This window comes from Rana temporaria, chromosome 2 (assembly GCF_905171775.1).
Source record: "Rana temporaria chromosome 2, aRanTem1.1, whole genome shotgun sequence".
Lineage (NCBI taxonomy): Eukaryota > Metazoa > Chordata > Amphibia > Anura > Ranidae > Rana > Rana temporaria.
This window is the reverse complement of record NC_053490.1, coordinates 462585829-462707724: the sequence shown is the minus strand read 5'-3', so window position 1 is coordinate 462707724 and position 121896 is coordinate 462585829. Positions and strand designations below refer to the sequence as shown.

At 43.8% G+C, this 121896-nt stretch overlaps 3 protein-coding genes across 6 annotated transcripts in view; 1 reads left to right on the top strand and 2 right to left on the bottom strand.

Annotated features, from left to right (window-relative positions):
• Positions 1-3475: 3475 nt before the first annotated feature.
• Positions 3476-57456, bottom strand: TRPV1 (transient receptor potential cation channel subfamily V member 1). 2 transcript variants are annotated; one of them, XM_040338641.1, is made up of 16 exons: positions 56919-57456; positions 47795-48121; positions 39367-39536; positions 39142-39294; positions 35976-36116; positions 35499-35797; positions 35229-35405; positions 33552-33710; positions 33375-33458; positions 31779-31849; positions 29827-29992; positions 26253-26319; positions 20570-20880; positions 15357-15484; positions 10781-10896; positions 3476-4562 (listed from the first exon to the last, which is right to left on the bottom strand). In XM_040338641.1, exons 2-16 carry the CDS (start codon positions 48109-48111, stop codon positions 4405-4407), a joined length of 2517 nt encoding a protein of 838 aa, XP_040194575.1. In that variant the 5' UTR covers positions 48112-48121; positions 56919-57456; the 3' UTR covers positions 3476-4404. The 2 variants fall into 2 exon arrangements, with proteins under 2 accessions (XP_040194575.1, XP_040194574.1); XM_040338640.1 differs by having other exon boundaries at positions 35229-35797.
• A 19873-nt stretch (positions 57457-77329) lies between these two features.
• On the bottom strand, positions 77330-112432 carry SHPK (sedoheptulokinase). The gene is made up of 7 exons (XM_040338635.1): positions 112234-112432; positions 103843-103984; positions 100924-101107; positions 94355-94507; positions 91366-91541; positions 84913-85113; positions 77330-78444 (listed from the first exon to the last, which is right to left on the bottom strand). The coding sequence occupies exons 1-7, from the start codon at positions 112381-112383 to the stop codon at positions 78059-78061; spliced, it is 1392 nt and encodes a 463-aa protein (XP_040194569.1). The 5' UTR covers positions 112384-112432; the 3' UTR covers positions 77330-78058.
• Positions 112433-112601: 169 nt separating this feature from the next.
• Positions 112602-121896, top strand: part of CTNS (cystinosin, lysosomal cystine transporter) — a 56284-nt gene continuing 46989 nt past the window's right edge. For 2 of the 3 annotated variants that reach the window (XM_040338639.1, XM_040338636.1), the window contains exon 1: positions 112602-112701. The gene's annotated coding sequence lies outside the window, so the exon portion shown is untranslated. Of the gene's footprint in view, positions 112702-116567; positions 116822-121896 lie in introns of those variants that run through there. The other variant, XM_040338637.1, reaches the window with a different exon arrangement.

Below are 121896 nucleotides of genomic sequence, written 5' to 3'. Positions count from 1 at the left end.
TCTTTTGCTGTTTCGGTTTTTCGTATTTTAGTAAGTTTGTCCAATCGTACGTTTGTATTTTCGCTTGTTCGGTATTTTGCTTATTCGTAATTCTGTAATTTTCGTATTTTAGTAAATTCGTACGAAAATCCATTCGTTACAAACGGAATCGCACATGTCTATCTATTATACCTATAATAAATAAATAAAACATACAAATCACTTTCTCTGTTTGTCTGACTGATAGTGGAAATCCAAAATTGTGGGTTTTAGCTAGAAAAAGAATAGAGGAACAATATACCAACAAAAAAAACTTGTTGGGGTGACACTTGTCTAAGACTTAGGGCCAAATCCACAAAGACCCGGCGTAACGGCGAATTTATAATTTAAGTTACACTGCCTTAAAATTTCTACCTAAGTGCCCGATCCACAAAGCACTTACCTAGAAATTTCTGGCCGTGTAACTTAAATTCCGCCGGCGCAAGGCGTTCCTCATTTCATGGGGGCGATTCCCATTTAAATGAGGCGCACTCCCGCGCCGGCCGTACTGCGCATGCTCGTGACGTCATTTTCCCGACGTGCATAGCGCAAAATTACGTTACGTCGGGCTTTGTGGATTGCGACGGGTCAATAAAGTTGCGTCGGGAAAAAAAAAAGATACGGCACGAAAAAAAAAATTCTAATTCGAAAAAAAAACGTGTCGCTAGACAGAAGGGTCTACTAACTTTACACCATGTAAAAGCAGCCCTAATTTTGCGTATGCAACTTAATACTTACGGAGAAAAAACGAAGCAGAAAAGCTTTGTGGATCTCCGTAAGTGCTAATTTGCATACCCGAGGCGGCATTTCGACACGAAATGCCCCCAGCGGCAGATGCGGTACTGCATCCTAAGATCCGGCAGTGTAATTCAATTACACATGCTGGATCTTCTCCCTAACTATGGAAAACTGATTCTGTGGATCAGTTCCATAGTTAGGACCAGGGATACGACGGAGTAACAGCAGTTACTCCGTCGTATCTCTTTTGAGGATTTGGCCCTAAATTTCCCAATTCTTGTTGTGTCTACAGAAAAAGGACATCTTTCCAATGGGACACAGATTGCATACAAAATCCTAACAGTGGTTTTATCTATTCCCTATTCTACCCAGAATGAAAAAAGCTTTGGCTATAAATACACCCCACTGCAACTGAAAATGGCTTAATAGTATACATTTCTTTCCTAAAAAATATAGAGATAGGAGTGTTTTCATTGGCATGAGAAGCTAAAAGCAAGCAGGCAATACTGGGCCTTTCCAAAGTAATCATCACTTGTGTGCGCTAAAATAAATGTTTATTTGTAAAGCAAATATTTTATCCCAGATGGAAAAAGGTAAGAAGCAAAAAAAAGCTCCATATGGTGCAGGTCAAAATGTAAAGGTTTTATTTAAAAATGGATTTGTACAACAGAAGCAAACGTTTAAACAATGTGGGAAGCAATAAGATGCAGGTCCGACGCGTTTCATCTCAATAGGACTTCAACTGGGGCATGAAAATATAAAAAAAATGATCATTTCCCTTTTTCCCTTTTTTTATAAGTGTTCACATTCCCTCTGTTCTGAGCCGGGGAAGGAGGAGCAACAGCACACTGAGATTCCGAGTGAATGGCTGTGCATGGGAGGTGTGTCAGGACAAGTCTGATCATTGGAGGAGAGTAGGCTGAGTTCCCAGCACAGCTAGAGAACCAAGCCCAGTGTGTTCTCATGCTTAGTGTGATCAGTTTTTAATAGGAAAGCAGAGGGGCTGACAGGATCACCAGGTATTCCACACATAGGAAGCAATTTAAAGGAGAACAGGGTAAGTTTTCATACAAGTACATGGTACAGCAGGCACATATTAGGATATGAAATGCTGGGGTAACAAACGCTTTAAAAGAGGAGCGAGGCCCCTTTCAAATTATGAGTTCAGCATGATCAAAACACAAGAAAAATGTAATTCCATTTTATTTTAGTGTATTTTGTGGTGTGATTTCCCTATAAGGCTGCTCTCTTAGTTAAATTCTTTACTCCCCATATCCCCACAGCAGTAATCTTCCAGTACTGTGGGGTTAATAGAGCCACTGGACATGCCATAGTCACTCATCAAGAGTGTGGAATATGCCCACCCTTTCTGCCCCCTCCTTCATTGTGCTATATGAAAGTGCTCCATGAATGGAGGAAGGTGAATAAAAGGTCTGCTTCCTCCATTTATTATTGATGGAAGCTATAGTACAGCTCCTGTGAATGAAGGAGGGGGGCAGAAAGGTACGGGTATAGCACACTTGAGTGCCTACGAAAGGTCCTACAGCTGTATCAACCCCCACAGCACCTGATGAGCCCCCAGCACAAAGGGACACTTTTCACGGAATGTAAGCCCTCTTCCTTGTGCTGACTTAAAGCGGAGTTCCAGCTAAAAAAAAAAAAAAATTTAATTGTTCCTAACATTATTACTAATTAAAAACAATACCGATTATACAAAGTTCATTTTGGATTTAGTAAAGATATAAATTATTTCTCCCTCCTGTTGTGGCCATTGCCATCATGATTGTGGGCATGTGAAGCCCAATCGATATCTCTTCCTGGTTTGCCTTAGAGGGGTGCGTGCTGGGTAACCATCATGCACCTCTCTAAAGCAAACCAGGAAGAGATATCGATTGGTATGGATGGGTAACCAGCATACACCTCTAGATCTCGCGCATGCACGATTCACCAGCGGGCGTAGCGGCAATTGTTTCTAAAGTTGCCATAATAATGGGCGGTGGCGGAGGAAGGTCCCGCCCCATTGTTATGGCAACATAGATAAACACATCTCGGCACTGCGATCCGCCCTAAATCGTGTAATTTCCTGTCAGGAAATAAAGTGATTTTTGATCACAGTACTGCCCACAGACTCATGGGAAATAATGACACATCATTTCCCAGGAGCACAGGTGAGGGAAGAAATAACGAGGACCAGGAAGTGGCAGATTAGGAGGACTACATAGCAACAGGGCGATTCAGGCAAGTAAAAAAAAAAATGTTATCCTCCAAATAGTTTTTTATAGGTTTAGAGTAGTATAATGCTGAACAAAAAAAAGTTTCAGGGTGGAACTCCGCTTTAACAAAATGAACTAACGTTAGGCTTTAGGTAAGCATTCAGCTGCAGAAGGGTTAAACTGCTTAATCAGTGATACATTTCATATAATATCCACCATGAATACATTAATTACCACCAGAAAATCTACATAACAAGGAGTACTGTTTTTTTTTTTTGTACAAGTGCACATAGAATAACTAAGGCTGCATTCACACTACAACGCGGCGTATTTTGCCGCGATTTGTTTACCTTTTTTTTTTACAAATTATTTCCATTGCTGTCTATGCCGAACGCGGAAAGCTGACCGAAAAAAAGGGTCCGGGACTTGTTTTCAGGCGGCAGGCGTACAGCGTTTCGGCGTTTGGCGTGAGATGTGAACCATCTCATAGACATCAATGGAAATTCGCCCCTCCAGCAGCACGAGCGTCGCGCTTCAGGCGTATATACGCCGAGGTGTGAATGCAGCCTAAGAAAGGCAAGAGCATTTCATTTAACACAAGGTATACAGTAGTGGATTACAATTACCTGTATATGTCATCACCATTATTCGTTTTTGTATGTCTACAGCTACATACAGACAACTCTTCCAATCCTAAGTGTAACTAAGAGCACTTTCATTGCACAGGGAAGAAAATGTCCATATGAGCCTCACATCTCTGCAAACCCCAGGTAAGAAAGTGCAACAGCCTCAGCCCATTCTCCAGCCAGGCCACACCCCCCGGAGCTTAATCCTGAGGATCGCCATGATGCCAGGGCGAGCTCCGTCCTAGCCTGCACAGTGGTCTGCTTTATTGATTGGAATTCCTACAGCCCGGGCAGCATTCAAAATTTCGGTTTGGGGTCACACTAAGAGCACTTTCATATTGCGTCAGTGCGGTTTCCCTGCAGTGCGAATGCAGGCGCACCAAAAGTCCTGCATGCTGTATCTTTGGTGCACTTTCAGAAAATGCACCAAAACCACCCAATCTAATAGAAGGCTATGGGAAAGTGCAGGTAACCAGTACAAAAACACTGCACTGCACCTGCGCCCGCAGGGAAACTGCATCGGAGAAGTGTGAAAGGGAGTCTTAAGCAACTATACAGAAAGCAGATGTCCCGTAGATGTCATTGAGGTCACAGTATGTGTACTTACAGTGTTACTTTATGCGGTATGGACACTTGCGCTCACCACAGTGACCACAAATTTGAATAGTCTGTTCTTGGCATGTTTGCTATAGTTGTACACTGTTGCAGGTAAGTATCAGTCTGTACACAGCCTTTATAAATCACAATATATCAAGAAATGTCATATTTCATAGACTGACACTGTAAAGAAAAACATCAGCCTAGTCAGATCACAGTGGCTTTGTTGTCCCATCTTCAAGGGAATCCTGTTCGGTCAAAGCCTCTGATATGGATTGTAGCTGCACATTGGCTTCTTCAAGTTCTTTCACTCTCTTGCCTTTGATACTAAATTCCCTGATGTGTGGTACTAAAGCTTTCCATGTTTTACCTAAAATATAAATGTAAGTATCCATCACTGTGTTTATTTTTTAAAGGGAATCTATAAACGACTAAAATATTTGAATCATTGGAAGGCAAACCATCTAATGTAGGAGTGTCCAAGCTGTGGCCCACAGGCCGCATGCGGCCCAAGATGGCAAAGAATGGGGCACAGCACAAAATCGTAAACTTATTTAAAAAGGATTTAAATGTCTTTGTAAAAATGCATTTACACTTAAAGGGGTCGTAAAGGTAAAAGTTTTTGCTACCTTAATGCATCCTATGCATTAAGGTAAAAAAACATCTGACAGCACCGCCCCCCCCCACCCCCCCCGAGCCCCCGTTTTACTTACCTCACCGTTCGAAAGTCCCGGGCGCATGCTTGTGATCTTGTTCGGTTCCCAGCCTGGCCGTTGATTGGCTAGGCTGGGCGGATTGATAGCAGCGCAGCCATTGGCTGGCGCTGCTGTCAATCACATCAGATGACGTGGCGCGCCGGGGGGCGGGGCCGAGTTATACAGTTGGCGGCTATGCCCGCCGCTGTATCACGGGAGCGCACTCGCAAAAGCTTTCCGCCATGCGAGGGAGCTCGCATGAACGTGGAAAGCTTTTGCGAGGAGGAGCCGAGACAGCCGCCGAGGGACCTCAGAAGACAGGATTCGGGTCACTCCGTGCAAAACGAACTGCACAGCAGAGGTAAGTATAACATGTTTGTTATTTAAAAAAAAAAAAATTCTGCCTTTAGTGTTCCTTTAAAGGAGTTGTAAAGGAAAATTTTTTTTTTGCTGAAATGACTGTTTACAGGGTATAGAGACATAATAGTTAACTGATTCCTTTTTAAAAACGATTAAAAATAGATAAAATCAATCATATAATGTACCTGTAGTTTCTAGTTTCGTTTTTGCATGTTGTTTCCTGCTTCTGTGATGTACAGAGCCACAGAGCCAATACAGGGCATTGATGGTTTGGAAAACGAAACTGATTGGTGCTGAGGGGTTTTAGACATACAGGGCTAGATTCAGATAGGTTAGCGGATCTTTAGATCATTTACGATCCGCCGCCGCAAGTTTTTGAGGCAAGTGCTTTATTCAGAAAGCACTTGCCTGTAAATTTGAGGCGGCCTATCGTAAATCCCCCAGCGTAATTCAAATTCCGCGGATAGGGGGCGTGTAAAATTTAAATCAGGCGCGTCCCCGCGCCGAACCAACCGCGAATGCGCCGTCCGTCAAATTTCCCAGCGTGCATTGCTCTAAATGACGTCGCTAGGACGTCATTGGTTTCGACGTGAACGTAAATTACCTCCATCCGTATTCGCAAACGACTTACGCAAATGACGTAAAAAATTCAAAATTCGACCGCCATACTTAACATAGGATACGCGGCATATAGCAGGGGTAACTATACGCCGGAAAAAGCCGAACGCAAACAACGAAAAAAAAAAGCGCCGGGCGGTCGTTTGTTTCTGAAACTCCTCATTTGCATATTCCTCGCGTATACAAACGGAAGCGCCACCTAGCGGCCAGCGTGAGATTGCAGCCTAAGATCCGACGGTGTAAGTCACTTACACCTGTCGGATCTTAGGGATATCTATGCGTAACCTGATTCTATGAATCGGGCGCATAGATACGACGGCCGGACTCAGAGATACGACGGCGTATCAGGAGATACGCCGTTGTATCTTCTTTCTGAATCCGGGCCACAGTAATCACACCTCCTTGATTAGTGACCACAGAGAGAAAGCTCCCAGCACTGTGGTTATCAGGAAACAGACAACCAGGAAGTGTGGCGATCAGAGAAGAATTACAGCAACTTGAGAGCAAAAACGAACAATGAGGACATGAAAACAGCACTGCATTAAGGTAAAGGAAGCTATTAAGATTAAAAAAAAAAAATTCCTTTACAAACCCTTTAAGTGAACACATGCAGCTGAAGAAAAATTTGACAGTGTCTCTTTACTGGACTTTTATTTTCCCGAAGAAAAATATCCCACTCTTCACAATCACTCCTCATTAATGCCATCAGTTTTCAGCAGCGCCTATATTTGTGAGCAACTATTTCCAAGGGTGAAGCACACAAAGGGCAAAATTAGAACCAAAATATCTCATGAGCACCTTGATAATTCATTGAGAATTGTTACTACATCCATCCAACCAGATATTGATCCTTTAGTTTCAGTGGTGGCTGGTGTTTTTTTCCATTGGACAGTTGGGACATCAAAGCCCCGCACTTACCCCATCTAGGAATCGGGTGGGCGGGGAGCGTGTCCGGCAGCTTTCTTCCTCCTCCTGTGGTGCAGCTTACGTTGGCTTCCGCAGTGCACCCCCCTCCTCCTCCTCCTAGGAGTCCAATAGGATTGCCTGACCTTTCAGCCAATTGGGAAAGGGTATCAAACCCGTGCTTACTGATTGGCGGAGAGGCAATTTAGAAAAGCGAATATTCATTTGCTTTTCTAACACACCGGGGTGGGCTCCGAGCACAATGCTCTGCACCATGAGCCCACGCTATTTTGAAGCCTATTAGAGCCTGTGGCTCTAATCAGGTGCTTAAAAAAACAGCTAGTGTAATTCATGAGCCCGGCATCCTGAAAGGGGCCGGATGCACGAATAGGGGTGGGCATGGCAGCCGTGGATAGATTCATGCTATGCATGAATCTATCTATTAATCATATATGGGGTGGTGTGGATAGAGGGGACAGGCCGCCCCTGATTAGTTTATCAAAACCAGTGTCAAATATCGCAATAGTTTTACGTTGCCCTCTTTTACTATGCATACTAGAACATTATGGCAATGCCTTTTTTTTTTTTTTTTAGCATCCGTGGTTTACAACACGCTTTAACTCATAGTGTGCCTGCACTTTTTGCAAAGTTCCTGGAATTCAGCTTGAATTGAACACAGTATCATGTTATTCACTAGGTTAAAGGGGTTCTAAAGGAATTTTTTTTTTTTTTCATAATAAGCATCCTTTACCTGCAGACATTTCTCTTTTCACTTCCTCATTGTTTGTTTTTGCTCAGAAGTTGCTCTATTTCTTCTCTGTTCTGTTAGGCCCCGTACACACGGTCGGACAAAATCGATGAGAATGGACCGAGGTTCAGTTTCATCGGTCCAAACCGACCGTGTGCATAGCCCATCGGTCTGTTTTCCTTCGGTCCAAAATTTTAAAACATGCTTCAAAACCGAATTGATGGACCGCTGCCCGATCGGTCCAAACCGATGGTTAGTACAGAAAAGCATTGGTTCAAAACCCGCGCATGCTCAGAATCAAGTCGACGCATGCTTGGAAGCATTGAACTTCGTTTTATTCAGCACGTCGTGTGTTTGACGTCACCGCGTTCTGACCCGATCGGTTTTTGGAACAATGGTGTGTACGCACATCAGATCATCAGGCCACTTCAGCGGTGAACCGATGAAAACGGTCCGTCGGACCATTCTCATCGGTTTGGAATGACCGTGTGTACGCGGCCTCACACTTCCTGCTTGTCTGATTTTACTGACCACCGTGACAGGAGGCTTTACTGCGGTGGTCAGTGAAGTGCTCACCCCCTCCTGGGAACTACATCTGTGCGGCAGGACGCTCTCTACGTGTTAGAGACCTCAAGGAGGTGTGAATTACTGGGCGTGCCGCAATGCATACTGGGAAATGTAGTTCTTACATGAACGAATGATGCAAACCAGGAAGTGAATGAGAGAACATAAACTAGAATGTCGGAGGTGATATAGATGAAGGAATTTAATAGGTATTTACTCGTTTTTTAACAGAATCATTACACTATTCTGTCTGTCTACCAGTTGCAGACATTAATTTTAGGCAAAAAAAAATGTTTTACTTTACTTTAGTAAGTCACTTCCATCACCACTGTCACTGCTCCACCTCTCCACCTCCTCCAATCAGAGAACACTTTGCATTCAGTAAATGCAAAGCATTCTCTGAGTGGTGCTTGCGCCAAGCAGACATCCTCAGGAGAGAGCTTCATGTATATCAGATAAAGCTCTGGTCTCATAAATGTATTTCTTGAGAGACTGCAAAAAAATGTGCATTTATTATTTTTTGTCAAAAGGTGCACTTATGCTTTTAGCTCACACACAGGTTTCATTTTGCAGTGGAAAAAATCTATACAGTGCCTTGCAAAAGTATTCACACCCCTTGAAATTTTCCACATTTTGTCATGTTACAACCAAAAACGTAAATGTATATTTTGGGGATTTTATGTGATAGATCAACACAAAGTGGCACATAATTGTGAAGTGGAAAGAAAATTATAAATGGTTTTCAAATTTTTTACAAATAAATATGTAAAAAGCATGTCTTGCAAAGGCGTGCACATAGGGTGTAAGGTGTGCCTGGGCACACCCTAATCACCCTGTACTATGCAGATTCCCCCTGCTGCCTGGCTGCAGAGAAAGGGACTGGGGAATCTCTGTCATCAGTCCCTTTCTCTGTCTCAAAAGTTAGACATCAGGGGTCTGTTTAGACCACTGATATTTCACAAAAGCCCCCAAACAGGGCTCCTAAAAAAATAAAATAAAAACTAATATTAAAAATAAAAATAAAATTGTAAAAAAATAATAATAATAATACAAATAAGGATAAACTACTGACACCGATCTCTGCCCTGCTGACAAAGCCCTACTGACTTGCCCACTGCCATATATGGTATATTACACACGCATGTGTGTTTGAGCTTTGGTGTGCACACCCTAATGCAATAGGCTGCGCACACCTATGGTGTCTTGCATTTGTATTCAGCCCCCTTTACTTTGTAAATTTTTCACTGCAATTACAGCTGCAAGTCTTTTTGGGTATATCTCTACCAGCTTTACACATCTAGAGAGTGACATTTTTGCCCATTCTTCTTTGTAAAATAGCTCAAGCTCTGTCGGATTGGATGGAGAGCGGCTGTGAACAGCAATTTTCAAGTCTTGCCACAGATTCTCAATTGGATTTAGTTCTGGACTTTGACTGGGCCATTCTAACACATGAATATGTTTTGATCTAACCCATTCCATTGTAGCTCTGGCTGTATGTTTAGGGTGGTTGAACCACCGCCCCAGTCTCAAGTCTTTTGCAGACTCTGAGGCCCTGTACACATGGTCGGTCCAAATCGACGAGAATGGTCCGACGGACCGTTTTCATTGGTCCACCGCTGAAGTGGCCTGATGGTCTGATGTGTGTACACACCATCAGTTCAAAATCCGATCGGGTCAGAACGCGGTGATGTAAAACACGACATGCTGAAAAAAAACGAAGTTCAATGCTTCCAAGCATGCGTCGACTTGATTCTGAGTATGCGCGGGTTTAGAACCGATGCTTTTGTGTACTAACCATCAGTTTGGACCGATCGGTCAGCGGTCCAAGCGGTTCGATTTTAAAGCAAGTGTTAAAATTTTGGTCCGAAGGACAACAGACCGATGGGCCGCACACACGGTCGGTTTGGACCGATGAAACTGAACTTCGGTCCATTCTCATCGGTTTGGACCGACCGTGTGTACACGGCCTAACAGGTTTTCTTCTAAGATTGCCCTGTATTTGGCTCCATGCATCTTCCCATAAACTCTGACCAGCTTCCCTGTCCCTGCTGAAGAAAAGCATCCCCACAACATGATGCTGCCACCACCATGTTTCACAGTGGGGATGGTGTGTTCAGGGTGATGTACAGTTTTCGTTTTCCTCCACACATAGTTTTTTTGCTTTTAGGCCAAAAAGTTAAATTTCAATTTTGGTCTTACATGACCAGAGCATCTTCTCTCACATGTTTGCGCTGTGTCCCCCATACGGCTTCTAGCAAACTGCAAACGGGACTTCTTAGGGCTTTCTTTCAACAATGGCTTTCTTCTTGCCACTTTTCCATAAAGGCCAGATTTGTGGAGTGCATGACTAATGGTTGTCATGTGGACAGATTCTCCCACCTGAGCTGTGGATCTCTCCATTTTTTGAAGAGCAACAAGAAGCAAATCAAGATGTAAGTATGTCCCTGGTTGTTAGGAGAGGTGGACACCTCCAAGCCACTGCCTGATATAGATATAGTAGATAGTAGATATAGTTGAACACCAAAAAGAGACTTTTGTGCCCTCATCCAAACCATATACAGACCTCACAGGCATTAGGCTAAGCTTACTTCATTTATACCGGACTGAATTCACCTTTGTCTGTACATGCGATTGTAGAGTGTTTATTGTAACATAGCTACATATAGCCAATATAAAACTCATCATCTCACTTTGTGTTACCTCTTGTTATTCGAAAAGAAGTATTCATAGGGCTTTTCATCATTCCACAATTTCCAGGATCTTCGTTGATTATTCCTAAATTTGAGTTCCACTTGGTCCAATTTACCTCATCAACTCTGTAAATGAGAACATTTATACAGTTATTAGACATGTGTAATCGCTTTTGTCCGAATGCATTTTCGTCCAAATTTCGGGTATTTTCATTATCGTTTTAACAAACGAAAACGAACGTCCGAAATCCAAAAGATCCGACACCGGTTTAAACATTAATGGCTGTGTGTTGAGTTATTTTGAGGGCACAACAAATTTACATTGTTATACAAGCTGTACACCCTCTACTTTACATTGTAGCAAAGTGTAATTTCTTTATTTACAAAAATTGGAGGGGTGTACTTACTTTTGTGAGATATTGTACATACGGTATGTTCAGAGGTCTAGACGGTACTTATGGGGAGATAGTATTTCAGGGTACTGGTTAGTATGCAGTTTACTATTATATCTTCAAAAACAAAATCGCTAAAAAGAAACCATAGATGGTCCAGAAATGAAAAAAAAACTGTAACATATAATGTAACTGGACAACCTATTCCCAGACTACAACTCAGCTGGAATCATAAAAAAAAAAGATATGCAGACATACTGTATAGACATTGTACTAACAAGTTCCTCTATTTTCATAGATGTACCTCCACTTTCCCGGTACAGCAGTTATGCAAGGTGTCTAAATATGTCCAATAAGGAACAAAGGGCCAGATTCAGATACATTTACGTTGCTCCACGGCAGCGTAATGTATCCCATTTACGTTACACCGCCGCAGGTTTACAGCGTAAGTGCCTGATTCACAAAGCTCTTACCTGTAAACTTGCGGCGGTGTAACGTAAATCCGCTTGGCGCAAGCCCGCCTAATTCAAATGGGGCGGGCACCATTTAAATTAGGCGCGTTCCCGTGCCGAGCGTACTGCGCATGCTCCATCAGGTAAATTACCCGACGTGCATTGCGCTAAATGACGTCGCAAGGACGTCATTGGTTTCGGCGTTAACGTAAATGGCGTCCAGCGCCATTCACAGACGACTTACGCAAACAACGTGATTTTTTACATTTGGACGCGGGAACGACGGCCATACTTAACATTGCTTAGAACACCTAGGGCTCAGCACTAATTTTACGACGCGTATCTCAACGGAAACAACGTAAAGTTAGAGCGACGGCTAACGCGGACATTCGTGAATCGCCGTAACTAGTCATTTGCATATTCTACGTCGACCGCAATGGCCTCGCCACCTAGCGGCCGGCCTAGAATTGCATCCTAAGATCCGACGGTGTAATTCAATTACACCTGTCGGATCTTAGGGCTATCTATGCGGAACTGATTCTATGAATCAGCCGCATAGTTAGGACGGGCGGATCACAGAGATACGCCGTCGTATCTCTTTTGTGAATCTGGCCCAAAGTCACTTAAGTCAGCGCTATTGCACTCAGTAATCAGCATTAAGTAACAAAACTGGGCTGACACACTCCATCTCCTTCACAATATAAGTGTGAGGATGCATGTGCTGAAGGATGTGACTGGTACGTGGCTATGCCAGAACAGAACACTGGAGTGTGAGGGCAGGAAGCAGTGTTTTCACTGAGAGAAAAGCGTATTTTCAAGCAAAAAATCTTTCCCGCATAATTTTTTATTTTTTTATTTAATTACTTTTTATTGCTGTTTCAAACACAAATAAAAAACAAACAAACAATATACATCTGTATGTACTATATAGTACTGGTGCTATCTAAATTTATGTGTAGATCAGAGTGTAGTTAGACTCTGATCCTGATTGTTAGTGTCAAATTGCGGTCTCTGTCTCAGCTTGGCTGTGCTGTGAGACATTCTGCTGTACTGGGGTGTTCTTCCAACCCCGGTGCTGCAGGTGGCAGCAGTGGAGTCAAAGTTTGGGTGCTCTTCCCAGCAGCCAATGGCAAGAGTTTGTCCTCATCATGCATGCTGGGAGGGGGTATTTATGGGACAGATGCCCTTTGTTCTGGGTCTTCTTCGTCCAGTGTGGCACCCACCTTTAGGGTGGCCACATCACGGCGCCCACGGCGCTATGGCCTACCTGGCCAGGGCGTGTGTGCTGCGTGGTGTTCCTGGTTCCAGGACCATGTTGGTCCGGAGCATTTGAACCAGCGATCGGGATCCAGTGAGCGGCTGGGTTCCCCCTTTTGAAGATCCCAAGCTGTGTGCTGTTCGGTGGGGAGTCGGTCTGAGGAGCGCCATTGAGAGGCTGGCGGTCTAATACGGCTTGGATGAGACCACCAGGGATAACAGGTAGCCGGACACTGCGGGACTAATCACCTGTCAGTCGGTACCTAGGTGACAAGTTGAAGGAGATCCAGACGTAACTCATCCAAGGAGGCATATCTCCAAGAATTCTACCCAGAGGGGACCTGTGGCAGAGGTATCTTCTGAGGCTCTTTGAGAGGGGTCTGTGGCAGAGACTTTGTCCCAAGTTCAAGTTCACTAAGGAGGGTCTGTGGCAGAGACTTATTCCTATAATTTCCGAGTGACACTCCGGCAGCTCCAATGGGGGGTAATGCTATACATATATACATACAGTATATATACAGTACAGACCAAAAGTTTGGACACACCTTCTCAATCAAAGAGTTTTCTTTATTTTCATGACTATGAAAATTGTAGATTATACATAACAAAAAAGTGTGAAACAACTGAAAATATATTTCATATTCTAGGTTCTTCCACCTTTTGCAGCAGACACATCTCTAGAACTGGTAAGAGGAGACTGTGTGAATCAGGCCTTCATGGTAGAATATCTGCTAGGAAACCACTGCTAATGAAAGGCAACAAGCAGAAGAGACTTGTTTGGGCTAAAGAACACAAGGAATGGACATTAGACCAGTGGAAATCTGTGCTTTGGTCTGATGAGTCCAAACTTGAGATCTTTGGTTCCAACCCCCGTGTCTTTGTGCGACGCAGAAAACGGATGGACTCTACATGCCTGGTTCCCACCGTGAAGCATGGAGGAGGAGGTGTGATGGTGTGGGGGTGCTTTGCTGGTGACACTGTTGGGGATTTTATCAAAATTGAAGGCATACTGAACCAGCATGGCTACCACAGCATCTTGCAGCGGCATGCTATTCCATCCGGTTTGCGTTTAGTTGGACCATCATTTATTTTTCAACAGGACAATGACCCCAAACACACCTCCAGGCGGGGGAAGGGCTATTTGACCAAGAAGGAGAGTGATGGGGTGCTGCGCCAGGTGACTACCTCTTGAAGCTCATCAAGAGAATGCCAAGAGTGTGCCAAGCAGTAATCGAAGCAAAATGTGGCTACTTTGAAGAACCTAGAATATGAAATATATTTTATGTATTTTTATATTTAGTTTTGATGCCTTCAGTGTGAATCTACAATTTTCATAGTCATGAAAATAAAGAAAACTCTTTGAATGAGAAGGTGTGTCCAAACTTTTGGTCTGTACTGTATATACACACACATAATCAGACATTTTAGAAAGAAAAATAAACAACTCAAACAATCAGCAAATATATTATTTAAATAATAATATCTCTGCTTATAGAGCTATTTTTTTCCCAAACAAAAACAAAAACAAAAAGAAGAAAGGGGAGAAAAAAAAAGAAAAGGAGGGATCCCTCCTTTCCCAGATCATAACATACAGGGAATGTAAGGAGTTAAAGTGGAACTTAAAGCTTACAGTACCATACCCTTTAAATGTTGCATCCCATTGCTCTCAATTTCCCTAAATATATTTCTAAACTCTGGCGAGTGTGCCTGTCAATGTGGCTGGTGTGGGTGGTAGGTGTTAACTCTTTCAAGGCCGACAAGGCCTCGAACTGGCCACAGATAGATCAAATACTGTATCAGCTGGTTCAGCAGGGACCAGCCAAATTTTGATCTGTGCGTGGCCATCCCTGTTCAACAGAAGTCGATTATTAGATCGACTTCTGTCAAAAAGACAAGCTGGAAAACTTTTTTCAGTCAGCGACTGCAGCCAATCCGCTTACTTCCTTCTGCCAAACTGTAATTTTATATTGCAGGACCATTCCTCAACTACGAGCCATGCGTTTGGCTTGCAGTTGCTGTGCATCCCCATTAATCTCAATGGGCGAGTTTGGCAGGCGGTGCCACTTGTCAAACTTGCCTCTCTGCATTATTGAGGACTGTCCACTGCCAAAGAAGAACAGAAGAGAAGGAGCAACACCTGATTGTCACCTTGTTTCCCAGCTTCCAGGTGCATTACTGTGATGAAGCAGATTCTGTATTATGTCTTAGGCCCCTTTCAGACGGTCCGTCTGCATCAGGTTCCCCATAGGGGACAGCGGAGCAGAGACAGGGAGATCCCTGCACTGTGTGCGGGGACCGCCCTATCCGCCGACAGCTGAGCGGGGATCACCGTTGAGCCGACGGAGATACACGGAGCGGACCCGGAAATGGTCCGCTCCGTGTGAAAGAGCCCAAATGCTGCAATACTTTTGTGGGAAGGTGATTATTCTATTTTTAAAATCCATGGTTTTAGTTAATGATAGATGTTATATAAAACCAAATTTACCTGAAACACCATCTGTAATCCTCTTTGCCATCAGGCGTTAATCCCACCAGCACAGATTTTCCAGATCGGAATCTGTTTGTGAAGTAGGTCAACATACTTTTTTCGATGTCCAATATAGTGATCGCCCTCTGTAAAAAAATTAATGAATACATTAGACTAAGTATGAAAATATTGGCTTAACAACATACTGAAGACCTGCTCAGTGTGTAATGATAAATGAATGAGGACTCTCCTTACCTTGTCTAAATACATGCTTCTATTTTCAAAGGAAGGTTTATAGACTTGTGGTCAAATTGCCCACATCTAGACAATACCGGGCTACCTTGCCCATTGAGTACCTAATACTTAACACTGAACTGCAGACAAACAGCTACATACAGAATTGAACTTCAAATATATGAACTGGTTATGTTCCAAAGATTTTGTAAGGCCAGTCATAGACGGGGAAAATTTATTTTCTGCAACCACTTGATTTCCCCATCAACATAGATAGTGTTAACAGGGGGATCCCTCCCGCTGAGCCATTGTGTTCTCCTGACGGGGAAGCTGTCCCCAACAGGAGAACACAGTGGGCTAGATTCCGCAACGATTTACGCCGGCGTATTCATAGATACGCCGCGTAAATTCAAAGCTGCGCCGGCGTATCTTGTTTCTGTATTCAGAAAGCAAGATACGCCGACATTAGCCTAAGATACGACTGGCATAAGTCTCTTACGCCGTCGTATCTTAGGGTGCATTCTCACGCTGGCCGCTAGGTGACGCTTCCGTTGTTTTCGGCGTAGAGTATGCAAATTACCTAGTTACGCCGATTCACAAACGTACGTGCGCCCGGCGGTAGTTTTTTACGTCGTTTGCGTAAGGCTTTTTTTTTGGCGTAACTTTGCTCCTGCTATTAGGTGGCGCAGCCAATGTTAAGTATGGACGTCGTTCCCGCTTCGAAATTAGAATTTTTTGCGTCGTTTGCGTAAGTCGTTTGCGAATAGGGCTGGACGTAATTTACGTTCACGTCGAAACCAATGACGTCCTTGCAACGTCATTTGGAGCAATGCACACTGGGATATGTACACGGACGGCGCATGCGCCGTTCGTAAAACACGTCAATCACGTCAGGTCATCACATATTATCATAAAAGACGCCCCCCCTTCCACATTTGAATTACGCGGGCTTACGCCGGCCCCATTTACGCTACGCCGCCGCAACTTACGGAGCAAGTGCTTTGTGAATACTGCACTTGCTCCTGTAAGTTGCGGCGGCGTAGCGTAAATACGATATGCTGCGCCGCCGTAAGAAGGGGCGCAGCGACCTGAATCTAGCTGTGATTACTGAATGAAATGAATGAAATGAATGAAAAAACTTATATAGCGCGGCACATGCGAACATGCTAGCGGCTAATCACATGTAAATCCAGCAGGCTGGTTGAACCCAAGTTGACTATTCTCTACTGCAGTTAAACAATACAGCATGATCACCAACAATATGACCGTTCCCCCCCCCCCCCAACTTGTGTTACAGTAGGTCAGCGATGGAGAAGACACATACAGTACTAATGATGTTATCAATGTGCACTCTTCTCTTGTAATTTAGTTAAATTTCAAAGTATTGATTCACAGCATATAACAACAATAGAGTTCTAACAACAGGGTGTTTCCCTTCTTCTCCCAGTTTCCATAACTGGAAATCTACCGAATTGACTCAGCAATGCTAGAATTTTGCTCCTGTTGCTAGGTCATTACTGGACACGGTCGTTTTTTGTGATGAAAAAAAACGTAATTTTTTCTCATGAAAAAAAACAACGTTTTTCAAACTTCATTTTAAAAAATGACGTTGCCTACACACCATAGTTTTTTCAAAATTCTCTAGCAAAGCGTGGTTACGTTCAGCACGTACGGCGGCACTCTGTTCCATTCAAGCTCCCGTCATAACTTGCTTCTGAGCATGTGCGGGTTTAAAAACGTCGTTTTAAACGACATAAAAAATTGAAGCATGTTCGAATTTTTTTTTTGTCGTTTTTCAGAAGACATAAAACGACGTTTTCCCCACACACGGTCATTTTAAATGACATTTTTAAAAATTTTGTCACAAAAAACGGCCGTGTGTACGCGGCATTAGAAATTCCTATTCCAGAGATGTAAACAAAATGCATCAAGTGTGATGTCAGGAGTGAAAGGGGTGGGAGAGAACGAGTAGCTGTGTGGGTGCAAAGTGAACAGAGTTGAGCGAGCTGCCCCCAGGGTGGAAGCATAAACACTGCTGTTACCTTTAGGCTTTTCGGCAGGCAGGAACAGGGAACTGAAGATGCCAACAATACCACCAAAATGGTAAGTTATTGACTGTGTATGTGTATGTACAGTTTGTATGTGTATGGGGGTGTATAAATGTGTATGCAGTGTATATATATTATATATATTACCCATATTACCCACCGCTGCACTGTGTACTACTACCCACCCCAAACCTCTTCACTCTATACATAGGCTCAAATTTTAAGCCCCTCCCACTCTTAGTGCAATATTGACACAACCACAGTTTGTCCCCACCCTGTTCCCTTACTTTGCCCCCACACTCCACCCCCATCGGAGGACTGAAGATTTTTGTAGGTAAACTTAGGCTTTAACAAAATAAAGCAAACAGTTGACTGGCCAAAATCACTTTTTCTTTCCCTAAAAATAATATAATGTATAATTGTCACCAATGTTTGGTTAGATATGCCAACAGGAACAATTACAGATAAAAAGTGATTATTTGCTTATGAAAAGGGTGGAGAACTCTGAATTTCAGGGAAATTTAAAAACCACCTTGCATAGGGCTTCCCCCACTTTGCAAGGGTTAGATGCTCGTTTTTCTCTAGGTAAATACTAAAAGGAAGTTTTACGCCTCTTATCTCTTGCTCCCCTGTTTAATGTGGTGGTTTAGAGTTTCTAAGAAGCAAAACACACTAATGGCACAATTGTGTACTGGCTTCATATGAGAGCCAGAATTGGAGCTCAGAGCCCCACCCTCTTGAGGGGGTCAGTGTGTGAAAGGAGCCGTGATAGGTGCTGGTGTGCACCATGGTGTCCAGGTCAGGACAGGCCAGATCCAAGCCTGAGAGAGTCCATGAGGGACAGGGTAGCTATAAAGCTGTAAGGAAGATGCAGAGCTGGGGTGCAGCGTATGTGCATAAACACTGGTTTGTGTTTTTTGGTCAGGACTGGAGGACCAAAAAGGTACTGATGTTCAGGAGGACCCTGAAGAGGTACTTGGAGCAGTAAAGCTGGCACACGAGAGCCAGGAGGCTGAATGTTTTGTTTGATTCATAGTGATGGTGAGAACCCCCTGTGTGGGAGGACATGCCTGTATGAATTTCGACAGCAAAAGCTCACATCGAACTTTTGCTGGCGGAATTTCCGATTGTGTGTACGGGGCATAACAATTAGAAAGTTGCACATAAGTAGTATAAAATGGAATGTTACACTATAAAAAGCATCATAGCCTGGTGGAGCAAATGGCCACCACAGTTGCACTCTTGGGTCTGCTATTTTATTACGCCAGGAAATGTATTACAACGCATTAGAAAAAAGAAATGTTGCAATTTGTGGGCTTATTGGCCGTTTAATCCCGCCACAGTAGTGCATTTGACCCCCACCATGATCCCCTACTTCCAACTATAAGACTTCAGACCCAACGCTCTTATATCCCTACGCACCCAACCCTCTGAATTCCTTAAAGGGGTTGTAAAGGGAAAAAAAATCATAATAAGCATCCTTTACCTACAGACATTCCTCTTTTCACTTCCTCATTGTTTGTTTTTGCTCAGAAGTTGCTCTATTTCTTCTCTGTTCTGTTCACTTCCTGCTTGTCTGATTGTAACTCACCACAGTGAAGGGAGGCTTTACTGTGGTGGTCAGTGACATGCTCGCCCCCTCCTGGGAACTACATATGTGCGGCAGGAAGCTCTATACGTGTTAGAGCAGTGTTTCTCAACTCCAGTCCTCAAGGCACCCCAACAGGTCATGTTTTCAGGATTTCCCTCAGATGAAACAGCTGTGGTAATTACAAGGCAGTGAAACTGATCAAATCACCTATGCAAAATAATGGAAAGCCTGAAAACATGACCTGTTGGGGCGCCTTGAGGACTGGAGTTGAGAAACCCTGTGTTAGAGACTTCAAGGAGGTGTGAATTACTGGGCGTGCCGCAATGCATACTGGGAAATGTAGTTCTTACATGAACGAGCGCCGCAAACCAGGAAGTGAATGAGAGAACAGAAACTAGAACGCCGGAGGTGATATAGATGAAGGAATTTAATCGATATTTACTAGTTTTTTAACAGAATCATTACACTATTCTGTCTGTCTACCTTGCAGACATTAATTGTAGCCAAAAAAAATGTTTTCCTTTACAACTCCTTTAATTATAAAAAGGCAGCTCGGAGCTTTTTCTGGAGGGATGTGGGCTGTAACATGAGCCAATCGTTCACCATTGTAAATGTCAAGGTATATATGTTATCCCAAAGATGGATGGAGCATGGGACTATACGAACACTATTGGATAGTTCTAAGACCACAGAGACCGTACACCGGAAACAGTTTATAGATGAAAAAATATTTTTAATTTAACACATTATATACATACAAAAAATGAATAAAATAAAATTTTATATTGAGTTTCACCAATAGTTGATTGTTGAATTATATACAGTGGGGTGTCCAACATGTTTCACCCATTCGGGCTTCCTCAGGGAAACATGGGCGAAACATGTTGGACACCCCACTGTATATAATTCAACAATCAACTATTGGTGAAACTCAATATAAAATTTTATTTTATTCATTTTTTGTATGTATATAATGTGTTAAATTAAAAATATTTTTTTATCTATAAACTGTTTCCGGTGTGCGGTCTCTGTGGTCTTAGAACTATCCAATAGTGTTCGTATAGTCCCATGCTCCATCCCACTTTGGGATAACATATATAACTTTATCTTCAGGGACGGTAATACTCTTGGCTATCTATTATAATACTTCTCGTGCACACTCTATGCTTAATCAACTCTTATTGTAAATGTCAACCCTCACTTTGTTGTTTATACAAGTATGCTCCCCTGTGCAGGTAGCTTCACTTAAAGTTTTAAGTTGTTTTTTCAAAATATAAAAATAAAAGAAAACTGATTTATAAAAAGCATCACAGATAAATAATGCTATTTTGCTGGAAATTATTGAAAAGCTTCAGTACTTGCAGTTTCCAGATGCTTTTACTCTCCTGAGCAATCTTGTTCACTGTCTCCCCCATCAAAGCTATGAGCATGTTCAGCAGGAGGATGTAGGTTAGAATGACGTATGTAATCAGTAGGAAGACAAATATGGTCTTGTACTTGTAGTTCTCAGTAAACTCCAGGTCTCCCATTCCGATGGCAAATTTAAACAGCTCTTGGCAGGTGTAGTACAAGCTGTTGTAAGAGCCCGGATCTGCTTTACAACAGCGTTTTGAGTATGAACTGGTTTCATTCCTAGTGCTTTCTCCATCTTCAATAAGAGTCACCAGCGCTGCAGGATAAACAAGGAGAAACTAAAGATCATTGTAATCAAAGACATGCTAAAATAACAATTAAATATCTGACCCCCAGGCTTTATGTTTTGGGGATTTAGAAGACAAACAGCTCAATCATAAGAAAGTCACAGCATACTTTCTGCATCAGCGAGACCATGACAGTGATTTTAGAAGGTTTACCAACTCAAAACTAAATTATTAATTAATGGAGTCAGTTATTTATAAAATCAGGGAAGTAAATTATGTCCCAAATTGTTCTAAGCTTATTAAAGGCCAACCCAAGTTTTTTTTTATTTTTTTTTATTTTTTTAACTATATAAATAAATACCGTATTTATCGGCGTATACCGCGCACTTTTTTGCCCTGAAAATCAGGGCAAATCGTGGGTGCGCGATATACGCCGATACCCGCTTTCCCGCGCCGAGTTTAAATACTGCGCCGACATATACCGAGCGCAGTACACTCGTGTATAGTCGGCCAGTTTTGGCTCCTCTCGCGCTGACGTCCTGGACGTACAGGACGTCAGCGCGAGAGTAGCCGAGCCTGCCCGAACATACATGAGTGTACTGCGTTCTGTATATGTCGGCGCAGTATTTAAACTCGGTGCGGGAAACGAGCGGGGAGGACGCCGCAGAAGGACGCCAGATCCAACGAAGAGGACACCCGAAGCCGCAGACGGACGCCGGACCTGACGAGGCCGTCGATGGACGCCGCGCAAGACACCAAAACTGTAAGTACAAAAAATCTTTTTTCCACATGAATTTCGGCAACTTTATAGGTGCGCGCTATACGCTGGAGCGCGCTATACCCCGATAAATACGGTAACCAGCAATGGTGTGTGTGTAAAAAAAAAAAATTTGTATGATAAAAGTGAAGATTTACACAAAAACCAAGAACAATAATAGATTAAAATAAATGAAAGGGGTTGTAATGGTAATTTTTTCCCCCCCTAAATAGCTTCTTTTACCTTAGTGCAGTCCTCCTTCACTTACCTCATCCTTCCATTTTGCTTTTAAATGTCCTTATTTCTTCTGAGAAATCCTCACTTCCTGTTCTTCTGCCTGTAACTCCACACAGTAATGCGGGGCTTTCTCCCTGGTGTGGAGTGTCGTGCTCTCCCCCTCCCTTGACGCTCTCTACGTTGCAGATAGAGAAAGGAGCTGTGTGTTAGTGGGCGTCCTGACTCTCCTGTAGTCCAAGGGAGGGGGCGAGCACGACACTCCATACCAGGGAGAAAGCCTTGCATTACCGTGTGGTAAGGTGACCAGATTTTTAAAATGAAATCTTTTTTTACTAGTAATGGCAGCAATCAGCGACTCTCTGGCCGTCACCACCGCCACCCGCCCCACAGCCACTACTGGGTGGGGAGTGCAGGAAAATCACTCCACCTGGGAAGGCAAGGAGATAAGCAGCCTGGCGGCTGGCCGAGACTTGAGCCAAGGCAGAAGAACATGTGAGCGGAGCTGAATGGACATGCACCTGTAACTGAAGAAATATTCCCTCCGCTCCGACCAGATCATCAGAAAGGGGCACAGATAATGGAAAAAATACACCCCCCTAAGTTAGCACAGAGCGGGGATGTGTAATTCAGAATTCTTTTTTTTAATTTCTGCACTGACTGTCTTTGAAATTGCCCCAGCCCCTGTTCAAATCCAATCCGGGGACAAAACCGGGGACAGACTTGGTCCAGGGACAGTGTCCTCAATCCGGGGACTTTACAACCCCTTTAAAAATGATTTACACTGTGCTCCTCAAAGTGTCCACAAGGTCCACATTCCAAGTGACATCTTAACGTGATACTAAACGCACGTTTAATTGACACTGTCCCTTATATTTCTGTATGTAGATGATGGCACTGTAATTATTTTAATAAAATAAAATCTAAGTACCTTTTTCCTAATCAATATACAGCTGTCACATGACCCAGATCTTTCCCAGCCTGTCTGCAGGGAAACATAAGCAGGAGGAGCTTCTAGTCCACTGCTGCTGGTCACATGTTAAAAAAAAAACAGCCTTTGGAATGCAGAGTAAATATAATTAAATAAATAATATCAATAAACTGCGTCACAGCGTCTCCCCGCAGGGATGTAGTCCCAAGGGAGGGGGAGAGCATGCTGACTAACCCCCAACCAGAACGGCTCGGATGATGGAGGCAAGCTTACTGAGGAGGAACAGGAAGTGAGAAATTCAGACAAAGACAAAAAACATTTAGAAGGGAAATCGAAGGAAAAGGTAAGTGAACCAACAATGCACTAGCTTAAAGGAACATATTTAGAAAATAAAAAGCAAACTTTTACAACCCCTTTAAGTATATAAGAGCCCCCCCCCTCCCCCTTATATCAGATTGAGGCGATGCCCATGCACTTAACTAAGTCAGAACATTTTTCTATACTTTGACAAAGAAGAACATCCTGAATTATTGTTCTTAATAATATGGCCACCAAAGGCGTGAATGAGAAATAGAGATCAGCATATTTCTGTAGCAATCCAACTGTATTTGAACATTGTATGAACTAAGGGATTGCAGCCAGTCTGCTGACATCTACAGGCTGCTACTAATAGTGTTACTACTGGAGCCAGAATCATTATCCCCTTATACAGCAGTCACATTATTCATCATTAAACTCTATTTGCCCCAGAATTGATCAATTAAATACTTGTATATGATGTCAAAATAATTGTATTTGGATAAGTATATATGTGTATTGTATAGCTACAGTATAAATACATTTTTACAAATTTTTGTTATGCATATAATTCAGAGAGCATAAAACAGGTTTGCTGAAAATAAGCACCTTTTTCATACCACCAATACTAAAATTGTTTATTTGATGGTGGTTTGTGCGTATTCTATCCACAAGAAATCGCCATAGTGTAGTTCTATTTTTTAATAATATTATATATATTATTTATTTATTATGTATCTGTATCTATAAATTTATATAAACTTTGGAGCATTGGAAGTGTTTCACCAGTATTATGGTTTTGCACCTGGATGCAATGGGTTAACACAGTGGTCATCAACCCTGTCCTCAGGGCCCACTAAGCCCCCATTCACACCTAGGCGTTTTGTCGCCTGTAGTGTGACGCCGCAGCAGCCCCGAGACGCTGGAGGGATGAAAACACATTGCCCTCTATGGAGATGGTTCACATCTCCACGCCGAACGCCGAACGCCATACGCCTGCCGCCTGAAAAAAAGTCCCGGACCTTTTTTTCAGGTGGCTTTCAGCGTTCGGCATAGGAGATGTGAACCATCTCCATAGAGGGGGTGAGGCTGCATTCACAATCGCGGCGTTTTGTTGCCGCAAATCGCGGTACAAAACGCTGCAATTTGTCGCCGCAATTCGCGGGACAAAACGCCGCGATTTTGTATGCCTAGGTGTGAATGCAGCCTAACAGGCCAGGTTTTATGTATTACCTTGGGGAGATGCAGACTAGAATACTGCAATCATTGAGCAGCAAATGATATCACCTGTGATGTATTTCAGTTATCTTGCAAACCTGGCCTGGCTCTTTCACACGGAGCGGACCGTTTCTGGGTCCGCTCCGTGTGTCTCCGTCGGCTCAGCGGGGATCCCCGCTGAGCTGTCGGCGGATAGGGCGGTCCCCGCACACAGTGCAGGGACCGCCCTGTCTCAGCTCCGCTCTGCCCTATGGGGAACCGGATGCAGACGGACCGTCTGTCCATCTGCATCAGTTCTGTTCCGCCGGACGGAAGAAAAATAGGGTTTTCTTCCGTCCGAAAACCGGATCCCGACGGACGCGGACGCTAGCGGATGCTCCATCCGCTAACGGACGCGATCCCATAGGGATGTATTACAAGTCCGTTAACGGACTTGTAATAACGGACAGGCGGAGCGGACGTCTGAAAGGGGCCTTAGTGGGCTCTGAGGACAGGGTTGATGACCTCTGGGTTAACAGATAAAGGGCATATGTTTTTGGCATGTAAACCACTAAAAGTGCACAGACTAAGGCCCCTTTCACACCTGCGGACCGCTTTTTCATCCATCCGTTAGCGGGTAAAAAAAGGGACATACATTGGTCTCTATGAGATTGCGGGTGTCAGCGGATGAACATCCGCTGACACCCGATCTCGTCCGCCTCCGCAATGATCCGATTCTCAGCGGGGATCAACGGAGCGATCCCCGCTGAGCATACGGAGGTGGATCATTACTGATCCCCCCCGTGTGAAAGGAGCCTAACAGGCTTGAGAGAGGGGGACTCACCCCCAAAGCTCATTGCTGTGGTTACAGCAGTAAACACTTTGTGGTGTCTGAGAGGAAGTGGATGGTTAGTGGGTACATGAAATAGCCAGGCTCCAATCACTATCATAGAGTTTCTGACCAATGCCAGTGTGCACCATCTTGCCTGGTTTGGTGTCTTTTTGGTGGAGTGTCCCATCCCAGAGGATTGAAGGATATCAGGAGGCTGCTCTGAATATTCTGATCAGGGTTGATGCTCAATTGAGAGCTGTTGACCACTTGTATCCAGGTGGTCCACAACAGAGGGTAGGAGGCTTGGGGTGCTGTCATACCAGTGGAGGATATCTTTAATCACCCTTTGTCTTAAAGTGCACTGTTTGAGGTGCGTTTTTCAACTCTGAACTTCCATATTGGGACTGTGAAGGACTTTGTCTATTATGTGAAAGTGCTGCATTTTAATTTCCATTTAAATGATCTGTTACCAGCAAATTGTGCTTGCTGCATTTGCACATCATTTTATTATTCTGAGCGCAGGTGGACTGATTTATATATTTATGTATTGACCTGGAATACTTCAAGTGAGTCTGGTGTGTTGGATTCTAAGCATAAGAAAGTTCTTATGGTGTAATTACTGGAGTTCCTAGCGCAGATTTGTAACATTTTTGCTTTACTTTTATGCCGCGTACACACGGTCGTTTTTTGTGATGAAATAAAACGTTGTTTTTAAAACGTCATTTAAAATGACCGTGTGTGGGGAAAACGTTGTTTTATGTCTTCTGGAAAACGACAGAAAAAAAATTCGAGCATGCTTCAATTTTTTATGTCGTTTTTCAAAACGTCGTTTTTTTGTGTCATAAAAAATCACTGTGTGTAGCTAAAACGACGTTTTTAAACCCGCGCATGCTCAGAAGCAAGGTATGAAGCGAGCTTCAATGGAAAAGAGTGCTGAACGTAACCGCGATTTGCTAGAGCATTTTGAAAAAACGATGGTGTGTAGGCAACGTTGTTTTTTAAAATTGAAGTTTCAAAAACGTCGTTTTATTTCATCACAAAAAACAACCGTCTGTACGCGGCATAAGGATTGAAGTGCGACACAGAAAATGACAAAACCTATGAGAGGGATGGGAAAAAATATCACCCTTTTAGAAAGCATACCATCCATTACCTGCAGCAAATCCAATAAGGAACAGAATGTAGACAAACATGAAGCGAAGCATATCTCTTACGATCATCTGCAAGGCACAGAATAACATTTATTTATTACAACTTCTTGCCAATATTAAAAAAGCTTTAGGTGACCCCAAGTTTGTACTCTTGGGCAGAGGTACACAACCATTTAGCTGAAGGCCCAAATTAAGTTTATGTCGGTTTTTTTCCGCACATGCATATCTTCTTATTTAAAGCGGTAGTTCACCCTCACTTACATCATTTTTCCATCGAGACAGGCATTGTAGCGCGAGCTACAGTATGCCTGTCCCGATTTTTTTACCCCCGTACTCACTGTGTACCTGTACGATAAAGATTTCGGCTCCCGCGGGGAATGGGCGTGCCTATGGAGAGGGAGGATGATTGACGGCCGGCCCTGGCACGTCACTTTCCCCGAAGACAGCCGGAGTAGGTCTCGGCTCTTCACGGCGCCTGCGCACAGGCTATGCGCAGGCGCCGTGAAGAGCCAAGCCTATTTCGGCTATTTCCGGAGAAGCGTGACGCGCCAGAGCCGGCCGTCAATCATCCTCCGTCTCCATAGGCACGCCCATTCCCCGGTATCTTCGATGTACGAGTACAAGGTGAGTACGGGGGTAAAAAAATCGGGACAGGCATACTGTAGCTCGCGCTACAATGCCTGATTTTATGGTAGAAGAAAAAAAAAATTTTTTGCGTTCATAGGGTGAACCCCCGCTTTAAGAAAACATGAATCTTGTTTTAAATTTTACTGTGAAAAGCAATTTTTTAAAATAATTCTGATATCTGATATATCAATTGTGGCTTAGAATAGATTTTAGTAAATATTTATGTGGTGAGGCTGGCTTGGTTTCTTAGAAAGCATAGATTGCAGAAAAAGGCTTCTTTGTGCTCATATAGACTGACTTTTCTAGAGCCTCTCCAAGCCTATGAAACTCCTTACCCCAATCTATCCATCTATCTCCTTCTCTATCAGCTTTTAGAGGATCCCTGAAAACCCTCCTCTTCAGAGAAGCCTACCCTTCCCACACATAACTGTATTTTAATTTGAGTCCATCTGATCATCACCCACAGCTTACTACCCTTTGTTCCACTTGACCCTCCCTTCTAGATTGTAAGCTCCAACGAGCAGGGCCCTCTGATCCCTCCTGTATTGATTTGTATTGTGACTGTACTGTCTTCCCTGATGTAAAGCGCTGCGCAAACTGTTGGCGCTATATAAATCCTGTATAATAATAATAATAATAACTACAACATGGCAGCTGTCTAAAGTCTGTTCTACAGGAAAGTAGTCTCCATCGGTCTTCTGTAACATGCAAGTAATCTTTTATTTGTATCTAAACCCAAGAATATATGCATCTAACTAGCCCTTAGGCCCGTACACACGACCGAACATGTCTGCTGAAACTGGTCCGCTGACCAGTTTCAGCAGACATGTTTGGTCGTGTGTACGGCCGATCGGACAAATGTCCGGCGGATCGGACAGGTTTCCAGCGGACAAATGTTTCTTAGCATGCTAAGAAACATGTCCGCTGGAAGCCTGTCCGTCGGACATGTTCGGTCGTCTGTACAGACTCACCGGACATGTCCGATCGGCCGCCATCCCTCGCATGCGTCAAAGTGATTCGACGCATGCGTGGAAGCATTGACCTTCCAGCGTCGCGCACGTCGCCGCGGCGACGGTGCGGCCACATCACCGCGCTGTCTGTCCGCGCGGATTTCAGTTAGATGGTGTGTACAACCATCAGACCAAAATCTCCCAGCGGACATGTCCAAAGAAAACGGTCCGGCGGACCGTTTTCATTGGACTGTCCGCTGGTGTGTACGAGACCTTAGATGTGGTGACGGCATTCATTTTCTGCAAATATAGAAAAATATCTGTTGATCCTGATAGATATTCAATATGCTTGTAACTTCCTGTGGACTGAAATCTCACACAATGTTGTTAGCTTCCCCCACTATCCAGTTATCTTCTGTGACCTAAAGCAGTGGTTCTCAACCTCTGTCCTCAAGTACACCCAACAGGCCATGTTTTCAGGTTCTTCTTTATCTTGCACAGGTGCTTTAGGTTAGAGTCAATGGCTTGGTATTTTGGACAGCAATTGTATCTAAGAGAAATTCCCAAAACATGGCCTGTTGGGGGTACTTGAGGACCGAGGTTGAGAACCACTGACCTAAAGAATACCTTCCCCTATGTTATGGAGATGAGGAAAGGAGTAGATTTTCAAAATCAAGTAAATAGCCAAGAATGATATTCCTACTCCTCAATAAAATCGGGAACTATTGTCATCGTAGGACAGACGTGTGTTACTAGCAGGATCACTAGGTGAAAAAAAAAGGGGGGGAAAAGCCTGAAACAAAAAAACAAAACAAAAACAATACAGCCATCACCCCATAGAACTGGTATGCTGCAAAATATTACACTTTTTTTCTTGGTTTCAAACACCTGTAGCATTACCCCCGGAGGAGCTGCTGGTTGTTTTGGGTGGCACATTTACCTCGTGGCTCTTCCAAATTCCTAGGGGTGCATGGTGCATTTAGTAGAAGTAAAGGAAGAGTAAGTTGAAGGAAGAAAGGAGAATAGCAAATTCATGCGTAGTATAGGGAAAGTCCTGCTCCCGCATGTAACACTCCTCTGCGCCACTCCTGCTTGAGTGGGAATAGCGTACCCGGACAGGCCTCTCTCACTGATCTGGCAGCCGGAGTATCGCTCGATTATTTGTAGGATAACGTCTCTGCCACAGACCCTCCTGAATAAACGTAAACTTGAGGAAAAAGTCTCTGCCACAGACCCTCCTTGGTGAACGTCAGGGAGACACCTCTGCCACAGGCCCTCTCTGACTTATAGTTACGGAGGCAATCCTTCTTAGGTGAATTACGCCTGGATCTCCTTCTTACTGTCGCCCAGGTACCGACTGACAGGTGATCAATCCTTCAGTGTCCGGCTACCTTGATCCCCGGTGGTTTGTCGAGATCCTTTTGGACCCGCCAGCCTCTCAATGGCGCTCCTCAGATGGACTCCCCACCGAACAGCAATACAGCTTGGGATCCTCAAATGTGGGAACATAGTCGCTTACTGGGTCTCCGTCGCTGCTCAGATGTTCCGGGCCAACGTGGTCCCGGAACCAGGAACACCGTGTAGCACGCACGCCCCAGACAGGTAGGCCATAACACCGGGGCACCGTAATGTGCCCACCCTAAAGACAAATCTCTATCATGGCTCACATTCTCTATCAAGGCAGGAGAACAGACTTGTATGTAATTTAATTTAAATTACAATTCTTAAATATCCTATACTTTACAACTAAACAGATTTTAAACAGTTTACTAAATGTGTTAATTTATAAATATGGAAAATTAATAATAAAATGTGCAAACTGACATGAAGTGGTTTCTGTGCCATCTTCGATTTATACTGACAGTGACTGTTAGAATATCAGGGGATATTTTTATAACTACAATAATATTAACACCAGTATAGCCAAACCAAAGAAAGCTGTGTTATCACAAACATCAAATTTGGAAAAATGGATTTTACTGATCAAGGATTCACTGACCTTTTCAATCATCACAGCATAGATCCCCATTTGTTGGAAGCCCCTGGTATAGTAGAGCATATTGACCCAGCTCATGGCTAAACAAATCACCATGAAAGCCACATATTCATGCCGTCCAAGAAAGTACAGGAATGCAGAGATCAGCAGAAACACAGCCTGAATAAAACTGGAAAACACAAAAAGATATAATACATGACCCATTCTCCACTGCAACATAGGAAAATTGTATTTTTTTCTTCCGTCTGCGGATCAGATCGGATGAACACGGACACACGTCCGTGTTCATCCGATCCCCCCATAGGGGAGAGCGGAGAAAAGACAGGGCGGTCCCTGCACAGTGTGCGGGGACCGCACTGTCAGCCGACGGCTCAGCGGGGATTTTACGGAGGATCCCCGCTGAGCTGACGGACACACGGAGGCGGATCATTACTGATCCGCCCCGTGTGAAAGGGCCCTTAGGACTGCAAGCAATACACAGGGTGCCATGAAGGGGCCTTGCAGCTTACGTATGCGTTTGCAAATGGGTGCTAACTAAACCCCTGTTTTTAACACATACTGCTGGGCAGGTTCATTCAGGTTGGTAAGCAGACTGGTTGGTGAGCCCTCATCCTTTTCTCAAAGCTACCCTGCATCCAGCCTGTGTTCCAGTGACCCAACTTAACCTCAATAATATGTCACCTGCTATACAGCCTGGCGTTACTGGTTCTATGTCCACTGTCCAATATGGCTCCAAAGGCTCTTAGCTGGCTAATCAACCTGACCTTGCTGATCTCCTGACCATCGCCCAGCCTGATGACATGTTGCCTACTGATAAGAGCCAGTCTTCATCCCTGCTTCCTACTGCTGACCTCCAGACCTCACCATGATGCCTGCGAATGGGGTTCAGCCTACGTAGATGCTGCTGCTCTGCTGTCCTCTGCCAAGCCTGCCTGGTGACCTGCTGCCTAATGCCCAGCCTGATGGTTCTGTTCTTAATGCCCAGCCTCGTAGCACCATGCCCACTGCCCAGCTTGCCTCTCATGCCCACTGCCCAGCTTGCCTCTCATACAGTACTTTTCTGCCTGATGCCCAGATTGCCGCTGATGCTTCTCTGCCTAATGCCCAGATTGCCACAGATGCATTTCTGCCCAATGCCCAGCCTACCTCCAATGCCCCTATGCTTGCTATCCAGTCTGCCTCTGATGGTTTTGTGCTTATTGCCCAGCTAGTCTTCGTGCCAGGGTTTGGGTCTCATCAGTTGTTGGGTCTAATATTACTGCACCTCCATGTTTGTTGCACGCTTGGCATGGGTTACCTGATTGGTCAAAGATTCCTATTGCTGCCTCTCCTGAGTCCCTATTGCGGGCCATTTGTTTCTGTTTTGCCAAGGCCTGATAGTCCAGATACCCATTTTGGAAGTGAGAGCTGCATTCCTCAGTTCAGCCCCAGAAATAGAGGTCTTCTTGGAAAGGGAAGAGTTCTATCTAAACCTTGCCCTGACCTATTAGGTATCTCTGCAATCCCAGGTGCACCCTGCTGTGACAGATTGCGGCTTCACAGCCGGGTGCGCACTGCGCCTGCACGAGCTGTGCTGTCCTGTATGGCCAAGCAATCTTCTGGGACTTGTGACATGAAGATTGCAGGGATGGAGGGGGAGAGCAGGAGTCACCTAGGTGGCGCAGGCGGAAGTGGGCGCTGGTCACCTGTCAAAACTAGGTAACCACTGCCCCCCCAAAAAAAGGACATACCAAATGTGGCATGTCAAGGGGTTAGGACTCCTTAAAGCGGAAGTTACACTTTTGGATGGAACTCTGCCTTAAGGTACAGCCCACTGAACTGGTCATCTGTGCTGGATACCTCCATGTGCTATCCCTGACATGCAGTCTATTTTGTATTCTAATTATTCATATCTAAAAATTGTATTTATTAGTTAAAAAAAAAAACGTAAAAAATGTATAAAATGTATTACATACAACAGGACTTCACTGTGGCTGTCAGTCATTAGTGCCTTCATAGTTGGACGTCTCTGAAAAAAGTACTGGATCTGAGTAAGCAAAAAACAAAAAAGGTAATTTATAAGCTTTGCTTTTTAAAAACATTCTTAGATTTGAGAAAGCAAGATGATAAACCTAGCTTTTAAAACTAAAGAGCAAATCCATTGTTCAAAATTACTTAACTTGAAGTGACTTAAATCACCTACAGGTTTCAAGGTCATAGGTCTGACACTCACAAAGCTAAATTCCACAACTATATATTTTCTGAACACTCTAAAGATACCATCCGTGAAGTATACAATCGTCATTTGACTTTGTAAAAATACCTCATCAAACTTTATAAGACACAAGGTAAATGTTGTGTCATATTGTCTGCTCTGGTGAATGGTTTTGCACAGAGCAGCTCTGCACCTCCTCTTCTGGGGTCCCCCCTGGTGCTCCTGGCTCTTCCTCCCTTCTGAGTGCCCCCACCCATAGCAAGCCGCTTAGTATGGAGGCACTCGTGTGGGTTCAATCCCGAGCCAGGATGGGTGCGTCTATTGACACACACAGTACGGCTCGGCCCCACCCCCAAACAGGATTTGATTGACAGTAGTATGAGCCAATAGCTCCCACTGTTGCACTGAGTCCTGCATGGAGAGAGAGGGAGCATTGTTGCTGCTCTTGGGCGCAGCATGGATCAGGATCGGACTTGGGTAAGTATTTGGGGGGTTGGGGTGGAACTGATCACAGAAAGTGTTTTACCCTAATGCAGAGATTGAATTAAAGTAAAAAAAAACACTTTCTCCTTTACAATCACATTAACTTATATCTAAATTTAGTATATAAAGATTAAAATAAATTGCACTAAATGCATTTTTGTTCACTCAGAATATTTACCATTAAACAATGCAAATGCAATTAAAATTAACACACAAAGTGCTTTACTCACAACCTATAAGTCCCAATACTATTTCAATTTGATTCTAACAAAAAAATAATATATGCAAACAATCCTAAAGCATAAACGTGCAAAAAAAAATAATACAAAAGAAAATGTCTAATGCCAACATAACTGCACTATAAAATTCAAACCTGGAATTCAGCTTTAAAATAAGCAGACATATTACAATCTAAATGCAGCATCTTCTATAGATCAACCACCAGTTATGTAGTGCAAGGGCTTAACTGATTGGATTCAAATTTTGGGGATAGTTAGGTGGGTCCTAGAAATGTAGAACTTGAATGGAGAGCTTTACAGCAACAGATCTAGATGTCATATTTACACATTTTCATGCAATAGGGAATTTTATGCAATAGGGAATATTTAATAAGGCAAAGAACAACAGGATAAGTGTAGTTACTTTACCTATCCAGTCAGTTATTTATCACTGATCTGAATGTAATAAACTGGTAATGGTGAAAGAGGAAATCTTATTGGTTACTATGAGTTATTGCCTATTATCATTTTTCTTCGCACAGTTTTTTTAAAAAGACCTAAGATTCAAAGTGGGTAATCTACTGTTTAGGTTCAATATTGTACTTATCATAATAGCTTGTCTATGATTTGTAAATTATTTAGGTGTGATGACTTACCCCTCTAAAAAATAAATAGAATCCTCCCAAAACAGTGATCAGTTCACCTATGGTACGAAGTGTGCTATCTACTGGAAATGGGGGCTATAGAACAAAAATAAAATAGCTTTTAGTATTAAAAAATCACCAGTATTAAAAATAATACTATAACAATTAATATATTGAAAATGGACTTACATTTCCCTGCACTGGTCTATAGTAGGCAGCGATGGTGAAGATGATGATATATACCACATACATCAAGAAGTTACAGTAGAATACACGTTTGACAAAGCGATCCCACTTATCTTGTAAGAGTCTGTTGAGAGGCTCCACTAGAAGCATGTCATGTCGATTCTGAAGAAGATATATTGGACGATATCATTGTGTACAATATGATAATCTATGTGCCCAACTGTATAAGAAAGCACTGTACCCTGCCTTCCAGTTTCAGATATATTTCATTTTTTTTTGCTGCCTTAAAGCTGCTACTGGGCAGCCAACCCCAAGCTTAGTCTGATGTACATACCACCTGGGACTCCCCAGATCTGGGAAAGCGCCAGGAGTTTTATGCTGGAGGACTTTTTAGCCTGTAAACATCCACGTGGATGAAGCTTAAGGGTACAGCAGCAGAAACCTGATATAAACTTCTGCTTGGAGGGGCACTCTGTCACCCATTTTATTGAAGACAAAACTCCATTAGAAGGGTGACATGATTTCTGTAGAGCAGGTTTTCCTTTTCTTAGGCCTCCTGCATATATCTTTGATCCAATGCAGTGCATTACTGCAAATACAATAATACTACACAAAAGTGTTCACTTTTTAAGTGTGTTCTCCCCCTGCACTTTGAAAAAACGCTGTGCAAAAAAAACACCTGTGATGGGGGAAGTTAGATCAGTGTTTTTTTCCCCCCGAGGTGCCTCGGCCCGGTCTGAGTGGGACCCTGTCTAAATTGTGGTGCACAGAGAGGAGATAGACAGAACACTTGCACCTGCTCCCAGCTCTCCCATACTCTCTGCTGCTATGTGTACTTTTGCCAGCAAAACACAAAGCTGCGCAGGCCGCCCGCCCATGTCCTACCATCCGATGATGTCATCGGTTGCTGAGGACATGTTGGGCAGCAGAGAGGATGGGAGAGCTGGGAGTAGTTGCAGTGTGTGTTCTCTATCTCCTCTCTGTGCACTGGAATTTATACAGGGTCACACTCACATCTCAGTGTGTAGGATTTTATTATTGCCCCCTATCTCCTCCCTACACTGTTGTTGTACGGGCAGTACAGTCAGTAGGAGAGGGGATTTGTGCTGGGGGGGGGGTGGGAGCAGGGGGGAGGATTTGTGGGGCTGTGCTAGGACTGGGGATTTGGGAGCAGGGAGTTTGTGCTAGAAGCAGAGATTTGTTATTTTATATTTTCCCTTAACAAACCAAGCTGTCCGCCAAAGGTGGAAGTTAAAGGGTTGAGACAAACCATTTAACGTTGACAGATTTGTTTGCAATGGTCAGCTGTTTTTCATTTGTGTTCCCCTTTCATCCCAAAAAAGAAAGAACTGTTGTAACTGATTAAAAAGTGCTTAGCTGGAGTTCAGCTTTAATTTGTTAGTCACTTATGTAAAGTACATCAAAATCTACTAGTCCATCCAATTCTATCATATTCAGAAAGTGCTGCTGTCCAAGAGTGACCCTCATGCTACTCCATAGATAGAGGAGCCACTCTATAACAGGTAGTGTGTTACTGGGCAGATCACCAAAGGAAAATAATTTAAGACTTGGTAAGCTGTGATATATATTACATTTTTGGGGGTTTAACACTGCTTTAATGTTATCATATCCTGTACTTTATAGAAAACTTCCCATAAAATTCAACCTACAGCCACTTACCGGTGTCTCGCTGCTGTAGGCAATAATCTCAAGAACAGAGTTGTTCTCAATGGTGTCCACACCAGACAGATCATACAGGGAGGAGTGGACAGGCCCATAGGCCCATTCAGTGAACTTTCTAGAGAGGTGTCGGCATTCTGGATTCTTTATCTCTCTCCGAAGGATATAAGCAAATACCTGAATAGGTACAAGTAACATGGATTCATCTAACTGCATGTAGAAAAAGATGTTCTGGACAAATATTACACAACCAAGTATATTACTACTTACCCCGATTTTGCCAGTTTTTGCTGCTAAAGTTAATGGAGTAAGACCTTTCTTATTGGCAATATCCTCCAGTCTCAGGGAAGGTTTAATTTCTGCACCCAGCACCAAAATTTCTGAATACATCTTGGTGACAAACTTTGTGTTCTCCACAGTGTTGTCCGCAATGTCAACCAGAGAGTGCAGCACCGTATTTCCAAAAGAGTCGCGGGCAGCAATGTTGGCTGGAGAGTACTGGTTCTGAAGAAGGTATTGGACTATCTGTATCTGGTTTGTGCATGCTGCTAAAGACAGAGGTAGTTCCCCTACATAACAGAAAATCATCATCATATAAGTTATATTTTAAGAAGTGTAGGAATTGTTCACAGTCCTGTAATGTTTAGTGAATATTCACTCTTTTTTTGGTGCAAACATTCTGACTCATTTAGAAAATCAGCCTCTCTGTCTATTTTGTCTGTTTTTACTTTTAGAAGTTATTCTCACCAAAGTAGAATCCGGCCCTTCCTTTGGCTTTCCTGAAGAATTCACCGTCTGCTCTTGCATGAACATCGGCTCCGTGTTGTACCAAAAGCTCCACCATGTTCATGTTCCTTCGTTCAATAGCAATATGTAGAGCAGTCTGACCTATAGAAAAGAAGTAACCATCACATTTACCAACCACAACCATAATTATAAAAGACAGTAATCAGCTTTTGGACTTCATAGAAGTCAAATTTCTGATCTGGGTAGATGCTGGCAGGTTAAAGTGTGTGACATGTTGCACCTACTATGAGAGGGCTTTTATTTTCTTACTGGAGTTTCTATTTATTTAATGTAAACAAAGATATAGTAGGAGGACTTAGACTGCCTCTGATGTAGCTAGAAGAGTGAGGCCGCATACACACGGTCGGTCAAAACCGATGGAAATGGACTGAAGGACCGTTTCATCGGTCCAAACCGATGGTGTGTGGGCCCCATCGGTCAATTATCTTTCGGTCAAAAATGTTACAACTTGCTTTAAAATTGAACCGATGGACGCCTAACCGATAGGTCAAAACCGACGGTTAGTATGCAAAAGCATCGGTTAAAAACCCACGCATGCTCAGAATCAAGTCGACGCATGCTTGGAAGCATTGAACTTCATTTTTCTCTGCACGTCGTTGTGTTTTACGTCACTGCATAGGACTCGATCGTTTTTTTAACTGATGGTGTGTAGGCACATCAGACCATCAGTCAGCTTCATCGATTAACCGATGAGAATGGTCCTTCGGACCGTTCTCATCGGATGGACTGATCATGTGTACGCGGCCTGAGACTCCTGAGATGAGCATGGGGTGCAGAGACTCCAATGATAGTGTATTTTAGGAATGTAGAAGGCCCGGGTAATATCTATTCAACCCGTATTAAATTATTACAAATATAAATAACAAACATTGGTCATATATGGACTAACCCTACAAGCTTTCACCATTTCTTAAGCAATTTGAAACTTGAAACTTTGACACTTTAAATTACATTAAAGTGTAACTTTAAAGTACAAAATATTAAAATGTGCTGTCAAGGGACTTTCTTTAAAGTGGGTGTAAACCAATGCTCATCATTTACAAAGTAATGGCATCCTAGTGATCCTGCATATATCTCAACCTTTGGATTGTCACCCCCTTCTGCATTTGGAGCCCTGCAAAACTCCGGAACCTCTACACTCCCCTTGGCTAGGCAGCATCGTGAGGATGAACCTCGCGCCTGTAGAGTGAGGAAGAGCGTGCGCACAGCAGACGGAGTGCGCTTACGGCCCCCTGTCATATACACTCCTTCCTGTGCATGTCATACACTCAGGGCCATAGACACACTCTCTTGCTCATGCAGGAGATAAGGAAAGCAGATGTCCGTCACAGCAGTGTGGGAAGTGGCGGCACAGATTTCTCTATGTGTCGTTTTTTTTTCTCAGTAAAAAAAACAAGATGAACCCCCACCCGCAGGCAAAAAAAAAAAACACTGAGGCCGCCCCAAAGTTTACCTGTCATTCGCCGAGTTTCTCTGGGACGGATGTGATCAGCAGGTGGGTTGGCATTCATCATGATTTACACCGGGGACATATTTTGTCAAAAACTGTGTTTGTGTTCTTATCTGCTTTTCAAATTTTTTAGTGAATGAGTAGGGGTACTATGTACCACATACTTATTTATATGGGGGGTGCCGGAATCTGATTTCCCCCTTGTTAAAGTCACCCCCGCACTTTCACAACCACCGGGCCAGGGAAAGAGAAGGGGACAAGGTGCTTCAGGGGGAAAAGCCCCCTTCCATGTTAAAGGCATGTTAAAGGCCTGCCGGGCTGAATGCTCAAATAAGGGTCTGGTATGGATTTTTAGGGGAACCCCATGCCATTTTTTTTTAAGTTTTGGCATGAGGTTTCCCTCAAAATCCATACCAGACCCAAAAGGCCTGGTATTGATTGGGGGAACCCCATGCTGTTTTTTTTTTTTTTTAACCATTGGTTTTTGGTTGTTAAGGATGTAGGGTCCGCCCCGCTCCTTAACAACCACAGCTATTCACGATCCAAAGTTATACCGGGTAAATTAGAAAACGTTTTGAATCCACCCGGTATAAAGAATATAGAAAACAAAACAAATCATGAAAACTAACTGGACCGACAACAAAACTAATAAACTAATTATAAACCTAATGAATGCATCTGAAACTAAATAACATTTTCTGGCGTGCACAGGTCTAGTAAAGAATACCCAATCAGGTGCAGGGAAATAAAATAAAAAAATGCATTTTTCTTGCACATGATTGGATGATGGATATCAGCAGAGCTTTGACACTTTAATTAAGCTCTTGGGAAAATGCATGCAACTGTATTTGCAGGGTGCACTATTTGTCTTTAATAAATTATGCCCCACTATCTAGTGAACTGTGATTGACCTAATCCAATTTTTACTCCTTTTTACATGCATACTGCTATTTACTGCAACCCGTAACAATATATTGGCTTCATTTACCACTAACCAGTCTGATGTTTGTGTTCTCAGTAGCAGTGCAGTAACCATTTGCTTAACCTGGTGTGACAGTGGGGCTGAGGCTGTTCTTAAAGTTGGGGCAGACAGTCGAGAACAAATAACCACATCTACCAAGTGGCTCCTGCGGGTGTATCGATACAAATGTACAGTCCAGCTACAAAACTTTAGAGTTCAAGTTACAGTGTCATATGTCAGAAATACTACGGGTGTTCAACTGGAAGCATGGGGATGGCTTGATCCCTTCCTGGTCATCCATTGAATACCCCGGAAGACCTTGTTCTGTAAGATGCATCAATAGGCTGTTATAAATAGCCCAAAAATACTGAATTTAGGTGCAGCTCAGGTAGAGCGGTAAATTCCAACTAGACTGCTGTGAGTGCAGGCAGGGACAGGCAGCTCATCCTAGATCCAAGCTGCAGCAATGTCAAAGGAAAAAAAATCATAAGCCGCACATTATGAAGCAGACCCATGTGCATGAAGTCAGATGAATGGCCTCAGCCCGGACTGGTTGCTCATGGGTCTGCTTCATGATGTGTGGCTTATGGATATTTTTCTAATATATGTAACCAAATGATTTAAAAAAACATATATTCAATAGTACTAAACATTTACACAGCATTGGCACTGCAGATAATACAGCCATTTCTTACCTCTGTAATAGGTGTCTGTGTATGGTGCATTGACGAATGCTTTCAGATTGTCGGTTTTTTCTGCAATTTCTAGCAAGAGCGGAATTGTTTCGTTTTTCCCCTGACTCAGATTCAGCATGGCTTTTAGTAGACAAGTTTTCCCGGTTTCTGGTTCTGTTGAATAAAAATAATTATAAACTCAATTCAGATTTTATTACACATGGAAAATATATATTAGGGTGCTACCTTTAAACTCTTTATTGGTGAGATGTTTCTGAGTACGGAGTAAATAAACCTGAAGATCATCTAATTCTTCACAGTCCCCATAGGCCACAGCATCAAAAATCCTGTTCCGATCGTACAGCTTAAATGTTCTATCCTTACAGCTGGTTGTGGATTCCAAGGAGGAACTTTGCCTTTGCAATGAAGAAAATAGCGTGTTAATAATTCAATTAATGAAAACTTGATGTAGGTAGAAGGAGAGGGAAACTTGCTGCAGGTTATTTTTTTGTGTGAGATATGCTTCAGATGTAGTTGTTCACTTTAATTCTCTGCAGGAGACTACAAATGGGGAGAAGAACATGTACAGTGCATCCAGAGAGTACACATCGCTTCAATTTCTTCCACATTCTCAGGCCCGGATTTACTCCCTTTGCCGCCCCAAGGCCGGGTCCTTTAAAGCCGCCCCCCCCCCATGTGATAGAAATTAGGTAAAAAAAAAAATTATAATAAACCCCCTCCCACCAAAAAAAATAAAAATTACTTGTGATTTGCAGCAGTGGTGGTTGGGTGGGGATAGGAACAGTGGCAGCGGTGAAGGAGAGATGGGATGAGTGGCAGCGGTGGTGGGGGGGGGATGAGTGGCAAGGGTGGTGGTTGAGGGGTGGGATCAGTGGAAGGGGGGGATTGAATGGGATGAGTGGCAGAGGTGGTGGGGGGAATATGATCAGTGGGGCAAGGATGGTGGTTGGGGGGCATTGAATGAAATGAGTGGCAGCGGTGGTGGGAGGATGGGATCAGTGGTGAGGGTGGTGGTTGGGGAAGAGGGGATGGGATGAGTGGTAGTAGTGGGCAGTGGTATCAGTGGCAGGGATGGTGGTTGCTGGATGGGATCAGTGGTGGTGGTGTGGGGGTATCAGTGGTGGTGGTGTGGTATCAGTGGTGGGGTTGTTATCAGTGATACTAGTGGCAGTGTGGGGGTATCAGTCTCACTAGTGGTGATGGTGGTGGTGTGGGGGGGAATCAGTGGCAGTAATAGTGGTGGGGGGTATCAGTGGCAGTAATGGTGGTGGGGGAGTATCAGTGGCAGTAATGGTGGTGGGTGGGTATCAGTGGCAGTAATGGTGGTGGTGGGAGGGGTATGAGTGGCCGCCCCTTCACCCACTGCAGCCCCGAGGCCTGGCCTCGGTGGCCTTGTCTGAAATCCGGACCTGCACATTCTGTTATGTTAGGGCACTTTCACACATGCGGACCGTATATGTCGGATGTCAGCGGATGAACATCCAATCTCATCAGTCCCCGCTATGGTCCGTTTCTGAAGACGTAGGAAAATCCTATTTTCCACCCATCTGCGGATCAGATTGGATGAATATGGACAGGCGGTCCGTGTTCATCCGATCCCCCATAGAGGAGAGCGGAGATCTGACAGGGCGGTCCCTGCACATTGTGCAGGGACCACCCTGTCATCTGCCGGCTCAGCGGGGATTAACGGAGCGATCCCCGCTTGAGCAAGCGGATGGTTAAAATCGGATTTCACGGAACCCGCACGTCTGAAAAGGCCCTAACAGCTGTATGCCAAAACGGATTCAATTGATTATTTTCCTCAAAATTCTACAAACAATACCCCATAACAAAGTGAAGGAAGTTTGTTTGAATTCTTTGCAAGTTTATTAAAAATAAAAACAAAAAACATTGCCATGTACATAAGTATTCACAGCCTTTGCTCAATACGTTGTTGAAGCACCTTTGGCACCAATTACAGCCTCAAGTCTTTTTGAGTAGGATGCTACAAGCTTGGCACACTTATTTTTGGTCAGTTTCTCTAATTCTTCTTGGTAGAACCTCTCAAGCTCCATCAGGTTGGATAGGAAGCATTGGCGCACAGCAATTTTCAGATCTCTCCAGAGATGTTCAATCGGGTTCAAGTCTGGGCTCTGGCTGGGCCACTCAAGGACATTCACAGAGTTTTCCAAAAGCCACTCTTTTGTTATCTTGGCTGTGTACTTAGGGTTGTTGTCCTGTTGGAAGATGAACCCTTGCCCCAGTCTGATGTCCAGAGCGCTCTGGAGCACGTTTTTATCAAGGATGTCTTTGTACATTGCTGCATTCATCTTTACCTTGATCCTGACTAGTCTCCCAGTTCCTGCGGCTGAAAAACATCCCCACAGCATGATGCTGCCACCACCATGCTTCACTGTATGGATGGTATTGGCCAGGTGATGAGTGGTGACTAGTTTCCTCCAGACATGATATTTGCCATTCAGGCCAGAGTTCAATCTTTGTTTCGTCAGACCAGAGAATTTTGTTTCTTGTGGTCTGAGAGTCCTTTGTGTGCTTTTTGGCAAACTCCAGGCGGGCTGTCGTGTGCCTTTTACGGAGAAGTGGCTTCTGTCTGGCCACTCTAACATACAGGCCGGATTGGTGGAGTGCTACAGAGATGGTTGTTCATCTGGAAGGTTCCTCTCTCTCCACAGAGAAATCCTGGGAGCTCTGTCAGGGTGACCATTGGGTTCTTGCACACCTCCCTGAGTAAGGCCTTTTTCCCACGGTTGCTCAGTTTGGCCAGGCGGCCCGCTTTAGGAAGAGTCCCGGTGGTTGCAAACTTCTTCCATTCACGGATAATGGAGGCCACTGTGCTCATTGGGACCTTCAATGCTGCAGAAATTTTCTGTACCCTTCCCCAGATCTCTGCCTCAATATAATCATCCTGTCTCATGCCGCGTACACACCATCACTTTATGTGATGAAAAAAACGTCATTTTCTGTGAAGTAAAAAACAACGTTTTTGAAACTTCAATTTTCAAAAACGATGTTGCCTACACACCATCGTTTTTTCACAATGCTCTAGCAAAGCGAGGTTACGTTGACCACGTTTTTCCATTGAAGCTTGCTTAATAACTAGCTTCTGGGCATGTGCGGGTGTAAAAACGTTGTTTTAAACGTCGTTTTTTGCTACACACGGTAAATTTCTGTGAAGTAAAAAACGACGTCTTGAAAAACGACACATAAAATTGAAGCATGCTTCAATTTTTTTTGGTCGTTTTTCACAAGACATAAAACAACGTTTTCCCCCACACACGGTCATTTAAAGTGGCGTTTTTAAAAACGTTGTTTTTTTTCATCACATAAAGTGATGGTGTGTACGCGGCATAAGAGATCTACAGACAATTTCTTGGACTTCATGGCTTTGACTGTGCACGACATGCATTGTTAACTGTGGGACCTTCTATAGACAGGTGTGTGCCTTTCCAAAACATGTCCAATCAACTGAATATACCAGGTGAACTCCAATTACATTGTAGAAACATCTAAAGGATAATCAGTTGGAACAAGATGCACCTGAGCTCAATTTTGAGTGTCTTGGGAAAGGCTGTGAATACTTATTTTACATGTGATGTTTTCATTTTTTTTTTTTTATAAATTTGCAAAGATTTCAAACTTCTTTCGTGTTGTCATTATGAGGTAATGTTTGTAGAATTTTGAGGAAAATAATGAATGAATCCATTTTGGAATAAGGCTGTAACATAACAAAATGTGGAAAAAGTGAAGTGCTGTGAGTACTTTCTGGATGCACTGTACAAGGATTCCAAAAAAGCTTTTTATACCATTCCTATGTTTGGAGAAATCTGCATATAACTTTGTCATGCATAAGCCTGGGAATTTAAAAGACTATTGAGGTTTTTCCTAGATATCTTATGAGACAACAGGAGAAAGGAAAATGTAAAATGTAACATCTGCACACTTGCTTGATTTGCCTAATTTTATCTATGTGTGTAAGTATTCTTTTGTCTATATTTCATGTGTGTATGCTTGTGTTTTCAGAACCAGCCCAATGCTGCTTCTGTCTTTATGGAACAATAAGCAGTTGGCCGGAAAAATAAAATTTGGCCCATACTTTTCTTATTCAAGTATTTTATTGAGAAAGAACAGGTTCAAGGAATACTATCACAGGATAAATTTGACAAAAAGAAATGAGAATGCACAATGTCGCATCAGAACAACGGAGGTGCAAGTACGTAGCATTAAAGTAAACAGTATACAATATAAGCACAGCATTAGTAAGGACAATCACTGATAGCCAACAGAGTCACATAGATACAAACCCTAAGGCCTCGTACATACGATAGGTTAACCAGAGGACAACGGTCTGATGGACCGTTTTTATCGGTCAAAACCGATCGTGTGTGGGCCCCATAGGTTATTTAACCATCGGTTAAAAAAAAGCCAACTTACTTTAAATTTAACCGATGGATTCCTAACCGATAGGTCAAAACCGATCGTTAGTAGGCACAACCATCGGTTAAAAATCCGCGCATGCTCAGAATCAAGTTGACGCATGCTTGGAAGCATTGAACCTCATTTTTTCAGCACGTCGTTGTGTTTTACGTCACCGCGTTCTGACACGATAGTTTTTTTAACCGATGGTGTGTGGGCGCGACGGACCATCAGTCAGCTTCATCGGTTAACTGATGACAACGGTCCTTCAGACCGTTCTCATCGGATGGACTGATCGTGTGTACGAGGCTTTAATGCCTTGTACACACGACCAGTTTTCCCATCGGGAAAACCTTTGGCCAGGAAAACTGGCAGTGTGTATGCTTCATGGCACTTTTACCGACAGGAATCCCATCCCGGCGGGAAAAATTAGAACATGTTTTCTTTTTTCTGTCCGGGATTGCTGGCGGTCTTTTTCCCGGCAGTTTTCCTATGGGAAACACTGTGATGGAGCCTACACATGGCTGGGATTCCCAACCAAAGTTCTCATGGCAGTTTTCCTGCCAGGAAAACCGGCCGTGTGTAGGGAAAAAAGCTGCCGTGCAGGTTCTCGGCTTTCCCACCTGGTTTTCCCGGTGGACTCTTTACCGCCGGGAAAACCGATCGTGTGTACAAGGCATAAGGGCACCAGACCTGATCATTTCCAGTATGTGACCAGAGCCATTAGGTCCATGAGTTATATGATGGTGTTGAAAAGGGACTATTATAAGGTTGGGTAGTACAAGAAAGAGGGAGGGGGTAAACCCCTATCTACATGTTGGGTACACATCTAGTAGGATGGAAGGTGTGGCCGGCATTACCTCTAACGGAGTTAGCATCTATGGGGACAGGCAAACACAAATTAGGGAAAACCTGTAGGTGAGAAGAGCGAGGAAAGGGAAAAAGGCAAAAGCTACAGGAAACAGAAAGGAAGGAGGAAAAGCTAGGAAAAAGTGAAGGGAGAATTAGGAGAGGAATGAGAGAGCCCGGGGAGGAGGAGTAAACAAGGAGGCCCAGTGGGAAGCTCCTTAGACATGCGCAAGGTGTAAGTCGGGGGCACAGCAACTTTTCGTCAAAGTCAGTTGGTAGATAGGGCACATATTTTTCTGAACAGAATTTATTCATTAGGCGTGACTGTCTAAGGGATTTATAAATGTTTGTAGCGTCAGGCAATCGTCATCTTATATATGGGTGTTTTCCGCAGAACTGATTTGTAAATGGTATTATGGGACAGCTCTACAATGATTTTCAGTTTAGAGCACAGGCACATCTACAGTCATTATCACCTTTTAATAAGCACACCCCCAGACCGGGCCCCAGCGCCGCCATCCTCCTTGTGGCTTCACTACCCATTTCCTACTGCGCGAGTCACACGGCACTTTGTGAATGGGCACACTGTCCTGTGTGTCCCAGAAGGCAGCATGCCTCCATTTCCCAGGAGGCAACGTGAGGAGGAGAACACAGAACCTCACCGCGGACGAGGAAGAGGCAGATTAGGACGATCTGCCTAGTAACAGTAATTTCTGGTAAGTATATAAATTAGCCTTTTTGCCTATTTTCGTTTTTTTTAGGGTGGACCTCCACTTTTTAAAGAATATGTAAACCCAACACTTCATATTTAATATTCCTGATGTGTGCATGCTGAACCAGTTCTCTAGCTGTGCTGGGAACTCAGCCTGCTCTCCTCCTACAACAATGTCCAGTTGTTTTTATTCCTATAATATTCCTATAATTATGACAGTACATGCTTTACATGCTTTACAGCTCCTGAAGAAGCAGAAAAGTGAAACATGTCACGCAACAAGCTTTGTGAATAGCATAAATATATGTGTGTTATATATGTAAAAGTTATTTTTACAAACAAAATATTTGGAAGCAATTGAATGCCCCAATTTTTAAAAATGTTGAAAAAAAATATAAAATCAATTTTTATAAAATAAACGTTTTTGCTATCTTCAAAACAATGTATACAACAATGTTTTGCCTTGAATTTCTATTTTAAACCAAATGGGTTGTTTTACAAGGTGATCATTTACAACCACTTTAAGTGTATGGTAAATTGACTTTTCTTATTTGCTGATTTCTGGTCTATTAGATGCAAGTCTGAAATACCAGCTGATTCTGCCTCTGAATTCCTAAATATTGTCTCTGCTGCACAAAAATCACAAGTCCTGGTCCAAAATTTCAAAGGAGTGTATTGTCAAAAACATTCCAAACAGACTGTAACAAAGTCTATGTAGAGCAGGGGTGCCCAACCAGTGGCCTGGAGGCCACATGTGGCCCCCGGAGCCCTCTGATGTGGCCCGCGAACTCCTGCTCTGGGATGGAATAGAATACTGTTATTAAAGGTCAACTCTGTTCTGCAGTGGTTGCTTGGCTGCTTTCAAACTGATCCACAGGTACAGAGCAGCGCACCTGCGGGTTACCTGCACTGAGCCATAGAATTATGTTATTACCTGCAAGTTTAGTGAGCTTTCTGAAAATGCACCAAACCTGCAGAATATAATAGAAGTCTATTGCAAAGTGCAGGAAAGCCAAAGGTACACTGCGTTGGTAAACCACAGCGCATCAGTGTGAAAGCAGCCTTGGGCCCCTTTCACACGGTCAGTCCGACCCAATTGGACCTTACATTCACCTCTAAGGAGTGACAGATGTAACTTGTATCCTACCTCCAATCCAATCCGCTAAAAGAAATAAAAGAGTATAGTGGGCTGTGTCCACTCTGCATATGCAGAGCAGACATGGACCTGCCATCCGCCCGCTCCATTTATTGTGGCCCGCGACCGGTTACCAAGTCACTTAAGTGGCCCTCGCGCTTAAAAAGGTTGGACACCCCTGATGTAGAGGTTCCAACTGGGCAGAAACACTCAAAGATAATAATGCAGTACTTGCGGAGAGCCATACTCAAGGACCGACAGCACCTAGCACAGGAGGCAGCATGCAACGAGACTGAAGTGGAGAGGTTCCTCACAGCAACAATAACGAACAGTCCCTATACTGTCTCTCCTCCTCTGGTACCTTTCATTAGTGTAGGCACACTCTCCCTAACCAAAGGGTTCCTGTCCCTATCCTAACCACATGCAAAATGAGCTCCAACTGCAGTGAACCAGTGCATAAGCACCACCCTCACAAAAGATGACCATGGAGGTCATCCAGGGCAGCAGAGTCCAATCAAACAGGTACCTGATGACACGTATGGGGGCCTCAGAGGAACCCGAGTTCCTCCTCTCCTCCACTCTCCCTGTATGCTGGTTGTGGACAGCACCACATGTGTAGGGAGGTCAGCCTACACCTACCCACAACCTACCCTATGTTATGGAAATAGGCAGAGGGTGATGTGTAGTCCATGGGCCCGATTCAGAAAGATTTGCGTATCTTCTAAGTCAGGCGAGTACCGTATTCAGAAACAATTTGCATCCTTAGTTACGGCGGCGTAGCTTATATGGGCCGGCGTAAGCCCGCCTAATTCAAACTAGGCTGGTAGGGGGTGTGTTGTATGTAAATGATTCATGACCCCACGTAAATGATGCACTTTCCGAATGGCGCATGCGCGCTCATGCTCAGTATCACGTCTAATTTCCTCCCTAAGATACTTCGGCTCAATGTTTAGGTGAAGTGAACTTAACCTACACCCATCCCCATTCACGGACGACTTACGCAAACGACGTAAAATACAACGCTGTTCCGACGTTTCCGACGTCCATACCTAACTTGACTTACCCCTGCTTTATGAGGGGTAAAGTTACGCCGGACCGACGCCTTACCTAAACCGCGTATATAGATGCGCTGGACGGAACTACGTTTGTGAATCGGCGTATCTAGGTAATTTGCATATTCGACGCGGAAATCAACGGAAGCGCCACCTAGCAGCCAGCGTAAATATGCACCCCAAGATACAACGGCGTAGGAGACTTACGCCGCTCGTATCTTGGCAACCGTGAGGCGTATCTGAATCTTTGAATCAGGCGCCAAGATACGACGGCACACACTCAGACTTACGACGGCGTATCTGGAGATACGTCGTCGTAAGTTGTTTCTGAATCCGGCCCCTAATCAACTTCTTGTTCTGGGGAGTACAGTGAGCAAAATGTGTCACCCTATGACAAGTAATCATATATAAGGATTAGTAATCTACAATATATTACCTTTGTGCTTTTGGATTTAGATAAGCTTTACTAATGCTCTGAAGCAAGTAACCTACCTGGTTAACTGGTTACCATGTTTTCCTTTATCAAGGTTTACATGGAATTTGATTGCTGGAGACATAGTTTTGCTTTCTATCTGATAGACAGAGTCCATGGGGGCCATTTCACGTTCACTGTCTGCTTTGCCAAAGCGGCGACCCTTAGGTTTTGGTGAGCTGAAAATGGTATACTTGGTATGTTTTATTTTTAACTGTTGACTGTTTTCATGGATGGAATGACTGTTTTCTTCACTGTGTGAGTCATCAGCAGAAGCATTCGTGTCCTCTGTGTGGTCTGTTTCCTCGAGATCCGAGGAGCTCCCCATCTTCCTCATTTTTTCTAGCCTGTAGAAATAAGAAAAATGCAAGCATGGTTACAGTAGTGTACCTAGAATATTTGGTACCTTAGACCGATCATTTTTTAACACCCTCCTTGCCCCCTCAAACAATTGAAGCAAAAAAAGCCACATGCAGTGCCAAATTGTGGGTATACCCAAACTGTGCCAAAAGTGGGAGGAGCATAAACAAAAGAGCCATGATTAAATACATTTTGAGCCCACTCACAGTACACAGAGCACACGTAGACCACTGTCCTTGTACCTACACATAACGTTTTAATCACTTTGCCACATGTAAGAGTCTAATGCCGCGTACACACGATTGTAAATTCCGACAAGAAAACCATGGATTTTTTTCAGACGGAATTTTGGCTCAAACGTGTTGCATGCACACGGTCACACAAAATTCCGACCGTCAAGAATGCGGTGACGTACAACACTACAACGAGCTGAGAAAATGAAGTTCAATGATTCCGAGCATGTGTCGAATTGATTCCGAGCATGCGTCGGAACTGCATACAGATGATCGGAATTTCCAATAAGAACTTTTCCCGTCGGAAAATTTGAGAACCAGCTCTCAAATTTTTCCTGTCGGAAATTCTGACAGAAAAAGTCTAATCGGGCCTACACACGGTCAGAATTTTCAACCAAAAGCTCATTTCGAACTTTTCGTGTCAGAAATTCCGACCGTGTGTACGCGGCATAACAGACACATTCATACCTTAGCACACAATTTTTTTTTTTAAATGTAGCACTACCCCAGAAGGAGCTGCTGGTTTATTTTGGGTGGCATGTTACCTCTGTATCTCCGCCGTCTAGGGTACTTGATGAGAGTTGTAGTAAAGGGAATGTCCACAAGTTGTGGTACAACTCCGGGTTTGGATCTGTTTTATGCTGGGCATGCTGCTGGCTGTCAGTGCATGTAATAGAAAATTGACGCCAGCACAGAGCATCGCCATTACACCCCCCCCCCCCCAGGAATGGGGGAGGCCATGCAACTTGCAAGGAGGAGGACCTGTCCTGCTGAGCTGGCAGCTGCCATCGGACCATAGCTGAGGTGACAGACCCTGACCCCCACATGATCATTCTATTTATTTCCCTCCCTGCTGGGAGATGCCCATTACCTGTGGGCCCTGCTGGAAGCTAGCCATGGCCTACAGGCCAGCAGGGCCCACAGGTCATGACCAGCTCCCAGTAGGACCCACAGGTCCGCGGCCAGCTCCCAGCAGGAGCCACAGATCCACAGCCAGCCCCCTGCAGGAGCCACAGATCCGCAGCCAGCTCCCTGCCGAACCCACAGGTCCGCGGCCAGCTCCCTGCAGGACCCACAGGTCCGCAGCCAGCCCCCTGCAAGACCCACAGATCCGTAGCGAGCCCCTGCAGGACCCACATATTCGCAGCCACCTCCCAGCAGGACCCACAGGCTGTAGGTCCTGCTGGGAACTGTCTGCGGACCTGTGGGCCCTGCTGGCCGCTGACCTGTTGTTCCTACTGGCGATACCTCACTTGTGTGGTTTGAACACCGCTTTCATATGCGGGCGCTACTCACGTATGCGTTCGCTTCTGCGCGCGAGCTCGTCGGGACGGGGCGCTTTAAAAAATTTTTTTGGGGGTTTTCTTATTTATTTTTATTGATTTTATAATTTTTTACACTGAAATAAAAAAAATAAAAAAATTATCACTTTTATTACTATTATAAGGAATGTAAACATCCCTTGTAATAGAAAAAAGCATGACAGGTGGGGTCAAAAAGACCTCAGATCTCATATTTAGACTTAAATGCAAAAAAAAAAAAAAAAAATTGAAATTTTGTCATTTAAAAAAATGACAAAAAAATTGTCTCTTTAAGACGCTGGGCGGGACTGACGTTTTGACGTCACTTCCACCCAGCAAAGCTATGAGGATGGGTGGGGGCCATCTTCCCCTCACTCGCGTCCTCACTGAACAGGCAGCAGCACCCGATCGCCTCCACCGCTACCGACGGCTCCCGTAAGCGACGGAGGGCACGGGAGAGCGGCGGGAGGGGGGGCCCCTCTCCCGCCACCGATAACGGCGATCTCGCGGCGAATCCGCCACGGAGACCACCATTATCGTTTACACGGCCGCCCACTGAAGAGATGGATATCTCGGTTGTGGTTGTGGCAACAGCTACTGCCGTTACCGAGATATTCATCTTTAAAAACAGGACGTATATATACAGTGGGCGGTCGGTAACCGGTTAAGGGAGCATCTCTGAGTCGTTGCCATAGAAACATTTGTAATGGGGAGGAGTTAGTAAGATGACCACGCCCATATGGGGGCGCCAGAAATATTTCTGCTCCCAGGCGTCGGTGACTCTAGGATCGGCCCTGAATAGGAGACAGCAGATTCAGGTGTAACTGCATACAGGGAAACAGTCCTGCTTCCAACAACACTTTACTTCACCACTCCAGCCGGAGTGGGTGTAGCGCACCTGGACAGGCCTCTCTCACCAGCCTGGCAGCCAGAGTGTCACTTGAACTTAGGATTAAGTCTCTGCCCTCCCAAAAGCATGGAGACAATTATGGTCCGGAATCCTCTCTCAGTAGATTCAGCACCCGGATCTCCCTCAGGTAGTTTTGCAAATTAGCGACTGACAGGCGACCAACATAAAGCCTGTCAGATCCCAGGTAGTCCCCCGAAGAATGGACAGGGCCCTCCTGGAACACCAGCCTTGTGCTTGGTATCCTTCGGACAGACTCCTCATCGGTCAGCTTCCTCCAATTGGATTGGGGACCCAGTCGATCACTGGGCCCGCACAGCAGATCAATTGCTCCGGGCCAACGTGGTCCCAGGACCAAGAACACTGCTACCCATGCACACACTGGCCAGGAGGGCCATATGCGGGGGTGTTGTGGAATGGCTACCCTAATGGTGGGCGCCACATGAGGAAGAACCGCAAGGCAATGGTGCCTGCCCCCTTTATACCCCTCCCCAGCATGCACAGCGAGGCGGCCAACCCCTGACTGGCTACTAAGGAGTGGTACTCAGACTCACTTGACCCCACTACTGCCACCTGCCGTCCGGGGATGACGGGAGTCCCCAAACAAAAGGTTAGCCCACATCACAGCCAAGCTAGAGCAGAGACCCAAATGTAAACAGTCAAACTAATTCAGAGCTAACTACTTCTCTGAATTCTCCTCTAAATTTAACATAGCACCGGCTCCGAAAGTAGCCAGGCGCTACACAAATAAATAAAAAAATACATAAATATGTAGCGGGGTCATCCTGTCAGAGTCTAATGACAGGCCATCCTCGCTGGAACTTTATTCACGCTTGTAAATATGTAAGATACCTTTAAGAAAGTTATGCATTGTGGGATTGCAAGTAACAGGAGATATGGACTCCATTGACTCTTAGGAGAAACAGACTACACTTCCCACAATGCCCTGCATCATTTGAACATGTGACACCTCCGCACAGATTTATGGGGGAGGTTATTTAAGGAAAGGGAGGGGCTGCTCTCTCTCTCTCGGGACCTGCATTCTTCTCCTCTGTGGAGCTGCTGACACAGCACAGCCGTGCTGCTAGGCCAGAAGCCTGGGCCTAAATCCACCGAGAGACCAGCCATCGAGAAGGAAGCAAGACTCCAGTATCCAGCCTGTGTTCCTGGAAATTGAAGAGGCAGCCCAGCTGACAACTGAAACAATGGAGAACCCTCATCCAGGATCCTTGAGTAGATCCCAAATCAACCAGCGGCTCCTTCGGGGGTAGCGCTACAAATATCAACACAGTATTTACCTAACTCTTTGAAGGCTGGTGGCATACATATAATATAACTTTCACAAATGCATTGTTTAAAGCATAATTAAACCTGAAAGCAAACATTTATTGTATTGCAGCTTATCAATTATTAGATGTGGTGATTGCATTAGTTTTCTTTTTCATTTCAATATGTTTATTGGTTTTGGTTTTGTCATAAAGAGAAGGAGAAGCAAGTAGTATAAGATTAACAATTTCCATATACCATATGGAGAAAATAAACAATCCATAAAAAAAGAGAATTCAGGTTCAACAGTGTCATGTCATTACTCATACATAGATGGCAAGAATACCAAAGGTAAGTACCATAATCTTTGTTTTCCATACCAAGCTAATAGAGAATTAGAAAATGTGGTGGTAAGATTCTTAAAAAAAATTTAAGCAGTTAGGCTCCATGCACACTGGAATAAAAAAAAGTTGCTTCTACAGGAGTTTTGTGTTCTGCCTGTAGAAGCAACTCAATATTATCCTTTGTGTCCATACACATTAGGATGTTTACAGGCATATTTTTGAGAACAACGTTTAGAGGCAGGAAAAAAAAACCCTTCTCATTCGCGTTTCTGATTGGAGCTCACTGGCAGAAAAAACGTAAAACTCTCCTAAACTCGTCTAAACTTTGTACAAAAAATGCTCTATATGGACGTTTTTTACTCCAAAAAGAACAGACGTTTTTTAAGCCCAGTGTGTATGGAATCTAAAAGGAAAGGAAAGAGTGAGAAGCAAAGAAGTAAGGGAGGGAGCCAATAGACACGGGCAAGGGAAAAGGGCAGGGAGGGAGGCATGAATCAGTTACCACCCAAGAGTATCAGACTGTGAGCTAATACTAAACCATATTATTTGGATGGTGGTGTGTGATCTCTTTATCCTAAATTTTGAGAAACATGTCGTGGCTATTGTTAACCGCTTCATGCTTAATAGTAAAACAAGTCTTAATGCCTGAGCACAATTTAGCAATTTTCACATGTGTTAGTAAAACCATACATATCATCACAACTACTTTGTGCATCCAGGTTGATTATACCTTGTTTTTTTTTCAGGACAAATCGGACTTTCATTTGTTGATAAATGGTTATGGATATCTCCTGATTATTTTTTTTTATTATCAAAGGAAAACTGTCCCAAAATAGTAAAAAAATAAACATTTTAGCCGTATATTTCTTGTTATTGCCATCGCAGAGATACCACATATGTGTATGTTAGTTGTTGTTTGTACCCATAGTACAGCCCAGAAGTAATAGTGAGCAAAATCCTGCCCAAAATATACTGACCCTGACCTTTGACCCTTACTTGACACTGACATTGATCTAGGTACTTATTTTTTATTAATTTATAATTTATGAATGTATTTTTTACACAAAATTTTTATTTTTTTTGCAAGCAAAGGGGGCCCGGGGCCATCGATGAGAACCCGGTCTCTGTGCTGGGAGCGTGCTGTGCAGTGTTCTCCCAGCACAAAGGGGGATACCTATATATGTGGCCCCACGGAAAAAAGCCCAGTGCAGTGGGGCTGCATATATGTGTTACATCAGTGGTAATGGGTTAGGAATACTACTTTATTGTTCATGGACAAAAAAACTTGACTCGGAATTCAACTTCAGAAAAATATGTAAACTGTTTTCTCCATGCCTTGGCTATCATCAGCTTGGAAGCCAGGAGGACAAAATGAGTTAGCTTAAATCGTTTTTGTTGTAATGGTTGGAGTTTTAAAGTGTAACAACACCATCCATGAATCTTTAGGGAGTTGGACTTTAAATAATTTTTGTAAAAGAGTAAATACTTTGGTCCAAAAATTACCAAGCATTGGACAGAACCACCAGGTTTGAAGGGCATCACCTGTAGTCTGGCATTCTCTAAAGCAAAGGCCTGAATATCGGGTGGGCGAGTTTGAAAGGTACCAGATACCACCTAATCAACACTTTATAAGCAGACTCAAGGGTGAGGACATTAATAGTAAGAGAAATTCCATACATCTTGCCACACTTTCTCAGATTTCCGATTTCAATAATAGTAGTGTTAAGAGGGTGAGGTCAGTCGGAAGAGACAAGAGTAAACTATAGAAATTTGGTTAAGCATCAAAGAATTATAGTAACAAACATGTTTGAAGGTGGTCAAAGTGGAGTGATCTTCATCGCATATGAGCGATGCAGTCCAATGTCTAAGTTGGGTATACCAAAATAGCTCTGAGGAAGGGACTAAATTTGTACCTAATATCTATCCCATAGGCGTACACACAGGGTGTGGCGGATGTGCCTGGGCACACCCTAATTACTGCGCATTAGCATTATTGCTCTGTATGGCATTGGGAAATCAATGTGCCAGGGCCATATATATTTAGATACACACAAGCATGTGGGTTTGAGCTTTGGGGTTCACACTCTAATGCAATTGGCTGCGCACACCCATGCTCTATCCATCGGTAAATGGAGACCTTCTCTACAGGAAAAGACAGTAGGGGATTCAGTGCCTCGCGGAAAGACAGGATCAAAAGTAAGTTACTAGAATATATTAAGAGTATCACAAATTTTAAAAATGACTTTTCATTGGGGGACTAATCATGGATGGTTGGAGATTATAGAGAGGGGTCCAGAGCGGGGATTTCAAATTTACAGGAGCAACATGGGTAAATGTATGCAATTAGTACTGTATGTAAAATGGATACTTGCTCATGTTTATGATTATCCTAGATCATTTCCCCTTGAAGCCCTCCCGAGGAAGCGGGTCTACCGCACAAAATGCGTTGAGGGATTAACAATGTGGATTGGGGACCCCCTATCTGTATTACAACTTGAATGTGGCAATGAAAAGCTAGAGGGGAATCCGCCATATTGAACTTCGATTTTCTTCTTGTATTTAAGTGATGTACGTTTTACGTTATGGGAATAAAGGTTGTAAAAATAATTACTTATGTATCCTAAAGGTCTACAGTGTCCTAATTTGGGGACTTTTCTCTTTGATTAGGATGTGGAGCTGTTAAATGCTGATCTCTCTACACATTATTATATTCTGGAATCCAGATACTTGCTTAGGTAACATACATTCACAAATAACATCTTGTTCACATAATTTGTCTTTCCTTGCTCAGACTACCTTGAAACATAATTTTATGCAAATGCCTATAATCAAATATTGTCAATAAAGATTTTGCTTGTCTTTCAACAATCTATGAAGGCATCACTGAATTCTAGGAAAGTTGCCCAGCCACTTTAATATTCAGGAAAGTATAATCATATTATCTAGATACAATACTTTCCACATATGCCTGAAACCAAATGCTGAAAATATAGATTCTGCTTGTCTTTCAGGTAGGATTATGAAATCCATGTAAAGCATTACTGGACTGCTGAAAATCTGCACAACCACATTAATATTCACTAAATGATAATAATAGCATGCATTACAAAAGCATAATAAATGAGTTCCGTGCATATGTAATATCAGCTTTAAATAAGTACTTTGAAGATTTCTTCATACATTACTCTAAGCTTCTAGCTATTTCTTTTACATAATTTAGTAGACTATTTTGAGGTTAACATATGACACACTCTGATCTAAATAGTAAATTCACACAGAATGGATATGTATGTTTTTCAGAAAATTGCTCTATTTGCAGGTCTTCACTAATTGCAGGGTTGTAATGAGGCAAGGTCTTTATAAAGAGATAAAAGTCAACAATAGATTCCAGACACATTAGCCCCGGTATAAATGCTACATAGGAATGTGTATTTTTAGGGGCTGCTTTGCAAACCAATGTTTGCACCAATTTCCAGATTTCTATATCAGCCATTTAAGAATTATCATAGCTAGGTAACGAATATAGTCTGAATATAGACCACAGCTCTAAACCCCTTTAAGCAGAAATAACCTATTCCATATTTTATTTAGAAAAATATTATTAAGCTCTGGATTCTGGTTGATATGCACAACTGAGAATTCTAGTTGATACCCTTCTTTAGTGCCTATAATGTGGCAAACTAAGGTCTTCTGTCTGTGTTTTCACAGTTGCTACACCACACTTATAATGACTGATACTTATAATGATAACATTATAATGATGACACTTATAATGATAATATCACTCTCCTTCTTAATGTTCTTTATCCAAGATTTCTCTTACTATGAAGCTAAAAATTAGATTGGACCAAAAATATTAGTAGGTATATGTAATCCATTCCCTGTGGTACATTGGGGTTTTTTAAAGGATTTGTCCCATAACAGGAGGCGCTTTGCAAATGTTATATTTGTATTAAAACCTTTCTTTTATAAGATCTATACATTTTCTGTCCTCTTAAAATAATTTATAACTATTCATGTGGTTACTGCAGTAGAAAATGCTTGCTGATCATGAATGTATGTACTATATGAAATTTCTAGATATAACACAGTAACCATTTACTCTCTGGGATTTCTATGTAGTGGGTTCATCTGAATAAGGCATTTATTAATAATAGATCCCACCGTTGTATTCATCATCCTTAGCCAAATGTTGTTGATATTTGATAGATATAGATATAGGATCTTCCTAGATATAACACAGTAACCATTTACTCTCTGGGATTTCTATGTAGTGGGTACATCTGAATAAGGCATTTATTAATAATAGATCCCACAGTTGTATTCATCATCCTTAGCTAAATTTTGTTGTATAAAACGACTTTCTGTATCAAATGCAAAAATGCCTTCAGACATGATTCCTCCACATAGTATCTGATACTTCACTAGATAGGAGTATAACTGCAAACGAGGCATTGCACTAATGAATATGATCAAAATATATGATATGTACATGTAGCTGTCAACATTTCTTTACAAAATACATATGGTTATTTGTAATAATTTCTGTATTGAATAATTATTGACTTCTCAAATGTGTAAAAATATATTATTCAATTCCCAATAGCCTTCCCTTCCCCCTTGCATGTTTTTGTGTATTTAGTATTTTCATTTAACCCCTTTTATACTACTTTTATTAAGTTTTTAACATTTTTTTTCGATAAAATAATGTTAAAACAATACTGAATGTTTACCTTAAAGGGATTTCTTTCGATGCTTAGAGATGTTATTGTTCAGGATAATCTTCTCTTGGATCTACATGAAGTTTTTATTTATTTCTGTCCAGAAGAGACAGGCTATATTCCCAGTAGTGTGGTTGGTAGATATGGTGAAGTGAGTACAGTGCCAGTGTATAGGATGCAGCTACACCCACTCCCACAGAATTGTGATACTCCAAAGAGCATCATAGAACCAATAATGGGATAACCGAGGAAGAGTCTGTGGAGGATGTCATTCCCTAGAGTTATTAAAGCTTTTACCAGGAGCCCAGCACACACTATGTGCACTCTACATTTAGCAACATATGCCTCCGTCCAGCTTTTATCTCTACAGCCAGCAGCAATTTAGATGATGATAACAAGGATATGTACTGTGGACAGCATGGGAACTGTTTCATGTATTACACGCTAATTAGGAGAGAATGGTCTCTACTCATCAATCAGTCACTATAAAGAGCATTTATCATTGTGATGAGATTTTTGGTAGCATAATGAATGTTCACAATTTATTTAGGAGGGAATATCAAGCTGAAATATGTAATCTAAAAAAAAAAAAAAAAAGGTACATTGTAAATTTAGAAGAATAATACCACTAATACGCTTTGTTTTCTTTTGTGGAAAAAAATATTGCTTTTGTGATCTCAGAGACATGTTGGGAGTCGGTTTAGAAATGACACATAATATGGGGAATTATTTGGGCAAGGAGATATTGAGGTGTTTCCTGTAGAATATTGCCTAGGATAAATGGCGTTCCTAAATTGTTGGATGGAAGAGAACACCCAATTTATGGAAACTGAATAATGCTGAGCATTATATTCCATGAACCTTTTTCTCAGTGCAGGTTAGATAATGTATTATAGGTTGACACAATCCACATCCTATAGTTTATTTGGCCCATGGACCCTTTTCTTAGTGCATGTTAGATAATCCTGTCTAAAATCTAAATGTGGATGTATAAAAAGTGGGTGGAAATAATGCACTTGTGTTGCTCATTTTTTGGCCCTGAGGCCTCGTACACACGACCGGTTTCCTCGGCAGAATCCATCAAGAAACTTGCTGGGAGATATTTTTTTGCCGAGGAAACCGGTCGTGTGTACATTTTCGTCGCGGAAACTGTTGAGAAACTCGACGAGCCAAAAAGAGAGCAAGTTCTCTATTTCCTCAACTGGAATGGAGAAACTTGCCTTGTCGAGTTCCTCGACAGCCTAACAAGGAACTTGACGAGGAAAACGATGTGTTTCGCCCGACGAGTAACTCGTGTGTACGAGGCCTAATGTCTTTTTCATGACGAGGAAAATGCCATTTTTTTAATTGGTCATTAAAAACGATCGTGTGTAGGCTCCAGAGCATTTTTCTCGACGAGAAAATGGCCATTAAAAATGTAGAATCTGCTCTATTTTTTCTCAACGTTTTTCACGTCATCGTTTTTTATCGTCGTGAAAAATGGTCGTGTATAGGCTTTAATGACGGGAAAAAAAACACGCATCCTCAGACGCAAGTTATGAGAAGGGAAATTTGCATAATCAGCCCAAAGGGTGGCACCATTTGAATGGAACTTCCCCTTTATAGTGCCGTTGTACATGTTGTACGTCACTGCGCTTTTCTCAAGCATTTTTTTTTCACGATCGTGTGTATGCAAGGCAGGCTTAACAAGAATCACGTCGAGAAAATCGTTGTTTTTTTCCATGACATTAAAAATGGTCATGTGTACGTGGAATGACAGTTGAGCGAAGAAATCTCTAGAGAGTAAATTTTGTCAGTACTGAGGGTCGATTTACTAAAAGCAAATAGGCTGTTCACTTTGCAAGGTAAGTTGCCCATTGCAAGGGAATCTTCCCAAGAATATAGTAAATGTGGTGAAATTCCACTTTGCAAAGAAAACCCAATCACATCCAAGGAAAAAAAAATTGCTTGCACATGATTGGAATATGGAAGTCAGCAAAACATCAATTTATTCACAAAGCTCTGGGAAAATTCCCTTGCAAAGTTACTTGCCCTTAGTAAATCAATCCCCAGGACTGACAATATTGACTCTCTAGAGACTCCTCCCCTCAATTTAATCATGGTTACCTTATTTTCCATTGAAGCAAAAAAAAAAAAAAATCTTCTTACGAGCATTAAGTAGTTACTTATTTCTTCTAGCAGAGCCTCTACTAAAGTTTCCATGTACAGTTTTTTTTTTTTATCGTGAAGTAGTTGTATATGTAAGACCAAGGCACATCTTCATACTTGCCAACCAAATGAAAACAATATATGTTAGACTGCATAAATAACAACAATCCAAAGGGCCAAACATTCTCATAGGTTTTATAGGCAACATAAAGAACCCTCCAAAATTAGAGGGAAACATTGATCAATGTGTGGCATAAAAATTATAACAGACAACATAAGTAAAATAACAATGCAAAATACTAAGGATGAGCTGAAGTTCAGCCCGAACTTCGTTGGTCAATGACGTTGTGCAAATAAGACCACATGGTCACATTAGGTCAATGATGTCACTAGCACCTCTGTGCGGCTGCTGGGTGGGGAATGCCCCAGCTGATTGGTTGAGCAACCTGCTATTATGTTACAGCCTCCTGTGGGTTAAAATCATAGTGAGTTTGGCCCGAATCATAACTCATTCCTACCAAAAACACATAAATACTGAATAAGTGTCCAATATATATATATATATATATATATATATATATATATAGCACTACCCCGGAGGAGCTGCTGGTTTGTTTTGGTTGGCACGTTACCTCGTGGCTCTTCCGCCGACCTAGGGGTGTATGGTGCATATAGCAGTAACGGAATGTCCACGATAGGTGTCTTTTGCTGTGCTCTTTATTACCCAGCCGGGTAAAAACATTAAAACTTGTGATGAAGAGTAGAGGTGAGGTAAAAGAAGAAGTAGCAGACTCGGGCACAACAATATTGAAACAGTCCTGCTCCCAACAATGCTTTGTATTCTTCACCACTCTAGCCAGAGTCAGTATAGCGTACCTGGACAGGCCTACTCTCACTGGCCTGGTAGCCAGGGTATCACTCGAACTTGAAGGAAAAGTCTCTGCCACAGACTCTCCTCCTGAAATGGACTCAGGGAAAAGCCTCTGCCACAGGCCCTCTCTGTGATTGTGATTACGGAGATGATCCTCATTGATAGAATTGCGTCTGGATCTCCTTCAGATAGTTTTCAGGTACCGACTGAGAGGTGACCAGGCTCTCAGTGTCCGACTACCTTGATCCCCAGTGGTTTGTCGAGACCCTATTGGATCACCAGCCTCTCATTGGCTCTCCTCAGATGGACTCCCCACCGAACAGCTATCTCGCTTGGGATCTTCAGGATTGGGAACCCAGTCGCCCTCTGGGCACCCTGCAACAGCTGAAATGTCCTGGACCAACATGGTCCCGGAACCAGGAACACCGCGTGGCTCGTGCAACCCGGCCTGGAAGGCCATTTCGCCGGGGCGCCATGATGCACAGTCACCCTAAAGGTGGGTGCCGCACTCCAAAGAAGAACACTAATGGTGTCTGCCCCATAAATACCCTCTCCCAGCATGCACAGCGAGGCTCAACCCTCCTGATAGGCTGCTGGGAAGAGCACCCAAACCTCGACTCCACTGCTGCCACCCATCGCCCTGGGGTAGGAATTACACCCCAGTAACAATAGCCCACAGTACAGCCAAGCTGAGACAGAGACCAGTTTTGAACATAATAATTGGATCAGAGTCAGTTAACACTCTGATCCCTCACTAAATTTAACTAGCACCGGTACTTTTTAAGTAACCAGGCGCTACACATATATATATATATATATATATATATATATATATATATTACACACATCTCTTTGGGCAACTTCTGCTATTTTTGTCTGATCTTTAGCATTGGTTCTGAGCATGCATGTTTGTACTTTGGACTTTAGTCCGATGGACTTGTGTACACAAGATCACATTTTCTCTATCGGACATTTGTTGCCTGTTGCTGGAAAGTTTGTCTGATTTCACAGCGATCATTTGTCCGATAAAAAAGTGAAAAAGTTTGTCCGATGGAGCGTACACAGATTGTCTGTAAAAACAGGTCCGTCTGAGGTTTGTTGTCAAAAAGTCTGATTGTGTGTACGGGCCTATAGACTGTCTTTGCCATTAAAAAACACTTGATTTTTTTCATGAAATTTTTAACACCCGCACTTTTGCCATATTTCACACAAAACTTTATGTTAAAGCGGAGTTCCGCCCATTTCTGTTTTTTATTAAGAGTCAACAGTTTCAAAAAGTGTAGCTGCTGACTATTAATAAAGAGACACTCACCTGTCCCACGGTCCAGCGATGCTTCTGCCCGAAGCCTCGCTTCTCTTCTTCACCTCTCCGTGGCGCTGGAATTGCAAGTGTGAGCACCCAGCTGTGACAGCTTCCCCAAAAAAAGACATGCCAAATGTCAGGGGGTCAGGACTCCTTAAAGCGGAAGTTCCACTTTTGGGTGGAACTCCGCTTTAATTCGCTGCTACAGATTCCTGTCACTCATTTTTTACCAACAGCACAACACACGTATTTCTTCTACAACTCCAGAGACAATTAAGTACTGTCCGTGATACTTTTTTTATTTGCACTAACATACAATCTCTCAGGACAAGCTTTTCGGGGTATGTCCCCTTTTTCAAGGACCCAGCAGTACTCATTCTATTACTCCATAAAGAGTCAACTGGTCTTTGACCCAGGTGAGCACACATTAGAAAATGTCGAAGTGCGAATGGCTGTGTGGCTCACCACCATAGTCTTAAACTGTGTGCATTCCGGGAGTTAAATCGTCATACTTCGTACATAATTTTCTACAAACGTTTTACCCTCAAGCCATTAATGTTTTTCTTACATTAAAAACACAACATACAACAACAGCTCAGGTGGGAGAATCTGACCACAGGACAACTATTAGTTGTGTACTGCACAAATCTGGAAGAGTGTCAAGAAGAAAGCCACTGTTGAAAACTAACACTGCACATCACCCTGAACACACCATCCTCACCGTGAAACATGTTGGTGACAGCATCATGTTGTGGGGATGCTTTTCCTCAGCAGGGACAGGGAAGCTGGTCAGAGTTGATGGGAAGAAGAATGGAGCCAAATACAGGGCAATCTTAGAAGAAAACCTGTTAGAGTCTGCAAAATACCTGAGACTGGGGAACAGGTTGACCTTCCAGCAGGACAACTACCCTAAACATACAGCAAGAGCTACAATGGAATGATTCAGATCAAAGCATATTCATGTGTTAGAATGGCCCAGTCTAAATCCAGAACTAAATCCAATTGAGAATCTGTGGCAAGACTTGAAAATTGCTGTTCACAGATGCTCTCCGTCCAATCTGACAGAGCTTGCTCTATTTTGCAAAGAAGAATGGGCAAAAAATGTCACTCCCTAGATGTGCAAAGCTGGTAGAGATATATACCCAAAATGACTTGCAGCTATAATTGCAGCAAAAGCTGGTTCTACAAAGTATTGACTCAGGGGGGCTGAATACAAATGCATGCCACACTTTTCACATATTTATTTGTAAAACATTTTTAAAACCATTTATCATTTTATTTCCACTTCACAATTATGTGCCACTTTTTGTTGGTCTATCACATAAAATTTCAATAAAATACATTTACGTTTTTGGTTGTAACATGACAACATTTGGAAAATTTCATAGGCACTGTATATAAATAGACCCCCCATGAGCACAATTACCTTTATTGTTAAAGAAAGACCTGGGGCAATCTGAATCTAACGTCTGTTTACTGGTCATCTTGTGCGAACCATTTATTGTTCTTTTCTGAGTAGGATTTAGCTAGGTGTATCATACATTATTCACAAGTGTGTGTGCTTTCTGAGAAATCAATTCTAATTAATCTAACATTGTTTTAGCACAGTTCATTACCGATAAGACCACAAGAGCATAATAGAGATGTATAACAAAGGAAAAGTCTGGAATCTTTGAGGACACCTACCTGATATACCCAAATCTACACTGAGCAAAATTATAAACACAACACTTTTGCGTTTGCCCCTATTTATCATGAGCTGAACTCACACAAAAGGCCTATTTCTCTCAAATATTGTTCACAAACCTGTCTAAATCTGTGTTAGTGAGCACGTCTCCTTTGCCAAGATAATCCATCCACCTCACAGGTGTGGCATATTAAGATTCTGATTAGACAGCATGATTATTGCAAAATATTGACTTTGAAGGCATGTATAAAATTAGTAACAATATTATTTAATAGTTAAAATAGATTATATATATCTATATATATCTATATCTATATATCTATATATCTATCTATATATATATATATATATATGCATATACATAATTTAGACCTCACACAGGCAAAAAGAAAACCATGACTTTTAGCATTTGTTTTTATTGTTAAATTTTTATCTAGGCTGGAAGGCCCTGTCGGGTCCATCAACACCTGAATGGAGTGCCAGATGTCCGCAGTGAGAAAGTGGAATGCGTGGGAATACTGAGAGTCAAGTAAGGCGTGGAAGGGGCCCTCTTAAAGCATTGTAGGTAAAGCGTGGGTTACCAATAATCGGATAAAGAGAAGAGTGACCTGGATATAAGGAAGTCACAGAGAAGAGGAAGGAAAATTATGCAAAGCATAGCGCCTAATACTAGCTGCCTTTTGAGGTCACGGGGGTGGGGGGGGTTTGAGGAGTATCTGGTGCTGAGCCTGTCCGGGACTCGGCCATAGCTTAATATCCAAGTGGCAACACCAATCTATCGGTCTACTCCAGTGCATGGCCTTATAGTATTTCTGAGCGTCTGGAACAGCAAGGCCTCCATTCTGTTTAGGCAGGGATAGCAATCATCAATGTATCCTGGGTCATTTATGTGCCCATATCTTTTAGCAGCATTTTATACTTCTGAATACAGCTCATTTTCAGTACATTGTGGTGTTTAGGTTTGTATTTTAGAGCAGTGACTGGGGACATTAAAGAAAAGGCCCCAAAGCTGCATTCAGAGAGAAGGGTACTGGCAAAATTGTATGCGTAATTTCAGTCTAGTGACCAGAACAAATGAATATTCTAGCCATTAAAAAGAAATTACGTGCATATGCCTTATGCGGATTAAAGTGACTAATAGGGATGAGCTTCGAGTTCGAGTCGAACCCATGTTCGACTCGAACATCGTCTGTTCGATCAATCGCCGAATTTCGAACGTTATGGGCCGTTTGCACCAAATTCAAGTGGCATGCCACGGGCCATAATTCACTGCAGCATCGCAGTGCATTGCTGTCTGATGATTGGCCAAGCATGCACTCTGACCCGCATGCTTTGGCCAATCACAGCACGGAAAAAACGGAGAGCCATAATTGGCCAAAGCCAGGGTGGCTTTGGCCAATTTTGCCTCAGGGGATTTAGTACACGCCCCACACTATATAAAGCCGCCTGAAAGTCAGCCTTGTGTAGTGTGTTCCGGCGTGCTGAGAGATAGAGAGAGAGAAAGACACAGTGTCATTTCATTTGAGTTAGATAGAGCAGGCAGGCAGGCGAGTCAGTTCGTTGCAGTTACAGTGTAGAGGATATACTGTATTTGCTGGCGTATAAGACTACCTTTTACACTTAAAAAAACTGGCCAAAAAGCAGGGGTCGTCTTATACGCCGGGTCAGCTGCTCGGATGTCTGCTGGATGTGCGGTAATACTGTATGTAGCTTCGGCTACACACAGTATATACCGCTTAGCCAATCCCGGTGAGGGATGTATTCAAATTAATACAGAGCCTGCTCGGATTGGAGTAACAACTTCTGCCAATCTGAGCAGGCTACATACAGTAGCCTGCTCAGATTGGCTTTGAGAGTCAGAGAGGCGTGGGCTGATGATGTTACAGCCTCTGCCAATCCAAGCAGTCTTTGTATTCATTAATAGAATACATTGCTCGTCGTGATTGGCTCCAGCTCCAGCAAGAAGGAAGAAGAATATGGCTCCAGTTCCAGCAAGAATGAAGAAGAATATGAAGCGTCGGAAGCCTTGGAAGGGGGGTCGTCTTATACGGTGAGTACAGGCAAAAAATCTTAAAAAAATTTAAAATTAGGGGGTCGTCTTATACGCCCGGTCGCCTTATACACCGGCAAATACGGTATATGGTGAATAAAGTGATAAGTGCTTTTGCGCTAATATAGACCCTTAATAAATAATAATCCTAAACAAAATTGCAGTGCAGCAAAACCTAAAAGTGTTTACAATACACAAAATGTGAAAATGAATAAAATGGGGTTCTGCGCAACATCTCACACAGTCATGGTAAGTGAAAAAATGTGCAAATAAATTAAAAAATAATTTACAACAAGAGAGCTCACAAGCTCAATAATAATGAGTGAATGGAAAAATAAACAAATAAATCAATAAATGTGTGGTATTATTGTTTTTTCAGTATATTTGTTTGTTTCAACCACACATTGAGCTTGTTAGCTCTCATTTATTGATTTATTTGTTTATTTTTCCATTCACTCATTATTATTGAGCTTGTGAGCTCTCTTGTTGTAAATTATTTTTTAATTTATTTGCACATTTTTTCACTTACCATGACTGTGTGAGATGTTGCGCAGAACCCCATTTTATTCAAATACGGTATATGCATCCCAGGTGTTGTATATTAGACATGTGCATTCGTTTTCATCCGAATTTCAGGTATTTTCGTTATCGTTTTAACAAACGATAACGAAAGCACAGAGAACGAAAACCGAAAGATCCGACATAAACAAATGATTTATTTTCGTTTTCGTTGCAGTCAAATGTGCCTAACCTTAACTCTATAAGTCCAATATTATTCTACATAAAGAGAAAGATTCGACATTGAGAGAAAAGATTTGCCATTATAGAGACATAAACAGAGTCGACATAGAGAGAAAATATTCGGTTGTGGTTTGAGGATGATAGGCTGAGGACAGGCAAAGTTCAAAATTTCAGGGTCTCGCAGAGAGCTCTCCAGAACCGTAATGTGAACTGGACCCCCCTATCTGACACAATATTTGAAGGAACTCAATGCAGCCTGAAAATCTCTTTAATGAAGACACGTGCAGTCTCAGCAGCAGATGGGGTGTTCTTTAATGGAAGAAAATGGGCCATCTTGGTCAAACGATCTACGACCACAAAAATTGCCGTACACCCTTCAGGAACATGAAAGCTCTACTATAAAATCCATGGCAATCATCTTCCATGGTCTATCGGGTACGGGCAGAGGTTTCAATAGTCCCCAGGCTCGGTTTCTCGCGGTCTTGTTTTGGTTACAGATAGGGCATGCACTGACGTAAGACTTGCAGAACTCTTCCAGACCTGGCCACCAGAAGGTACGACGTACCAGTTCAAGAGTCTTGCGGACTCCAAAGTGCCCTGCCAGTAGGTGATCGTGAAGAAGCTTCAGGACCTCCACTCGAATGTTTTCCGGGACAAAAATTTGGCTCCCTTTCCAGAATAATCCGTCCCTAGGTGTCAGGGTAATACCAGGGGGTTTGGAGGAGTCTGTGGATGTTTCCCTAATCTGAAAGAGCAGATCAGTTTGTAAAAGTAGGAAGTTACCTGCTGGTAAGATGGTGTCGGGGACAGATATGTCCTTGGGGTTGTCATGCATTCTTGATAGTGCATCCGGCTTGACATTCTTCGACCCTGGCCGATAAGTGATATGGAAGCAGAAACGTGAGAAGAAAAGAGCCCAACGAGCCTGTCGAGGTTTCAATCGTTTTGCGGATCTTAGATATTCTAAGTTCTTATGATCAGTGTAAATTAATACCGGGTGTGCAGCTCCTTCCAGTAGGTACCTCCACTCTTCCAGGGCGGCTTTAATGGCAAGTAATTCCCGATCACCCACATCATAGTTTCTCTCCGCCGGGGGGAGAGTTTCCAGGAGAAGAAACCCACGGGTTGCATTAGGTCTTTGCTCCCCTGACGTTGAGAGATGATAGCCCCTACCGCAACTTCAGATGCATCCACTTCAAGAAGGTAGGGTAATGCTGGGTCAGGATGACTGAGAATTGGGGCTGTAGTTTAAAGTCCTTTAAGCGTATCAAAGGCACTTTGGGCCTCAGGTTTCCAATGGAAGTGTGAATTTTGTTTGGTCAACTGCGTAATGGGTGTAATTATTGCAGAAAACCCCTTCATGAACCGTCTATAAAAATTTGCAAACCCCACAAAGCGTTGTACTCCTTTCTTATCCAGGGGTACCGGCCAGTCCAATATAGCAGAGACTTTTTGGGGATCCATCTTGATTCCCATAGGAGAGATCACCAGACCCAGGAATTGTATGGTTTTGCTGCTCAAAGTCGCATTTCTACGCTTTTGCATATAGTCCGTGTAAGTGAAGGCGACTCAGTACTTTACGGACGTGCTCCCGATGACGGTCCAGCAACACGGAAAAGACTACAATGTCATCTAGATAAACGATAACAAAAATGTTAAGAAAGTCTCTGAATACATCATTGATAAAGTGTTGGAAGGTGGCAGGGGCGTTACACAGACCGAAAGGCATGACCAAGTATTCATAATGACCGAATCGGGTGCGAAAAGCTGTTTTCCACTCATCCCCATTTTGGATGCGGACCAGATTGTAGGCCCCCCTTAGATCCAACTTGGTAAAAATGATGGCAGACCTTAACTTTTGGAAGAGTTCAGGTATCAGAGGTAGCGGGTAACGGTTCTTGACCGTTATGTTGTTCAGCTCACGGTAATCTACACATGGATTGAAGGGTTTGGTCTTTCTTGGTGACAAAGAATATCCCAGCGCCCGCTGGAGAGGTAGAGGGACGGATAAACCCCTTGTTCAGGTTTTCGTCGATGTAGATTTTCAATGCCTCTTGTTCTTTTTCCGATAATGGGAAGATGCGCCCAAAAGGAATCTCAGCCCCAGGAAGGAGCTGGATCGGGCAGTCATAGGGGCGGTGAGACGAAAGGGAGTCGGCTCCCCGTTTACTAAACACAACGATACATTTGTGATAGTGTTCTGGAACAGATTGAAGCAGGTTGGGGTCAAAGTCCATGCATAACAGAGTAGTGGACGGACTCGAGGTTCCGGATAGACAATGCTTCTGGCAGTAGGAAGACGGGAACGACACCTCTCCAGATACCCAGTTAATCTGGGTATTGTGGGCCTGGAACCAGGGTATTCCCAGGATCACGGAAAACAAGGGAGAGGAGATAACATCCAGGGTTAGCAGTTCCTTATGTTTGGAGGTGATTGTGGTGGGCAGAGGAAGAGTCTCTCGGGTCACTTGTCCAGATTTTATACGGGAGCCATCAGCCAGAAAAACGGAAAGTCTGTGATGGTGGTTGAAGCAGCTACATGCGCCAGAGTCAATAATGGCGTTGACTGGAACCGTTCTTTCCTGGAGCTGCAACGAGTGAGGGAGAGCAAGGTGGGTGGTGTTGGCAGAAAGGGCTGCCAGATTAACAGGAGCGGAAGAATGACCCTTACGCATCTTAGCGGGACAGTTGTGCACGTAGTGGCCTGCTTCACCGCAATAGAGGCACAGGTTTAGCTGGCGGCGGCGTGCCCGTTCTTCAGGTGGCAAGGTTGGTCGCATTAGCCCAAGTTGCATCGGTTCAGAGGTGTCCGGAGTGGTACTAACAGGATTAGGGCAGGTGGGCGGCAGGAAGCGGGACGCGGGCATGGGAGCTCTGGTGGTCATCCATACTGGGCGACTTTGTTGTGAGGAGAACGCTCTGCCCGGCGCTTGCGTAGCCTGCGGTCAATCTGGATGGCTGTGGTAATTAAGTCTTCCAGGGTTTCTGGCACTCCAATTTGGGCTAGCTCGTCTTTAAGAGCCTCGGAGAGTCCCAAGCGGAACTGATGTCGTAAGGCTGCGTTGTTCCACTGAGTGTCTGCGCTCCAGCGTCGGAAGTCTGTAACATAGGTAGTCCTCAGCCGCTCTGCGGCCTTGCTGGAGCGCAAAAAGGGCGGACTCAGTGGTGGCAACTTGTTGGGGGTCATCGTAGAGCTGAGCCATGGCTTCAAAGAAGGCCAGCAAGGTTTAAGTCTGGTCATTATTCTCCTCCAACAGCCGATGAGCCCAGGTCTGTGGTTCCCCCTGGAGTAAAGAGATCACGAATCCCACCTTTGTGGCCTCCAAGGAAAAGGTGAGGGGTTGCAAGGCAAAATATAACTGGCAGGCATTACGGAAGGCCCAAAACTTGGTTCGGTCTCCTGCAAATCTCTCCGGCACCAGGACTCTTGGTTCAGGCGGAAGCATCACTACTGAGGGGGCAGTGGCAGTCTGTGCAGGCCTGGCAGTGGGTGTAGGGGCTGCGTCTCCGGAGGCGGACAGGTTTGAACTTGACCCTCAAGCCTGATGTAGCCTTCCTGTAGACTCTTTACCGCTTGTGTGAGGGCTGCCAGGTGTTTGCAGATTTCTTCTACGGCTAGGACTTCCCCTGCAGGCTCTGTCATGGCTGTCTAATACTGTTATGTACGAATGTACCTGGTATTCAGAGCCTAGTTTGCAGGAGAAGGCCTCTCTTACAGCCCTGGCTCGAGAGTCGCTGAGGTGGGAACAGCAAGCTCAAGAGCACGGTGAGGTAGAAATGCCGGTTAGTAGTGGTGGTCAGGCACTGGATAATGATCCTTCAGGGAGGCTGAACTGCAGACAGTTGAAGCAGAAGGGGTGGATCAGTGGCTCAGGAACTGGTGATACCAGAACAACGGCAGCAGGAGCTGGTGAGACAAGCTGGGTAAGTATAATCAACAGGCAGTAGCGGAGTCAGACAAGGCATAATGGCGCCAAACTGCGTCAACGTGCATGCGCGCACGTCGTGTTCGGGTAACAGGTCCCTGACACTAAGGCCCAATTTTTCAGCCCCTGTTTAACATGGGCGTGTAATTAAAAATTTTGATGCAATACTTTGCAGCAGGGCTCATTCCTGCGCTCCAACTATAGTATCTGTGAGGGGTTACAGTGTTGTGGCACCAGCACCAGTGCCTAAGGCCCAATTTTTCTGCCCCTGTTTAACAGGGGTGTGTAATTACAATTTTTGATGCAATACTTTGCAGCAGGGCTCATTCCTGCGCTCCAACTAGAGTATCTGTGAGGGGTTGCTGTGTTGTGGAACCAGTGCCTAAGGCCCAATTTTTCTGCCCCTGTTTAACAGGTGCATGCAATTACAATTCTTGATCTAATATTTCACAGCAGGGCGTTCCAGCGCCCACCAAGACTAACTGTGAGGGCTTACAGTGTTGTGGCAACACCAACACCTAAGGCCCAAATTTCTGCAGAGTATATACGGCAGGCCCCTACTTTCAAACATCCAACTTACAAATGACTCCTACTTGCAAGCGGAAGGAGACAACAGGAAGTGAGAGGAAATCTACCCCTAGGAAGGGAAATTCTCTCCTGTAAGAGGTGTCTCCTCGCCACTGATGCTTTATTACCAATCCTTGTTTCACTAAAAACACAACATTTTCAAAAAAACTTTTGTCATTGGGACAGAAAGTGAGGTGAAATCTTCTAAACAGGTGCACAGACAGCAAAACAAATGTTACAGGGGTGATAACCCTTCCCTATGTTTTCCAAAAAGCTTAGAATCAACTTTTTGGCTGGAGCTATACTTTAAAAATTTAACAGTTCAAAATTACAAACAAATTCTACTCAACAACAAACCTACAGTCTCTGTCTTGTTTGCACCGCCTGTATACTGCTGTTCAGAGTATATAGGGCCTGGGGCCCCACGCCTTTCATTTTTTTAATTTGGATGCGGGGTTCCCCTTAAAATCCATACAAGACCCAAAGGGTCCTGGCAATCCATATTGCCAGGACCCGACATTACCCTAAAGTCACAAGCAGTTTTAAATGACTTTTTTCCTATAGAAATGTCATTTTGTGCAGGGGCAGTTCTAAACATGGGAAACACATGCCACTTCACAGGCATACTATAGACACCCAGCAGGTACTATATTTAACCGCTTAACGCCCGCCGCACGACTATATATGTCCGCAAAATGGCACGGACAGACAGAAGGGCGTATATATACGCCCTTGCCTTATAGCGGGTCAGGGGTCCAATCGGGACCCCCTCCGCTGCGTGCGGCGGGCGGCTTACCTTACCGAGCCATCCGACTCGAGGGGGCGGCTGTTCATTTCCGTCTGCCCCCTCGTGATTGCTTCCAGCCAATCCCGTGAGCCGCCGCCGTGTCACTTCCTCTGCCTGTAAAATGTAAACATAGGCAGAGGAAGTGATGCAGCTCTCATCTCGGCGGTATTTTCAAACCGCCAAGATGAGAGAAGAGTCGCACCTAACACTACACTGACACCACACACGCAGGCACATTTAACCCCTTCCGATCTGCCCCCCCCCACCCCCGTCACTGAATGCAGTGATCATATATGTACTGATCACTGCATTTAGTGTCAGTGTGACAGTTAGTGTGACAGGCAGTTAGTGTTAGGTCCAGGGTAGCCCCGTACCACCCCTAATAAAGTTTTAACCCCTTGATCACCGCCCTAGTTAACTCTTTCACTCCCTATTGCCAGTGTCACTAAGCGATCATTTTTATGATCGCGGTATTAGTGTCACTGTTGCCGCTAGGAAGCTAATTTTTTTTTTATTGGGATTTTTTTTTACTAAAGACATGTGACTAAATACATTTTGGCCTAAATGTTTGACTAAAATTTAGTTTATTAAATTTTTCTTATAACAAAAAGTAAAAAATATTGTTTTTTTTTTCAAAAATGTCGCTCTATTTTTGTTTATAACGCAAAAAATAAAAATCGCAGAGGCAATCAAATAGCATAAAAAAAGCTCTATTTGTGGGAAGAAAAGGACGCAAATTTTGTTTGGGAGCCACGTCGCACGACCGCGCAATTGTCTGTTAAAGCGACGCAGTGCCGAATTGTAAAAATGCCTCTGGGCATTTACCAGCATATTGGTCCTTAAGTGGTTAAAGGAATATTTCACTTTTTTTTTTCATTTAAGCTTTATTAAAATCACTGCTCCCGAAAAAACGGGCATTTTTAAAACTTTTTATTGCATTGATACATGTTCCCAGGGGCAGGACCCGGGTCCCCAAACCCTTTTTAGGACATTAACTTGCATAATAGCCTTTAAAATGAGCACTTTTGATTTCAAACGTTCGAGTCCCATAAACTTTAACGGGGTTCTAAAGTTTGCGCGAATGTTCGGTCCGTTCGAAGGTTCTGATGCGAACCAAACCGGGGGGTGTTTGGCTCATCCCTAATCACAAGTTTTCTGTCACTTTAGATAAGTTTGGAGCACCATCACAAGGATTCAAATATATTGCAGAATTATCAGAAGGACTTTTATTGATGAATTCATTTATTTATATTTTGAACACTATATAATAATGGAATTGTTATCAATAGCACGTCAGCACTTTATTATTAGAATGCAGTATCCACTTTATTGATTAATTTTATTGCACAGTAAGACTTTCTTTACAGTGTCCTATTGTTTTGATGATTCGTTTTCAATAGGAAAGCAGACCAGGGATTTCACACAAAGGAAGCAATACAAAGACAACAGGATATTTTTTTCCATAAAAGTACGTGGTACAGCAGGCACATATCAGAAATATGAAATGTCGGGTTTACATATTATTACATTTTCTCAAGAATTGAAAAGTACAAACAAGTAGAGCTATTTAACTTGTGTCAGAAGGAACATAGGAAGGGCAGTGCTCAGGGCCGGATTCCAGACAAGGCCAACAAGGCCAGGCCTCGGGGCGGCAGTGGGTGCAGGGGCGGCACTGCAGCTGAGAGGAGAGGACACTTTCATTTCCCCCCCGTCATGTCATGGATGGTGAGAGGAGAGAAAACAGAGGGAAGAGGAGGTGAGATGGTTTTCAATTTAATTTTCGGCGGTAGCAGCACCCCCCCAATGATCAATGTCATTTTTGGCAGCAACATTCATTCACCCCCCCCCCCAGTTCCCAATGTCATTTTCGGCAGCAGCATCCCCCTGCTTCCTTGTGTCCTGCCGAATAAGTCCCCCGGCGGATAATGCCCCCCCTGTACTGCGCAGGCAGGGGCGGCATTGATGGACCCAGCCTTGGGGCGGCAAAGGGTGTAAATCCGGGCCTGGCAGTGCTCAATGTGGGCGACAATCAGAGGAATATGTATTTAATGCGTCTAGGGAACATGGAATAATAGTGTCCGAGAGCCCTGAACGTATGCCGATTGGTTAGTCCTTTTTTGGTCTTGCCTCTTCGACAGAAGTTAGCCCACTTCAGTCGGACCAGCTGCCATACACACAGGCCAAATGTTGTCTGGTTTCTATTGAACCGACCGATGCTGCTGGACATTTGGCCCGTGTGTGCAGCCCATTAGTTTCTAACAGCCCCTGTGACTTCCTGTCATGTTTTTTGATCTGGTGTCACAGAGATAAAAAAATGGCCTCACAGTCTTCATATACCTTAGAGAAGTTTAACACTTTCCTACTCAAAACAAATTTAGCTGGAAATCTGCTTTAACTTTATTCCCTGGAGACAGTGGAAAGGAAGTAAAGGAATATCTAATACAAAAATGGTGTATGCCTGTAGACAGTGGCCCAGATTCAGGTAGAACCGCGCAATATTTGCGTGGGCAAAGGGCAACGATTTTTGCTCTGCGCCCACGCAAATATTTCGATTTGCCCGCGATTCACGGAGCAGTAGCTCCGTAAATTGCGCGGGCGCTATGCTAATTTGCCCTGCGTAAGGGCGCCTAATGTAAATGATCCCGCCCGGGGCGGGAATCATTTAAATTAGGCGCGCTCCCGCGCCGAGCGAACAGCGCATGCTCCGTCGGGAAACTTTCCCGACGTGCATTGCGGCAAATGACGTCGCAAGGACGTCATTTGCTTCTAAGTGAACGTGAATGGCGTCCAGCGCCATTCACGAATCACTTACGTAAACGACGTGAAATTCTAATTTCACGAGCGGGAAGGGCGGCTATACTTTAGCATTGGCTGCGCCTACTATGAGTAGGAGCAGTCTTATGCTAAAGTCGCCGTACGGAAACTCCGTACCTTGCGTGCGCAGGGCCCGCGCAACTTTTGTGAATCGGTGTTAGTATGCAATTTGCATACTATACGCCGATCACAATGGCCGCGCCCCCTAGCGGCCAACGCAAGAATGCAGCCTGAGATATGAAGGCATAAGGAGACTTATGTCTGTCATATCCTAGGCTGCAGTCCGCGTAGCGATGTTCCTGAATCAGGGGCATTCGCTACGCGGGAGCAAAACAGCTATTGCGCGCCGCGCAACCTATGGTTGCGCGGGCGCAATAGCTTCTTGAATCTGGGCCAGTGGTCCTAACTTCTTCAACTCATTTCTGGACTAGTGATGTTTTTTAATGGGAGTACCAACTCACACTCATAAACCGCCTCCACTCCATCCGGTCAGATAATCTTGTACAGTACATACATGTATGGATTTACAAATAAAAATAAAAAATTAAAGATAAATTTTAGGAAAACTATAAACGTATTATTTGGATTTTGAACTAAAGTACAGGGCTTTTTATTTTATTTAGTCTTTTCTCTTGTTATTAGCATCACACAACAGAGGTTTTGTTTTTTTTTCTCTGCTGTACAAGAGAATGCAGTGAAAGTCTGAGAAAGTTACAGAGGAGCTGACCACATATCTGTTGAGGGGAAAAAACATCTAATATTTACCACCAAATCATGTGACCGCCAACAGTAATTGTGGTTGCTAAGTGCCTTTTAAGGTCCAGCAATCAATTCAGCAGGGAGATGGAGTGGAAATGTTTTTTCTTCTGTTAAATCAAAATAATATTAGTGGCTAAAACATGTGACTATGAAACAAAAGAGAAGAGCTCAGCTGACATGGAGGGTAGAAGATATTATATTACTAGACTTGACAACTGGAGAATCAAAACATAAAGTGAAACTCTGCCTGTTCACTCCAGAAAAAAAATCATGGCTACAGTATATCCCTTGTGTTTGTAGTTCATTTAGGTATATGTTATGCCTTTTTTTAAATTGCTTTAAAATGTTATCATCTATGCAATTCCCTGTCTATTATCATCACAAAATATCCTTCTCCAGACCATAACCTACCACTAAAGAACACCAAAAAAATAGTTTCTTAGCATGCTAAGAAACTTGTCCGCTGGAAGCCTGTCCGTCGAACATGTCTGATGGTCAGTACGACTCATCGGACATGTCCACTGGCCCGAAATCCCGTGCATGCATCGAATTGATTCGACGCATGCGTGGAAGCATTGACCTTCCGTGTCAGAGAATGTCGGTGTCGTCTACGTCACCGCGTTCTCTGTCCGCGGGGATTTTGGTCTGATGGTGTGTACACACATCAGACCAAAACATCCCAGTAGACATGTCCAAAGAAAACGGTCCGCGGACCGTTTTCATCGGACATGTCTGCTCGTCTTTACAAGGCCTTATGCCGCATACACACAAACGGATTTTCCGTTGGAAAAAAAAAATCGGATTGGTTTTACCAATGGATTTCTGCTCAGGCTTGGCTTGCATACACATGGTCAGACCAAATTCAGACCGCCAATAACACGGTGACATACAACACTACAACGAGCTGAGAAAAATGAAGTTCAATGCTTCCAAGCATGCGTCAAATTGTTTCCGAGCATGCATGTTTTTTTGCCGTCGTAATTCCATACAGATGAACGGATTTTCCGATAGGAATTTTTTACGTCTTTCTATCTAAGTCCGTCGGAAATTCCATCGGAGATTCCGACCGTGTGTACGTGGCATAACACGCTGACCCCGACACTAATGCCAATTTAAAATACAAAACAAAAAATCCTGCCCAAAATATACTGATTCTGACCCTTACTTGACCCAAACCCTGGCACTGACCTTGATCTAGGTATTTTTTTTTATAATTTATTTTTTACAAACACTTATATTTTTACATTGTATCTTGCCTCTTCATTCACAGAAAAAGGTAACAACACTGTGGTAGCCAATCAGAGGCTACCACAGGGATCGGGTGACCAGAAATCCGGAGATCCATGGTCCGATCATTAGAACGGGCCCAGGGGTCCTCGGTTAGACCCCAGTCTCTGTGCTGGGAGATATGCATATATGTAGCCCCATGGAAAAAAGCACACTTCTGTGAGGCCGCATATATGTGTTACATCGGCATGAAGGGGTTAAGGATAGTGATCATATGGAGCCATTTATTGTCACATTGCTTGGCAATCGCCCAAATGACCCTGATCAAAAGTTACTATCCCCTGGAATGTTTGGAGCAGACTTACAAGGTGACACAGAACTGTCAGAAGACCTGCGTAACAAGGTAATTAAACTTTATAAAGATGGAAAAGGACAGAAAAATATATTCAAAAAGCCTTGAATATGACAGTCAGTACTGTTCAATCACTTAAGAAGTGGAAAATTTAGGGATATCTTGATACCAAGTCAAGGTCAGGTAGACCAAGAAAGATTGCAGCCATAATTACCAGAAAAATTGGTTGGGATACAAAGAAAAACACATAATTAACCTCAGGAAAATTACGGTGTGGTTGTTTCAAGGTGCACAATATGATAATACTTGAACAAAAATTAGCTGCATGGTCGAGTTGCCAGTAAGAAGCCTTTACTTCTCCAATGCTTCAAAAGTACCTGGTTAAAATATGGCCGACAACGCATCACAGCTTCTGGCACACTGCAATCTGGAGTGACGAGACCAAAATAGAGATTCATGGTCACAACCAGAAGTACTATGGGGTTGACCTACTAAAACTGGGAGTGCAAAATCTGGTGCAGCTCTGCATAGAAACCAATCAGCTTTCAGGTTTTATTTTCAAAGCTTAACTAAACAAGCTGAAGTTATAAGCTGATTGGCCACCATGCACAGCTGCACCAGATTTTGCACTCTCCAATTTTAGTAAATCAACTCCTATGTTTGGAGATGGCTCAACAAGGCCTATAGCGACAAGAATACCATCCCCATTGTGGTTCACTGATGTGGTTTTTTTTGGGGGGGGGGGGGGGGGGGTGAGCTCTTATGGCATTGGGAATCTTGAGAAAAACGTGTTGCATTCATCTTGCCATAAGTTATCAGAAAATACTGGCAGACAGTTTGCATTCTTCTGCATGAAAGCTGCACATTTTTGGGAGGAGTGTGCCTTTAACACTTTTTTTGCATGGTCTCTAATGGGAACACCATGCATGTGAATGTAGTGGCGGCAGTAAAGAAGGATTGGATATGTTCCACCTACACTAATGGTGCAGGTCAAAGCAATTTCACAATGTTGGCTGCAGGCAGAAGCAAAGATTACAATGGCACCCCACATCTTTCTGAACTCAGTTCTTGATGGGAATAACTGAGTTTGGTACAACAGAGTGACAACTTCAATTCCTAATAAAATCTTAACATTGCTGATCTACAAGCAACCACAATATTCAATAAAGAAATATCAGCGACAAGAAAATAAAAAGGAAAGTTCTTTTATTGTTTACATTTTCTTTTTATTTCAATCTTTTATTTTAAGACACATCAATGCTGTATTTTCCACTTGCATCAGTAATACAAAATGATCATGGTGGCAGTAACAGAGTCTAAAAATTACCAAGTTATTCAGGAAATTTGTTTAAAACCAGATTCATTCTTAATGGCACCTCCACATATCTAAAAACGCAGCGCGTTCGTGGGTGCTGGAACCACAGAGAAATGTTTCCACTATGTGATTTCTCTGCCACTGCATTTTAAAAATGGCGCAGGTTTTTTTTTTTTTTCACACTAGGAGCCTGGAAAGCATTGCACCCGATATTGCGGGGGCCATGCAGGACTCCAGCAGACTCGTCAATGTATCTGTCTGTTCGTACCTTGTACGAGCAGGCAGTTTCACTCTGACAGGAAGAGAAATTTAACTACCTAGAGTGCTCAACAGTGATAGTTCACTGAAAAATACAAGCCGACAGCCGCAAAGACTGTAGGTACTTGTAGTTTCTCATTCACAGAACTCTGTGAAGAAATTAATGACACGGCTTTCTGTAACTAGATGCAGGGGATTGGGGGGAAGCTGCAGGAGTGGAAGCATGTTACATGTTTAACACTAAAAATGGATGGAACATGTTCCCAAAGGTGAACTTATCCTTTAATTAATAAAGATCAATATCATTTAAAACCATGAGAGTAATGAAATTCAGTTATATTTCTCCATTATCTCATGATCATAGCTGCACCTACAGCAGAATCCACATCCTTTCCGTATACTACAGGAAAATAAAATGCTCTTTCCAACTCTTGCTGTAACACTGCATTTCGTGCCAAGGCACTACCACTTCCAATGATGCGCTTAATTCCAGCTTCCTTTAGCCTCTGGGATGGCAGCATAGAATGAATGTTTTCAATAAGCCCGTGGCACAGTGCTCTAGTGACATGACCTAGTGACAGGCTGGCAGGTGAGATGTTTGACACAGAAGCCACTCTGTCTGGAGCATGCCTCTCACCAAATAAAGTGGGACAGATCTGAAGTTGGGTCTCATGTTCAGATAGAGCAGCACTTATCAGCTTAGAATATATGGTGGAATCTGATGTTTCCAGACCTGTAAAAGGTAAAAAGGAAAAGATAATAAAATATTATTGTCTACCAATGTTTTATTCCTTCATCAGAATACAATTTGAAAAGATGTGTTGCTAATTGTGTTAAAAGTTACATAATTAAAGAGTTACTCAGGTTGAAAAAAGTCACTATTCCATCAAATTAAAAAAAAAAAAGCAAATACAAAACACCCATTATATACAATCCTATACCCACAGTTGATCCAGAGGAAGGCAAAAACAAAGCATGATCCAATTTTTTTCAGTGGGGGGAAAAATCCCTTCCTGATCCCCATGAGGCAGTAGGATATTTCTTGGGTCAACTACCTTTGTCGCCATTATCTCAAAATATTAATATTTTGTTATATTTTGTGCTTTTAGGAATGCATCCAGCTCCTGAAGGTTATGTGCCAATATTGACTGGTATTTGGAACTGTTCAGAACTCCCTCCACCTTGACTAAGGCCTCTGTTCCAGCTGAAGTAAGACAGCCCCAAAGCATGATGCTGCCGCTACCATGCTTCACGGTGTGTATGGTGTTCTTTTGGTGATGTACAGTGTTGTTTTTGCGCCAAACATATCTTTTGGAATTATGGCCAAAAAGTTCAACCTTGGTTTCATCAGACCATAACATATTTTCCCACATGCTTTTGGGAGACTTCAGATGTGTTTTTGCAAAATTTAGCCAGGCTCGGATGTTTTTCTTCATAAGAAAGTACTTGAAAAAAGTATTGGTACTTGTACTCGGTCTTAAAAAAGTGCAACACTACTTAAGATTATTAAAATATCACTAGATCACCAACCACAGGATGGACTGTGGGTGTCTATAGTAACGCAGTGCCACGTCCTAAAAATATTGAGACAACAAATGTTAAAAGGTTACAGAGGGTATGGAGGTCCGTGGGTAGAGCTGCAAGGCAGCAACTCTACCCACGGACCTCCATACCCGGTCGTTCCCATTATTGTCCTCTTGGTGATACTACATCAACGATACAACTTTTACAGTAACCTGCTTTGCCAAGTCTTACTCCAGATTCACCCCACAAGTTTTATGCTATATCTTCTTAACTTTAGATGGGTTTAAAACCATTTTGACATATCCAGCTTGCGTGCCACTTTTTACCATTCTGTGGCTACTAGATAGAACTGTCCTACTTTGAACACCAATGAGGCATTTTTGGAAGTCTAATAACTTATCAAGCACACTTTTTTCAAAAAGGTTTTACCTCCAAGTACATCCTGTTACATTGTATGAGGTACTACTAGCTCCCGAAAAAGCAGTCCCCGCGAAACATGTTGCGTCAACATTCGCCCTATTATTTATTATAGTCATACACGTCCCCTGTGAAATCTGATGACTTTTTCCGGACTTTTATTGGATTAATTTGTTGTCACTGCAGTTGCTACTGTAGTTTCTTTAAAGTTTATTTTATTGTTTTCTTTTTTAACCACTTCCATACAGGGCTGTTATACACACATCCATACCGGGCCTATTCTGGCACTTCTCTCCTACATGTACAAATCATCATTCTTTTGCTAGAAAATTACGCAGAACCCCCAAACATTATATATGTTTTTTAGCAGACACCCTAGGGAATAAAATGGTGGTCATTGCAATGTTTTATCTTGCATGGTATTTGCGCAATAATTTTTCAAACGCCTTTTTTTGGGGAAAAAATTGTTTCATGAATTAAAAAAATAACAAAACAGTAAAGTTAGCCCAATTTTTTTGTAAAATATGAAAGATTATGTTACACAGAGTAAATAGATACTTAAAATGTCACGCTTTAAAATTGCGCATACTCATGGAATGGCGCCAAACTTCGGTACTTAAAAATCTCCATAGGCAACGCTTTGAAATTTTTTACAGGTTACCAGTTTAGATTTACAGAGGAGATTCAGTGCAAGAATTGTTGCTGGCACTCTAACGCACGTGGCGATACCTCACATATGTGGTTTAAACGGTGTTTACATATGTCGCCGGAACTTACGTGTACGTTCGCTTCTGCTCGCGAGCTACCGGGGACAAGGAGTTTTAATTTATTTTTTTATTGTTTTATTTATTTTTTTACACTTTTTTTTGTATCACTTTTATTCCTATTACAAGGAATGTAAACATCCCTTGTAATAGAAAATGTGTGTGACAGGTCCTCTTTATGGAGAGATGCGGGGTCAATAAGACCCCACATCTCTCCTCCAGGCTGGAAAGCATGAGATCAGTGAAAAAAAAAATCATGATCAGTGTTGCTCACTAGCCGCAATCGCGGCTTTGTTTACTTACGGGTACCCGGTTGTGACGTCATCACATCGCGCCCGGGCCTCCGACGGTCATAGAGATGACTGGTGACCATCCTGCCTGCCCTGGACAATTCCTTCTCCGGGCCCCTGATGGCACGGAAGAGCCCGGAGAAGCACCGGATGGCGGCGGGAGGGGGGGGGGGCTTTGTTGACTGAATCACCAGGTAATAATAGAAAAAAGAAAGCCTAAAAAAAATAAAAAAAAATGCAGCCATCACATCTAGGAATTGGTAATCTGAAATATGATAAATGTTTACTTTTGGGTTGAATACTGCTTTAATACTCCTGAGAAGAAAAGTAACCGCTCAGATGAACCAAGGAACTTTTACTCACTGGATCCAAACCGTGGTTGCCGGCAATGCAATTAATGCAAAATTGAAGAGAAGAAGCTGGGACAGCCTCACTCCAAAAACGTTCCTTTTTATTAAAACTGGTCGAGAAACATCACACGCCACAGCTAACAATCAGGAAAAGGCAAACGCGTTTCGCACTGTGCTTCAGTGCTCATTCGTAGCTATGAATAAGCACTGAAGCACAGTGCGAAACGCGTTGGCCTTTTCCTGATTGTTTGCTGTGGCGTGTGATGTTCCTCGACCAGTTTTAATAAAAAGGAACGTTTTTGGAGTGCGGCTGTCCCAGCTTCTTCTCTTCAATTTTGCTTTAATACTCCTGGTGATACTTTGTGGAACGTCACTCCATTCTCTGACCCCTCCAGTCTTCTCCACACAGTTTATCTGAAAATGCATTTCTGCCCTGGAGCGTCCCCTGAGAGGCAATTAGCACCACCATTTATCCTGGTCAAACATGTCCATATTTACATGGCCCTAACTGAACCTTTCTTGGTATAATTTAATCCCCGAGCTGCCTCTACTTATGCATGCAGAAGAAGACAATAGAAGTAGAGAAAGAAACTATTCAGTTAACACAAATGCATATTTTCATATCCATAAAATAAAGAGTTTCACCACTAAAACCAATCATCCCTGTGAAGTATCCCAGAGGAAGTCTGTGCACTGAACAAACAAGCAACAGAGATACAATCCTCACAACAGCTAACGAGCCCAGGAAATTCAAGGAGTCTTCAGAAAATACATCATTTATATAATTGCGTTTGTTTCTTCTCATTTACCAGCAGATGTTCTGTTATTATGGAAGGATTCTATACAGAAGAAAGCCAAGTGCTAACCGTCATACTGAAAAAGGATAGACAGAGGAGGGGGTGCCATCTAAGTGTAATAAAAAAACGGTTTATTGGAGTGAAAGACTAATGGCAACTTATGCCGTGTACACATGATCAGTCCATCGGTTAACCGATGAAGCTGACTGATGGTCAGTCGTGCCTACACACCATCGGTTAAAAAAACGATTGTGTCAGAACACGGAGACGTAAAACACACGACGTGCTGAAAAAAAACGAAGTTCAATGCTTCCAAGCATGCGTCGACTTGATTCTGAGCATGCATGGATTTTTAACCGATGGACGTGCCTACTAACGATCGGTTTTGTTCTATCGATTAGGAATCCATCTGTTAAATTTAAAACAAGTTGGCTTTTTTTTAACCGATGGTTAAATAACCGATGGCGCCCACACACGATCGGTTTTGACCGATAAAAACGGTCCATCAGACCATTCTCATCGGTTTAACCGATTGTGTGTACGCGGCATTACACAAACAGTTAAAAGAACTCACTCATCAGTGGGTAAGTGCCTCTGGTGGTAATTATCAGAATAGCATGACACCTTGGTACAAACGAACACACTAGGTGGGCTGGTGGGTAACCATGTAGAGCCAAGAAGAAATGCCAGTTAAGGTGCAATAAATATTACTCTGAGTCTGGTGGACATCTTTTTGGTTTCTGCTTCCACCACCACAGACTGTTTTCTTTTGGATAACAAGGCTACAAGTTTTACAGAACAGACTCAAAGCTTCACATGCCAGAGCCAGCTGCTGACCGATGTGATATAACAAAAAATGAAATTTCTCATGTACCATGTAAGTTGTTAATTTACATGCACCTAATACTGCCTGTAGTTTACTGCACTTAGTCTGGCACCCTCTGGTGTGTCTTCTTGGCTCTACAGGTTACTGGGATGTCCTGTGCCACCTCACAATGCAGTGTGCCATGCCTGGGTGTCCAGTTGCCAGGCCTGAGTTCTGTGCTGTGGGAGCATACATTTACTAAAACTGGCCATACACGCTTTGAATTTCTCCCATCAGAGACATGAATTGATTTTCCCCCATCCATGCCAAGCAGCCTGGATAAAGGAATGTCAGCTGCCAGCTATTGTATTCAGCAGCTGCTGCCCAGCTAATGCTAAATACCTGAACAGTACTTGCAATCAAGGGCTGTTCGGTGAGAATTTTCAGATTGGCTCCTTTTTTGACAAAAGTTGACCGAAAACTTGTGGAAAGTGAAAAGTGGTTCTAAAGTTAAAACATTGCATTCCCTGCATTAAAGTAGAGAACACTTTACCACTTTTTGTGCTACCCATCCCCCCCAAACACTTACCTGAGTCCTCTATTGATCCAGTGATGTGCCTGGCTGCATATCCCCTCTCCCTGCTCTCACAGATTTCACTGAAAGCAGCAGGAACCATTGGCTCCTGCTATCTGTTAAATCTTGTGAGGAGGGAGCGGGGCCGAGCCATGCTATTAGTGTCTCTGGACGCACACAGCCCAGCTCAACAACACACATGTATAGGGGCTCTATAGTACACAGCTTGCTATGGGGACACACACAAAAGAAGAGGACAAGATAGCACCCGCGGGTGACCCCAGAAGAGTTGGTTAAGGGGCAGATCTATGCAATACTACTGCACAGAGCCGGTAAGTATAACATGTTTACAAATATAAAAAAACAAAACAATTGTCTCTACTACCCCTTTCACTTAATTTCAGGCTATTACTGCTGAGCAGTGTATGGCCTGCTTTACACAGAACTCCAGGAGAGAAGTGTAAGGCATGCAAATGCTGCCGACAGGGACTTTATTAACCATTTGCTTACTGGGCACATATACCCCCCTCCTGCCCAGGTGAAATTTCAGCTTCCGGCACTGCGTCGCTTTAACTGATAATTGCGCGGTCGTGCGATGTGGCTCCCAAATAAAGTTGATGTCCCTTTTCCCCACAAGTAGAGCTTTCTTTTGGTGGTATTTGATCACCTCTGCGGTTTTTAGTTTTTGCGCTATTAACAAAACAGCGCGACAATTTTGAAAAAAAAATACAATATTTTTTACTTGTTGCTATAATAAATAGCCCAATTTTTTTAAAAAAAAAACATTTTTTTTTCTCAGTCAAGGCCGATACGTATTCTTCTACATATTTTTGGTAAAAAAAAAAATTGCAATAAGCAACTGGTTTGCGCAAAAGTTATAGCGCCTACAAAATAGGGGACAGAATTATTATTTTTTATATATTTTTTTTTACTAGTAATGGCGGCGATTTGCGATTTTTATTGGGACTGCGACATTATGGCGGACACATCAGACACTTTTGACACATTTTTGGCACCATTCACATTTATCCTGCGATCAGTGCTATAAATACGCACTCATTACTGTATAAATGTGACTGGCATTGAATGGGTTAACACTAGGGGGTGAGGAAGGGGTTAAATGTGTACCCTGAATAGTGTTCTAACTGTGGGGGAAGGGGACTGACTGGAGGAGGTGACTGATCTGTGTCCCTATGTACAAGGGACACAGATCGGTCTCCTCTCTCCCTGACAGGACGCTTTCTCTGTGTGAGCTGGCAATGAGAGATAATCTCATATGTTTACATTTGAGATCATCTCTCATTGGCCGCACAGATCGCATACCAAACGGCCACTCCGATTGGCCGTTCACGGTGATCTGTGATTGGCTGTGTCTGAAGGGACACGGCCAGCACAGAATTTCCCCACTGCGCGCTCGGGAGCGCGTGCGGGGAACGAGCAAAGGGGCGGACGTCAAATGACGTCCTCCTGGATTTTCAGGTCCGCGCTGATGCCGTCATTCGGCTATAGCGCGGGCCTCAAGTAGTTAAAGCAAACTTGTTACTCTGCCCAGTTTGAGAAAGTATAGCTTCTATATAAAGGCTCAAATTATAGCTTATGTTTCTGGATTCATAACTAAATAGATATACGTGAAATCCTTGCAGTTTTTGAAGTGTATAATATAAATAAAATAACCTTTACCTAGCTCAGCAGTCCACTGGGCCAGCATTCTGACAAAGGAGGCAAACACATTTCCACCATTTAGGGAAGCAGCTACTGCTAGGTACCGATTGTTCATGTATGGAAAATAAGTCACGGCTTCTGCGGGTTTCGGGTGGTCTTCAGGCTGGAATCCCTCCGGCATACAGAACGTCAGCTGGGCAGAAGTGCTGATATTGAAGACTTTTGGAATAAAAGGAATATGAAGATTGAACGATGAGAGCAAAAAGATAAGTAAAATAAAAAAGTATAACGTGAGCTAAAATGCAGCCTGTGTACAGATAAAAGATAAGCAACTGATACAGCTGGAGGGACACTCATATTGTTCTAAAGCCCCCCCAAAAGATTGAACAATTTTCCTTTTTTTAAGTAAAAAAATAAATGTTTATTATTAGCAAGCAACTATTTTGGCCTATTTAAAAAAAAAAAAAACAATGACTTTCTAATATATTAACTTCCTTCAACACCAGGGCCATCATTAGCACTGGGGTACCTGTAGAGCCTGAGAACCACCATAAGTTCCAAGTTCATCAGCATGGGTACCTAATATGGCAAACAATACTGTGATGCTGAAGATTCGGATTCATTTGCTCTGACTAAATAACAATGGGCCAAATCCTCAAAAGGGATACGCAGGCGGAACTGCTGTTCAGCCTGCGTATCCCTGTGCCTATCTTTGGAACTGATCCTCAGAAGCAGTTTTCCAAAGATAGGCAGAAGATCCGACATCTGTAAGAGACTTACACTGTCGGATCTTAGGATGCAGTACCGCATCCGCCGCTGGGGGCATTTCGTGTCGAAATGCCGCCTAGCGTATGCAAATGAGGACTTACGGAGATCCACAAAGCTTTTCAGCTTTGTGTTTTCTGCGTAAGTTTACGTTTGCATACGTAAAATTAGTTCTGCTTTTACAAAGTGTAAACTAGTTACACCATGTAAAAACCTTTTTTTCGATCGCCGCGATTTTTTTTACATTTTGAATTTTTTTTTTCGGCGCGTAACTTTTTTTTTACCCGACGCAACTTTATTGTCCCATCGCAATCCACAAAGCCCGGCGTAACGTAATTTCGCGCGCTGCCCGTCGGGAAAATTACGTCACGAGCATGCGCAGTACGGCCGGCGCGGGAGCGCGCCTCATTTAAATTGTCATCGCCCCCTGCAGAAGAGGACCGCCTTGCGCCGGAGACATTTAAGTTACACGGCCTGAAATTTCTAGGTAAGTGCTTTGTGGATCGGGCACTTAGGTAGAAATTTTAAGTCAGTGTAACTTAAATGGGAAAAGATAAGTTAGGCAGGATCTTTGAGGATTTGGCCCAATGTACCCAGGCAAACCACAGAAGTGCAGCTCATGGGACTTTGCAGAGCCTTTTGTGTTCTGCAAACCGTCAGCTGATAATCACCGACATAAGGCATTACTAACAAACAGATCTGACATTATAAACAGTATTTATCACAGACATAGGGACCTAAAAGAACTAATATTTTCCAAACACAATACACTTACTATTATCATGGCAGATTGGACAGTTATATATCTAATAACCCGGGGCATAGGGCAAAAACAGGTCCCAATGACTACTGGCGTTCAAACGTTACTGACAGAAACCGAGAAACTGCAGTTGATAACTTCCTTGAAAGATAGTTGTCTGACTTCACTGCCATGGCACAATCATGGAAATCAGAAACTTCAGTGTGAAGACAATCCCTAATCTGCATAAGATCCACTTCCAGACACAAAATAAAATAAGCCGCTCTCCATTGAAAACCTCATGTACATTTATTAAAGTATTCCAAGCTGATCCACCTGTTCCACAAGAACTAACGCATTTTACTTCACCCAGAACTTTTTTGTATATTGAATAAGCTCTGGATGAAGTGAAGCGTGCATCATATAAAAAAAAGGAAGGGCGCACCAACCTTGCGCATTACCAAAAATTTTAAAGAAGGTAAAACAGCAATGGTTGTACTCGCATACAAACTTGGTAAAGATGCATATCATAGCAATAGTGAGTGGGGACCCTTAGGTCTATGGTTGGATCTATGGCTTTGGTTCCAGCCATAGATCCAAGATTCCCGCTCGCCATTGCTGTTTTACCTTCATTAAAATTATTTTTTGTAATGCACAACAGCAATGGTTATACTTGCATACAAACGTTGTAAACATGCATATCAAAGCAACAGCAATTGCGAGCGGGGACTTTTAGATCTATGGCTGGAACCAAAGCCATAGATCCAACCATAGACCTAAGAGTCCCCGCACGCTATTGCTGTTGCTATGATATGCATCTTTACCACGTTTGTATGCGAGTATAACCATTGCTGTTTTACCTTCATTAAAATTATTTTTGGTAATGCACAAGGTCAGTTGCGCCCTCCCTTCTTTTTATATGTTTCAGTTCCATGGACACCCATTGTTCTGAGGAGGGCAGCAAGGCCATTGACATCCCATACAAAAAGATTGACTGCACCACACATCCCTAGACCCAGCACCCGAGTGCAGGAGAATTGTTTTGCGTCTGGAGTGAAAAGTGTTACAGCTTGTGGGATAGCTGGGTCGATTTGTGATTGGAATACTTCAGTAAATGTCCTCAATGTTTTTAATGGAGAGCATTTCTTTTGTTGTGTGTTTGGGAGTGGACCTAATGGAGCGGCAAGCGACTGCCGGAAGATTGAACCCATTGTCAGAGGGGTAAAGTGGTGGTAAGCCTTTAGCCAGACAGGACACTTTGCGGTATATGGATCCTAATCTGCATACTTGTTATGGGTAGTGTCTCAAAGTATTAAAGCCTATAGATCAGCATAGCCACTGCAGAACTGGCATGTTCAAAAGAAAAAGCCATCTGTAACACACTCCTATCCCCCCACTGCATGCTTCTCAGTAAGTAAAGAATGTATAAGAACTACATATGAAAAGTAGCAAAAAAATGGAATGCAACATCCACTGGGGTTGACACATAAGCCTCTGAATCAGGGCAGATAGACCTGAAATTAATAAATGGAGAATACAGTGAAGCATCATAAGAGATGTATGGGGGCCGTCATTGCTAAAATCTTTTTGGAAATGCTAGTTGTCTGGTTGTGCCTGACTGAAAAATGTTTACGTCATGAACTTAGAACAAGCATGCTTTAAATCAGTGGTTGCCAACCAGTGGTCCGCGGACCACTGATGATCCACGAGAACATTTTGGTGGTCCCCGGGGGTTCTGCCGCAAATCCACATTGTGGCAGATGTATACCGCTCAGTGTTGATCCCAGTGTTGTTCTCAATACACACTTAGTCAATACTGTTAGCGCCCATTAATACCCCGATGCCTCCTCTGCAGTTCCAGCTTCAGTGAACTCAGAGGGAGGTGCCGGGAGTACTACAGAGAGCTGGAGGTAAAGAAGGAGGGGACTTCCAAAGGCAGCGCTAACCACAGACTGTGGCTGGATAAGGAGGTGGGATCCAATGATCAGTCTGCGTAGGGCAGCAGTGTGATGCAGAGTGCAGGGGGGGGGGCAGAGAACCGGAGAATTGTGTGTATAAGGAAGCAGTGTGATCCAGAGGGAGGGGAGCAGAGCATTGTGTGTATAAGGCATGTAAAATTCATGTTAGTGGTCCGCGGGATTCAAAATGGTGAATTTAGTGCTCCATGAGGTCCAAAAGGTTGGCGACCACCGCTTTAAATGAATCAAAATTCAATATCTCTATACCTGTTTCAGGTCAGTATCTCATAAGAATTGAAGCCAAAACATGACAGCCAGGTAACTAGAAATCTCAAAAGGCTGATCCTGGAAAATACAGCCAACACAATGAGGCAGTGATCTTATCATTCACTAAATCATGGGTGCTCAACCTTAAGTCCTCCAGCTGTTGCAGAACTACAATTCCCATCATGCCTCTGCCTTTGGGAGTCATGCTTGTAACTGTCAGTGACTTGCAATGCCTCATGGGACTTGTAGTTCTGCAACAGCTGGAGGGCCACAGGTTGAGCACCCATGCACTAAATATAGGAAAGTGTGATAATATTTCACATTCAATTCAATAGAAGCACAAAATGTGTATGATATGGGCCTATGAGATCAGTTTAATAAAGAGCCAATGATCCTAATGACACAAGTATGATTTTTCCAGGAATCTAAGTGCAGCCATTTAGGTACCAAGCCAGATGCCATCATGCTAAAACACACAACACTCCATGTATCGGATGGTCATTAAGTGGATTGCTGTGGACATTGATGCAGCTCAGTACATGTGGCTAGTAAAGTGACATCTTGGCATGCTGCCATTGCTTCAATGAAAATAAATGGTTAATGATGTCAGGCAGATAAACATCTGTGCTGTGTCCCTTGTAATTACCACACTTAGCTTTTACAGAATTAATTTCATAAATTAAAAAAATGCTGTGACTGGAAGAAGCTTCTGTATCCTGGGGGAGCTTCCGAGTTGCAAGTATAATTCTGCTATTAGTGACCATACACAGTTCTGTGCTGGACAGCTGCCATGTCCGACTTACATTAATACAGTGGCACTATAAAAAGGAGGATACAGATAATATTAGAAAAAAAAAAAAAAGAATAAAAAAAAAAAAAAAAAGTTACACTTTTTTTTTACTTTACCATTAAAAAATAAATAAACATTAAACCTGCTAATGTTAAAGATGATGTAAAACCGAGTAAATTGATACCCAACATGCTTTAAAATTGCACACTCGTGGAATGGCACCAAACTTTGGTACTTAAAAATCTCCATAGACGATGCTTTAAAATGTTTATAGGTTACCTGGTTAGAGTTATGCCACGTACACACGATCGGTTCATCCGATGAAAACGGACCGATGGATTTTTTCATCAGATATCCGATGAAGCTGACTTTCATCAGTCTTGCCTACACACCATCAGTTAAAAATCCGTTGTGTTAAAACACAACGACGTGCAGAGAAAAATGAAGTTCAATGCTTCCGAGCATGCGTCGACTTGATTCTGAGCATGCGTGGATTTTTGACCGATGGATTTCCCCACAGACCATCGTTTTTTTCTATCGGTTTTTTAACCATCAGATAATTTTAAAACAGGTTCTAAGTTTTTTCACCGATGGGGAAAAAAAACGATGGGGCCCACACACGATCGTTTTCATCAGACGAACCGATCGCGTGTACGCGGCATTAGAGGAGGTCTTGGGCTAGAATTGTTGCTTTTGCTCTAATGCACGCAACAATACATCACATGTGTGATTTGACCACCGTTTACATTTGATTGACAGCAGCGGGAGCCAATGGTGAACCAGAGACAGCGACTGGAGCTGCTGTGCTCATCCCCATTGCTGAAACGATCAGCTCAGGTAAGAAAAAGGGAGGCCCTGAGGGGGGGGGGGGGGGGTGTACTGCACAAAAGGTTTTCCAACTTAATGCATAAAATGCATTAAGGTGAAAATCCGTGAGGGTTTGCAACCCCTTTAAGCTTTGACAAAAAAAAAAAATGGAAGTTGATTTGTTTATATGCACCAGATATTGTACTCTCCAGTTTTAGTAAATCAAACCCAATGTTTCATGTATAGATAGTAAACAATACTTTCCTATTTTCACTCATTTATAGTAGCAAAAGCAGTGCATCAGAACCAACAATGCTGGCTTGACAGCATTGGAAACTAGTGTATAGCTTGTAACAAGTCTTGCAGGAGGTCAGCCACTGAGCCTGTTCTCCCCATACCTGAAATTTGGACAGAATTATGCGTGACTTACGTATGCGTATGCTTCTGTGCGCGAGCACGCTTTAAATTTTTATTTGTGTTATTCTTTATTTCACTTTTTTTTTTTACACTTTCTCTTTATTGAAAAAATATAAACATCCCTTGTAATAGCAGTAGTTTGTGACAAGTCCTCTTTATGATGAGATGTGGGGTCAATAAGACCCCACATCTCTACTCCAGGCTAGAAAGGCTGAGATGAAAAAAAAAAAAAACTCTCTCTGCCTTTCCAGCCGCGTCCTCAGCTTTGTTTACTTCTGCTGGCTGGGACGTGACGTCATAACGACACAACTGGGCCTCCGAGGGTCATAGAGATGACTGGGAACCATCTGGTCACCGGAAATCTCTATGCTCAACTTCCGGCGGTGAACGATTTGTTCTAAGGCTCGCCAATCGCAGGGCGGGGGGACGTCCCCTCCCACCACCTGTAGGAATGATCAAGCAGCTGAACTGCCGCTATGATTGTTCTTACGGTGCACACAATGGCTGGCTGAAAGAGATGACATCTGGATGATGTCTGTAGCTGCAGGCATCATTCAAATATTCCCACTCAAAGTCCAGGACATCATATGACGGCCTATGGGCAGGAAGTGGTTAATAAACACAAAACCGAGTGGAACTCCGCTTTAATCACTCCTTCAGCAACCCCCAGCTTTTCAATCTGGCACCTGCATGCACTAAGCAATAGTTTATTAAGCCTCTGTCAGTACCTGCATCTGTGCTCTCAGTTGCAGAAGAAAAGACCGAGCACTGGAAGTCTCCCAGTGACACTCCAACCTCTGTCCCTTGTGGAATTCCACACCAGTCATACAAAGATTTCCCTGCTAAGCACCCGGCATCTACAACAGGAGGTAGAAGAGAAATTGGAAAGCCCCGTTCTTTTAATCTAAAACAAAAGAATAGAAAAGCTCTAATTCTTCATTTCTAAAAATGAAAAATATAAATCATTTTACAGACACTACTAAAGTTACAAAAATAAACTTAAATCGAGTTAATATTTTAAGCCCATGTCAGTTATGACAGGGCTCGACAAATCCCGGTCGACAAATCCCGTTTTTTTTTGTGAGCTGGCGCCATCTGGTGGTGAGCCATTGGTATTACAAGTTATTACCATCAGATGTGTAAGCTGGCGCCATCTGGTGGTGGCCGTTGGTATTACAAGTTAAGCATTACAAGTTAAACAGCAATTCTAATGTAATTTTTCACTATTTTTCACTATTTTCACTGCCATCTTCTTCCCTCTAATTATAACCCCCAAACATTATATATATTTTTTATCCTAACACCCTAGAGAATAAAATGGCGATCGTTGCAATACTTTCTGTCACGCTGTATTTGCGCAGCGGTCTTACAAGCGCACTTTTTTGGGAAAAAATTACACTTTTATTAATTAAAAAATAAGACAACAGTAGTTATTCCCATTTTTTTTTATATTATGAAAGATAATGTTATGCCGAGTAAATTCATACCCAACATGTCACGCTTCAAAATTGCGTCCACTCATGGAATGGTGACAAACTTTTACCCTTTAAAATCTTCATTAGACGTTTACATATGCGGGCGCTGCTCACGTATGTGTACGCTTCTGCGCGCAAGCTCGTCGGGACGGGGTTCGTTTTCTGGCTCCTAACTTTTTTAGCTGGCTCCTAGATTCCAAGCAAATTTGTCAAACCCTGAGTTATGATATCGGTTATGCTCTAGAAGAATGAATGACATAGGACTTGTCCTTATTGGTGGCTTTACCACTTTCAGTGATACAAAGCAGTTTTACAAGGGTCCATAATGAGAAAAGCCTGCAAGTACATGGATACCCCATTTGAGTTTTTAAGAAAAAAGAAAAAACAAGAGCACTGAAGAGCGACCTACGTCACTGTGGGCCACAGCCTATGGACAACGTCACTTACTAACTTGAGTTCTTCAGTGGGCACTATATATGGGATGGCCTGGGTAAAAGGTATGCTGCTAATCCCATAATGATTAAAATTAATGTTATCCTTTACAGCTATGGCTAGGGGGTGGTTTAGTGTAAGTAGATGGGCTTTATTGTAAAGGCAGTGGGGTTGATTTACTAAAACTGGAGAGTACAAAATCTGGTGCAGCTGTGCATGGCAGACAAATTTCTTCCAATTTTAGCTTGTTCAATTAAAGTGATTGTAAAGGTAAGTTTAAAAATAAAAATATAAATAACAAACATGTTATACTAACCTGCTCTGTGCAAGGGTTTTGCACAGAGCGGCTCCGATCCTCCTTTTCTGGGGTCCCCGACAGCGTTCTTGGCCCCTCCTCTTCTCGAGTGCTCCCATGGACAGCCACTTTCCATGGGGGCACTCCCAAGTCATGCTGCTGTATCCATTGACAGGACTCGGTCCCGCACCCCGTCTCGCTGGATTTGATTGACAGCAGCGGGAGCCAATGGTGAACCCGAGACAGCGACTGGAGCTGCTGTGCTCATCCCCATTGCTGAATCGATCGGCTCAGGTAAGAAAAAGGGAGGCCCTGAGGGGGAGGGGGGGGGGGTGTACTGCACAAAAGGTTTTCCAACTTAATGCATAAAATGCATTAAGGTGAAAATCCGTGAGGGTTTGCAACCCCTTTAAGCTTTGACAAAAAAAAAAATGGAAGTTGATTCGTTTATATGCACCAGATATTGTACTCTCCAGTTTTAGTAAATCAAACCCAATGTTTCATGTATAGATAGTAAACAATACTTTCCTATTTTCACTCATTTATAGTAGCAAAAGCAGTGCATCAGAACCAACAATGCTGGCTTGACAGCATTGAAGACTAGTATATAGCTTGTAACAAGTCTTGCAGGAGGTCAGCCACTGAGCCTGTTCTCCCCATACCTGAAATTTGGACAGAATTATGTGACACCTTATTTTGCATGGCATCCAACTGTAGGTTTAGTTTATACTGTGAGATCATGCTACAGGCCTACTTTTAACAGCTTATAATGCATGGTATCTCTCTGCAGCATTAGTTTACATTGTATATACATAGTACAGGTATATTAATGCTTTATAAGCCTGCAGAATATTAAAGCGGAGCTCCGCTGAAAAAAATATATTAAAAGCCAGCAGTTACAAATATTGCAGCTGCTGACTTTTAATGTTAGGACACTTACCTGTCCTGGAGTCTAGCGCTGTCCGCAGCAGAGGACGAGCAATCGCTCGTCACACTCTGCTGCCCCCCCCGCCATCCTCAGTGAGGGAACCAGGAAGTGAAGCGCTACACCTGCCGATTGGCTCCCGCTGTGTACTGGGAGCCGAGTGTTCTCAGAACACAGCGGTGAGGGGGGGGGGGGACGACTCAAGGTGACGTCATGCCCGCAGTCTGCCCGAGACTGTGTGGCTGGAAGTGGGTGCAAATACCTGTCTTTAGACAGGTATCTGCATCCCCCTCCTCCTGAAAGGTGTCAAATGTGACACCGGAGGGGGGAGGGTTCCGATCAGCGGGAGTTCCACTTTAGGGTGGAGCTCCGCTTTAAGGAGCCAGCGCAGCTTCTCGTAATCAACTGGATTCCTGATGTCAAACACAGTTAACAAACATGCTTGGCATGGTGGATATAAACAACAACCTTGCTTTTCTCAGTAATAAGTCCTTTAATTCTAGAAGAGTCTGTTGCAATCTTTTAGAAATAAAAAGGAATTACCACTTCAAACGCTACACTCCTCGGTTCTAATATAATAAATCACTTACATGTCAACATTCCAAGTTTTGGTCCTGGTGTTAAAGTATCCCCAACTAGCTGCATTCTGAACAGACATCACGGGTGTCTTCATCCCGCACAGCATAGAAACAACATAGTCCTGGATTGTCCCTGCTGCGTCGTATTCACAGAGAAAGTCTGGTCTGTCCAATAGTGGAAAAGTGTCAAATGAATAAAGAGCATACAAATACTAAAAGGTTGTAGACATTTCATACACACATTTATATTTATTAAAGTTAAAGTTTAGTTAGGAAAATTCTTACATAATTACCTTGTCTATCTTGTACCAATGTAAGTATGTATGTACCAATGTGAACCAAAAAACCTGGTATGAGAGCCGCTTAGGCTAGGGAAGGGGTGCCAGTCCACTGCTGTGAAAGCTGGCTGGGGTGGGCACTCGTCCCAGCTCCAAATGTCAATATGTAAAAATGTGGATATCCCATTAGCCACACATCTAAACAAACCCGCTTGTGGTGGAATGTGGCAACCTCAGCCTGGGCTCCCGCCAGGCCACGCCCCCGATATGCATTTAGTATTGTCATGGAGCTTAATATGATGGGTGGAGCTAAACACATTGGGGGCGTGACCTGGCAGGAGCCCAGGCTGAGGTTGCCACATTCCACCATGAGCGGGTTTGCTTCGATGTGCGGCTAAATGAACATCCACATTTCTACACATCTAAGTACCAGACCAGTGGGATCCCCATGGAAGCTGCAAATCAGTGTGGCAGGCATTGATACCACAGTGATGTCCAATCGCTTCTGGGTCCCACACAGAGTGGCTGCCCCACTGCATTGTGAACACAGGAGGTTGCGTGCTCAGCACGGGGTAATGCAAAGCATTCTCTGATTGGATGAGGTGGAGCTGTGACATCACAATCACCATCTCACACCCTAAAGAACACTTTGCATTCACTGAGAAAATGCTAAATATTCTCTGAAATGTGCCAGCTGCTTCTGCTCTTTCCATACAATATAACAATTCAGTGCATTATATCTGTCAGATTTAGCCGACTCTATGAATGGCCACATTTACTGCAGAATGGACTACCAGCAGCTGGGAGGAGAAGTGCCCGGCAGCCTAATCTACCTGTACACTAATTCAAAGTGTCAGAGTGAAGCTTTTAAAAGTACCGTATTTATCGGAGTATAACACGCACTTTTTTCCCCTTAAAATCAGGGGAATCCTGGGTGCGTGTTATACGCCGATCCCCGCTGTCTGTGAGGGGAAGAGGAGCGAGCGCCGCCGATATACACATAGCCGAGTGTACTGTGTACTCGGCTAGGCTCGGCTCCGCACGCAGTCACGCCCAGTCCCGCCATTGGACTTGTGTTATGTCCATCATAGGAGCTTGGGCAAGGGGCGGGACTGCAAGAGGAGCCGAGTAAAGCCGAGTACACAGGACATCCGGTTCTGTCTATCTCTGCGCCACGGCGGTAATTTTAAATGTTCAAGGTGCAAGGACACTGGGCAAGGCTGCATGGACACTGGGCAAGGCTGCATGGACACTGGGCAAGGCTGCATGGACACTGGGCAAGGCTGCAGATGGACACCGATCATTCTGCAACGATGGACAAGGCTGCAGATGGACACTGATAAGGCTGCATTGATGGGCATTTAAATGTAAGTTTTTATCCTTAAACTTCCCTCCTAAAAGTTTTTTTCCTTAAAATTCCCTAAACTTGGGGTGCGTGTTATACGCCGATAAATACGGTAAATATCCTGATAAGAACTAGACACTACAATACATACTCAAAGCTTTAACATAAGGATCTTTACTTTAGCCATAGGACTGCAACTTTCAAATCTCACTGGAGTCAGCTGAAAGTAACTGTCAATGAAAATAAAGATCCATATGCTGGTTTGTGGACTGAGCCTTATGCTTGCTTTACCTTTATTAGCCAGACAAGCCTCCTCTGTGTGCCTCTCTGATTTATTTAGACTTTATTGGAGCTTCATATTATATGACTTCTAGACTAAGCCCCACTTAGCTGAACCTTCAACGTATGAAGTCTGTCATCGCCTTTGAGAACGTCAAATGACGAAACGCGTCAGGTGACCTAGACAGACGCTCATACACTCGCTCACATACTGCCTGTCAGCACGCTATCTGCCTCAGCTGATCACTGCTCTAGTACATACGGGCGCCAAGGGAGGATTTCAAATTGGCTATCCCAGCAGTGAAGCAACTACTAACAGCGGAGAGCAGAGTGCTAGGGCAACTTGTGGCTCTTTGTTTTTTCTTTTTCTTTTTCTTTTAATTATTCAATTTTTTTATTCTGTGCTTGTTTTTAAATACATTGTTCGTTGGAACTCCCTTTGCGCAGGGATCCACTTGGACATTTTATTCCAACTGATCAACAATTGTTTTCCCTTTTTTTAAATAAATTACTTTGTTGGGTATATCCTAACACTATCAAAACGTATTACACTATGCGTTCCTTCTTTTTATTTTTTACTTAATGAATGATCCCACGTGAGCATCTGAAAAACCATTTCAAGCACCCCGTGATCCCTGGAATAAGGAGACACTCGAGGACTGATCGCAGGAAACCATCATCTTGCAGGTATCGAGGTACCACCACCACCCGCTTTTTGCCCCCTGGGGGGTGACGACATCTGGTGAGTGGGGACCCATGTGGGGAAGCACTGCTGTCACTATTATTTCAAAGCACGTTAATGGCACTTCAAGTCACCAGCTAATTGAGGGTTAACCCGATTGAAGAAACGTTAACCTATGACTGTCTTATTTTGTTTAATAATTGTGTTGGCCTTTAAGCCTTTGGAGTAATCCTTCACTTTTACCTATTTTTTTCACTGAAGTTGCAAAGAATAATTGTATATATATGAATTTTTTTTTTTTTTTTATCATTCATATATTTCTACTTATTAACTTTTACACATTGGATTTTTTTGTGAGGACTTGCACTAACTCTCAATTTCCTCGCAATACTTGTTGCACTATTTGTATTGATACCCTTTTTTTCCTTGCTACTAAATGTTGCAATATAATATTATTATTTCTAATGGTAGTAGACACCTAAAATAAGAACACATTTTATATATTCACTATACAGGGCGGTTAGTGCCCCTTTGTTACCTCGCCACAACACAGAGGACATCTAATATATACATATATATATATACACATTCTAGCTCATTAGAATTGTTTTTTTTTAAAAAGCACTTCTCACCATTCACCTGCGATTATTACCTGCCCCCTGAGATCGGTGTTTTTACCTCATAGAAGGTGTATATTTATTCCAGCTTTGTTTTGTTTTATTTTGTTTCTGGCAACTAGAAACATTTATATCTCTAAGTGACAATATATTTTAATCAGCTGTCTATTGGATAACATAGACCATTAGGCATCTGAATAATAGATCCTACAATAGGACACTCCCACACTAATCCTCTCTGATAAAGTTTTACTATTGCCATCATCAAATAGGGTATCTGAAGGATCGTGCTTCCTATTAAGGAGGTCCATCGGATTGGATCTTTCCTGTTAACAGATTACCCAACACCTGTGAACACACAGAAACTTGGAACACCTAAGGGTGACCCATTTTGCAGCGCCATTATCCCAATCTTTTCTACATCTTTTTTGATCTCATCACTGAGGTTTTTTAGGGAGGCAGCAGCATCTAATTTACATCCTAAGCGCGGATCCCTTCCTATTTTTCAATAACAATGCTCTAAATGTCAACAGAGGCACTCTTATCGGACAAGTAGATGGTAACTGGCATGATTTAGCCCTAAAATCAAGGAAGCATAGCCTTATGTAACAAACTGCCAGACACAGTAGCAGATGTCTTATGGTGTCTGCTATAAAGCAGGGATTTAAAGTCTATTTGAACCCTTACCTTGTAAGACAGACCATTCCATTTAAAATACAAAATAAAAGGCAAAACATTTGTGTATATTGAATATATTTTAAATATTATTAATACTTTTTTTTCCTTATAAGTGATCACATAACCTCTGTTCTCAGCTGCATATGGAACTTGGAGGGGTGGGGGTGGAGAAATAGCAGCACACTAATCTTCCCAGTAAATGGCTGGGCAAGGGGGGGGGGGGGGTCAGCACTAGTCAAACCACTGAAGGACAGGCAGGTTGTTTACTCAGCACAGCCACAAAACTGACCATGCTGGGAAGGATGTGCTTGGTCAGTTTAAAATCGCAAAGCAGGGGGACTGGCGGGGTAACCAGGTATTTCACACAAAGAAAAAAATCAAAGAGAACAGTACATTTTAAACACAAGTACATGCTACAACACACATCAGGAATATGAAATGTTGGGGTAGCATATTACATAGTAGGCGAGGTTGAAAAAAGACACAAGTCCAACCTATGTGTGTGATTATATGTCAGTATTACATTGTATATCCCTGTATGTTGTGGCCGTTCAGGTGCTTATCTATTAGTTTTTTGAAACTATCGATGCCCCCGCTGAGACCACAGCCTGTGGAAGGGAATTCCACATCCTTGCTGCTCTTACCGTAAAGAACCCTCTACGCCAGGGGTCTCAAACTCAAATTACCTGAGGGCCACAACACAAGTTTTCATCCTATGGGGGGCCGCATGCAAACTTTCAAACTTCAAAAACAGTACTGGTGTCAGCAGACGCATTATTAACCCCTAGTATTGGTGTCAGCAAACACATTATTAACTCTGACCACTGCACTGCACATGGACCATTACACTGCACATGTACCACTACTCACGGACCACTATACACTGACCTCTACACTGCATACTGACCACTACACTGCCGACAGACCACTACACTGCCGACAGACCACTACACTGCCGACAGACCACTACACTGCCGACAGACCACTACACTGCCGACAGACCACTACACTGCCGACAGACCACTACACTGCCGACAGACCACTACACTGCCGACAGACCACTACACTGCCGACAGACCACTACACTGCCGACAGACCACTACACTGCCGACAGACCACTACACTGCCGACAGACCACTACACTGCCGACAGACCACTCACCATCAGGGCACAGCACATCAGGGTACAGCACATCAAGGCACAGAGCCCAGAAAATCAGGGCACAGCACATCAGGGCACAAGGCACAGCACATCAGGGCACAGGGTACAGCACATCAGGGCACAGGGTACAGCACATCAGGGTACAGGGCACAGCACATCAGGGTACAGGACACAGCACATCAGGGTACAGGACACAGTGCACATCAGGGTACAGGACACAGTGCACATCAGGGTACAGGACACAGTGCACATCAGGGTACAGGGCACAGCACATCAGGGTACAGGGCACAGGACACATCAGGGTACAGGGCACAGCACATTAGGGTACAGGACATGGCACATCAGGCCACAGCACATCAGGACAGGGCACATGGCACATCAGGGTACATGGCACATCAGGGTACATGGGCCACATCAGGGCACATGGGGCACAATCAGGGCACATGGAGCACACCAGGGCACAATCAGGGCACATGAGAGCACATCAGGGCACAGCACATGGCACATCAGGGTACAGGGTACCCTGATGTACAGAGCCCAGCACATCAGAGTACATGGGGCACATGAGGGTACATGGGGGTACATGGCACATCAGGGCACATGAGGGCACATGAGGGTACATGGGGCACATCAAGGTACATGGGGCACATGGCACATCAGGGCACATGAGGGTACATGGGGCACATGGCACATCATGGCACATCAGGGCACATGGGGCACATCAGGGCACATGAGGGTACATGGGGCACATGAGGATACATATGGCACATCAGGGTACATGGGGCACATCAGGGTACATGGGGCACAATCAGAGCACATAAAAGCACATCAGGGCACATGAGAGCACAGGTCAGCGTTTACTTGTATTCTTCAAATGCAGAGAATCGCGGGAAGCGTCTGTCATAAGTTCACTTCTCTGTCATGTCACGCTGCTACTCCCCGGCGCCCCCCCCCCTCTCTTCTTGTCCATCCCAGATGATGTCACAAATGGGGATGGACGAAAAGAGAGGGGGGCCGTAGGGGAGTAGCAGCGTGACATGACAGAGAAGTGAACTTATGACAGACGCTTCCCGCGATTCTCTGCATGCATCTCGATCTACACTTCCGCGGCCCCCCCCTGCCCTGCCTGCGGGCCATTTATACCCGGTCCGCGGGCCGGTACTTTGAGACCGCTGCTCTACGCAGTTTATGGTTAAATCTCTTTTCTTCTAATTTTAATGAGTGGCCACATGTCTTGTTAAACTTCATTCCACAAAAAAGTTTTATCCCTATTGTGGGGTCACCAGTACGGTATTTGTACATTGAAATCAGATCCCCTCTCAAGCCTCACTTCTCCAGAGAGAAGAAGTTCATTGCTCGTAACCTTTCCTCATAACTAATATCCTTTATTAGATTTGTTGCCCTTCTTTGTACCTGCTCCAGTAATAGTCTTTAATTTATAATATTTAAAACAGTTGAGATATCCAGATTTAAAAAAAAAAAATCAATCTAAGATTTAGCAAGCACACAAATGGTTGGGCGATTTGTATGAAATATATTACCTGTTCTTTAAGTACCAGAATATTGTAGCACAACCGAAGCCCGATGCCACGCTGAGATGGGACTGTGGCGGAGGTAAAGAGGACAGGAATTCTTTACTACATCGTCCATCCTCCCAGGTGATGAGATGGCTCACTTCTCTGGGTTCAAAGAATCGCCGGTTTTCACTGTTTATCCAATGACATCCTTATAGAAAGTAAACGGGATTTCAGGTCACACTCCAAAATGTATTTTTTTGTTTTGTTTTAGATGGGGAATGGAAAAGCCTCTGGTGTCAGGTGTATATTGCTGTCTGTGTCTGCTGGGTGGATCCATCCTGTCTGTCCTGGGAACCATTATTATTTAGACAGAAGGTGATGGGAAATCACCAGAACAAGGGAGGGCACTTATTTCAGAGACAACTGTCTAAGAGAGGAATTCCCCTTTTTATGTAGAGATTTCTTCTCACTTCCTGTTATGTCTCTAGGACAGGAAGTGAGAGGAAATCTTCCCAACAGGATACGGACAGCAAAAAACATCCACTAGAGAAAAAAAGGTCTTAGCAATACCAACACTTCAATTTTTGCATACATATTGTTACATTTCTGATTTACTTCTTTAGAAACGATATTACTGTACACATTTTTAAAGACTAAAGTACAAATAAATAGTTTAAAGAAAAAATACAGCAGCTAAAAATGTGACTTCTTCATATCACATCACTGATAATTGGTAATGCCAAGTATTATTATCCTACGATAATTCATACAGTACACGGGCCCAGCATACTCTGTCTGTTGGGTATAAAGATTAAAGCTACCTATACACCCTAAAGCTGGGATCCTCAAACTACGGCCCTCCAGCTGTTGTAGAACTACACATCCCATGAGGCATTGTAACACACTGACATTCACAGACATGACTAGGCATGATGGGAATTGTAGTTCCTGAGCAACTGGAGGGCCATAGTTTGAAGACCCCTGCTCTAAAGCCTCGTACACACGTTCTGATTTTCAGACGACCAAATGTCCGTTTTTTTGTGGCATGCTAGTCTCATGTGGAAAGTGAAGAGGTTACGCACAATATAAACATTTTCATACAACAGAATACAACATCAGAAGTGGCGTAATGTGTGAAAAGTTGTGTGTATTTTTTGTTTCCGAGCACGCGTAGTCTTATTTTTTTCGTACGAAAACCGTATTAATGAAATGAAAATCGTACGTTGAGTTCACATCCGACAAAAAATTTATGGCCTGCACATCCAGCTTTTGTCTTACAAAAAGGCAAAATAGGCTGTCGAAAGCACTGTACCAATGATCCGAAAATCAGCAGACAGCTCGTCGTACAAATTTGTCCATCCGATTTTCATATCGTGTATACTGGCCTTAGGATCCAGTCCCACAGGCTGAATAAGATCCAGTCCCACAGGCTGAATAAGATCCAGTCCCACAGGCTGAATAAGATCCAGTCCCACAGGCTGAATAAGATCCAGTCCCACAGGCTGAATAAGATCCAGTCCCACAGGCTGAATAAGATCCAGTCCCACAGGCTGAATAAGATCCAGTCCCACAGGCTAAATAAGATTCAGTCCCACAGGCTGAATAAGATCCAGTCCCACAGGCTGAATAAGATCCAGTCCCACAGGCTGAATAAGATCCAGTCCCACAGGCTAAATAAGATTCAGTCCCACAGGCTAAATAAGATCCAGTCCCACAGGCAAAATAAGATCCAGTCCCACAGGCTAAATAAGATTCAGTCCCACAGGCTAAATAAGATCCAGTCCCACAGGCAAAATAAGATCCAGTCCCACAGGCAAAATAAGATCCAGTCCCACAGGCAAAATAAGATCCAGTCCCACAGGCAAAATAAGATCCAGTCCCACAGGCAAAATAAGATCCAGTCCCACAGGCTAAATAAGATCCAGTCCCACAGGCTAAATAACAGAAATCAATGCAATCCCCCATCCGCGCCATACAGAGTGGACGGAGGAATCTCCCTGCTAACTATTGTATTCTGATCCCTGCTGCTCCTGTGGCTGTCAAAATACCTGAACAAGAACAACATCTGATTGGATGCAGTCACTGTTCAGCTGGGAATTTTCCACCTGGATGCTTTGATTTTCAGATGGAAGTTTGTCAAGCAGGGTGGTGCAGAGAGGGCCACCCAGAGCTCAAATTTCTGCAGATTCAGCATAAATCGCCCGAAATTCTAGCTGTGTATAAATCTACAGCTGAAAAAACTACACACAAAGGGGTAGATTCACGTAGTTCAGCGTGTCTTTGTGCGGGCGTAACGTATCCTATTTACGTTACGCCTCCGCAACTTTTACAGGCAAGTGCCGTATTCTTAAAAGAAAGTTGCGGCGGCGTAGCGTAAATAGGCCGGCGTAAGCCCGCCTAATTCAAATAGTGAAGAGGTGGGCGTGTGTTATGTAAATTAGGCTTGACCCGACGTGATTGAAGTTTTTCCCGAATGGCGCATGCGTCGTCTGTGGAATTTTCCAGTGAGCATTGCTCCAAAGTACGCCGCAAGGACGTCATTGGTTTCGATGTGAACGTAAATGACGTCCAGCCCCATTCACGGACGAATTACGCAAACGACATAAAAAATTTAAAATTCGACGCGGGAACGACGGCCATACTTAACATTGGTACGCCGCACTTACGCCACCATATAGCAGGGGTAACTATATGCCGGGAAAAAACTAACGTAAGCGGCGTAAATGTACTGCGTCGGCCGGGTAAATCAGCATACACGCCCCTATCAGTCAGCGGAAAAATGCAGTTACGATCTATGAATCAGGCGCATAGATACGACCGGCCGGACTCAGAGATATGACGACGTATCTGGAGATGCGCCGTTGTATCTTCTCTATGAATCTACCCCAAAGTGCTTTGTCTCAAGCTGACATTATCTATACCTATTCCCTCCGGATACTACACCTTGGCTTGACTTCCAGAAGACGACCCCATGCATCTGTCCAGACACTCCTATCCGGGACACCTTCTGTAGCTGTTCCCTGGGTAGGGCACCCAAGCAATCATTCAGGGCTCTTATTATCTGGAAGACATCTTGCTCTTTTCCCTGGAAGAAGATAACATGTAAAATGATATGGTCATGGTAAGTTCTTGACCATGTAACTATACTTTTTCTCAATACTTGCAATAGTTCCTCTGTACAATAGTGTCAGTGAATGCTTAGCAAATGTTGCATCCTCTTATATACTTTATGTGCAGGTGGAAGGTACCACATCCCATAATAACTGAAAATCATAAAAGAAAGATCTTGGACTTTTGAGGTACCACATTAACACAGAGACATTTTTAAAATAACAATTTATATATCCAATAAAATAGCTCCAAGCAGCAAACAACCTCCATTATTGGACAGTCCATAAACAACAACGAAAGGTGCTACTACCCCAGATTAGTGAAACTCCTCCTAAGGCCATTGCGGCTGAAATGCGTCGACCTCTGTTGTATTTTTATCCCTATGGAGATATAATAAATTTGGACTGATTTAACCACCTCAATACTGGGCACTTTCACCCCCTTCCTGCCCAAGCTATTTGTTCAGCGCTGTCACACTTTGAATGACAATTACGCAGTCATGCAACGCTGTACACAAATGACATTTTTATCATTTTTTCCCCACAAATAGAGCTTTCTATTGGTGGTATTTTATCACCTCTGCGTTTTTTTATTTCTTGCGCTATAAACAAAAGAAGGACAAGTTTGAAAAAATACAATATATTTTACATTTTGCTATAATAAATATCAATACATTTTTTTGTTTTTAACCACTTGCCGTCGGCGCACCGTCGAAATACGTCCACAAGGTGGCTCTGCTGGGCGAGAGCACGTAATATGACGTCCTCTCTCCCAGCCGCCACTAGGGGCGCGCGCCCCCCCGACTCCCGTGCGTGTGCCTGGCGGGCGCGATCGCCGCCAGGCACACGCGATCGCTCGGTACAGAGCGGGGACCGGGAGCTGTGTGTGTAAACACACAGCTCCCGGTCCTGTCAGCAGGGGAAATGCTGATCTTCGGTTCATACAATGTATGAACCGAGGATCAGTGTTTCCCCTAGTGAGGCCACCCCCCCCCCCACAGTAAGAACACACCCAGGCATACTTAACCCCTTCCCCGCCCCCTAGTGTTAACCCCTTCACTGCCAGTGGCATTTTTATAGTAATCCAATGCATTTTTATAGCACTGATCGCTATAAAAATGCCAATGGTCCCAAAAATGTGTCAAAAGTGTCCGAAGTGTCCGCCATAATGTCGCAGTACCGAAAAAAAAAAATCGCTGATCGCCGCCATTACTAGTAAAAAAAATATAATAAAAATGACATAAAACTACCCCCTATTTTGTAAACGCTATAACTTTTGCGCAAACCAATCAATAAACGCTTATTGCGATTTTTTTTTACGAAAAATATGTAGAAGAAAACGTATCGGCCTAAACTGAGGAAAAAAAATGTTTTTTTATATATTTTTGGGGGATATTTATTATAGCAAAATTTAAAAAATATTCATTTTTTTTCAAAATTGTCGCTCTATTTTTGTTTATAGCGCAAAAACTAAAAACCGCAGAGGTGATCAAATACCACCAAAAGAAAGCTCTATTTGTGGGAAAAAAAGGACGCCAATTTTGTTTGGGAGCCACGTCGCACGACCGCGCAATTGTCTGTTAAAGCGACAGAGTCCCGAATCGCAAAAAGTACTCTGGTCTTTGGGCAGCAATATGGTCCGGGGGGTAAGTGGTTAAACAAACTTTTTTCTCAGTTTTGCCCGATATGTATTCTTCTACATATTTTTGGTAAAAAAAAATCGCAATAAGTGTATATTGATTTAGTTTGCGCAAAAGTTATAGCGTTTAACAAAACAGGGGATAGATTTATAGCATTTTTTTTTTTTTTACTAGTAGTGGCGGCGATCAGCGATTTTTATTGTGACTGCGATATTGCGGCGGACACACCGGACACATTTACAATTAGACAGCGATCCCTGCTATAAAAATGCATTGATTACTGTATAAATATGACTGTCAGGGAAGGGGTTAACACTAGGGTGCGATCAAGGGGTTAAATGTGTTCCCTAGGGAGTGATTCTTACTGTGGGGGAAGGGGACTGACTGGGGGAGGTGACCGATCTGTGTCCCTATGTACAAGGGACACACCATCGATCTCCTTTCCCTGACAGGACGTGGGTCTGAGTGTTTACACACACAGATCCACGGTCCTGCTCAGTTACTGGGCAATCACGGGTGCCCGGCGGAAGCACCCGCATCGTCGCGCCCCCTAGTGGCTTTGGAAGGCGCCACGTCATATGACGTCCGCCCAGAACAACAGGCTCTTCCTCGCACTGTCATTTGACGACGGGTGGTAGAGAAGTGGTTAAAGAGCATGTATGGAGTTGCGGATTGTTCTTTATCCATTATTGGACACCTCCCCATGTATCACTGTCTAGCTAGCATATTATGTTGATTCATACATATGAATATAGGAATCCTCATAATATGCCAGCTGGACAGTTATCCAACTTTGAAAATATATCACCCTGTTCCTAGCTATGACTTTTATTAATGGAAACTAGCTAAACTACATATACCCATGTTCAGCCTGCTGGGGGGGGGGGGGGGGGGTGGTCTGCTTTTATTGCTATATCTTTTCAAGCACTCATCTGTTCTATGGGCACCCTTTCCCCAACCAAGTTCAATCCCCTAGTAAAATAACAAAAACAAGCAAGACACTGTTCATTGACTAAAGGAGTGTGTTTAATGCAGGGCTCAAAATTTCAGGTCCTGCACTACTAGCCAGGTCTCAAGGGTTACTCGCCACCAGTTGCCCCGTCCATAATCATGCCATCATAAATGATCTCATGAAATTACATTTTTTTTTTTTTGCAGAATTAAGTTACAAAAATAAATACTAACAACTACTTTATCAGTTCCCCTCAGCACAGCCTCACCAGTTCCCATCAATGCAGGCTCTCCTGTGCCCATCAATGAAGCGTGACGTGTGACCATGATTGCAGCCTCACCGAGCCCCACATTGCAACCTCACCGTGCCCCACATTGCATCCTCACCGTGCCCCACATTGCAGCCTCACCGTGCCCCACATTGCAGCCTCACCGTGCCCCACATTGCAGCCTCACCGTGCCCCACATTGCAGCCTTACATTGGCCCCATTGCATCCTCATCGTGCCCCACGTTGCAGCCTCACCGTGCCCCACATTGCAGCCTCACCGTGCCCCACATTGCAGCCTCACCGTGCCCCACATTGCAGCCTCACCGTGCCCCACATTGCAGCCTTATATTGGCCTCATTGCAGCCTTACATTGGCCTCATTGCAGCCTTGCCAGGGAGGAGGAAGTGAGAGGGGTGGCCGGATCATGACTGGAGTTAGAGGAGAGCCGCGGGATCACTGAGCGGTAAAGCACGCTGTAACCGCATTACATTGAAACTGTCTCCGCTCTGCTCACTGATCTCACACCGTGCCCCACATTGCAGCCTCACCGTGCCCCACATTGCAGCCTCACCGTGCCCCACATTGCAGCCTCACCGTGCCCCACATTGCAGCCTTACATTGGCCCCATTGCATCCTCACCGTGCCCCATATTGCAGCCTCACCGAGCCCCACATTGCAACCTCACCGTGCCCCACATTGCAGCCTCACCGTGCCCCACATTGCAGCCTTACATTGGCCCCATTGCAGCCTTGCCAGGGAGGAGGAAGTGAGAGGGGTGGCCGGATCATGACTGGAGTTAGAGGAGAGCCGCGGGATCACTGAGCGGTAAAGCACGCTGTAACCGCATTACATTGAAACTGTCTCCGCTCCTGTGATAGACAGAACACAAATCCAATGCAGGGATGTATTCTGTCTATCACAGGCGCTGGGTTAGCAGGAGGCGGGGCTGTGTGAGATCGGTGAGTAGAGCAGAGACAGTTTCAATGTAATGCTGTTACAGCGTGTTTTAAGAAACTTGATGCGTATGGGTGTGCCTATAAAGTCCATTTTCAATATAATACAGGACTTGGCAAATTTGCTTTGAATCTAGGAGCCAGCTAAAAAAGTAAGGAGCCAGTTTAAAAGCCCCCTATAAATATACGGCGGCAGTTCGGCTCTATTGCGCGAATCTCTGTATAATAAAGCAGGTGCGCATGGCCGCGATGTCCGCCGGCCACCCGCGATCGCTCCACAGAGAGTCAGAACATGGATCTGTCAATGTAAACAAAGAAAGCTCACTTTATGGGAAAAAAAGGACATCAATTTTGTTTGGGTACAGCATCGCACGACCGCGCAACTGTCAGTTAAAGCGACGCAGTGCCGTATCGCAAAAAAGGGGGGGATTGAAGCAGAACTTCCCCTTTTGGGTGAATCTCCATTTTAAGTGCACACCCCCTTGAGGGCCCTGTTTGCCCAGGCAGGATGAACAGATGTTTTATACGTCCCATTCACATCTACTGAGCTACAGCCACTGCTCAGATTTTGACATCCAATGAGGGTGCATTGCCCTGAACTCACACTTTCTGCATTCAGGGACACACACGGAAGCCAAATTGGGAGCAGCATCTGTGTCCATGCAACCACTGAGTCCCAGTAGACATGAATGAGACTGCCTGTACAGAGATGTATGGAACATCTGTGCATTCCTGTGTGGGCAAACACGGCCCTCACATGGGTGTACTTTGTCAGACATCTCAAGTCTCCCGCGAGCCGCATTTGGTTGTGGGCTCCCGGACACCCGCGATTGCAGGGTGATCTCCCGGCTGGGCCTGTCACTCGGCTACAGACAGAGCAGCCCAAGTGGGCGAATGGAGTGCGGGCCACTCTGTCTGTGGCTGAGTGGCAGGCGGATGCAAGGCGCTGCGAGGTAGGTAGATGAGGTAGAGGGGGTCAGCCCATACTGCTGTCCCCAGTCTGCTTTGGCTACTGTATGGGTACTTTTGTTTTGGCATTGGTCCGGCCGATTCAGCAGGGAAGACCGATTTGCAGGAAATTAAAGAAAAAAAAAAGTTCCCCTGTCAAGCGGATTCTTTCTTCGCTTTCGGGGGCCGCTGCGCATTGATCCATTGTACAACTAGTACATGACAGTCCCGTCTGCCCAGTCTCTTCTATATCAATCCGTTGGGCAGACGGGACTATCAATAGATCAATGCGCAGTGCCACCCGAAAGTGGAGAAAGAGTCCGCTTGACAGGGGAAAGGTTTTTTTCTTTTAATTGCCTGCAGATCACAGTCTTCTTTCTGCCTCTGCCCACCACATTCCTTCTGGGTAATTCTCTTACTGGTATGACCCCAGCAGCCGGTCCCCTGGTCCCAGCAGCCAGACTCCTGACCCCAGCTGCCAGACTCCTTGCCCCAGCAGCCAGACTCCTGGCCCCAGCAGCCGGCCCAAGCAGCCAGACTCCTTGCCCCAGCAGCTGGACTCCTGGCCCCAGCAGCCAGACTCCTGGCCCCAGCAGCCGGCCCCAGCAGCCAGACTCCTGGCCCCAGCAGCCGGCCCCAGCAGCCAGACTCCTGACCCCAGCAGCCAGACTCCTGGCCCCAGCAGCCAGGCTCCTGGCCCCAGCAGCCAGGCTCCTGGCCCCAGCAGCCGGCCCCAGCAGCCAGACTCCTGACCCCAGCAGCCAGACTCCTGGCCCCAGCAGCCAGACTCCTGACGCCAGCAGCCAGACTCCTGACGCCAGCAGCCAGACTCCTGACGCCAGCAGCCAGACTCCTGACGCCAGCAGCCAGACTCCTGGCCCCAGCAGCCAGACTCCTGGCCCCAGCAGCCAGACTCCTGGCCCCAGCAGCCAGACTCCTGGCCCCAGCAGCCAGACTCCTGGCCCCAGCAGCCAGACTCCTGACCCCAGCAGCCAGACTCCTGACCCCAGCAGCCAGACTCCTGGCCCCAGCAGCCAGACTCCTGACCCCAGCAGCCAGACTCCTGACCCCAGCAGCCAGACTCCTGGCCTCAGCAGCCGGCCCCAGCAGCCAGACTCCTGGCCCCAGCAGCCAGACTCCTGGCCCCAGCAGCCAGACTCCTGGCCCCAGCAGATGTGTGATCAGGCTGCATTGCATTGGGCACTGCTATAGCTGCATTTAATTGGCACTGATCAGGCTGCATTTTTTTGGGGGGGAAGGGGGGTCTGCGCTGGCGCAAAGCGTCACCTCCCTGAAATGAGTTTAAAACCTCCCTGAAAATTAATTTTTGGAGGTTGGGATGTCTGCTTTGTAGTACTCCTGTGTGAACAAGGACTTAATTATACTATTGGAAGCATTTCATTTTATCCGTTCAATAAACAAACAAAAAAAAAACAGCTTTGTTGATCTTAGCAGAAATTCAGAGCTGTCCTGTGCACACTGCACTATTATCAGCCCTGCCTGGTTCACCTACATGGACTACAGAACACCTCCATCTGCTGACATGGCAATGATAAGAAGGGGAGGTGTTCTGTAGCTCTGAAAACACATACTATCCTGAGTGACAACACTGCCTCTCTATAGATAGAGTACACTGCAGGGTTTGACAAATTTGCTTGGAATCTAGGAGCCAGAAAAAGCGCCCCGTCCCGACGAGCTTGCGCGCAGAAGCGAACACATACGTGAGTAGCGACCGCATATGTAAACAGTATTCAAACCACACATGTGAGGTATCGCCGCGATGGTTAGAGCGAGAGCAATAATTCTAGCCCTAGACCTCCTCTGTAACTCAAAACATGCAACCTGTATATTTTTTTAAACGTCGCCTATGGAGATTTTAAAGGGTAAAAGTTTTTTGCCATTCCATGAGCGGACGTAATTTTGAAGCGTGACATGTTGGGTATCAATTTATTTGGCGTAACATTATCTTTCACAATATTAAAAAAAATTGGGATAACTTTACTGTTGTCTTGTTTTTTAATTAAAAAAAGTGTAATTTTTTTCCCAAAAAAGTGTGCTTGTAAGACCGCTGCGCAAATACGGCGTGACAGAAAGTATTGCAACGATCGCCATTTTATTCTCTAGGGTGTTAGAATAAAAAATATATATAATGTTTGGGGGTTCTAATTAGAGGGAAGGAGATGGCAGTAAAAATTGACATATTAGAATTGCTGTTTAACTTGTAATGCCAACGGCCACCACCAGATGGCGCCAGCTGACAGAAGGAAGAGCTTGGGACTTCACAAGGCCGCGGCCTCAATTGCCAGCCGTCACGGGCCCGCCGCGCGATGGTAGGGGGCCCACGGAGACACAGGATCCTGTGCCTCCGTGCGCCCCCACCTCCCCCCACCGCGGCGGCCGGTAATTGAGGCCACGGCTTCGCGCCCTTGTAGGCCGCAAAGCCGCGGCCTCAATTACCGGCGGGCGCCAGGTCACAATTGCGACCTGGCGCCCGGATATTGTCGACCCCTGGAGTACAGCAATTGTTGTCACCCTAGCACAGGAAGTGTAGCAGAGAGAAAAGAGAGCCGGAGAACCAATGCAGCCCTCATGTCTGTGACAAGTTTCTTCCGGTCTTTAGACACATTACCTGCTTGCGGACCGCCCACCATACATAGACAGGGCCACACATTTAACCCTTTAAGTGCCCCTGATGTTTAACCCCCGTCCCTGACAGTGTCATTAGTACAGTGGCAGTGCATATTTTTAGCACTGATCACTGTATTGGTGTCACTGGATCCAAAAAAAAAGTGTCAGTTATTGTCCGATTTGTCCGCCGCAATATCGCAATTCTGCTATAAGTCGATAATCGCCGCCACTACGAGTAAAAAATAAATAAAAATTCCACACATATATTCCATCGTTTGTAGACGATATAACGTTTGCGCAAACCAATCAATATATGCTTATTGGGATTTTGTTTACCAAAAACACGTAGCAGAATACAGATTGGTCTTATTTGATGAAGAAATTCGAATTTACTAATTTCTTAATTGGAAATGTTTTAGAGCAGAAAGTAAAAAAATATTTTGTTTTTTTAATTGTCGCTTTTTTTATTTATACCAAAAATAGGTAGAAGAATACGTATCGGCCTAAACTGAGGAAAAAAATGTTTTTTTTATATATTTTTGGGGGATATTTATTATAGCAAAAAGTAAAAAATATTGCATTTTTTTTCAAAATTGTCGCTTTATTTTTGTTTATAGCGCAAAAAATAAAAACCGCAAAGGTGATCAAATACCGCCAAATAAAATCTCTATTTGTGGGTAAAAAAAAAAGGACATACATATGCACAAAATGACCTGATCATGAAGGGGGTAAATCTTCCGGAGCTGAAGTGGTTAAATATCAGCATGGAAGGGAATATAAAACTATATCAGAGTGGCCAGCTGTTGTAGAACTACAATTCCCAGCAGAGCCTCACCTGAGCCCCACATTCACTCTCCAGGCCGGCCCTGGTGTCCGTGCTGTGACTACAGAGCACCCCCCCGCTCCGGGCCTCCAGCAGCACCGCCTTCACAGAGCTAGTGCCCACATCAATGCCAAGCACCGGACCGCGGGAGTCACCAGCCATGATTCCTGCACACCACGTGATACACCATCCCGTGACTGGGAGGAGTCTGCGCTGCCTGCCCGTCCTCTGTTACCACGACAACCAGGTGTGTTACGCTAACTAATTGTCTCCGTTATGGGAGCCATTTTTGGAAAGTCCTGTGATAGAGTTAGACTGATGTGGTCTTCGTAAAAATGGCGTCTGTGCTGAGACAGAGAATAGAAGACAGTGTTTTATATGTTTTTTTTTACATTATAGAGTAAACAAGGAAGTTTGAGGTTGTCGGTGAGCCCTATGGAGAGTTCTGGCTGGTAGATGAGAGGGACGGACCGGGGACAGGTAAGTGCACCATTTGCTATGGACGACATGTCAGTGTCCGATATCTACCTATCTATCCCCAAAGTGCTGACACTTTAAATTACAGTATGTCTCCCCTGTATACATCTCTATATGGCACATACAAGACTTGTCATTTATTTATTACAGGAAAACAATCCTCTGAGGCCCCATTCACACTTATATGTCACTTGAACGGCGTCCGTACGTGCGATAAACCTGCAGAAAGAAGCTCTAGCACCCAATTGGGTGAGCTTTGTGCGTTTTTAATGTGCGCTTCGACATGCTACAAAACATGTTTTTCTGGCCGCCTTTGTGGTGCCATTAGGCCTCATACACAGTGTCTGAGGGTGTTTGCTGTTCTCCTCTGAACGCCAGAACTCCCAGGAGGTATAAGACTGCTTAACAAACACACCTGAAGTCGCGTATTGCGCACGCATTTAGGCACGACAGGTGTTTGAGTGTTAATGGATTCTATTGGCCAGAAGATGAATTTGGTCATTGGAATGCATTAATGCTTAAACGCACCTAGCGTTTGGAGGTGTTGACATGCGTTTTTATTTTTTTTTCTTGCTCTTCAACTCCTCTCCTGAATGCGCTTAGGATGTGGACTTGCGCTTAGGCGCATTGACATTCCGAATAAAAGGAAGACAGGGCAGGAAGGGGTTAAATAAATGAGAAGGACAAAAATACGTTTTGTGTCCTGTAGTCATGAATGCACTTTGGATGCTGGAATTAAAGGTTCCAGTGTTTTGGGGGATGTGATATTGGGGGTGGGAGCATTCATATTCTACATATAAGAATAAGGTGTTATATATATATATACACAGGTCACCAATGTCCCGGCTGCTGATTGGTGGTTGCAGGGGATGCCGGATGTCATGCTATGCTGGACTGCTGTAGTGCTGAGCTGTCATTTGCTTTCCTCCAGTGTGCATAGGACAGCATCCCCAGCATCCACATAGATGTGCACGATCCTCTCCGCTTCCACTGACTGTGCCCTCCATCTCCAACAGGGGGCATCAGGGGTCTGCATTTGTTTTTCTTTATTTTACCATGGCAATCATGACATTAACCACTTAAGACCAGGACCTTTAGGCAGCTAAAGGACCTGGCCAGTTTTTGCGATTCGGCACTGCGTTGCGCGGTCGTGCGACGTGGCTCCCAAACAAAATTGGCATCCTTTTTTTCCCACAAATAGAGCTTTCTTTTGGTGGTATTTGATCACCTCTGTGGTTTTTATTTTTTGCGCTATAAACAAAAATAGAGCGACAATTTTGAAAAAAAAATCAATATTTTTTACCTTTTGCTATAATAAATATCCCCCAAAAATATCTAAAAACATTTTTTTTTCCTCAGTTTAGGCCGATACATATTCTACCTATTTTTGGTAAAAAAAATCGCAATAAGCGTTTATTGATTTGGTTTGCGCAAAATGTATAGCGTTTACAAAATAGGGGATAGTTTTATTGCATTTTTATTAATTCGTTTTTTTTACTACTAATGGCGGCGATAATCGATTTTTTTCCGTGACTGCGACATTATGGCGGACACTTCGGACAATTTTGACACATTTTTGGGACCATTGTCATTTTCACAGCAGAAAATGCATTAAAATTGCATTGTTTACTGGGAAAATGACAATTGCAGTTTGGGAGTTAACCACAAGGGGGCGCTGAAGGGGTTAAGTGTGACCTCATTTGTGTTTCTAACTGTAGGGGGGTGTGGCTGTAGGTGTGATGTCATTGATTGTGTTTCACTATAAAAGGGAACACACGATCGATGATGGCGCCACAGTGAAGAACGGGGAAGCTGTGTTTACATGCGGCTCTCCCCATTCTTCAGCTCCGGGGACCAATCGCGGGACTCCAGCGGGTCACGGAGCCATTCTGCCAATGTATATGTGCAGGAGGCGGTCCTTAAGTGGTTAAAGGGGCTGTAAAGGTAAAAAAAATCCCTAAATAGCTTCCTTTACCTTAGTGCAGTCCTCCTTCACTTACCTCATCCTTCCATTTTGCTTTTAAATGTCCTTATTTCTTCTGAGAAATCCTCACTTCCTGTTCTTCTGTCTGTAACTACACACAGCAATGCAAGGCTTTCTCCTTGGTGTGGAGAAAGCCTCTTGAGGGGGCGAGCAGGCAAGTCAGGAAACTCTCTACTTTGCAGATAGAGAAAGGAGCTGTGTGTTAGTGGGCGTCCTGACACTCCTGCTCGCCCCCTCCCCCCTCAAGAGACTTTCTCCACACCAGGGAGAAAGCCTTGCATTACTGTGTGGAGTTACAGACAGAAGAACAGGAAGTGAGGATTTCTCAGAAGAAATAAGGACATTTAAAAGCAAAAAGGAAGCTATTTAGGGAAAACATTACAACTTCTTTAACTTACCTCCTGCCCGAGGGTGACAACTGTACTGAATAGCATTGTCACCCCAAGACAGGACTACATAAGACTGTGTTAGGACTATAAAATGCCTTCCTCTCTTCTCCATTATGGGGAGGGGGGGAGGTTTGTAGTCCACAAAGATAGCAGGGAACAATGCTAACTAATAACTTCCTGTGCTCTTTGCCTCTGGACTCTTATCAGCTCACATGATTTCTACATGGATGAACAGCTAATATATATATATATACACTGTGGGGGTTATTTACGAAAGGCAAATCCACTTTGCACTATAAGTGCAAAGTGCACCTGAAATTGCACTGAAAGTTCAGTCGCTGTAGATCTGAGGGAGACATGCAAGGAAAATAAAAAACAGCATTTTAGCTTGCACGTGATTGGATGATAAAATCAGCAGAGCTTCCCCTCATTTCAGATCTACCCCTCAGATTTACAGGAAGTGTACTTTCAGTACAATTTCAAGTGCACTTTGCACTGGTAGTTTGCACTTGTAGTGCAAAGTGGCTTTGCCTTTTGTAAATAACCCCCTATATTGTCAAAAGTATTGGGACACCTTCCTTTACACGCACATGAACTTTTAATGGCAGCCTAGTACACACGATCAACAGCGGTCACAGCTGTTTACAGACTTCAGAAGTAATACAGAAGAACACACCTGTGGTTAGGGACAGCTGATCACTCCTGGACATAAGCAGCTTGCACTAAGGCTACTTTCACACTGGGGATGTGCCGGCGTTAGCGGTAAAGCGCCGCTAGTTTTAGCAGCGCTTTACCTCTTTTATAGCGACACTTTTTGTCCGCTAGCGGGGCACATTTAACCCCCGCTAGTGGCCGAAGAAAGGGTTAGAAATACCCGTGTTGCGGCACTGCCGAATCGCTGCCCATTCATTTCATTGGGCAGGGCGTTTTGGGAGCACTGTATACACCGCTACCACACCGCCCCAAAGATGCTGCTTGCAGGACCTTTTTTCCCATCCTGTTAGCGCACCGCCCCAGTGTGAAAGCACTTGGGCTTTCACACTGGGGAGGCATGAGAGGTGATTTTTTTTTTTCGCGCTAAAAAAGCCTGAAAAGCGCCCCTGTGTGAAATGGGCCTTAAAGGCAAGATCTGCTCATTACATCAGGCCTTTCTCCCTTATATGATAGCACTAATACAAATAATCTTGGGGGGGGGGGGGGGTGTGAGTGTGACTTCTTGATCATTCTTCCAAGATACCAGGGACCCTGAATATCTCAAATCTCACAAGAAGATGTTCTGGCACAGTACAGGAGTGTCCTTTGGTGAAAATAGGGAATCTTATAATTCCCAGGCTCACTCTGGAAGGATCATAATGTCGCCTTTGCCCAGGTATCACAGGCAGAAGTCCGTTTTTTTTTTTTTTTTCTTTTGTTCTCCCACAGGTCCTTTTTCTTTAAACTACGATCATATGGTGATTTCAAAAGAGGAAGGGAGGCCTGATGTTAAGAGCTTATCTGGCCTTTTAGTGCAAGGTCCGGTTAATGTGATCTTGCATAGTATTAAAGGAGGAGTACACAGACTTCTGCATATTAAAGGAGGAGTACACAGACTTCTGCATATTAAAGGAGGAGTACACAGACTTCTGCATATTAAAGGAGGAGTACACAGACTTCTGCATATTAAAGGAGGAGTACACAGACTTCTGCATATTAAAGGAGGAGTACACAGACTTCTGCATATGCTCTGCAATGATGGGTTCTCCTTGATCAGGTTCGTAGATTGCTTTTATTAGTGACAACCTAGTTGTTTCTGCTTCCAGCATGTACAGAGCCTCAAAACCAGAAGCTTTGAGTCCCTCCATAACCGTTGATCGATCAACTTGGGTACTGTGACAAACCAAATTGGAACAGAGGCTTTCTAGGGGACTAGAGACAAGCCTCCTACCCACTGACTTATGGGCCCGGGGTTGTAAAGTCTCAAGGTTCTTCACCTTAATGCATTCTATGCATTGAGGTGAAATTGGTCAGCTAGCCAATCAGGAGAGAGGGGATGGGTCCGGGCTAAATAGACACAGGGAGCTGTGACTCAGCTTTGGTGCCACCATAGCAAACTGCTTGCTGTGGGGGCACTGAACAGGAGGGAGGGGCCAGGATCACAGAAGGGGGACCCGAGCAAAAGAGCATCCGGGCTGCTCAGTGCAAATTCACTGGATAGAGCAGGAAAGTATAACATGTTTGTTATTTTTATAGGGAAAAAAAACAAGACTTTACAATCAATTTAAGATCACTGTTAGTTATAAGCTGTTAATTTGATTGGTGTTTGTAGTTTGCATTGTCATGCTAATATTTTCAAGAGGGGAATGTCCTCCTGTGGGGTATAAAGTATGTGTCTGAGTTTCAATAAACAGTCATTCCTATGGTTCTTATCCTAACATCTTTTCTGTGTACGATGCTTGGGGTAAATGGGCTGGTATTCGCTCTTGGTCTGCCAAGCAGTTCCGTCACTTGCCAGATTTTCTTGTGATTATTGCTAGTGGCTGCTATAGCCGCTAGCAATAATTACTGTCTTCTCCCAGGGGGGGTGGATTCCCCCACCCCGAGATGACAATGGCCCGGCAGGAGTGTTTCCCACATCAATGCTGTCTGTGTTGATGGGGGAATTGAGCAAATGTCTTTACTGCAGCCTGTGGTTGGGCACGGGGGCCATATCTCAAGAGGCAGAGAAAGAGCAATATGTGGATCTTTCCAGGAAAGAGCGGTGCTTGTTGGCACAAGTTTTGACCATTGGAGGACAGGCAGGATGTCTCCCAGCTCAGCCAGAAAATTGGCCACACTAGGATGAATGTGCTGTCATGCCTAGTTTGGTCTATTTGCAATAGGAAAGCAGAGGGTCTAGCAAGAACACCAGGTATTTCATATAAAGGAAGCAATACAAAGAGAACAGGGTACTTTTTAACTTGTGTACATGGTACAGCAGACAAAAAAAAACAACTAATGCCACCACCTCTTAGTATGGTAATGGTAAACTGCAATAAAACATTTTTGTTTTTGGGTTTAATTCAGATTTAACACTAGGGATATTGCTGCTCATAATGAAATGTGAACACAGAGGGGGTTATTTACTAGGGATGTCCCGATACCGAGCATTTCCCCAGGTACTTGTACTTGGGGGGGGAAATGCTCCGATGCTTCACCCGATACCTGGGCAGTCAGGGTGATCGGTGCGGCAAGGGGAGTTGCAAGCACTGATCTGCCCCCTTTTCAGCTGCTTTATTTAAAGTTATACAGGGGTGATTAGTGCTTGTAACACCCCCCAAAGCCGCACCGATCACCGTTGACTGTCCCTGTATCCTCCTCCATGCTGCTCTCCCCCTCCGGGTTTGTGTCCCCCTCCGGATCCTTGTCCGCCTCCTTGCTGCAGTCCGTGCTCCATGTCCCCCTCCATGCTCCATGACCCCCCTCCGTGCTGCTCTCCCCCCTCAATGTCCTCCTCCACCCCCTTGATCTGTCAGGATGGAGAGCGGAGGTAGGAGCTGCTAAATCTGGCTCCTACCTTTTCCGAATGAACAGAGTCAGCGATCACTGACTGTCCATTCACATAACTGAGCATCGTAACCTGTGTTTACGATGCTTCAGTTTGTGAATGGAGAGGAGCTTCTCTCCATTCATTTTAGCTAAGGCTGCAGAGAAAGGGACTGGGAAATCCGTGTCCTTAGTCCCTTTATCTCAAAGGGGAGATGTCGGGGGTCTGTTAAGACCCCTGATATCTCACCAAAGACCCCCCAACAGGGCTGATAAAAAAAGAAAAAAATTGTAATAAATAAAAAAAATTAATTTGAAAAAATAACAATTTAAATAAAAAAACACACTGACAATCCACCCCCCCCCCCCAAAAAAAAGAAAAGAAGAAAGCACTGTAAAAAAATTAAATTATAAAAATTGTAAAAAAAAAAAGATACTGCCACCGTCACATGACATTAAAAAAAAGTATCAGTAATCGGTATCGGCGAGTACTTAGAAAAAAAATTATCGGTACTTGTTCTCGGTCTCAAAAAAATGGTATCGGGACAACCGTATTATTTACTAAATGCAAATTCACTTTGCACTACAAGCGCAAAGTGCACTTGAAATTGCACTGAGAGTGCACTTGGGAGTGCAGTCGCCCCAGTGTGAGAAGGCGTGCATAGGAACATAATAGAAGAACAGTTTGTATTGTTCTGCAGTGACATTCGTAATGTGCAGTTCAGCACCAAGATGAGTGAATCAAGATAATGTTACAGGAAGTTAATCTGTGACAAATATCAAAATTGCAGAGTTCTTGGTGTTTGTAAAAGAAGTGGTGCAATTCTAGATTTTCCTAGTGTAGGGACGGAAAATATTGATTATATGATGACAGGAGGCGAGTATCTTGCATTAATCTTTCCATTTTAATGCTCATAGCAGAAAACATATTTACATTTAAATGAACTGAAAAAACTACGTTTCCCATCAGTCCCAGCGTCCATCTAACCCCCCCCCCTTAGGGGTCCGAGCCTATAATTAGGACTGCCCCACTGTAAATCCTCCTCTTTCTGTAAGCGAATGCCTAACTCCGGACCACTTGAGGAAGAAAAACAACATCACAACTCTTCGACCAGCCGGTCAAACCTGCGACGACGTCAACATAGGCAAGCTGGAGGACAAAATGTAGTCAACAGGACTCCAACCGGGAAACTAAGCACGACTTCGTTCCAACGGGGAACACAGGAATCGCTTCCAAGACTGTACCAAGAATCTGGGATGATATTCAGTATCCTGAAAAAGAGAAGATAAATAACCGTAATAGGGCGGGTAGGGAGGGAAGATACTCGCCTCCTGTCATCATATAATCAATATTTTCCGTCCCTACACTAGGAAAATCTAGAATTATATATCAGACAGGAGGCTCATATCTTGCAAGTTCAAAGCTATACATGTGTGAACCTCCTGAAATACTCACATATTTATCATATATACATTATTTTTCAAAGAAAAAACCTTAAGAATGATGACCGGGATTCATAAACTAAGTGTTGAGAACAGATAATGAGACATGATCTTCCGGCCTAAAGTAAAAACGACGAAAGGTCACCTCTGAAGACCAATCAGCCGCCAATAAAAGATCTGAGAGAGATCCCCCTGATGTAACCACTCTAGTGGCCATGGCACCCCTGGTGGAATGAGCTCCAAAGAGAGATATATCTATACCTGCTATCTTCATGACTGACTTTACCCATCTAGCTAAGGTTGCTGAAGATACCGGCCGATGTGGATGCACAAAGGATATCAACAATTGGGAAGAATCTGGAGCACGAAGCGCCAAAGTGCGGGACTCGTATGTCTGTAGACAACGGACCACACAAAGACGCGGATACGCTGGAAAAAAGGGGTAAAAGACTGTGTGTAGATTGGTTTTTGTCCTGCGAACCACCGAAAACTTAACCCCTTCCGGCGAGAATTGTCGTCTAGACACGTCTAGGGCCCTGACATCGGATACTCGTTTAATAGAAATTAAACATAACAGGGTGGTGAGTTTTAGGGATAAGTCTTTCAAGGATAATTGACCATTATCCTCCCAAGAAGAAAACACCTGAAGTATTTTGGACACATCCCAAGTAGAATGGTATCGTGGACGAGGAGGGCGTTTGTATTTAACTCCGCGGAGTAAACGACACACCAGAGGGTGCCTGCCTATAGGAACTGCGTCTACCGGGCAGTGGTAAGCCGATATAGCTGACCTATAGACGTTCAGGGAACTGTATGATCTTCCCAGCTCATAAAATTCCGCAAGGAAATTTACAACTGAGGAAACAGGGGCATGAATGGGATCAATCTGTCGTTGATCACACCAACGGACCCACAGCCCCCAGGCAGATCGATATGCCGATCTAGTCCCTGGGGCCCAGGCCACGGCGAGAAGATCTCTAGCCGATTGTGAAAGGTCTGAACCTGTCTCTGACATCCCGAGACCAACCAGGCCAGGAGTGGCAGCCTGTTTTCCAACAGCAAAGGGTGTGGACCTTTGGACGGGTTCGTCAGTAGCTGAATTGAGTGTGGGAGAAGTCTGGGGTAGTCGATCGACATGCCTAGAACTAGCGGGAACCATGGTTGCGTTGGCCACCAGGGAGTGATCAACGCCACCGTCGCTGATTGAGTCATGACATGAAGGAGAAGCCTGGTGATCAGTGAGAAGGGGGGAAACGCATAGTTCACTCCCTTCGGCCATACCTGGAGGAATGCGTCCACCGCTGTTGCTTCTGGATCTGGCCTCCAACTGAAGAAGTGGATCAGTTGTCGATTGATCCTGGAAGCGAAAAGGTCTGTGTGGAACGGACCCCAAAGTTCCTGTATTGTTAAGAAGGTTGATCTTTCCAGCGTCCAATCGCTGGCGTCTGACAGATAACGGGAATTCCAATCTGCCACGCAATTGGAAACCCCGGGGATATATTCTGCCACTGGCAGGATGTCCCTGGAAAAACAGAAATTCCAGAAGTCGGACGCGATGTCCGCCAGCATCTTGGATTTCGCGCCCCCTAGGTGGTTGATGTATTGCACCGCCGCCACGTTGTCCATACGTAAAAGAACGCAACATTTGGACCTCCGGGAGAGAAAACTCTTGACGGCAAAGAATGCCGCCAAGAGTTCCAGTGCATTGATGTGAAGGGATGCCTCGTCGTTGGACCAAGTCCCCCCCGTGGAGGCTTGCCCACAACGAGCACCCCAACCCTGTCTGCTCGCATCGGATTCCAGTATGACATCCGGTCGAGAACTGAAGATAGTTTTGCCATTCCATTCTATGGCATGATGGAGCCACCATCGTAACTCCTT

Excerpts from the sequence above, each read along its gene's own strand:
- TRPV1 (XM_040338640.1), bottom strand. The coding sequence starts at position 48,111 with ATGAGGAAGATGGGGAGCTCCTCGGATCTCGAGGAAACAGACCACACA. Across the intron at positions 33,459-33,551 it reads ATAGACCAGTGCAGGGAAAT|CCCCCATTTCCAGTAGATAG; the intron begins GTAAGTCCATTT and ends TTTGTTCTATAG. Across the intron at positions 15,485-20,569 it reads AAAGCATCTGGAAACTGCAA|AGGGCGATCACTATATTGGA; the intron begins GTACTGAAGCTT and ends ATTTTTTTACAG.
- SHPK (XM_040338635.1), bottom strand. The coding sequence starts at position 112,383 with ATGGCTGGTGACTCCCGCGGTCCGGTGCTTGGCATTGATGTGGGCACT. Across the intron at positions 103,985-112,233 it reads AGAGTGAATGTGGGGCTCAG|GGAAAAGAGCAAGATGTCTT; the intron begins GTGAGGCTCTGC and ends ATCTTCTTCCAG. Across the intron at positions 78,445-84,912 it reads CCAGTGGACTGCTGAGCTAG|GTCTGGAAACATCAGATTCC; the intron begins GTAAAGGTTATT and ends TACCTTTTACAG.